The sequence below is a fragment of the Cibotium barometz genome, chromosome 58, assembly GCF_041138505.1.
Source record: "Cibotium barometz isolate CiBa-2024 chromosome 58, ASM4113850v1, whole genome shotgun sequence".
In the NCBI taxonomy this organism is placed as follows: domain Eukaryota; kingdom Viridiplantae; phylum Streptophyta; class Polypodiopsida; order Cyatheales; family Cibotiaceae; genus Cibotium; species Cibotium barometz.
The window spans coordinates 10,692,228-10,836,406 of record NC_141103.1 but is presented as its reverse complement, the minus strand read 5'-3'; the positions used below and the strand labels follow the sequence as shown (position 1 = coordinate 10,836,406).

Genomic DNA, 144,179 nt, shown 5'->3' with positions numbered 1-144,179 from the left:
TCCTTTAAGGTTTTCATGAACCTTTCAAGAAAAAACATCCATAGAACATGAACAACACCACACAATGCCACTTTATCAACCAAATGCACCACAAGAGTAATTGGCTAGTGAGAATTGTTCTAGGAAAGTGTCCCTCGATCATACATGTGCCTCAATAGTATTGAGATGAACCATCTCAATGGATGTAGGATCTATATCCTTTAAGGATATGTACCTACATACATAGAAATTATATGTACTATTTACCAATACATAACTTGTGAGCGCTGAGAATTCCAAATAAGTAATATAACTTAGTGAATTGAAGAGAAGATTCATACCTCACCAAGTTTCCCATTTTGTAAATAGCCTCTCTCACCTTCTTGTCTCCACAACCAACTATAGCAATTGGAAGAATAAAATATGCATAGAAAAAAATGGAAGTTAGTATATAAGCTTACAAATTATGTACAACAAAGAGAAAATGAATAAGTGAATATTTATATACTTGCAATATCTTGTGTGCCAACCATGTGTCTTGAGGACATATAATTGTTCCTCTCATTTCTTTTTGGTCTTTGTAAAGGCACCCTTCAATGAATGCATTACTCTCATTGGTGTACAAAAAGAGGCAATCACACTTTTCACCTGATTGTACTCCCTCTTGGTTAATACCCATGGTGCATTTGGTAGGACTATTTTGCCACTCTCACTTTCAATTGGCCATGCACTTTGAAGGCATCCAATGTTTTGTAAGTCATCCCTTGTACCCTTTGTATCTCTTTTACCAATTTAATGGTCCCAAATATTTGCTGCCACATTCTTGAAGATATGCATGGGATCTAGAAGATGATTGATCTTCATGTCACACCAATATGGAAGTTGAAAGAAGATTGAGTGTCTACACATCCCATTTGGTGGTGGATTGAGAGTGCTTCTTCATGCCTCAAACCAATATCTGCCTCTCATCATAAGTGATGACACATCATGTGGCACATACTTGGGATGTGAAGGAAGGAGAAATCGATGATGTTTGTCATACACCACCTTCTTAAGTGTAGAGAGTCTTTCTGAAACAAGTGTTTTGAAACAAGTGATGGTCCACAAATTGGACATGCATGATGTTTGGAGGTTGTAAAACCTATTTTAAAATTAGAGATATAAAATTAAAGTTTAAATGCTAAATCCTTATGCATATAAGATTCAAGTAGGTACTTGAGCACATCGAGAACCTAGGATAGTCATGTATTGTTTAAAGAAAAAATCCTTTCACCTTCTCCTCATGCACCTATTTATTGTACTTGAAATGTCATGTACTTTGATACCTCACCATAGTGTCTCAACCTCCTCAATCAAAGGCTCAAGGTACACATCCATGTTTGCCACCTTATACTTTCCTAGTACAAGGAGAGCAAACATGATATGACCTTTCTTGATTGCCACCCATGGAGGGAGTTGTAATTCACTAGTACAATAGGCCAAGTAGACCATGATGTGGACTTGAAGCCAAATGGGTTAACACCATCCATACACAAGCCAAGACGTGAGTAACGAGGCTCATCTTTAAACTCTAGCCATTGATGCTCCACATTGATGCTCCACATGTTGCCATGTCAGTGAATCAGCTATGATTCTCATGATGCCATCGGTCGAGTGATGAGTAGCATGCCACGTTATGAGTTTTGCAATCCCCTTACATTTAAACATGTGTTGGATGCGAGGAATGATAGGGAAGTGTCTAAAAATCTTTTGGGAAACTTTATCTGCTTGCAAATAACCCCTATAATGGCTCTCCCCACATTGTAGACATTGTGTTGCATCTTTATTAACTTCTCTTAATAGCATGCAATCATTGGGACATGCATGTATTTTTGTGTAATCCATACCTAGCATAGAGAGCATTTTATGACACCCATATCATGAGTTCGGTAATAGATTTTGAGGGAAAAGAATCTTCTTAAGAAGCCTACAACATAGGGTAAGAAATCATTTGCAAGTTTAATAGCTCCAAGTTTTCTCACAGTGTGGAGTACGAACATCCCTCATACAAAGGCGTTCTTGCTTCTTTATGCAAGGTTTCCTCCTCTTATGATATTGGAGCTTACTTACTATTATCTCTATGACCTCCTGCCCAAAGAAGTCATTCACCATGTCATCCATGATGAGATTCTCTTCCTCCTCATGTGGCAATGGTGGAGGAACCTCATTCATTGGTTAGGGAAGATTAATCTCAACCATACTTTCCATATGAATCCTTTCCATCTTCTGCACTCTACCCGATGTCACCAAATTGTGTCACATGTTACCTAGAAATCTCCTATAGTTCTCTTGCATGTCATCATCTACACTTGATCGCGCCACTACCTCATGAAGACCATACGTCCGAATATGCTCAATTGTTATATGATGTCGTCGTATATACTAGTCCTTGCATATCGATCACACACACATCAAATTTTTTCTCTCAACCATGCCTTGGATCCAACTTATGGCCCTTGATGATCACTGTCAAACATCTTTAACCTGGCCAAAACTGATTTAGGGTTCGTATAAAACACATAACAACATCCAGTGTACTGCAAATGAAAAATTACCCAAGATTTTGTTGCTGGTAAACAGTGAACAGTAGCATAAATATGCTCCTCACTAGCGAAGCTAGGAGAGGAATTTCACTGCTCATCAGTGACATGCAAACTGTGACTCCCGCCTAAATCGCCGCCGTCGATGAGTGTCAATTCTTGCCTACTTTTCCTATCCTGCACATGCACAACCTATCCTGTAGCCCGAGTATTTCTCCCAGCACACATCTTCTCTCAAGGGTTTTGCATCAATCAAGTCTCCCTCTCCAAGGGAAGCCCTTTCTGGCTTTCTTCAAGGTTTCATGGTATTTTTCAATCTTTTTCTTCTTCCAAGCTTTCATGGAAAGCTTGGGCATAGCTTTATGTAAGCTTTTCTCCCTTCCCCTCTCTCTTTTTCCCCCTTCCCCTCTCTTTCCTCTCCCTTTTCCTAACCCTTGCCTAATGCATAGACCTCTAATAGAGAGCTTTGATGGAGAGCTCTCCATTAAAGTTTTCTGTTAAGCATTCTATACATATAGCTAGGATTTAGGCTTAACATAAACTAGTTTTTCCATTCACTTATGCATTAAGAGTAGGGTTTAGGGTACTCACCTCTTTTTTCTCTTGTTCTTCTCTTGCTTACTAATGTGTTAATGAGATGAATAACTTTTTTATTTATTATGTTTCTTTTTTGTAGGTTATTCAAGTGAGCAACGTTTTAGGCATAGCCTCTCATATGGTAAGCCCTCTTTCCTCATTTTGGCTTATGCTTCTTGTCTTTGTGTTTTTGTACCCTTGGGTGCCGGAGATTAAGGTTAAGTCAATAGGAAATAGGCTTTATGCATAGCCCTCTTATGCATAGGGCCTTATGCATAGGCCCTATGCATAGCCCTCTTATGCAATAGGGTTATGCATAGGCCTTATACAATAGGACGTATGCATAGCCTTATCCATAAGGCTTATACATAGCCTTATGCATAGGCCATGCATAGCTATTGCAATAAGGCTATGCATAGACCGCTTATGCAATAGGGCTATGAGCCTTATGCAACGGGGCTATGAGCCTTATGCAACAGGGCTTATGAATAGCCTGATGTATAGGCTATGCATAGGGCTATGCATAGCTATTGCAATAAGGCTATGCATAGGCCTTATGCAATAGGGCTCATGCATAGGCCTTATGCATAGCCCTGTTATGTAATAGGGCTATACATAGGCCTTATGCAATAGGGCTTATGTATACGCTATGCATAGGCCTTATGCATAGCTATTGCAATAAGGCCTTACGCATAGGTGTTGCATAGGGCTTATGCATAGGCCTTATGCATAGTGCATAGGCCATGCATAGGCCTTATGCATAGGGCTTATGAATAGTGTATGCATAGGGCTTATGCATAGTGCTTATGAAATGATAAACTAACATTTTGATTTATTATGATAATTCTTTGTAGGTCTATTCAAGCAAACAACTACCAAGGGTTCCGGCCACCACGTAGCAATTCATACAGATTCGGCTAGTAGAGGTAAGCCCTCTTTGTTTATGCTTCTTCTCTTTGTGTTTTTGCACCCTTGGGTGTGCCAAGGATTAGGTTTAGGTCAAGAGCTTATAGGCCTTATGTATAGCGTATGCATAGGGTATGCATACGAGGGTATGCATACGCTATGTGTAGGCCTTATGCATAGGATATGCACATGCTATGCATAGAGTATGCATACGCTATGCATAGGGCATGCATAGTGTATGCATACCCTATGCATAAGGCCTATACATAGCATATGCATACCCTATGTATAGGCCTTATGCATAGGGTATGCATTCGCTATGTATAGGCCTTATGCATAGGTTATGCACATGCTATGCAGAGGTTATGCATACACTATGCATAGGCTATGCAAGGCTATGCATAGGGTATGCATACGCCTTGCATAAGGCATGCATAGGCTATGCATAGAGCTTGCATTCGCTATGCATAGGCCTTATGAAAAGGGCATGCATAGGCTATGCATGGCGTATGCATAATCATACGCATAGGCTATGCATGGCGTATGCATAGACTATGCATACCCTATGTATATGCCATGCATAGCATGCATACCCTATGTATAAGCCATGCATACGCTATGCATGGCCTATGCATAGCATTTGCATAGCCTATGCCTAGGGTATGCATAGGCTATGCATATGGTATACATGGCGTATGCACAGGCTATGCATGGTCTATACATAGGCTATACATGGCGTATGCATAGGCTATGCATACGTTATGCATAGAAAATGCATAAGGTATGCATAGACTATGCATAGGCTATGGTTTAAACTATGAATAGGGTATGCATAGGCTATGCATGGTGTATGCATACACTATCCATGGCATATGCATAGGCTATGCATAGCGTATACATAAGGTATGCATAGCCTATGCATAATGTATGCATAGCCTATACATAGCGTACACATAGCCTATGAATAGGGTATGCATAGGCTATGCATGGCGTATGGTTTAGACTATGCATATGCTATTGTTTAGGTCAAGAGATATGGGGCATTGTTATATTCCATTTAGAATGTTGCTTATGTCAGGTTAGCAGTGGTTATCCCACGAGTAGGTAGTTATAGTGGAGGGGAGCCCTCAATCTTCTCACTATGATTCCCTTGTGAAAGAGGAGGTGCCTTTGGCTTTAATAGTGGGGTATGTGTGGAAAGTCCTTAAAAGCTATCATCCGAAATGGAAACTATCCACCCTGTTTATTTCAGCAGTATTGTACGAGGTCATATAACAATGTCCTAATATCACATGTTGTATTTTTTGTCTAAGATTGTGTTGTTGTTTTCTCTTGGTTGGCTTGACATTGTCGAGGTAAGTGGACTTATTCATTCAACCTCATGTTTATTGCACCCTTAGGTGCCGGGTTTAGGAAATGGACTTCTACACATAGATATGGGGCATTGTTATATGCCATCTAGAATACTTCTTATGTCAAGTTAGGAGTGGTTATCCACAAGTAGGTGGTTATAGTGGAGGGGGAGCTCTTGATCTTCTCACTATTCTTTTCTTGTGAAAGAGGAGTTTCCTTTATCTTTAATAGTGGGGAGCGTGTGGAAAGTCCTTAGAAGCTATCATCCAAAAGGGACACTGTCCACCGTGCTTATCTAAGTAGTATTGTGTAGGAGGTCTTAACAATGTTCTAATATCACATATTGTATTCTTTTTCTAAGCTTTAACTATGGCTTGGGTTAGAGCAATCGTGTTTTGTTGCCTCATGCATGTATGTAGCAGTAATGTTGATCGACCCGTCTCCACGACCCCAATGTGGAAAATCTGCTATCCATTATAAATGAACGATATGGGTAGCAAGCTTGGTTTTAGTTTACATAGCCACAGGTATGGTTCCATCATACCTTTTCACATACTCAAAGTTAATCTTTTTTGAATTCTATAAGTCTTATATTTTAATCTTATATGCAGACGGTCTTACAGTTGGTGGGCCAGTTGATGCCATGACTAGGGCAGACTACCCCACTTAGCCAGTTTTGACGTCGCGGAGGAAATCTACCCCACTTTCTCAGTCGGGGTAGACCACACCTTTGATAGGCACGGGGCCGATTGGTGTGGGGCTGAGTGGTGTAAGCCCATCATGATATGGTTGTGATAAGCCTACACCACCTTTCTCTACTAGAGCCACCCCCGCACCCTTGGGTGGTGCTGCCGAGTTTAGGAAATGGACTTCTGCACAGAGATATGGGGCATTGTTATATGCCATCTAGAATGCTTCTTATGTCAAGTTAGGAGTGGTTATCCATGAGTAGGTGGTTATCCATGAGTAGGTGGTTATAGTGGAGGGGGAGCTCTCGATCTTCTCACTATCCTTATCTTGTGAAAGAGGAGTTTTCTTTATCTTTAATAGTGGGGGGAGCTTGTGGAAAGTCCTCAGAAGCTATCATCCAAAAGGGGCACTGTCCACCCTACTTATCTAAGCAGTATTGTGTAGGAGGTCTTAACAATGTTCTAATATCACATATTGTATTCTTTTTCTAAGCTTTAACTATGGCTTGGGTTAGAGCAATCGTGTTTTGTTGCCTCATGCATGTATGTAGTAGCAATGTTGATCGACCCGTCCAAGACCCCAATGTGAAAAATCTGCTATCCATTATAAATGAACGATATGGGCACGTGCATGTGTGTGTATATATACGTATGTCTGTGTGTATACACATACATATACATATGTATACGATATGCGTGTGTGTATATACATCCATGTATCTATGCATATATGTATGTGTGTATAAATATATATATATACATGTATGTATGGGTGTATGTATGATGCATGTGTCTATGCATATATGTATGTATGCGTGTATGTATGTATGACTGTATGTATATATCTATGTATACACACACACACACACACACATATGCCTGTATGTATGTATCTATGTATACACACAAACATAGGTTGTTTGTGAATTTTTGAAGAAGTGGCAAATTCATTCATGGAAGATAGATGACCTTTAGAGTTCATAGCTTTTAGTAGCTTTCTTTTAAAAAAAACAACATTTAGAGCTTTCTCTTATTGGAGAATAGTTTCTTATTTGACATGTCATTGAAAAAATAGAGTTTCTTAATCAAAATTTCTTTCAAGCATAGGCTAGGGGTTGCACATACCAAAGAACCATTGGACATTTGTCTCAAATTAGAAAAGCATGGCATGAACTGTAAGGTGGCCAATATTGAGGTACCCTACAAGTACCCACCCTTCTCCTCATGTGAACTCGTGCAAATTGGTGCGTGCATCTCAGAATACATTTTGGGTAAAAGAATGGATTGGTAGTACCACTATTGTCCTTTTTTTGGGTTTTCCCAAGTGGTTTGGCTGAGATACCTTGAAGCTACTAAGGTACACGATAAGTTTTCTAAGGATTGGCGTGAGGAATTAAGTAAGATATCCCTTGAAGGAAAACATAGAGAGGAAGTCACCGTTCAAGAACCAGAAATGCCTAAGCTTACAAAAGCTGGGTGCCAAAAATGAAACAAAGCTTTAACACACGTGGAGCGAGAGGCTAAGAAAGTGATGGCTAAAACAAAAAGTGAGAATGAGGATAAACCAGACCTACTTTCAATACCAAACCATTTCAAAACATATAGAATTGACGAATGAAAGGTGGTATGATTGACGGTAAAAAGAGTTAAGAAAGATGGGTTATCCATGTCATACGATGGCCTAGTTGAATTCAAGGAAATTGATATTACAAAACCAAGGGAGAAAACCAAACCTGTTTATACCTCTAAGGACTTGACTCCGACTGAAGAAAATGAGCTTGTCTCTCTCCTTAAAGAGTTTAAGGATTGTTTTGCCTAGAACTACAAAGAGATGAAGGGTGTACCACATGAAGTGGTGCAGCACAGCAGACAATCCCAATCATGGACGCATGAAGACCAATCAAGCAAAAACCATACCAGATGAATTCTAAATATGCAGCAATTGTAAAGGAGGAAATTGATAAACTCATTGCTACAGATTTCATCTACAAGATAGAACTACGGATTGGTTGTCACCAATCGTAATAGTGCCAAAGAAGAATGGGACACTTAGGGTCTCCGTCAATCTCTACTAAAAGGTCAACGTAGCTACTAGAAAGGACAATTACCCATTGCCTTATACGAAACACGTTTTGGAGAAAGTAGCTCGTGAATAATCCTTTAGCTTCTTACATGGAGTTTTAGGCTACAATCATGTGTCTATAGAGCCTAAAGACGAGTATAAGACAACCTTCAATACAATGTGGGAGATGTTTACTTACAAAGTCATGCCTTTAGGTCTCACTAATTCACTAATGCAAGTAAAGCTGGTAGACAGGTACAACAGGGTCCCCCTTAACAAGATAACCAACAAGATAACCAAAGTACATGAAGAAAAAGAAGATGACTGGGCTTATTACATCCATAGTGAAATGGAGAATTATGTAAAGGCACGTGCACCAGTAAAAGGTATGCAACCCATATTTAATGACACAGGTAGTGAATCACATAGCTCAACGGCCTCTTCTAGATCCAAAACCAGAAGAACGGAGGCATCTGGCAATACAGATTCCACAACCACCACTTAGCTTTGAAGAAATGCAAGAAGGACAAGCCATATTTATGGAAACAAAGGAAATCATGAAAGAGCTCAAAAAAGGGTGAAAGAAGAAAAATGAAAAGAAGATGAGAGGAATTATGCCTGACATTGCTGAGGAAAACACAAATATTTAAGGCTAAGCTAGCCTAGGAAATAGCATCATACGAGGACCTACTGGGATAATAGGAAGCAGCAAGCCTCAGCTTGTCAGCACCTCTAGAGGGGACGATAGCATAGAAACATCATCAAACCTGCCCTCCAGCACAATTGATTTTCAAAAACCTTGGGAAAGGTTGACCAAAGTAATGAAGGAGAGATTTGGGACAGTGGAGTCACCAAATGCTTTACTATTGCAATTGGATCAAATTTTCCAAAAGGAAGGAGAGTCAATTTCTTCCTTTTCAGTGAGGTATGAAGCCTTGTTCATCAAATATCAACAAGTTGCTTTACATGTTGTTGCTTGTTCTTTTTCACCTTCTATGGAGATTCAAAGAGTTCTTTAGCAACAATGGAGCATCTTAAGATAAGCAAGTTTATCATGACTTTGGATCCCCGCTTGCATGGAAAAGTTCTTAGCAAAGATCCCACTAATTTTAAAGAGGCTCTTCGTATTGCTTTGACAAAGGAGGCCACTCTTCATATTGAGTCCACATTCCAATATTCTCCGAGTGTGCCGACCAGCCTCAACATCTCAGGTACAAGCTCCATCCTTGGATCATAACATTGCACAACTTATGGCAGAATTTACCGATTTGAAGTTACACTTAGTCAACGCAAGGCCACCTATGGTTCCACGAGTTGAGGATAAACCTAGGGATAGAAGTAGTGTCACATGCTATGAATGTCAAGAGAAGGGGCACTATCGTACTGAGTGTCCAAAATTGAGGAAAAGAGAGGATAAAAGTTTAGCACTTTTAGAGGAATCATGCTCAAAAGAAGAAGAGGAAACATTGATGCCATTAATGGCAAAAAGGGGTCGTAAAACCAGGAGCCAAGAAGAAGAAGAACAAGAAGATAAATCTAAAGAAGAGGAGAAAAATAAGAAGAAGAAGAAGTCGTCTAAGAGAAAAATTGGGCAATCTGAGTTTCCTCTTGGACAAGGATCTTTTAGTTATAACCTCTTAACAGATCTTAGGGATAAAACGGCACAAATCACATTTGGGCAGCTTTTGGCACTCTCTCCAAAGCTCAGAAAAGAATGGGGTAAGCTGGCTAGCACAAGGGAATCTAAGAAAAAGAAGAAGAGGGATAATGGGACTCCTATGGCTCAAAAGGTGGATATTGATGTAGGAGATGATGTGCATGTAGTGATTGATGTCATCATTGAGGGGCAAATAATTTCCAATGCATACATTGATGGAGGTGCGTCAGTCAATGTCATGAGTGAAAAAACAATGAAAGATGCCGATTTAAAGTTGTCTTCTACTAACTCTCTCTATCGCATCAAATTTTCTGATAATACTAGGGTGAAAACCCTAGGAATTGTCACGAATTTGGGAGTGGATGTATGTGGTATTTCTATGCCTACAACTTTCCAGGTCATTCCTACAAAGCCTGATGCTAGGGCTTACCCATTGATATTGGGTAGGCCATGGCTTCGCCAAGTGAAGGCAATTCAAAAGTGGGAGACATGTGATCTTATTCTACAAGGTGAGAATAAGAAGGTCCACTACAACATCAAGAGTTATCACAAGAAAGTGGTAAGAGGTGAACCTTCAACTTTCGAAAGTTCAGAGTCAGAGTCATTCGATGAAGAGCAGACAAGTGGTAGCTCCGAGGATTCCATCTCAGAAGGGGAGGTGGAGGGAGTTGCATTTGGTCTTTCCCTAGGAAGGGATCGAGGGGATGTTGAAGACAATGGAGCCTTGGAAGGGGAAGCTTCTTCAACCATGTTCAAGAAGGGAGACGTGGACCTCACTAGTCTTCACCAACAACAGAATGAACTTCTTCTTGTTGATGAGTCAATAGTAGGTACTGAAAGGGAGAATTACTTAAAAATGTTGGATGGATTTCCTAATCTTTTTGTTTGCAAACAGCTACTCACAAGTATGCCAAGTTACCCTAGTAGAGCACAAGATTGATCTCAAGCCCCAAAGTAAGCCAGTGGTACAGCGGCTAAGGCATTTGGGAGTAGTGCAAATGGAGGTGCTTAAGAATGAGGTAACTAATTTGCTTGAAGCTGATGAGTACCGACTAAAGATATTTTACCCTCGAGAGAGCACCATGGCCAGCAGACCCCCAAGACAAGCATGGAGGATCTGCTAGGGGAGAAAAGATGTGACATGAAAAAATTGATATCTTTCATTTTCAATTTTGTACATATTTTGATGGTTTCTCAATGGTAATAAGGTGGAAGCTTGTCCAAGAAGATTGTGGTGCCCACAATGGAATAGCCGTGCAGTGATGCGACGGCTTGGCGGCTACCCTGATAACAGCATTCTATCTTCAAATATAATGGTTTTACTTTATTTAGGGTGCACACATTGTAAATGCCACAAGTATGCTTGATAAATACTTTGGTATGGTAGATAGGATAGTGATGTGGAAAATAAAAGTGGGCCTTCATGCTCACATGGATTTTAATTGTATTATTAATATAGTATTCACTATAAGGCTACAAGTTGGGGAGTGTGGGAGGCATGTGGAGGAGTGTGTGTAGATGCATAATTGGGAAAGATTCTTCTAGAATTCCTACATGGAAGAGGAGAATTCCGCCATGTGTAAGTGGGATCTCCACCTACATGCCACTTAGACTTGGCTATTATCTCATCACACTTTCAAAGTTAAAAAGTCTTCAATTTAATAATCAATAGAAGACTTAGCCTAAGAGGACAATTAATGGTGACATCTACCCTTATGTCACTGAAGGGTTGAAGATTTTTATGTTGTAATTTGTAACAATGGAAGAGAGGGTGATTCTCCACCTATAAAAGGATCCCTCCTCTCCCTTTCAAATCAATGAATGAAGCCTCCTTAATTGAGCATTTTGTGTCATTGCCATTCTCTTATCTTCAAACCCTTATTCAAACACTCTCTTTACATGTGAATATCTCATTTAGCATTAGCTCCTCATGCTTAACCCAATTTGGGACCTCTTTGATGATTCATGATAAGTGGGATAAGGAGTTATTATCTTGGTGGGCTTGTGACTTCTCAAGGTAGCCCTTGCCTTATTGCTGCCCTCCTTTGGAGGTACCAATGGTTTTAGCGGTAATGAGTATCTGGAAAGACTTTGGGGACCATAGATAAATCTTTGCGATTGTCCATTGAGAAATGTTAACCCTTACTCTCTAGCTTGAATCATAAAGGAGATGAAAGGCAAGAGGCTATGTGAAAATTGAGGTTTCATGCAGAGAGGGAAGTGCAGTTTTTGTGGTCTAATACCCAAATTTCAACCGATAATTACTCATCACTTGGGTATTGGTTTCTAAATTGATCATATAGCTAGGAAGCTCTTTATATGCTCTTTCCACTCATATAATTGATGATCAAAATTTGTCCCAAAGTTGCTAACTTTTAGGCGAATTTTGGCAGTTTTATAGTCTTGTAGTAAAATGCTCATAACTTTTCCCTCGGTTGCCCGTTTTCAAAAGTATTTATATAGACTCAAAGCTCTCTTCAAGCTCTACGTACTTATGTAATCCTCTTTTGTACACTCTATATGGATTTAAAACTGTAATTCTCCGTGTATCTCTTTTTTTATAGACTTTTGGCCATTATTTCTTCTTAATAATGATTAATTCCTCTTAATCTCTTATCAAAAAGCAAATCCCATGTATATTATCCTCTTGTAAGTGATTGCTATATTCTTTTACTTTAAGATGTTCCGTCCAAATTACCCAATTCGAATGGATGAACCTTACCAACATTCCCCGTATGTTTCCGTTCACATAATTCTGAGTCGAAGGATTTTCTTCTAACAAAGAATTGCCCTCTTGGTTGGAGTTGCAAGAATGGCAGAAATTCTTGCTTCTCCTGAGCCTTTCATCTTTCCTTTCATGAATTATGATCTGACCTTTGATGTGTTTATCTTTATCTTAACCTAGGGAGAGAAAGGGAGGTGAGGAGGCTGTGAGGTTTCATACAAGTGTGTTTTGATTCTAAGAAGTGACCGAAGTCAAAACCCCAACTTTGTGTCACAATAGGAAAATGTTCGAAGCTCCTCAATGATAACTTTGGGCATCACTTGTCCACTTGTTTGAGCCGGTACTTCATAATCCCAAGATAAACCCAATATCCTTCCGAGAAATTCACATCCCTTTGGTCTTTTTGGCCTCTCAAGTGTGGCTCTCCCACCCATTAGCTAGCTTGTCTTTAACTAACTCCAAGATTTCCTAGTAAGACTTCAATCTATTCGCCTCAGGTACTGAAGACGAGATTCTAGTCAATAGCGACTGGAATGGTCTTCCAACTCTACTTCATAAGGAGTCCTACAAGTAGTAGAGTTGAAGAGAATGAATCATACAAAACTTCTTGAAATAAAGGTAAATATGATTCCCACTTACCTTGTTGATCATGGACATAACAATTTAGCACATCGAAAGCCATCTATTTATGGGTGAAACACATTGGAAAAGTTTAGTTTAGTACCAAAATTATCAAAACAATGCCCTCCAGGAATGACCAATAAACTTTGCATCTTGGTCTGACACTATGGTCCTAGGAATCCCACCAATCGAGTGTACTGATGTTGAATGAACAAATGGGCAACATCTTCGGTGGCCACAGTGGCCCTGCGTGGAATAAGCATAACAAATTTTCTAACTCTATTAAAAATAGTTAAGCACTAAGTATTATTCTTACTTGGACTAGGAGGAAGATTTGTAACAAAATCCATCAATTTATCTTGGAAAGTTCCTTTAGGAATGGGTAAAGGCTGTAAAACAACCCTATCTTCTTCCCATGAGGAGTTTTCAATTTTTGGCAAATGTCTGAGTGTTCCAATTTCTCTAAGATCTTCCAAGACGTCAGAAAATCATTCACTATGGTTGGAATATGCTTGGCATATGCCCACAAAGGATCGAGTGTCATAAGCTACTTGTAGTATCTCCCAATTGACTATCTTGGCCACCCATTAGCACTAATTATTTATGCAAGATAGATAAAACTCTGACTTCTTCTCATTGACATAGATCTCATTGCTTTCCATTAACTTCAAAACTTTCTGCACATCAATGTCGTGCTGCTCAATCGTAGTTGAAAATACCAGTATGTCGTGCTGCTCAACCGTAGTTGAAAATACCAGTATGTCGTGCATTTTCCTATCAAGTTTCCTATCAAGTTCCTAAATATCCACATCATTTCGTAGTTGAATGTGGTGGGGCATTTGTCAAGCCAAAAGTCATGACCACAAATTCATAGTGGGTCGGTTCCGTATGGAAGATGTCTTGAGGAGGTCCCCCTCACAATCCTAGCCTAGTGGTACTACCCACTCTTCAAATCTAGTTTTGAGAAAACCTTGGACCCATTCAGCCTCTTGAGAATGTAATCTATTCCTCTCGAGAATGTAATCTATTCGAGGCATCAAGAAATTTGTCTTAATAGTTAGCTTGTTGAGTGCACGATAATTGATACCACACAATCGAGAAGAACCATTTTTTTTCTTGACAAACAGGATCGAGGCTACAAATGGAAACACAATAGGGCGTATAAAGCCAAATTGCAATATCTCTTGGAGTTTGTGTTCTAACTTGGATTCCATTGCCTTGGACAAGCAATATGGAAATTTTCTTGGGGGATCCAAGCATATGAGGAGGTGTATCTTGTGTTCCTCTGGTCTAGACAGGGGAAGATGGGGAGAGAAATTGTCATGAAGAAAAATCTTTTGGAACTTTTCATGGAGAGCACTGGCCACCATCTGCATAGTCTAGATATAAATCATTGCACATTGTGCACCTTTCTGCGTTTCTTGTTTAGCCTCTCGTTTAGCCTACAAGTGGCTTATGAGAGGAAAGTTCGGCATCCCTGGCTCACACTTAATGGTCACTGGGGCCTTGGGCACATTCTCGGTAATCCGAAAAGTGTGCCTGTCCCAATCAATGTCTCACTGGGCCTTGTGAAACCAGTGAATTCCCAAGATTACGTCTACTCCTACAAGAGGAAAACTATAAAGTCTAGCACAAATTCTATGCCTTAAATCAGTAACTTGGCTTCTTGAGCTTAAAGCTTGATGCTCATTGTCATGCCTTTGCTAAATCCCTTAACGTTCTTGTCTACCAAAGTCAATAGGAATTGGGCTCACCAAGTGGCTTGTTATGTGACCACATCCTCCGCGTTACCACCGCAAATTAAACAAGATAACAACTCTCTAGACACCTATGTAGCCAAAGGTCTTGAGTAGTTCTTATACTCCTAGTCATGGGTATCCTTCTGCTAATCTTAAAGCTCTCAGGCTACTAACAATTGCAACAACCAAAGAACTCAGGTAGTATCAAGAACTAGAGACAATCACTAGGGACTTTGTGAGAGCAAGGCTCACCACAAAAGCCATGGAGGCTAGGGTGGTAGTCTATGGAGTGGTATTCTTCTTTGGACAATCCTTAGAAGTGTGACCTTTTGTGTGACCCTTATACTAATCTTAAAGCTCTTGGGGGCTACTAACAATTTCACCAACCAAAGAAGTCAGGTCTCAAGAACTAGGGACGATCACCAAGGTCTTTGTGGGAGTGAGGCTCACCACAGAAGCCATGGAGGCTAGGGTGGTAGTCTTTCTTGGACAATCCTTAGAAGTGTGTCCTTTTGTGTGACAAAAGAAACACCTACCCTCCTCCTTATACTTAGCTATCTCTTCTTGACTCAATTACCCACCGATCTTTCATGCCTAAGCTTTTTGGTCTGGAGTAAGCTTCGGTGCATTAGTCGAGTCCTTGGAGCCTCAAGCTCCTTTGGTGTGTCCTAGGGAAGACCCCATCTAGTTATAACCTTTTCCTCCCGAGGCAGATGCCTTGGGAGTGGAAGGCTAGAAAATCTTGGGCTTTCTGCCATTGCACTTCATTTCATCAATGTAAGAGTGCATCCTCAAAGGTGGATGGCCAAAAATACACACTTCCCATTGGATTTGCATGTCAAGGCCATAAAGTACCTGCCCTTTCTTGTCCTGAATAGATATGCCTAATTGCAAACATAGGTTTGAAATTTTGTTGGAAAAGTATAGAACTAGTTGCATATGTTCTGATGTGCCCCCTAAACTCATCTTTGGTTTGCTCAAGGTAATGGGGCAAAAGAAACCGCCACTTAAGATCTAAGAAAAACTCATCCCAGACATAAGGTGCGATACTTAATTTTGTGTGAGCACGATGCCATTGGGTCTGGTCTCACCTTCTAAATACCAACTAGCCAAGATCACTCTGTCAGTATCATTTTTTCTTGCAACATCAAAATAAGCTTCAAATTGATGTAACCAAGAATAAAGGGTTATGGTGTGGACTTTACCATTATACTTATTGAATTTCATCCTCTCGAGTGTAATGAAGTAGATTTTGTTGCACATGCAAATGGGGAATGGGGCCTAGGAACTTGGGCTTAGGGTCATCTACATATGTACTTTTGGGGGGCCTTGGGCTATATTAGGTATAGGGGAATAAGCATTGTACCTTTTTTATCATATACATTTTCATGAGTGCTCTTACTCTTTGGAGCTCTAAGCTTCCATGGTGAACTTCTCCCTCTTGAGAAGCTATGTGTGTACTCCATTATGATTGCAATATGTGCTACTCCCTATGATGAGTGGGATATGTGTGTACTCCATGCTAATGAGTACGACCCCTAGGTTCCCTTTATTGCATTGGTATTAGAGTCGCATCGGCCTTGAGAGCTTCTACAATTCACCCACAACATCGACTAGCCATCATCTCATTGATTCTCATTTACTAAGACCGACTAATTCATTGTATTATGATGGGGATGATGAGGATGATGTTGTATTGTACACACACATACATGATGATATTGATGTATTGCACACACATACACATGATGCCACTAACACATGCACATGACATTGATGTATTGCACATACATACACATGATGCCACTAACACATATGCACATGATGATGATGTATGTGATAGCGATAGCCACGGTGGTGTGTGAGTTAGTCATGTGGGGGGCAGAGATGACAGGGAGCATATCGAGAATTGACACTTCTTCCCCGAGCCTTTGATCTGCAGAGGACTACGTGGATCAGAGGCTTGGGGAAGAAGTACAAGTACCGTTCAGTTAGCCAAAGGACAAGCATCATGCTCAACACATCGTACACATAGTACCAGTGTGAGTGGGAAGCTCAGCTTGCTGTCGTGACTTCTGCAGGCACAAGCCAACGTAACAAAAAAAACATTGCAGATAATGTGTTTGATTTCACCTAGCTTTGAGAAATAGCCAACGTCAAATGTTCGTTCTATCATAGGCAGCCGTGTTAAGCTCACAGCCATGTTAAGCTCACAGCCAACCGTGTTAAGCTCACGCAGCAGCCGCGCTTACCTTATAAAGTAGTTGTGCTACAGCAGCTACAGTGCACTGAATAGCTTTCAGCATGAAGCAAATGCATTTCAGAGCCGCAGGTGTAGTCTCATAGACCATTCATGTTTAGCTTACATAACAGTCATGCTAGAGCAGCACCGAACTCGTTTTAGCGTGAAGCAAGTGTATTCCATAAAAGAAATTGCAGAGAGGTGTTAGTCACCAGTGAGTAGACAGTGCATAAATATTCATTTCACTAACGCTTCATTAGACCAAACTAACATTTCAGTGACTCTCTTCTCCTTGAGGCATTTGTTCACAGCAGGATTTAGCGCTTCATTGCCCACAACACTAGTGAGCTCAGCCCAGGTTTCAGCAAGTGTTGCATCAAGAAAACAGAGAAAAGATTAAAATAAGGTTATATTAGGATTCGAATTTATGACAAGCTTGCAGCTATTCATAAATGCAAGAATAGAATAATCACATCTTAAAATTCAGTTATTTTATATTTGTACATTTTTTCTAGAGAGAGAAAATAGGAATTCATGAATTTCTTAGAAGGCCCTACAAATGATCTCCAAAATGTTCTAATGCCACACCTGAGGATGGGAGTCTCGAACTTTATGGTTAAACATTAGGGGATTCAGGGATACTTTCACACAATGGGGCATCATCTTCTACACAAAGATGCATTGAGCCAAGAGAGGGGACTACCACTAGTGGGAGAGTCAACTTATCAGCGCGAGAGACCTGAGTAGACCCGCTAGGTGTGAGGGGGTGGAGTAGTTGTTTTATTCAGAACACACATACAACCCACAATAAGAGGGATGAGGAGGCTTGATGCATGTGGGCTCAGTTACAAATTACAACCTTGAGATGCATCCATGTGGCAATCATCCTGGATTCTTCACGATATGCTCCACAAGGAGCAGAGGAGTCTCCGTACATACCTCTCTCCTAGGATGATACTAGCTTCTTGGGACTAGGTGAAGTCCTCTTACTTGGGGAATTTAATGCTAGGATCAAGACTAAGCACATACAGATGCATGATTTTGAGGACCCTATCAGGTTACATGTGATAGTAGAGTAGGATGGCACAGGGCTATAAGAAATCTCACAAGACGAAGGAGACATCACTTTATATGAGAGATGCCTCCTACAACTTGGCTCATGCCATAGCCTTACTATCTATAATGGGATGACCTACAATGGGAGGACTTACTAGTTTTCCATACAAGGGGGTCTCCAGCATAGCCGATTATCTTATGGGACCTCTAGACTAGCCAACAAAAAAAATTACAAGCGTTGCTAAACCACACACATAGTGACACTTTCAACCATTATTTGAAGAAAAAAGTTGGGTATCATTGAACGACATTTTGTGTGTCGCTAAAACAATACCGTGAGATACGAATCTCATAGAATCATAGGTTTATACTATCCCAGATCATTAATGTAGTTCAAATCTCATTTCCCAGCACCTCCATCCCTTCAACTCCATCTCAACCCTCACCTCATCTCTTTATCTATTATCTCCTTCTTCTCATATCCCTCCATAGAAACCCTTACCTCCCTCTAATCAAAAGGTAGTACTATTTCCCCCTCTCTTCTCTCCCACAAGCATGCAATACATGAAGGTATATGCTTTTTAATGTAATGATTATACATGTGATTAGGGTTAAACTCATCCTTACCTCCATCTATGAAGCATGACGTCTTGCTATTGCCCTTGCTTCTTTTCTTCTCCTTCTATTACCAATAAGTAGGTATATGTGGGTTTATGTTTTATCTCACCTAATATTTAATTTTTTTATTTTTATAGGATATTTTCACATAAGGTGAGCAACCCTCTCCTCCACATAAGGTGAGAAACCCTCTCTCTCAAATTTTTTCAATAAGCGCTATGTTTATGATTCATGGCTAATCGGTTTGTAGGTCTTCTTTGTTTTGGTCCAACACCTTGCCCTTCCTATTCAGGTAAGCTCAAGACCCTTGACCCTTTCTATTAATGGTAATCCTCGGGTGCTATGGGAGTTCTCTTTCATGTTGCTAGTATATACATAGAGGGCTAAATGCATAAAGAGGCCTCTATGCATGCATATTAGATAATTTGGGAAAAATCCCATTCCCATTTGAAAAATGGGAGCATGGTGAACTTGTCCAAAAGTTTGTCAGAACCCCCTCATGTGACATATCATCGGAAAGATCTTGAAGAGTAGAATCTAAATCTATGATCTCCGACAAATTTGGAGTTAGTATGTTTAAGATATGTCCAAAACTATATGGAGTAATTGATTCCCAAAATGTGAGATTTTTTCCAAATTACCTAATATTGAATTATAGATCGGATATGCATGCATGCATATATATGATCTATGCAAAGGAGGAACATTCGAGATGCCTAGAGCAAGTAGGAGATGGATCAAGCTTGAAACCAGAGGCTTCTATGCATGCATATGTATGATCTATGCAAAGGAGGAACATTCGAGATGCCTAGAAGTAGGAGATGGATCAAGCTTGAACCCAGATCTAGGCACGCATGGGTGCTCACTTCAAGAGTTTGTTATGGTTTTACTTAGGGGTTAATCATACCCTTACCCTTTGTACTCCAACCTATTTAAGGGCACTCATCTAATGCAAGAGTACACCTCCATTATCATACTCATTGAGTCATTATGTGATTAAGATGTGACTAGCAATAATCCCTCTTTTATTTTGTTTAATCTAATGCTAGCACATTGAGCTCTGTCATCTTGCTCATGCCTACTTAATTATAACATGGTATTAGAGGTAGGTTTACCTCCCTTGAGTTTACATTATCTTGTCTTATCATTTTCATTAATTAGGATTAGTGGTTAAACTCTCTCCATGAAAGTCTCACACTTAGGTCATCTTCTCCACAGTCCCTTGCCATTGGAGTGAAGAGTTCTCCTTCCACACTCAACGAAAGTCAGAGCTTCCTTTTGTCGGCCCTTCTCAGCTCAAAGGCGAAGAGACGTGGAGCATCGATGCTGGAAAATTTGCACGCAGTAGCCTGGGAGAGTGAAAACGCTAGTCGCCTTCTATTTTGGGGGAAACCACCTCACTCTAATTCCTTTACCCCTAAGGGTCTTTGGCAACACGCTGATATGCTCAGTTTTGTGAATGGTGGCTGGGAATAGTCGGGTTAGCTGTGTGCACTCTCCAGAAAGATACATTACTTAAATAGAGATTAATGTCTAGGTATTAAGGCTAATCAAGTTCTTTAAAGCATGCTATTGAAGCACTTATCTGATTGTTTACAAAGTTCCTCTATTCCATATTTTAATGTGTTGTAGTTTTATTGCCCCAAAATAGTGAGTCTTCTCACTAATCCTTGCGCTTGAAGGATTAAACCTTAATTAACATAGTTTAATCATGCCTTCATTATGTGAATCTACAAATGCCAAACATTTAAAGCCCAAGAGAAAAGGCAAGAAGTTAAAAACCAAGAACACAATAGATAAAAAACCTTGGTAATCTTGAAGTGGCTTATGGGGCTCAAAATAGCTTCCCTTTTACAAATATGTCCATTTTAAGCAAAAATAGCTTGCTTTATTGAAAGTACTACTCAAAATAGGTGTGAACCTTTAACTATTTAAATGTGTACAACCTTTGTAATAAAATCAATTGTCCATAAGCAAGCTTTCATATGTCCAAATAAATATATCCACTTGTCAATAAATATGAATGTCACCCAAAATAAAAGAAATGGCAAGTGTGGACAAAATCGAGTAATAATCTGCCGACACCCAAAGTTGAGTGTCTCGAAGTCTTTTGAATACCACCAACTTGCGTCCATTATCCAACCCAAGGATGTGCACTTACATAAGCTATACTAATCAATTAATTGATTAAAAATATGAATAATCATATGAAACTCAATAAATCTATACGATGTAACCCATACTCGCCTGCCGTTACGGAATCACCTGCGTATGCTCAAAGTTTTCTCAGATTTAGAAACCCATCTAGGAGAATTCATTCATAATGAGAATTGTGAAAATGTTAAATTCCATGAATTTACTTTTCTTAAGATAAAGAGTTCATAGGCTTCTTAGTCAACCCTAATATCCAGAAGAAAAAGGAATTCATGACCTAACAGAAAACCCTAAACCCTCAAAGACTCAGAGAGAGAGAGAGAGAGAGAGAGAGAGAGAGAGAGAGAGAGAGAGGAGAGGAATCTTCATAAAAATCCCATGCACCAAGTTTGGTTGTTAAGGGGAGAGTAGGGGTTAGAGAGAGAGAGAGAGAGAGAGAGAGAGAGAGAGAGTGAGTGAGAGAGCCTGTTAAAGCTTTGCTATTGGAAGTTTAACACAAATCCGTTTTTCTAAGTAGAAAATGATATTTTTGATATACAAATATACTAACATGGAGTTTTTCATCAATAAATTATATTTATGAGAAAATTTAAAAAATAATAATTTTTGGGGTCCCCACAATTTCGAGATCTCATGGATGTAGTGGTTCCTGACAGTTAGTTATGTTTATGGGGTTGTGGGGACCTGACAGTTAGTTATGGCTGTACTAGTTCCTGACAGGCTTCTGACGTGACCCTTGAATTACAAGCTTTTTAGAGGAAAAATATTATTTTCATCATACATATTGGTTGGGTGGTGTTTTTTCTACCTCAAAATGTAAAAAAATAAAAAATAAAAACTTTTCACTTTTTGGGACCCACCTAAATACGAGAATGTTTTGCTAATATGAAAGGGAGATATAGTGGGAGTTAATGAGAAAGGAGATTTCAAACTAACAAGAAAGATTCAATTTGTAGAGAGTGAAGATAAAAAATTCATACATATTGGTTGGGTGGTGTTTTTTTACCTCAAAATGTAAAAAAATAAAAAAAATCACTTTTTGGGGCCCACCTGAATACGAGAATGTTTTGCTGATGTGGAAGGGAGATATGGTGGGAGTTGATGAGAAAGGAGATTTCAAACTGAGACAAGAAAGATTCAATTTGTAGAGAGTGAAGATAAAAAATTCAAAAAGTAAGAGAGAAAGTATGAGAAAAGTCAAAAAGTAAGAGAGAGAGTATGAGAACATTTCCTTTAAAAAGTGAAACTAGGGGAGTATGGCTGATGTGGCAAGGCAAAAAATAGGGATCATCATAGCCTTTGTCTCCCTTAAGCTCAGCTTTTTTAGCTCTAATCCCTTAAAATTAGGAATCCTTAGGAGGCCCTTTTTGGGTCCAAAAAATTCCTAATGGGAAGCAACTCCCATCAAGATAAACAGGATGGGATGTCACATGCATCCGGGCTATACAAGGTTACCATGTGTACATTATATATATATATATATATATATATATATATATACCTAGATGAATCTAGGAACATGCAGAAATTCACCTTTTAGGAACGTGCATGTTATATACTCATGGTAGTCAACCCACAAGACTATATAACTATCAACTTCATTATGCATAGTATGGACTAGATACTACGACATCCCCACTAACGTCATCAGTGCCCAATAGTGGGTGTAGAACTCTGTATCAAGATATGCTCTCACACACGCAATCCACACACACACACACATAAGAACATATATTCACACAAAGCTCTTTGTGCTGAGTTTCTGTCGAACCTCTGGAGATGCAGGGTAGACTCAGCCATAATGAAGCCTAGCACTAAGGGAAGTAGCAAATAGAAAGAATTAGTATAGCAAATAAGTAGTTGATAGGACAAATGCACCGCTAAGATAGAAAGAATAAGCACAATATCAACTGGCCACAACTTGGACAAAAACTTCACAATGTGAAATCTGCATGTCCGCTAATTTAGCTGAGTTATATACCTAGATGAATCTAGGAACATGCCCAAATTCACCTTTTAGAAACGTGCATGTTATATACTCATGGTAGTCAACCCACAAGACTATATAACTATTAACTCCATTATGCATAGTATGGACTAGATACTATGACATCCCCACTAACGTCATCAGTGCCCAATAGTGGGTGTAGAACTCTGTATCAAGATATGCTCTCACACATGCACTCCACACACACACACACACATAAGAGCATATATTCACACAAAGCCCTTCATACTGAGTTTTTGTCAAACCTCCGGAGATGCAGGGCAAACTCAGCCATAATGAAGCCTAGCACTAAGGGAAGTAGCAAATAGAAAGAATTAGTATGGCAAATAAGTAGTTAATAGGGCAAATGCACCGCTAAAGATAGAAAGAATAAGCATAATATTAACTAGTCACAACTCGGATGAAAACTTCACAATGTGAAATCTGCATGTCCGCTAATATGGTTGAATTATATACCTAGATGAATCCAAGAACATGCCCAAGTTCAACTTTTAGGAACGTGCATGTTATATACTCATAGTAGTCAACCCACAAGACTAATAACTATCAACTCCATTATGCATAGTATGGACTAGATACTACGACATCCCCACTAACATCGTCAGTGTCCAATAGTGGGTGCCCAACATTATGCACACTAAGGACATTAGAAGGGCACTATGCATATTGTAAGTCTTTGTCCAATACATATAACCAAGCATCATCTGGGTCTTAGGGTAAGGTTAATGTCAAGGCTTATGTTCAAGTCCCACTTATTAGGTTTCTATCAAGTATCTAGTAGCACTCAAAGTCACTCAATGAAGTCCTAAGGTTACTAGCAACGCTAAAGGAAGCCTAAAATGCATTTAAAGGCACCATGGACATGAGCCAACTTGGCACTGAGAGACTTGGACAAGTAGTCCACTCATGAGAATAAAAGTCCACGATCCCTCTTTTTATCATTCCCCCAAGTGAGGGCTCCTGATTTAGGGTAATTTTATCCATCTCTTGTGTTGAGAGATATAATCGCGGTGTTGTGTGTATGTGGGAAAGCACCCTAGAGGTGCAAGATATTGTGTGTATGTGGGAAAGCACCTTAGAGGTGCAAGATATTGTGGTGAGATGGAATGCCACATGTAATATTGTATGGTGTGTGAGTATTGACCAAAAGAAGTGGAAAAGGAGTTGCCACATGGATGATGACATGTAAAGTGGGATAAGGCTAGAGTGCCTATATCATTGTATGGTTCATTGTGATATGCAATACAAGGGAATAGTGTTGAGTGTGCAATCTCCCTCTCTCTCTAGTTATGGAGTTCTTAGTGTGGTTTAATCCACCTTAATTCTTATGCTGCTTAATCTTGTGTCCTTCACCATGATCAATCCCATTTCTAGAATCTTATCATGGTATCAGAGCCAAATGGGCTCTTGGTCATGGGTGATTATTATGTATATTAGTTTGGTTGTGTGTTTGTTTGATTAAGCATTATATTTTCAGTTTATTATGAAAAAAAATTATGCACACTCATATTATCATTTGGATTTGCATTTGTGATGAGGATTTGAGAGGAGATTTGCATTTGTGAGGATTTGAGAGGAGATTTGCAACAAGGAGGTTGCATAGAAGCTGCCCAAGAGAGTTGCAAATGGAGTTTTGCAACATGGAGAGTTTGCTCATCAAGGAAGCTGAAAATGGAGATTTCAGCATTATGAAGGCTATGGAGTCTTCATCATCATCAAGGAGAAGCTGCCAAGAGAAGATATGCTGCTGATTATGCCTCAAGAAGGTTGGTTTTGTGAAGTTTTGCCTCAAAGTTTTGTGTTTGAGCATGGAAGAATGTTCATATTTGAGAAGGGTTGCTATGTGTGGGATTTATGGATCCCATGGTTCTTTGCACTTGGGCAAAGAGTGTAAGAGGTGCAATGCTTGTCTAAGAAGGGACAAGCGGTTATGGGCTTGGAAGAAGTCCATGGTTGAGCACATTGGAAAGAGTGATGCTCATGGTTTTGCTCATAGAAGATGGGCAATGTTTGGTGGAAGCTTTTGGAGTTTTCACATTGGTTTGCACCTTGGTTTCTTGAGAGAAACCAAAATGAAAAGCACCCTTGAATGGATGCATGCATTGAAGGAAGAGCATGCTGATTTGGAGGCCATGAAGGCTATGTCAATGGTCATGGAAGACCTCAACTTGGAGGTCTTGGAGAGGCAAAGTAGCAATGGGAGAGCATGCGTGTTTGAAGCTCATTTTGAAGCTCATGGTAGCCAATGTGGTGGCTACAAGAACGTCATGGGGGAGGTTTTGTGAAGACAAAAGAGAAGCTATAAAGGAACTTCTGCATATGAAGAAAGAAGCACATGTGGAGCATGTGCCATGGACGCTTGGTACAAGATTCAGCTCACACCTATAGCAATGGTAGAGTAGAAAGCACAACAACGGCTTCTGATTAGAGAAGCATCACAATAGAGGGCAGCGACAGTAAACAAGGATGCAGTAGCAGCATTGGCCACAAGGAGTAGGAGACGAGAGTGGTTCGTGTGTCTAGCAATGCAATATTGAATGAAGAAAGCACGTAAGAGAAGATCGCATACAACTGATGGTGATTGTCGCCTACTATAAAAGACAGAGAAGAAAGTATGGCCAAGCATGGAAGCTATGGCGATAGTCGTGGAAGAGCCATGAAGCAGCCCCCAAAGAGGCTGCACGGTTGGAGATGCAGTTGAAGCTTGGAGCAGTAGGACGGAGATGAAGACCACGTGCTCTGACAGTGGGCAGCCGTTGCATAAAGGCTGGAAGAGGCAGGTCCAGTCGGTGTAGTAGCAGAGATTCGCCAGCGAGTCGAGAGGAAGGAGGTGTCAGTGTTCAACGAGGCGCATTTAACGTGCTGCAGAGAATTAAAATTTTAGTGATTTTTTTATTTAAAAAAAATATTTTATTAAGGTCCACAACCTTTCCAAAATCTCAAAGGGTACATTCACACCACCAAGAAGTATGCCTTGTTCACATGTATAAAAGAATGTGGTATGTGGTTCTTGTTCACACATTGGGTCCGCTGCCCGGCTTTGGCCAAAAAGGCTTTGTAATTTGTTTCACCCAAAAATGATGATGGACAAACGTCCACGAGCATGCGTGCTCAAAACAAAAATTTTGTAATCATCCATGGTATGAGGGTAACCATGCCCGAGCTCACCGAGAAGCTCAAAATGGTTGTTGCGTGATATGTGCATGAGCGATGCACGTGTGAGGTGCATGCGCATGGGTTGGATCCAGTGTTTGAAAAAAACCCGGGTGTAGTGTAATTTGCACTTGCAGATTTTAAAAATTACCTTCAAATTTGAAACTTAAGGGTACAAAAACCTGTAGATTTTGAGGGGTTGTAGAACAAAAACCTTCAAAATTTGAAAATTTTCTTTATAAATAATTTCACAATTTTCAGATGAAGGTTTTGTACTTTTTGGGAAAATAGTTTTTTTCGAACATTGGTTGGATCCCACCCGAACTTCCATGTTCAAATCGGACTTAGTGGTTCCGCTGTGAGCGATGAGTCGGCTCAAAATGGACTAGGTGTCTAAGATGGTAGACACGTGCACACATGTTTGGATGATGGACACTCCAATGTATCATTGAGGGGGAGTGTTGAGAGATAGCGATTGCGTTTGTGCAATGCTACATTGTATGGATGATGGGTGAGTTGTGGAACACCTCGATTAAGAGAGGGTGTTGAGAGATATAATCGCGGTGTTGTGTGTATGTGGGAAAGCACCCTAGAGGTGCAAGATATTGTGTGTATGTGGGAAAGCACCTTAGAGGTGCAAGATATTGTGGTGAGATGGAATGCCACATGTAATATTGTATGGTGTGTGAGTATTGACCAAAAGAAGTGGAAAAGGAGTTGCCACATGGATGATGACATGTAAAGTGGGATAAGGCTAGAGTGCCTATATCATTGTATGGTTCATTGTGATATGCAATACAAGGGAATAGTGTTGAGTGTGCAATCTCCCTCTCTCTCTAGTTATGGAGTTCTTAGTGTGGTTTAATCCACCTTAATTCTTATGCTTAATCTTGTGTCCTTCACCATGATCAATCCCATTTCTAGAATCTTATCATCTTGTACTTGATTCTCTTGCAGCAATATACGCAAATACATAGGACCACGCATTGTGCAAATCTCCCTATCTTTTCTCTCTCTTTTTCCCTTAATCTCTTTGAATTGAGTCATTCACGCGTACTTTTATAGGTACTTCGGCTACCATTTATGTACAAATGTATCCACCTTCATATACATGCTTCATGTAGACCCTAGAAAGATTGATTAAAAAATAGTGAGAAGGGGAAGGGTGCGAATCATAATCACACTAGTCTTCTAAAGCAAACCAAAGCTTGCTTATCCACACCTATGTGACACCCAAATATGTTTTCCAACACACCAATGCAATCTAGATTTGGTCTTCTTTTTGCACAATATCATTCTTCATACGGTTGTTTTGGAAGGGGCACAAAGTGTTCACTTCCATTGAGCCATGCTACTCAACTTGTTCTCTAGCTCATCCTATATTTTGAGTTTAAAATATTTGAAAATGTGGTGCCCCTTCTAGTATTTGAAAACATGGTATCCCTTCTTGTAAGATGATGTACCCATTGTAGGAGTTGGGTGTGAGTGTGCCCTTACATTAGTATTAGTTGCCACTTAAATCATCAGAATAATGTGACTACCACTAACACATTGGTATCACCATGCTTTCTACAAAATATAATAACACTGACGCATCTACATTGTTCACAAAATATAATACACATGAAAACAAAACTACATTGTCAATGTGAAAGCTACGTAGACCAACGAAATTGTTGGTCAAAATTGAGCTTCTTCTTCAATGGAAAAAAGTTAAGACTCTCAAAGAGGTCAAGAATTCAAGAGACAAGTACTCAATGCGAGTCTAATATAATCATTACACTACAGGGCCAATATTTGGAAGGGTGTTACCCCCTTGTACGCGAGTCTAATATAATCGTTACACTACAAGGCCAATACTTGGAGAAGGGTGGTACCACCTTGTGGTACTCGGGGGTGTGTGTGGGGTTAGTATTAGTGCGAGGGTATTCGAATGAATTGTTGCACTTATAGGGGTGTGCATGTAGCCAGGTGAAATTCCCATGTGGAACTAGGTAAGGAAGTGGGGGAAGGGGGGAAAAAAAAGAAACAAACACTCATTATAGGGTAATCGAGATGTCCCTAATGAATGCAATGTCTACGATTAATAAGGACAAACACAAAAGCCACAAATCGTGGTGAAAGTAACATTTTGAGCTCCACTTGCAAACAAGACGAATAACCCATATCATGTTGACAAGACGATGTAGGAAGGTTGGCGATTTCGAGCTTGTGATCTGTGGCTTAGAAGGTGCCTTGGATTATCCCATAAGTGGAAGCATGGGAAGTTGAAGAGCCATATATAGGCTAGAGTGGCACCTTGTCATAATCATCTTCTCCGGCCGGTGTTTTGGCTCACCGAGAGATGGGAGCCCCGTGGAGGGATGCTTGCTGCAGTGCTCATTGGGGGTGTTCATGGAGCTCAATGGTGATGCATCTCCTACATGCGTTAGTCTTCCGCTGCGCATTCTGACATGGTATCAGAGCCAGGAAAGCGAATCGAGGGAGGGTGTTGGAAGGTTGGCGATTTCGAGCTTGTGATCAATGGCTAGAAGGTGCCTTGGATTATCCCATAAGTGGAAGCATGGGAAGCTGAAGAGCCATATATAGGCTAGAGTGGCACCTTGTCATAATCATCTCCTCCGGCCGGTGTTTTGGGAGGCAGCTCACCGGGAGATGTGGAGCCCGGTGGAGGGATGCTATAGTGCCCGTTGGGGGTGTTCGTGGAGCTCGATGGTGATGCGTCTCCTACGTGCGCTAGTCTTCCGTTGCGCATTCTGACAGACGAATAACCCATATCATGTTGCTAGTAATGAAACCCTAGTTGCAAGAGCGATAGGAAGATTAAGGACTATGAATCTCCTTGCTTCCCATGTTTTGTAGCAACATTTGTTGGATGTACACTACAAGCAAGCCGTGAAGGTGAAGATTATTTTCCATGTTTTAAAGCAACATCGGTTGGATACATAATCAAGCCATGAAAATGAAGAAGATATAAATAGAGTTAAAAACTAAATAGTCAAGCCCCAGGCACACAATGGTTGGGTTTAGGTTGGCTTGTCAATGGAACACTACTTTTTGGTATAAGCTTGACTTCAACACTGCTTTTTTGGATCTCAGTGTTGAAAAAAAAAACGTTCTTTATTGTGTTTTCCACGGCTAAGATTGGAAAAGAGTGATTGAAATTGGATGGCCTCAAAAAACATTGGCTAAAGTGTTCCCCCCAAACAAACAAAATTGATGTGTAGATTTTTGAAAGGAGAACTGGCAAAACCCAAGCATGATTGTCAAGTAAAAGAAGCAGGGATAAACCTAAATTAGGAACGAGGCCCATGATATATGGTATGTGGTGGAGTTGGGCCACCGGCACAGCCCGCGGCCGCATGGTGCAATACTGTGTTTAGCTGCAGCCAAAGGCCTCGAAGATGAGCAGAGATCTTTGCTCATCTTCAAGAAGCTCGCTTCTTTCAGAGACCTTGTTCGCTGTTCTTTTAAGGACAAGAAAAATGATGGGGCCGAGTCGAAGCTCGATTCTCCGGAGGCCTCGATTGCTCTTCTCTAACGGCAACAATGGTAGTTAGGTTCTTGTTTGACCAAAACTGTGTAGAGACTGTTGTTTCGTGTGTTTCTGGGCTAAGCCCAGACCGCAGCTCCGCGTGAGTTCCACGGTAAAATCATGCCGGTGGGCGTAGACTGGGTCAAGATTTCGCACATCTTACGAAGGAAGAAAATTAGCCGGAGTTAGTTAGGGCCGTAGAATGGACACCCAAGTTTGCAGACAGCCAAGGTCAGTAGTCTAGAGCAGTCCCAAAAACGAATACAAGATCTTATGCACCTACCTGGGGCTAGCAAATTGGAACAGCTTCCCTTTGCCGGAGAAGATGATGACGGCGACCTCGGCATCACACAGAACGGAGAGATCATGGGCCTTCTTCATCAATCCCCCTCGACGCTTCGAGAAGGTCACCTGCCGCGTGGTTGCGTTCTCGATCTTCTTGATCTTGATCTTGCGACGCACCATCCTCGCCGGCTGGAGAAAACACGGCAAAACACCCAAAGATCTTTATTTGTGAGTCGAGTGCAAAACGCAACAGAAAGCGTCAAAAGCCGGCTCTCCGCATGGGGAAAGAGAGAGACAGAGAAAGAGTGAAGATGAAGACGAAGAAGAAAAACACGGCCTTCTCTCCACAGGCCGCAGGTTTTGCCGGAGATATTATACACAACAGCGAAGCACACCTTTCCTGCAAAAAACACAGACACAGACGTAGCAGCGAAGCTCTTACCCCTGGTAGCAATCTTCAAAATTCGTTTCTCCACGCTATGGCGCTCAAGCACGACAGAAAGCCCTCCCAGCACAAAACAGGCCGTGCCGACCGAGAAGCCCTAAGAGTCGTACCGTAAAGATTGTACGATACTCGGTTAGGGCATGACAACAGATTTACTAATACGGCAGCGCGACGGCGATATTTGATTGGTAGAAAAAACCCACCTACCCACTCATACGCTTCTGGCCTTCACAAGTTTGAACTTTGAAGTGGCAACAAGACCGCACGTGCCACGTACATCCCGATTCCCCCCCTCTCTCTCTCTCTAGACTTGCGTATGTTCACATATCATATCACAATAATTGATTCTACGGAATTGGATGACTTCCCATTTCCCCTTTACCGTGTGATTTGATATATGTGACATTTTCTTCCAAATTAGTTATAAAATGGCCAACTACCGGAAGAGTTTCTCAAGCAAGACTTCCCTCTTCCATGCAATGCTTTTCCTAGCTAGTAAGAAAAAGGGTAAGCTTGGAGTGAGACCGATTTCCCTTCGTCACTCATGATCTTATGATTGGTCGGTTTTAAACTAAAAATGTTCAATTTTCATTGGCTTTCTTGAAGACAAGGTCAAAGTTTAGCCAGGATTTTCGAGATTTAGCCAATGAAAAAGACACCAACGGTAAGTTTTTTTTGAGGATTTCTTCTGTGACCAAAAGTAGCATGTTCCTTGGCAACTAATGAACTCTTAATCTTGGTAATTAGAGTGATAGATTAGCTAAGCTTATTAAGATGGAAGATTGTGCATGTGTGTTGGCTTCCACTCAATTCGACTTAGTATTCTCATACATGTCTCAAATAGGCGGTGTAGTTACAACTCAGGACAGATTCACTAAACCCTTCTTTTTGGTAATCTTTTCTTGGGAATAAAAGAAACTGTGACTATGGTTAACTTTTGTTTATTTACAAGCTACTAGTTGGCCACATGCTTGAGTAGTCATCCACGTGTCAAAGCACACACTATTAAACTCCCACTCGCTCAACACATGGGTGGTCCAATTAAGTAGGTGGCACACTCATGTCAACACCACCCTCGTTATAGGTAGGTTATTGCTTCGTTGTTGTAGATGGGTGCTCTCCTTGTTGGCTACTTATGTGTGTTCCCTTATGTCTCTTATATGTCTCTATCATGATGTTGTTGTGGTACTTGTTATGGTATTGTCTCAAGTCAGTTACTATAAGTGTGGAGTTGTCGGTTGGTTGCATGGGCATGGCAGTGATGCCGACTCTCTGATGGTGTGCATGCCAAGGTTCTAACGAAGTGCTTCGAATTTGTCTCTAATGACGTCATTTGGTGAAGATGTCGGCTATTACTATAATATGCAAGGGCTATACCAATGTTTGTACCAATGTTTTTTGGCATTTTATGGAGCATCAATAAAGCACTGGTAGAAGCATCACGCGTGGTGCTTATTACCAATGCTTATTTTATTATTATTATTTGCACGGGTTAGTGACATTTATATCGATGCATAGAATTTTCATAATGTATTTTATTAAACTTTCCTCTTTTGCACTTGCTTCCTATTTTCGCACTCCAAACCCAATCTAAATCCTCTCCTAATCACACATTAACAAATGTTAATTCTCATGTTTTTCTTCTCTTCCTCTCTCTCAAGCAAAGGCGAGTGTTTTCATTCCTCCTCTATATGCAAAGGTGTGTTGTTTTCCATTTTATTTCTCTCAATTAACCCTATGTTCATGGTTTTTTTACTAAATAATGCTTGTTTGTTTCTCAATTATTTTGTAGCTTCTTGTCCTTCCAATCCCCTTAAGGCAAGTCCAACAAACTTTCTATGTCTTAAAGTTTTCATATGGGCAATTAAAGAATTGATTGCTTTCCTTCTTTTAGTATGAGCTTATAAATAGCTCTATGCATGTTTTTTAAACTAAATAATGTATGTTTTTAATGTATGTTTTTTAATTACTTTGTTTCTTATCCTTCAAACCCCTTAAGTTAAGTCCACTCAAGTTTATATGTTTAAATTTGGTGAGTTTGGGTAATTAAATTTTTATTTCTTTCTATCTTTTCTTTTCGTTGTGTATGAGCTATTCATTAGCTCTATGCATATAACTTATACATGTAGATGTATGCTTAGACCTATACACAAATGGGTTTATTCTAAGGCATAAGTTTTCATAGGGCTTATGCATAAGTTTTCACAAGGCTTATCTTTATGCTTATGCATAAGTTTTCATAAAGCTTATGCATGTAGATGTGTGCAACCCAACTAGCCTGTAACCTCCTAACCCCACAAGTCGGTAAGTTGCCAGTAAGCCGCCAAGCCCACAAGCCCGTAAGACGCTAAACCGGCAAGCCCACAAGCCATTAAGCCAAAACATTTGGAATCCTTGGAAGATTTTCTTTCATATAAGGGGTATTTTAAAAAGTAATTTCAACAAAATCTTTACTAAATTCTTCCTCAAAATGAGCTAGAAAAACAAAGCTTTTAAAGTTTCAACCAACATTAACATTCAAGAAAATGACATGATTTTTGGAATAGAAGAACTCCAACATGAACATGATTGCTTTACACTTTTAAACAAGTATACATTGTGATTTATACCTAGCACAAAACCAAATACATTGAAAAAAACATCGCTCATTATAATTAATAAAAACTTTGACACTGACACCATCGAGTTTAACTATTCTTCCTCATTGTCTATACATCACTATTATCATCATCAGTTACATTACCAGATGATGTGGAGGAAGCATCTTCCTTAGTGATATATATAACAATATTATCTTCTATTAGTTGAAGAACATAGTTTAATAAACTTTGAGTTTACTCCTTGGTGCACACATCCCTTAGACCTTCACAAAGATTCCTCTTATACAAGCTAAGAATTCTTCTTAAAATGGGCATTTTTAACTTCTTGAAATATCATGTCTTTGTAATAGTAAATTCCTAACTAAATATCCACTTCATCAAGTTTCAAGGTACTAGTGTCACACGTATTGTTTCTCTTTTACCACACTCCTCATTTCGAAACTATATTTTCCCTAAAAGGCATTTTTATGATTTGTTGTATATCAATGAATTGTGGTAGATGGTATTGTCACTACAAAAAAGGGGGGTCAAAAGCCCAAAAAAAAATCAAGGGTTGAAAGGATAGATAAATGATCACCCTTTTGGATAATAAGAGTGGAAAGGATAAATAAATGATCACCCTTTTGGATAATAAGAGTGGAAAGGATAAATGTTCTTTTGGATGAGTAAAGCTAGGAGGGCGGACAAAGCAGATGGAGAGGGAGAAGACAAAAGGGAGGTATTTTGAGTGGTGCCCTTTCCACCTTCAAAAAGGAAAAACAAGAGTCGAAAGTGTAGATATAAGGCCACCCATTAGAGTACAATAATCAAAAGGGTGGACACATTACCATACACATACACACCCATCACTATTTGATTGGTGAACTCATTGGCTTTGGATGCCTTCTTTTCATAACTATGTCAAATTCTATGTGTGAGACTACAATTACTAATAAGAAGCTTGCACAGCTACATGGCAAATAATCTTGCTCATCTGATTGATGAAAATGAAGATTACTATACTATTCAACTATTTACTTAATCATACGTCAAATTTCTTAGTGGAATATATAGTGTACATATTTAATATCTAATATTTTTATTATGCGATTTACTATATTTATAATAATGATATATTATATCTATTTAAATAATTATATCTATTTAAATAATTATATCAAATATATATTATGTATATAAAATTAATTAACTATAACTTATAGTAGTTATATATACATATACACATTTATATTATTTTACTTTCTCTCTAAATTGAATAAATGTATATATTTAAAATATGATTTTAATATGTTCATGATAATAGATTTATAGAGCAGGGGATTGTCCTTGTTGAAGCATTGCAAGAAGCCTCCGAGGCTTACCTTTTGAAGACACCAATCTCCTTGCAATACATGCAAAAAGGATTACCATATCTACCAAGGACATGCAACTAGCTCGGCGCATTCGAGCAAGATACGATCTAGAGATCTTAGATGTTAACCTTCTTTTTAAAGCAACTCTTTTGTTTCAAACCCCCCTTTGTAACAAGTCTATCTGGCTTTTATTTGTAACCTTCTGATAATTAAAATTTTAAGTTTCTCTTACAATGTCTTGGTGTCATCATGTTTTTTTAACATGGAGTGTCTTTCATGTGGTGCCAGTTTGTCACCCAAGGCATCAGAAATGCTTCTGGAGGACTGAGGAAGTTGTGCTAGAACAATGCGAATTTGACCTTTGCAATGGCGACGTAGGCTCAAAATTCGCACTGTTCTGGCACTTCTCTCCTAGCCACTCAGGATCATTTCTAATGCATTTATAATGAAGTTGAGCACACTAATTTTGAGAAATAGTAGTTTACAAGATAAAAACACCTTTAATCATGTGTGAAAATATAGTGTTTATCATCCAATGCATCAAAATTGCTCCTAGAGGACTGGTGAAGCTATGCCTGAACAGTACGAATTTAGGCTCTGCAGGCTCAAAATTTGCATTGTTCTGGCACTGCTTCCCTAGCCACACTCAGGATTATTTTTGATGCATTTATAATGAAGTTGAGTACACTAATTGTGAGAAACAATAGTTTATAAGATAAAAACAGCTTTAATCATGTGTAAAATTACATTATTTGTCATCCAATGCACCATTGCTCCTGGAGGACTGGGGAAGCTATGCCAGAATAGTGCAAATTTAGGCTCTGCAGCGGCGCTACAGGCTCAAAATTCGCACTGTTATGGCACTGCTCCCCCACCCACTCAGGATCATTTCTGATGCATTTAAAATGAAGTTGAGTACATTTATTATAAAAAACAGTAATTTATAAGATAAAAATACCTTTAATCATGTGTAAAAATATATTATTTGTCATCCAATGCATCAGAATTGCTCTTAGAGGGCTGGGGAAGCTATGCCAGAACAGTGCGAATTTGGGCTCTACAGCAGCGATGCAGGCTCAAAATTCGCACTATTCTGTAACTGCTCCCTCAGCCACTCAAAATCATTTCTGATGCATTTATAATGAAGTTGAGTACATTGATTATGAAAAACAATAATTTACAAGATAAAAATACCTTTAATCATGTGTAAAAATACATTATTTGTTATTCAATGCATCAGAATTGCTCCAGAAGGGCTGAGGAAGCTGTGCCAAAATAGTGCGAATTTGGGCTCTACAACAGCAGCGGTGCAAGCTCAAAATTCACACTATTCTGGCACTCTCCCCTAGGCTCCCAGGGTCATTTCTGATGCATTCACAAAATCATTGATGGTACAAACTAGAAAAAACAATGATACACTTGATGAAAATAAGTTTGCAAAAATTGTATTGTATTCATAATAAGAAGTGATACATCATCTTTACAAAACCTTTCTTACAATATTGAGCTTCCTTCTCTTGTTATTGGACAGAGTGTGCTCAAGGAGTGATTGGGCTATTTCTTGAGGATCCTCTATGCCTATGCTTTTGGCTATACCTATACGAGCAAGAAGCTTACCCCTAAATCCAAAACCAAAAACATCGAAGGCAAGGGATTTTTTAATCAGAACTATATATTTGGTGCTCTGTGCCAAGAGGCTACACAGAGCACCTTAGAGAGGGCTTTCAAAAAGAAGAGAGTGAAGGCAGTTTGAGGGGTGTAGTGCCTATGGATAATGGCGATGCCATCCACAAGAAGCCGACCAAGATAGTGCGCCAACGCGGCATCATGTCCATGGACCTTGGCCTGGTCTCTGCTGCCGCCGCCTCTCCCTACAAATGCGTCAATTTCAACCACCCTTTGTAATCAAAGAAAAAATCAAAATATTTTCCTATACATAATTCCCATGGTTGTCCCCTCCTTACGCTTCCCAATCTGCAAAATATAGAAAGTGGCACAATAACCAGAAAGTGTAAGGGTTAATTCTAGACGTGTAGTAGAATCATATATACCTTTCTTCTCATCAACTTGAAACTTGACTCTTCCACATTGTCAAAGCCCATGATGCTAAAGTGTTGATGCAGGTCTGCTAGGCTCCAATGCTTGCTTGTAGCCACTCGCTCAATCCATCCATTTTGCATCATCATAGCTACCTCAATAGGCATAATTTCTTCTTCTGAGGCTTGAAGTGGGATCCATGTCTCGTGCTTTTGCATCCATCTTTGGTAGTGCAAACGCATGTATAAAATAGAGCGTGCCTTCAAGAACCTGCAAGACACTGTAGAATCTACTACATTGCACTTGTACACATCACCTTGATGTGACCCCTCATTAACCTCCCAACCCTCTCCTAGTAATCCTTGAATTTGGTCAGACCGTACCTCCTTACAAATATACATTGTTTTTGTTTGGTGCATTGGCATGAAATTGAACATGTAAAGGACAAAACCAATTAAGCCTTACTGACCTAGATGCCTTTGAAAACTTGAGTGATGTCTTGATATCACTTACCATCTTAAACTTTAAGCATAAGATGGTCCAAGCATCTGTTTTGGGTCATTCGGGATTGTTAACACTAGTTCTGTAATTGGACACTAAAGTGTCCTGAGGACACTAAAGTGTCCTGAAAGTTAGCATTTTTCTTGAATTTTTGTGGGCAATCTATTAAGAGTTTTGAAATGCTTAACAGCCACATATGTTCCTCAAGACCCAAAAAAATTTTGAGATTTTTTAAATTGCACTTTTCTTAGCTTTTGCAAGGAAATATTTTAATTTTCTTAGACACATGCTGATAAAACGCATGATTTTTGCTGTTTTCAAAATAGTAGTAATTTGTACATAACTTTTAGAAGGGACATAGTTTGATCATGAAACTTGGCTTGATGGAAATCCCATGATGTAAACTAAATCTTGGAATCATCAAACGATAATTATTGGATAAATTTTTGACTCGCTAATATTGAAATGAGGTTTTTTATACAGGTGGAGCATGAATTTTTCTCCTTCCATATGCAAGCTAATAATGTAAAACTTGAGGTGCATCCATGTTATATAGGGTAAATACTACTTTGTTTTGAATTTTCCAAAACTTTAGAGCCACTTTTTGGGCCTCTTCTCATACATGGCCTTTTACGCAACCTGTTTTTAATACGTAAAATGTCTAATTATGAGCCTAATTTTGATTTTCATCAAAGGAGAAAGCTGTGTAAGTGCATTATTTGTTGTAACTATAGGTGTAGACTACTTGTGCAAGCATAGTTATGATTAGTTTTTGAAAAAAGATGATCAAATTTTATATTTTTATTTTTTACAGTTTTTTTAGAACTAGGCGATAAGAACCTACTTAAGTGGAGGCTAAGTTAGTGTCATACACATCAAATTATGGCTTATTTATCTCATCTCAAGCATGAAAACCAATAATCAACATTCTCATTGATAGGGCTACAATTTTTTTAGTGGTGTGATTGAGTTTTGATAATACGCGTTACTTTTGCTGATTTTATACAACTTTTTTGGAAAAAATTCTAGGAAAGGAAAATGATTTTTCTGGTGAACTTCTACCTCCTTGGACTGATGTATGCTATCAAAATATCTTGGGAAAAATGCTATTGATATCATTGGATTTTTTTTTTGAGAGAATGATGCTTGCATATTTGAAAAAATCCTGAAAAATCATGAAAAATGTTCATTTTCAAGACATATGCTACTTTGTTGCTTATGTACTTCCAAATAAAAAGGCATTTTATATGTTTAGCATTTTTTACATAAGCATATGGTTATGTTCTACATGCCCAATGAAGCATTTTGGTTTTTAAAGCCTACATTAGGAGTTTGATTTTTTTTCGTAACCCCCAAAAAAGGACACTCAAGTGTCCTGTTTTGGTACCAAACTAGTGTTAAGAGGGGGGTTGGGGGTCTCTTCTAGCTTGCCAAATAAACATGGTTTTTCATCTACAAAATATAAGTGAGAAAAGAAAAAGATATTGTTTTGTACAAGATCACTTGGGCTTTGAGATACAATCTGCAGAGAGATATAAGAAAATGGAGGATCATAAGAAAATTTGAAACAAAAAATCCAATATTAGCATGTTGTTAAAGCTGTGTTTATGTTACACTGACAATTTGAAGGAAACCTTGGTCGTTGGCCTTGAATGTACAGGTCTCCAAGAGTATGCACATGTTGCACTATGGCAACTCTAGGTCCTTTCTTCTTATTATGCTTGAAGCCTTGTAGCCGCCCCTTCCAATGATGTAGCATATTCCCCAGTTGACGCACTCGATGTGGTCCCTTAGAGCTTGACTGCATGTAGACCCAAGCCCCAACCCTGAATCTTGTTGGAGCCCAAACTCCATTCTCATCTCTTGTGTTATGCAGTAGCACAAGCTCTTCCACCTTCTCCCTAGGTCTTCTCACATTACTGGAAGAGGCCATGGTGGTAAGAAAAGAGAAGAAGGGAAAAGAAAAGCTATCCCCATGTAGAGGAAGGTGTAGGAGGAAAGCATGCTGGACCTCACGGACAAAGAAGTTATAGGTGGGCATAGGATTTGGTGGTATGGGATGATAGGGCACATTGTTGTGGCTTAGGTGACTCGAAATCTTTTTTAAGATTCAAGGGTGGTTTCATAAAAAAGACTATGTGTGGGAGCCATAATCTATCGTGCTCATCGATCTTAGGTTAGGTGCAAATCTTTGTAACTCTAATAAGGTTCTAGGTATGTGGTCATTACATTGGCATTAGAGCCAAACCATGCTAGCATGAAGCATGAGGAACTTTGAAATGAGGAGCAAAGAAGAACCATTGCCAAGATCTTCTAAATTGAGGCCAAGTGGCCTTGTTTTTAGCTATAGGACCTAAGGTATTATGGGACAGTGAAGGATGGGAAAGAGCCCAATGTGAAAGGAGAAGATGGGTGCTTCTCAGGTCCTAAGATGCCATACGTGAAGGTGTAATGTGGTAGATTAGGACACCTAATCTTAATTAATAAAGAGAATAATTCCAAACATCACTAAACCAATTCACACAACACAAAAGAGCACAATATACCACACTAGGCCCGAAGCTTCCTTAGGAATTCTTCATCCCAATAGAGAAATTTGAGTACAGAATAGTAGGGCCAACCACAATATGAAACCAAATAAAATAGGTTCTCCAACTAGCAAGAGGAGACCTTCGCTTAACACTAGGCTTTCATACCAAGCAAGACCTAGTCTCACGTAGGCTACTACATGGAGCTTGCAAGTCAAGCCTAGTCTTAGGATCTTACTCTTGAACAACTCCAAGAGGTAGTAGCAGCACACATGTTCTTTAAAACACCTAGAAAGAAGGGGGAGTCTAGGAGGGATTCATTATAGAGGCCAAGCAATAGGACTCCCATCGAGACTAACCATATTCTTGTGGTTCCTATGCTATCCTAGAGTGATATCTCAAAGGATTGTTTTGTTCAACATACAAAGTGATATCCTAAAATGATTCACAAAGGATTGTTTTGTTCAACATACAAAGTGATATCCTAAAATGATTCACAAAGGATTGGTTTGTTTCAATAGTTGACACTGAGTGCGATACATATCCCACTATGTAGGGATTCATATAATGCTCATGCTTGTGATGCCAAGACTCTATTCATGAATTTGTGGGATAGAAAGACCTAATATGACTAGCTAGTATGGTTCAAGACTTGTGTGTGCACAAACATATCATATAAAGAGGGCACATGTCTCACTACAGATGAGGACAGGAAGAGTGGGTTATAGTGTGCTCAACAGGAGCCAAAGAGTAGGGTGTGGTACAAGTGGGCATGCCTACACTTATGGTGGGTGCGGAGATGTGGTTGTGACAATGGAAGAATTTACGACAACTTGTATACCATGTAAAGGTGGGTTGGCTTACGAGACATGTATGCCATGTATGTTGTCCATGATAATGGAAGAATTTAAGATAACCTCTATACTATGGATGTTGGTAAACTGTGAGGGAGGTTGGCTTACCGGACATGTATGCCATATATGTCGTTCAGGACAATGAAAGAATTTAGAACAACCTATATGCAATGTATGTTGGTAAACCATGAGGTGGGTTGGCTTACTAAACATAGTCGAATAGATCTGAGATTGTTTTGAAGTGTCGTGATGGCTAATTGGCCCTCTTATTGAAAGTATAGGGATGTCAATGGAAATAAGTGAAGCTTTAAAGAGGTTATGAATCTTGGGGGCTAATTTTCATATTGCTAAACCATGTTGCCAATCTTGGAATGCGGCTTTCCTTTCACCTTTTGGGCATCTCTACCTCGCTTGATGCATGGCTGCAGGAAAGTCAAATTTTTTGTCCATTGGAGGGAGATGTGGATCTTGATTGATTAAATGATCGCTTTGTGTGAAGATATTTGATTTGGTACATGGAGTCGAAAGAACTCAATTTGGATGCCCATGAAGGATTCTCCGACGGATATCTTCATGAAGTCCTTGCGTGTTGTGCACAAATGGAAGGCTAGTTTTTCTTGTGAGTTGCATAGAAACTGGAACTATGATTTATTGATGGAAAGAGGGATGCACTTAGCAAGAATAAGACTCAATGAAGAAGAGAAAATGAGACAAGCCGCAAATCAAAGGTAAGCATGCAAAGTGTTGGCTGTTATTAGCAGATTCATCCCCAGATTTTGCTCTTTTATGGTGCCCATTTGGTCCCCTTTTGCATGGCCCTTGCTTGTAGGCTAGCCACCCCTTTTTTACTATTTTTCTGGGATTTTTCCTAGCCTTTTTGGCATTTACCAGTTGGCCATGTCCATTAGCTCCAGTCGGCCGACCGACGGAGGGGGTGAGTTCACATCCTAGGAGCTTCAACAATATTGCAAGACACATGGCATTCGGAGACAGCTTACTACATCATATACTCCATCACAGAATGGAGTTTCTGAGAGGAAGAATAGGAACATTATGGAGATGGCCCATGCTATGCTTGAGCATTCTTCATTACCTCCTCGACGCTTCTGGGCTGAGGCGGCTTCCATAGCCATCTATATTCAGAATAGGTCTCCTACTGTTGCTCTTCCCGACAAAACTCCATATGGTGAGAAGCCCTCCGTTGTTCATTTTCGGATATTTGGGTGTACCGCGTATGTTCATGTGCCTAAGGAACACTGCTCGACTCGAAGTCTCAGTGCATGACTTTTCTCGGATACAGCATTGTGTCCAAGGCATATCATCTTTATGATCCTCAGGTCGATAAAGTTGTTGTGAGCCGTGATGTGGTGTTCGACGAGACTCCTACATCTTCAGAGGGGGGGTGAGCTTCTGCTTCCTTCACCTCTGTCTCCACCTCCTCCTCCTCCTGCTCTCGCTGTTTCTGTTACACCTCCAGCTAAGGATACTCAGTCAGATGATGATGACCCTGCTCCTCCTCTGGCAAGTTTGAGCAGATCTGTACCTGGTTGGTATTATCAGACAATTCGTGATTCTAGGTTACGTGAACTTCCTTCTACTCTTCCACACCTGGTTCTCTTCGACGTTCTTCCAGAGTTACAGGGAAACAAATTCATGAGGGCAATATGTTTGTTAATTATGCTCTTATGTCTACTATCATTAATGGTCCTTTTGATCCCACTTTTGTAGACGAGGCTCTTTCACATGAGCCTTCGCGTCATGCTATGCAGGCAGAGCTGGATGCTATCGAACGGAATGGCACTTGGATTTTGGTGCCTCAGCCTTTGCAGCGTAAGGTGATTGGTGTGCGTTGGATTTTCAAATCAAAGTTCCGAGCTGATGGTGGCAGCTTGGACAAGCACAAGGCGAGGTTGGTTGCCAAGGGTTATGCTCAGCACCCTGGTGTCGACTTTGATGAGACCTCGCTTCGATGGCCCGAATGACTACCATTCGTACCATTCCTGCAAGTATTCTTGCACTTGCAGGACATCATAGATGGCCTGTTTTCCAGATGGACATCAAGTCAGCTTTCCTAAATGGAGAGCTTACACAGGAGTAGGCTCCATGGCGGGCTTGGTATCAGTGGATTGATTCTTTCAGAAGCTCGGCCTACACCGTTCTCATGCAGATTCGAACCTTTATATCCTCCTTGAGAGGGGGTTGATTGTTATCATTGTGGTCTATGTTGATGACCTCATCTTTACAAGTTCTTATTTTGTACGGATCCGTTCTGTTATGTATGCTTTGGAGACAGAGTTTGAGATGACGGATCTTGGCCTCTTGCATTATTTTCTTAGCTTTGAGATTTGGCAGACCTCGAAGGGCATTTTCTTCTCTCAGCAAAAGTACACTCGGGAGATTCTCGCGACAGATTTTAGATGACTGGGTGCAAACCAGTATCTTCTCCTATGGATATTGGTGAGAAGCTTTCTTCACTTGGTGCTTATGCAGGGTCTGATCAGGGATAGTATCAGGTTCTCGTCGGTTGTTTGGTAAGGTTAACCTACTCCCGATTAGACATATGCTTCGCAGTCAGTTTATTGAGTTCCTTCTCATCCAAACCCCGTTAGCAGCATTGGCGGTGTGCTCTCAGCGTTCTTCGGTACTTGCGTGGCACCTTGGATTTTGGCATCTTTTATGGCCAAGGGCGCACTCTTGTTGGATGGTCTTACTCAGACTGGGTTGGAGATCCAGATACACGGCGTTCAACCACTGGTTGTGTTTTTTCACTTGGGTCCGGAGCCATTTCTTGGAGCAGTAAAAATCAACCTACTGTGGCACTTTCCTCTACCGAGGTGGAGTACCATGCAGTTTGTTATGCTGCATGTGAGGCGATATGGTTGCGAAGATTATTGGAGGAGCTCGACTGTCCTCCTACTGGATCTACTCTCCTCTTTGGTGTGACAATCAGAGTTGCATCGCCCCATCGCCCCATCGCCAAGAACCCCGTGTTTCATGCTCGTACGAAACATATTGAGATTCAGTATAACTATGTTCGTGAACGGGTTCTTGCTGGAGATTTGCGTTTGGAGTATCATCCTTCCGCGGAGAATGCTGCAGATTTGTTCACCAAGCCGGTTTCTCAGGCTTCGTTGGCTCCTCATCTTCGGATTCTCGGAGTTTGTTGAGCATTTGGTGCTGAGAGGGGGTGTTAGCACCTTCATCCCCAGATTCTGCTCTTTTATGGTGCCTATTTGGTCCCCTTTTGCATGGCCCTTGGTTGTGGCGGCTTGGTCACCCCTTTTTTACTATTTTTCTGGGATTTTTTACAGCCTTTCTGGCATTTACCAGTCGGCCATGTCCATTAGCTCCAGTCGGCTTGTTTATCAGCTCCAGTCCGCCAGCATTCCGTCACTCTGGCCTCTCTTTTCTCATTCATTCTTGTACATATTTTGCTAGCCTCTCTTTTCTCATTCAGTCTTGTACATATTTTGTTCCCTCACTTATGAGACTATCTATGTCTCTTGCTTGGGACTGTTTTGTTTTAGTATATTCAGCATAGTTCTCTCCATCTCTCTCTCTCTCTCTTGCACTCTCTGTTCAGCACATTCTAGTGCCACTCTACTTCCGCTCTGTGCAGTCTTTCATTGGCATAGAGCATTGTTGCAGGTTACAAGAAGGAGATCTACTATGATAGTGTCATGCGGTAAAGAGCATTGGGCGTTACTGACGAGAGGCATAGGTGCAGAGATTGGTGTTGGATGGACAACAAGGTCGAATGGATTGTTCAGTTCTAAGGATCTAAGTGCTACTAGCCAAATGATGTGTGCATGAAGAGTGGTTCAATGCAAACTGACAACTTTACAAGGATCTTCTTGCAAGGTGATTTGGGGTTAGACACAAAGTGATTTGGGTAAGTCTCAAAGCTCATTTGGGTTTAGACACAAAGTGATTTACTTTTAGACTCTTTAAATTTTGAGCTTTTAAACTTTCTCGATAATCTACTTGCAAATAATCCCACCTGTACAAACTCTACCCTCCACCCAATCAATGGGGCCAAAATAAATCTCCAAAAAGAGGATTTTAGAGATTTACCTGACAAACCTGTTTGTCCATGTTGATGGTCACGGACCACCAGTGGTTCACCTAAGGTTGTGTTTGATGGATTGTTGTCTTTGAGGTGGGCTTGGAGGGATAGTGGTGGGTTGGCAGTCATGGGGTCACGCGTTGTGTTGGAGGGTATTGATGGGAAAACTTTCCCACTTCCGCTACGTCGTCTTCTCTTCTTCGGCTTCTTCTCTGGTTGCTTCCATTCTCGAGCTTTTTGTCGGCTTTAATTGGGTTGCCAGTTTTTTGGGTGCTAGTTGCGTCTTTGCTTTCTTAATCGGCCTTCTTTATTCACTGAGTTCGTGGCCTTGGGTGCTTGTTCATTTGCCGCTGGGTACTGCCTTGCCGGCTACTACTTGCTATGCCGCTTTATTTTCTTACAGCAGTCTTCTTTGCTTGCAGCCTTTCTCCCCTTTGGCCGTTGCGCTTGACCTCCTGATTTTTTTCCGTCTTGTCCGGCTTGTTCTTTGTTTCTCTGCTTTCCGTTTGCTTGCTTGGTTGTGCACCTTGCGAGTGCTTTGCTTAGGTGGGCTTTTCTAACATCTTGGCCTCTTTTTTGGGCTGTCTTTCTTCATGTTGAACCCGACTTTGTTGGTCTTGGATTTAGGCCGTCACTCGTTGGGTATTCAGTGTGTCTGTGGGTAGGATCCAGTATGTCTGTGGGCTTTTCTGGGTGTGGGTTGCTATGAATAATAAGAAGTAAACAATGAAAATAATGCCATGCCCTACCCCCTCTCTGCATCTTGGGTATATCTATCTAGGGCACACTTGCGGCGGCGGGCATGGAGGGTAAACAAGGTGATGGCGGCAGCATTGGATGCGTGCGGGTTCTAGACTTTCAAGGGAGCAATTGGCGGCAGGAGTTTGGAGCTGTGGCCTGTGACGTGGAGGCACAGATCCAGGTTCACATGCCTACGTGGCAGCCTGCACCTGTCCACCTCGCCCACAGCCTGAGCTTGCCTAGGGTGCACGCCCTCAATCCGTGGTCTCGCCACACATGGCCCTTTTTGACCTTTTTATCATTGGGCTAGACTAGGTCCACGTAGTCTGGTGGTATGGGACACTAGGGCACACTATGGACCTCAGGCGGCTCGGGGGAAGTGAGTGTATGTCCGAGAGAAGAGTTGAAGGCTCGGGGGAAGTGAGTGTATGTCCGAGAGAAGAGTTGATAGGTACAAGCTATTTCGGTTATGAATCTCCGGTTTGCTTTTGTAACCCCAGAGAAGAGTTGATAGGTCCGGTGGTTGAATGCGGGCTTTTGTAACCCTGTGCTTTATGGTTCTTTAATCCTTGAACTTGGTCATGAAGTGATACTTCTTGTGACCAATGCCATGTTTGAAATGGTGCAAGACCAAGTCTTCTTCCACTTAATATGATTAATATTAAGTGGAAGACCACTTCTTCCACTTAATATGATTAATATTTGGTCTAGTGAATTTTATCATTAATTAGTGCCTGCTCTCTCTCTCATTGATTATATACAGGATCCGATCTTGGTTGGTTATGAGGTTTTTCATACCTTCTCCAAGCTGTATACACGACGTTCGACTTCGGGGAGTGTTCTTACACTTGGTTTTGGAACTATTATTTGGAGCAGCACGTCGTAGCCTACATGGTTGTTTTCTTTAAGAAGAGCGGTGTACCTAGCAGCTTGTTCTGTTGCTTTTGTAGTTGAGTTGCTGAGGAGATTGCTTGTGGAGCTTTCTTGGTACCTATTTCTACAGTCTTTCATCTTTGATTAAGGACATCGTCTCTGGCTTCTTGGAGTTCACTCAGCATACGGTGCTGAGAGGGGGCGTTAGACATCATCTCCTTCTTGTTTGCTTGCTTCCTGTTTGGTGTCCTATTGTAGCCTCTAGGGGTGACCATGTTAGCTAGAGGGACTGGTCACCCCTCACATATGTTTTTCCATATTATTTCCCATTTTATGGAGTCGGGGGCATTTTTTCCTAGTCATGGAGGACCTTTTTCCTGGTTAGCTGCCTTCATATGGGCATATATATAGCGGGTTTGCCTCCCTCGTTCTTCATTACTTGCTTAGCATTGTTTGTTGGAGTCCCTCACATATGAGGTCTTCTCCCCTTTGCTCGGGACATGTATTCTTGGATGATGATTTTGAGAGAAGGTTCTCACGTATGTTTCCTCTCCATCTCTCTCTCTCACTTTCTCTCCTGTGTTTCCACTTTCCCTTCTTCCACTGCACATTCAATAACAAAATCTAGCTAATCTAGGGTTTTCTCCGATACCCATCCACCCAACCTCCACATTGGACATTGTGGCTATCCCGAGTATGCCTCTTCTTGAATCTCATCCTCTCTGGGTTCTACCACATGGCTACGAGAGGGCATAAATCTCATTCTCTATGCGGCGTTCCTTGTCTAAGAGGATGGCCAGCCTGAATCTCAAAATCTCATGTCTAGTCTCATCATACACATGCATATCAATCATTCATTTCAAAACAAAGCTATCACAAGTCATACTTGTCATCTTACACTCATTTCTAGTCCATAATATTTTAAGTGAGTGTTAAAACCCTAAGATCTCTCTACATAATTGTTATGCATAAACATGCATAAAATAAGCATAAACTCATCCACCCGACCACCCCCGAGCCCAAGGGATGCACACATGAATTATAATGAAGTACATCATACCTTTACGTTGATGTTTCATACCATCAAGAGGTATAACTCCAATCCATCAGCATGTAGCTATAGTGTGAAATGGTAAGTGAGTAGTTATGATCCTTTACACAAGAGAACATAACATAACCTAGTCTCAAGATAACATCAAGAGACCATAGCCTCAGCCTCAAGCCCCCTTGCCCCATGCCCCTACTATATAGGAGGGCCCTCAAGTGACTCTTGAGTCTCCATTTTCCATGTGTGACCCTTGGATGCCTAACCCTAATCTTAACTCTTAAGGTTAGTCCTAACCCATGCTCCAGTAGAGTTTGTTCCCATGCTCACAAGCCTAATGTGGGTTAGCCTCCTAGTATATGTACACATAATGTGCATATAACATACTTCCCCTCTCTCAAAACATTGCACTCTTGCAATGAAAAGAAGGAGAACTACGCTGAACAATCTCAACCGACTTCCAAGTCAAATCCTCTATTTTCCTATCTTTCCAACTATATTTTAACCTCAGGGGATTAGTCAACTACAAAGTTTCCTCTCCTTGAATTCAAATATCTTATGAGGTTCATGTGGAACATAGGATAATTCTTCGACTTCAATGAGTTCTTGAGAAGTAACTGTGTTACCCTCACCTCCTAGTTTCCCTTTTAATCTATTGATATGAAAGACTAGATGAACTCTAACATGTGGAGGTAGTTTAAGTTCATACGTAACCGTGTCAATCCGATGTATAAATCGAAATAGACCACAATATCTAGGAGATAAATTCGAGCATTTTTCTTTTGACAAAGTCTCAGAATCTTTAGGAACTTTTAAATAAACCAACGCTCCTAGTTTGAAAGAACAAGTTGAGCGTCCTCTATCAACATACAACTGTGCCCTATCCTGAGCACTCCTGATAGAATCCCGAGCTTCGGTCAGCATTTCCTGCATATCACGCAAGAGATCCCTCGATGCATCAAGCTCGATGTCTTTAAGACCGACTTCAATAGGTACCTTGCGCGTTGATACCCATACATAAGCATGAACGAACTAAAACCAATAGCCGTATATTTAAGAGTGTTATAAGCAAATTCCATCATTGGAATATATTTTTTCCAATTTGATGCTTTTCGTGAGACATATGCACGAAGCATATCCTCTACAATAATCTAATTCATACACTATGTTTGCCCATCAGACTGCGGATGATCAGAGAAACTCATACTCAAAGTAGTTTCCTCATTGTAAACCATTCGGAATAAAGTAGGAAAACATGGCATTATAACAACAGGAACCAGGGATTCATCGGTGCCCCGACGTACCCACATCTGCACATGGAATTATCGGTGTCCGAGTTACCCTACATAGAGAGTCACATATGTCCATCCGTAAACCATCAGGTTGATTGTATAAATCACCTAAAGTACGGAACTAGAGAAATGCCAACAAAGGAAAAATCCAAATTTCCTTAATCCGAACACAACAAGATAAACTTGTTGAACTCTAAAGAAAGAGATTTCAATAAATGAAAATGCCGACGAGATTACACTCATCAAAACATGCAGGCTATAGATAAAAGAAGTTTATCTATAGAATGCCCACACACAACAACTTTAAATGAATTCAGAAAATGAGATTGTCTTTGAATTTTGAGGTCAACATGCTAAGTGATGTAAGCAAAGCAACAATCTTGAGCCCAAATTATCCCATAAGATAATATATGTGAGGGATTGCTAGCGCCCCATACCACCCATACCTTATTAATTTGTAACTCCCTAGTATGCCGTCTAGAAAATATGAATAAAATCCTATATAAAAAGAATAAGATAGCCTTATCCTAGACTTTCACATACTAAAACATGTCTCTATATTCCTGAGACCACATCAAGGAATAACTCTTTTCGAGTACATTATTAGAAAAGAATTTTGAATTATTGGCACCTTTCTAACTACCCAATAAACTCAATAAAATTAGGGTAGAAAAATAACGATTCACCTAGATATATAAGCAACTAGGTATCTAAGTTGGAATATGTACAAAAGTATAAGGAACATAGTCCAAAATTACGTACAAATTTTTTTTAAATTTTTGGATCAAAAAATATATATTTTAAAGGAATTTGAATGGTCATAGGTGCCCGAATGGATACACCACATGCCAAACACCAACCCCACATTTTCCAAAAATTTAAAATAACCTTTGTCTAATTTTTTACTAATTTTTAGGAATTTTTTAAAATTTTTAATTAACCCCAAATACATTTAGAATACGAACGGTCAAAAAATTTCAGAATCCCAATGGTTTTCCCGAAATACGGAAGGCCAACAGTTTCTGAAAAATGAAAAGACAAAAAACAATCAGAATGTGAAAGGTCTAAAGATTTTTCGGAATTCAAAAGGTCAAAAGATTTTCTGGAATTTGAAAAGCCAAAAGGTTTTCCAGGAATGCGGAAAGCCAAAAGGTTTCAAGAAAAAAATAGATTTCCAGAGGGAAAATAAAATATCTTAGAGAAGTAAATTTTTTCCAATATCTCTTATCCCTTTTTAAAGATTTTTTGAAAATAAAAAACTCTTTTGTAATATATTTTAAAGCTTTTTTTTTAAACATAAAGCATTTTGTAAGCTTTTAAAAAAAACTTTTATATCTAAGGTTTTTTTAAAAAAAACCTAAGAAAAAACGAATTAGGGGGGAGGACGAAAAAATTTGAGAAGGTCAAAAGATATTCCGGAATTCAAAAAGCCAAAAGTTTTCCTGGGAATGCGGAAAGCCTCTCCCCCCTCCCTTGCCTGCGCGAGTCCTAACCCATGCTCCACTAGAGCTTGTTTCCATGCTTCCATGCTCACAAGCCTAATGTGGGTTAGCCTCCTAGTATACGCACACATAATGTGCATATAACATGAAGCATATTCAAATCAATCAAAATATCTCTCAAGTATAAAAATAAGCTTTTAATTCAAACAGTCCTTAACTTCTTTGTATCTTTTAATTATTTCAAGTCATACATGAATCTTTATTTTTAACATAATTAATTATCACATTCTAACCAGTAGTAAGATCATCTCTAGTTGGTATAGCTAAGTCATAACTATGCTTACGTATTAGTCCATCCGGTCTATATAGACGAGGTAGTCAATTTTAATAACAATTTCTAAGGTAAAGCCTGAGAACTGGTCACTTTGGCAGAGTAATATCTTCCAATCCATTTGGAATTAGAGAAAAGTCAAAACTACAAAGTTTTAAAAATTCTAACACTCTATAAAACATATCTCAGTGATCGTTCACTAAAAATGAGTTCTAAGTCTTTTTGAGAGCATTCAAAATGGCCAAAGTTGTATTTTCAACATAAAACTATAAAACACAGCCAAGTGCCCCACTTTGGACTCGAATAACTCAAAAACAAAAGGGATGTGGTTTTTCTAGAATCCCATACACTCTTATATAGTTTCTTCTTCTCTAAAACTTTTGTGTTTACCTTAATATTTGATTCTAATCACACGAAAAGTTAAACGCTTCGCAAAATAGCTCCTAAATGAAGGTTATACCTAAAATCTAGTCATAAACTAGTCAGATATTTTATCTGTTAATTCTCTAACTCAAAAAGTGTGTATTCTATGAGTCTTTAGACTAAGGCGATCATGTATAATTAATAAATTCAAGAATTACTCATCGTTAAACATACCATACATCGACTCAAGTTCTCTCATATACATGCTTATCAATTTATTTATTTAATCTCAAGACTTTAAAAAATAATAATAAAAAGAGAGTATGTGTACTTCCCGGATATATTTTAAGATGTCTTGATTGATTGGGAATCCATGTCTACTCTCTAGAAGTTGTGGAAGTGTTGTTTGTAGATTTGGCAAGCCTCTCAGATTTGCTATTAGGGTTGCAACCTCTTGCAGAAGTTGTGGAAGCCTCTCAGATCTGCTATCAGGGCTGCGACCTGCAATAGATATAACTTCGCGCAACTAATCATGTGGGTACTTAAAATTACCATAACGTGTGCAATATACAAACCCAAATCAACTGTATATAAAAGTCGACTCCAAAATTATATAACGTTTTATTTATTTTTATCAAATGTCGATGCCCATGTCTATATACACACTTAATGGCTGCTTTTGAGCATATTAACTAATAGAAAACTTAAACTTGAATTTTTACTTAATTTTAGCACATAGAATTTTTACTATTGAAAATCTACTGGAATTCATTTACTGAAATCTGTTGCATCCAAAACTCAAGGTTATGTTTAATCATAACTTGGTTAATCTTGGAATTATGTTACATTCTCTCCCCATTGAGAAATCGTTGTCCTCGACGATAAAAACATCTTATCCTTAATCATTAGACCTTGAGAAAGTTTTTCTTACTCAACTATTATACTTGATATAGTACTTGAGAAGTCGTATGCTTCTGACTTTCAAGAAAACTATAAATATCCATACGTCTTCGTCTTGAGATTTTTTCAAGTAGCCTTGGAAAGAACGACTTGACGACTTGCTTGTCTAAGATCTTAACTTAATATAATAAGCTCTTAACTTGATTCTTCATTTATTACCTATTTCTTGGATAAAATCACTATACTTGTTAATCACTGCATCTATTAAACTCTTAATACTATAGCATTATTTTCTCTTAGTATTGTGCTCTCTTTCATTTATATCTTTGATAGATCTTATCTTAGATAAACGATTATATATGTTAAGCTAGTCATGTATATGCTAGAGTTTAGTAGGTCTCCTAAACTCGTCTTAATTCCAAGTAAGAAACTAGATAGATCTTGAGGCATTACACAAAGTAACTTGATCTTGTAAATCAGTCACTATCCATGTTATAAATAAGCCTTCTTAGAATCACAACTTAATAAACAATAATAAGCCTTCTTATCATTGCATTGTCTTAAACTTCAAGGTAATCAAACAATAATAAGCCTTCTTATCATTGCATTGTCTTAAACTTCAAGGTAATCAAACAATTTGCAAACTATTATTTTCACTTTGCTTGACAGCTTTAAGCTTAGTCAAACTTCTTCCTCAATAGGGAAATCCTCTATTCTTTCTCCAATGAAGGAGCTTACAAAGTGAAACACTTTCAATTTTTATGACAAATGTGGCTACATAATCTTTCTATTGATGGACTTGCAATCTCCACAATAGGTATAGGTTTTCCAATCTACACTTATTTACTTCATGATGATAATTTATTACTTAACAAGAAAATAGTATACTATATGAAATTCTTTTCTTGCTCATTCTAAATTCTATATCACATCTTTGACCCTATAAGCAATAATCTTTACCATCATCTCCAATCATGCAAACCCACTTCTCACATTGGGGTTGTTGCAAGTTCAGGGTATCCAGTTTTATCCAGTTTATGCTAGACTGGGACAATGCTTGGAGAGCAAATTTTGGGGGTCCAAGGTACATAAAATGAGATCAAGCAAATAATATAAAATAAGCTTGCCCTTAAATTAGCCCAATATAGCTTAAATTAATATATATTAGTCTAATTAATCAAAATTAATCAAAAATATGAAATGATAAACAAATGATCTTTCCATACTTAGAGTGATCCAATTTATTTTTCCATAGCTGCACCATTACAAGTATACTAGTCCCTATAGGTTTTAGATGATTCACATCAAAAATGTAATTTTACTAATTAGATTATTAATATTTGCAGGCTTTTTGATAATCTGGAAGAATTTTGAAAAAGATATCATTAAAAATCCAACCATTGGATTTGCAATTTTTACTAACCACCACATTCTACTAATGTCTCAGTATCTACCCACTCTTTTGATATACAAGATTGAGGATTTTAAGTGGTAGCTATTGTGGGTACAGAAAGTGGCGTATATTATAACACTTTAAAGACATTGAAATATTTAAAGAAAATAGTCAGATATCTTAAAATTTTCTCAAAAAATCAAGTTAAGCTCCATATTATGTGAAGATCTAAGGTACAAAGTGGGAATCTCATATGACTTTATATGTAAAAGATATTAGCATTTTATTTAATCAGTTCAAATTTGGGATAGGGTGTATACATTGACTTTGTACCTAAGAAAATGAGGACTTTTGACTATCTAATGCTTAATAAAATTATGTAACTATATTTCCAACTTTGAATATGATGTTCCAACAAAAGAACTTGAAACGAAATTCCTTCATTTACTAGGAGAAATTCGCCACTAAAGGTAAACAAATGCCTATTTTTTTACTGTTTACAGGGTGCCTGAGTGGACAAAATTGGGCACCCTGATCTTGCACACCTTATGACATAATATCTTGGCCTTTGTAGGCACTAACCAATCTATCCCTAATATGGCATCATATCTTCCCAAAGCTAACACAATGAAATCAACTTTTGACTTGAGGTTACCTATAAATAAAAGACATATTCTTGACATACTCCTTACATGTCTATTGATTTCACAAATAAAGCTCTACCATAAGCTTCTTTTGATAAAATTAAGTTATTCCTAATTGTTTTACTATGTGGGATAATTTAAAACTATGGGTGCTTCCCAAGTCAATCAAATACACTATTTGCAATCTTGATATAAATTTTAATAATTGAAGCTCAGTTTTTGCCCTTACCTATACAACATTAACATAACGGTATATTCTTCAATGTCCTTGGCCACACAGGTGCATCAGCTTTTCCTCTTGCTCTATGAGCTTTGTCATTACTTGAAAATTCACATACATTCTCTTACACATTTTGCCTTATTTTTTGATCGCTTGTAGTTAATCTCTCACGCATCTCACCTGATGCTGGCTTGTTTTTGCACTCATTAGTTTTATGAATCTTTTCTAAACAACGAAAACATAGGTCTTCACTTCGCACCTTTTTTACCACCTTTGGGAACAAATATATGAAATATTGGTTACCATTCTTCTTCTCACCCATCTGCATTCTCATATTCTATCTAAAATTTTTCCTTCTTGTTGACCTTGTCTATCATCAAAATTTAGACGATATTCCATCGCTTTATCTTCTCGACCACTCTATTTTTCTTCAAACAAATCCATGGAAGTTTGAACGCTCATGGCTCTCATTCTTTCCCCCAATTCTTCATGCATGTCAATAACTTTGATAACTTTCGCAAGAGTTACACCCACACAAAACAATCTCTGTAAAAGCTCTTCTTCTTGTCCTAGGTTGACTACTAAATTTGTTTGATGTGTAGCCATCTTGTGAATGTACAACAAAATTGTAATTAAAAAAAAAATCTCAAGAAAAAGAAACTCCTCGCTATATCACGAAAATAGAAAATAATATTAGTCATCTAAGACCTGCAACATCCGCAATAAAGTCAGATGGTGAACCTATCCTCTGATTCCAACTCTGATGGTCCTAAATCTAGCATATCTTAATCGTATAACTTAATCTAAGCAAACATTGAAACTCACTTAATCGTGCTATTTCTACATAGCAATATAATTAAATCAATCCTCTCAAATAGCAAAATAATCATGTATGCCATATCCAAGATTCTTATCACATAAGAAAAGAATCATAGAATCTCAAACAAACATTCATATAATATAAATCTCTATCAATTAAAGCATATCATCTCAATCAATCACCATGTATGTGCCTATCTCAAAGATTCTATCATCATCACCATGCTCCGCAACATAGTTAGTCATAATGACCAAAAGCCAGCCAATCTATGGCTCTGATGCCCGTCCACTCAACCTCCACACTAGACATCGCGGCTATCCCGGGTATGCCTCTTTTTGAATCTGGTCCTCTCTGGGTTCTACCAGAGGGCTCCTAGAGTACATAAATCTCGTTCTCTATTCGATGTTCTGTGTCGAAGAATGGCCGGCCCAAATCTAAAAATCTCGTGTCGAGTCTCATCATACACATGCATATCAATCATTCATTTCAAACCAAAGCTATCACAAGTCATATTAATCATCTTACACTCATCTCTAGTCCATAATCTTTACAGACAAGCATATTTAAATTAATCAAAATCAACTTCAAGTATAAAAACAAGCTTTTAATTCAAACAGTCCTTAACTTCGCTTAGGCTTTGAATTATTTCAAGTCATACACAAATCTTTATTTTTAACATAATTAATTATTACGTTCTAACTAGTAAGATCATCTCTAGTTGCTATAGCTAAGTCATAACTATGCTTACGTATTAGTCCATCTAGTCTATATAGACAAGGTAGTCAATCATGATAATAGTTTCTAAGGTAAAGCCTGAGAACTAGTCTCTTTGGGAGAGTAATATCTTCCAATCTATTTGGAATTAGAGAGAAGTCAAAACTACAAAGTTTTAGGAATTCTAACGCTCTATAAAACATATCTCAGTGATCGTTCTCTCAAAATGAGTTCTAAGGTCTTTTTGAGAGCGTTCAAAAAAATGGCCAAGGTTGTGTTTTCAACATAAAAAATAGCCAAGTGCCCCACATTGCACTCGAATAACTCAAAAACAAAAGGGATTTGGTTTTTCTAGATTCTCATACATACTTATAGAGTTTCTTGTCCTCTAAAACTAGAGTTTCTTATCCTCTAAAACTTTCGTGTTGACCTCAACAACTGATTCTAATTACATGGAAAGATAAACACTTCGCAAAATAGCCCCTAATGAAGATTATACCTAAAATCTATTCATAAACTAGTCAAATATTCTATCTTTTAGTTCTTTGACTCCAAAAGTGTTTATTCTACGAGTCTTTAGACTAAGGCAATCATGTAGGGCACTTCGAGAATGTCGTACATTATTTGATGATCACCATATTTCATAAGAAAAGCTCCCGTATTCAACTTCTGGGTCATGTTCACTTGTTGCATCCAAAGACTTCCCAAGACAAGAGGGAAGACCTCTCGATATGCCTTAGGAGGAATAACTTTAAAAAGCACTTGCATACCACATATATAAATGTTAAGCTTTCCCCCCCAAGAGCTCGTACACAAGAATTTTCAGCCAACTTGATATGAAATGGAGAAGCTTCATGACAACTACTATTGCATGTAGAAGTTTGAGTCTTCTTTCAATCCTAGGCATTGCATAGGAATACTTGATGCAAGAACAATCAACATGGAGAGAGAGAGAGAGAGAGAGAGAGAGAGAGATGGCTATCTAATCAGTATATTCATAGCGTACAAAAAGGTACATTATCTTTACCCTTTGGACTTCCCAAGAAAGGTAACAAAAAGCCTAATCTATGACCTACCCTACCTTGGGGAAAGATAATAAATAATGAGCAATGAGATGTCTTTTATAGGCCTTGGACAATAGTCGACCAGCTCCATGGACATGCATAAATTCATCTACTATCAACTCCATTAGATAAGTGCTAGAACTACTAGGGGTTTAACAGGGTCTTGGTCTACACAAAATGCCTCCTCATGCCTGTGATGAATAGGTTACCCGCCACTCCAAACCCTAATGTTTTATTTGTTAAAAATTAAGGATTAGTCTATGATTAGCATGTCCATGTCCATGCACATGACATCCCCTTTTGCTAAACTTGATGATAGGATTCCAACTTCTAACCTTGGATGATTGTCATCATCCCCTATCTCCATATATGGTATCCCCTATCTCCATATATGGAGATAGGGGATGATTGTCATCATCCCCTATCTCCATATATGGAGATAGGGGATGATTGTCATCATCCCCTATCTCCATATATGCAGTGCTCCATAAAAGCTTTTAGGGCAGCCCCACACAACTAGCTATTAACTCTCATGAAACCCTTTGTTAGACATCATCCCCTTGTTGCTTGCTTCCTGTTTGGTGTCCTATTTTAGCTCTAGGACTAACCATGTTACCTAGAGGGGCTGGTCACCCCTCACATATGTTTTCCCATATTATTGCCCATTTTATGGAGTCTTGGGCTTTTTGCCCTAGTCGTGGAGGACCTTTTTCCCTAGTCGGCTACCTTCATATGAGCATATATATAGCTGGCTTGCCTCCCTCATTCTTCATTCCTTGCTTAGCATTGTTTGTTGCAGTCCCTCACATACGAGGTTTTCTCCCCTCTTGCTCGGGACATGTATTCCTTTGGATGATGATATTGAGAGCAAGTTCTCACATGTGTTTCCTCTTGATCTCTCTCTCTCTCTCTCTCACTCTCTCTCCTATGTTTCCACTTTCCGTTATTCTGCTACACATTCTATCATGGTATCAGAGCGCCGTTGTTGGATGCTCCCTCCTCTCCCTCCTCCGTTTTTGCGTTTTGAGCAAGGTGGACAGATTTGCGTTTCTTTTCTTAGAAGTTGTTGCTACTGGCCTGCCTCTTCTAGGTGTTTCTTCTTAGCAGTTCGTGGTCATCCATAACAGGTTGGAACTCCTGAGACTGACACCTGTTTTTTACACTGTTATCAGGGGTAGCACCACCTAGTGTGCTGCGTTTTTCTACAGGTGGCTATCTATAACAGTTTTGCAGCAGTTTTCAGATTCATCTACCCTTGTAGTGCAGGCCTCCTGTTTTGTGCAAGACAACAGCCATACATGTGCTTCGTTTTCTTCTCCTACAAGTTTTTTGATGTTGTTTACTGATCTGAGGGTTGGTGGTACCCTATTTCTTCTACGTTTCCAGATTTAGCCCATTCTACTGCCCCGAATACCTCTGAGTTTTCAGATTTACAGCCATAATTGCTGTGTTTTTTCTGAACTAATCTTGCTAGTAGCTCTACCTTCACTTGTTGGACTCAAAGGTACCTTCTCTTCAACGTTTTTTCTCATAGGAGGTGTGGACACTGGTTGGCCTCACTTTTCAGGTTTGCAACCCTTGTTTGGCTGTGTTTTCTTCTCCATTGGACACAGACCACTTACAGAGGGGGTTTCTTGTTTGGATTGTGGCTTTGGAGGCAATTTGGTACTTGAGGAGGATACTGAATTTCTGATTTCAGTCAGCATTTTGCTGATTTTTGGAGCATCTATACTTGTGTTTTGTTCCTAGCCTACACGCTTTCTTAGTTTCTTCATGTTCCTTGCCTTCTGTTATGAGTGGAGTGTTTTTTTTGTGCTGGACAGCAGTGTTTTGGCTGTGTTTTGCTTCCTATAGGAGTTTTCTATATTCAGGGGGGCCTATCTCTTCTACTTCACTTGAGGATCAATTTTGGGAGCTATTTTGTTTTTCTGGAGACTTTCTTCTGTGACAAGAGTTTACAGATTTTTGAGGAGAGCCGTGATCCTTTCACAGATCCTGAGCAAAGTCTATTTTGTTTGAGCCTTTGTTCTTTGCAGTGTTTGCAAAACAAGGAGGGTGTTTTGCCCTTGAGATGTGATCCTCTCACATGGATCATTTCTTTGTTGCTGATTCTTGGGATCTGATTCTACTTTTGGAAGTCTTTTGCTATCAGTGATGCTTTTGAGGACTTTGTTACCACTGCAGTTTACATTCCTGCTTCCCGTCCTCATTATTATGAAGAGTCTACCTCTGCCTCTCTTTGTGATACTTCTGAGGATGCCTCTCCCCCTGCCCCTTCAGCAAGTTTGTTGTTTTGGAGGATGGTTTTTTGGACCCAATGGGATGCTATAGATTTGTGGTTGATAACCGTGCCTGGGGCACACTGGTACTTTCTAGACTTTTTTAGATTTGGATGAGAAGCAGGTTGGGCTTGCACCTGTCGGACGACATCAGTTTTCAGAGGGGGATGTGGAGTCCTTTCATCTTGTGATGCCCACCTCAGTGGCGTACTTTTGTACAGCAAACTCATGGTACGGAGTTTGAGCAGATGGACCCGATCTTTTCTACTGAGTCTGTACATCTTGCGATGGTGATCTTTTCAGAGGATGCTTTTGTACAGCATTTGGCTACTCTTGGTACAGAGTTGGAGCAGATTGACTCTATTTCTTTTGAGGGTTCTAGTGAGGAGGAGCTTGCTTCTCCCAGGATTGGTTCTATACAAGATCTGATCTTGGTTGGTTATGAGTTTTTTCATACCTTCTCTACACTGGATACACAACATACAACTTCGGGGAGTGTTCTTACACTTGGATTTGGAACCATTATTTGGAGTAGCACATCGCAACCTACTTGGCTATTTTCTTCTAGAAGAGCGGTGTACCTGGCAGCTTGTTCTATTGCTTTTGTAGTAGCTGAGTTGCTGAGGAGATTGCTTGTGGAGCTTTCTTGGTACTTGTTTCTGCAGTCTTTCATCTTTGATTGAGGATGGCGTCTCTAGCTTCTTAGATTTTACTCAGCATCCGGTGCTGAGGGGGTATTAAACATCATCCTCTTGTTTGCTGGCTTCCTATTTGGTGTCCTATTTTAGCCTCTAGGACTAATCGTGTTATCTAAAGGGGCTGGTCACCCCTCACATATGTTTTCCCATATTATTGCCCATTTTATGGAGTCTTGGGATTTTTTTCCTAGTCATGGAGGACCTTTTTCCCTAGTCGGCTACCTTCATATATAGCTGGCTTGCCTTCCTCATTCTTCATTGCTTGCTTAGCATTGTTTGTTTGCCGTCCCTCACATACGAGGTTTTCTCCCCTCTTGCTCGGGACATGTATTCCTTTGGATGATGATATTGAGAACAGGTTCTCACCTGTACTTCCTCTCCATCTCTCTCTCTCACTCTCTCTCCTATGTTTCCACTTTCCCTTTTTTTGGTGCACATTCTATCACCCCTCCCCTTGACTTTGCGTAACACCAATAGCTTTTGGGGAGGTCTTGTCAGAATGCGCAGCGGAGATGATGATCGAATTTGGGAACACAAGAGCAAACACAATGCAGAAAAAACAACACGAGAGGGAGAGACATAGAGGCATGTAACTCTGCTCTATATACACAAAGAAGATCCTGAATACAAGACAAAATGACAAGGGGCTGTGGGGCCATTTAATATGACTCCCAAACAGCAGTCGGCCTGCTACTGTAGGGCAGCCGACAGGAGCATGTCCACCACGACTAGTAATAAACCAGTCGGCCAGTACTGTGTACAGTAGTTGGCCCAGCACCAAGAAGGTGTCCACACAGTCGACCAACATTAGTAAACACAAACAGCTGTAGTCGCCAGATGCTAAGACATCTTGCCACCTCAGGGCTACCACCCAAACCACAGAAAAATGAAAAAAAGCGGGGAGTGAGGAAAAATGAGAAAACACCTACAATGGGCGGGCACACCCCCAATAGACCCTGGTGTCCACATAAAGATAGGAGATGACTTCTAACACCCCCTCTGAGCTCCTAGCTGTGAAACCAACCACACGGAGCTAGGGTGCCCGCTGTTGAAATATACAAGTGAATAGGGTGTGTGCGGGAACAAGCCCTTGGTTAGAGGCTATAAAAGAGAAGATGTAAATGTGAAAGAACCTGTGAAAAGGTGAGAAGAATCTACTAGGAGAGAATAAAGGGTAGCATGAGAAGATTTAGGAAGTGTGGAGATACTCTGGGAGATATTCTGGGAAAAGAGAAGAGGTGGAGAGAATCAGGCAAGAGGTGGAGATATTCTGGGAGTGAATCATGGAGAAATCAATGGGATTTGATGCTTGATGTAAACTCTATAAAGTGAGGCATAGCCCTAAAGATAATTTGCTGGTTTTTGAGTATCCATGCCTACATTAATCTATTTGCTAATTATCCACTAATTACGTCTTAATCAATTGCTAATCACTTTATTAATGATGTTGATTCTAGTGTTTTATCCACCATAGCTCATCATAATGCTAAAATTTCAACATGGTATCAGAGCCATGCCTAGAATCCATGAGGTTTATGAGCCCATTAGTTAATTAATTAGGATTATTAGATAATTAGCAAATAATCAAAATTTTAGTTAGTTTTCACTTTCCCCCTTCACCCCCAGCCAGTGGAGGACTCCATTCAACTTGTACACTCTAAATTAGGTCTTGTGCTTCTAGTCCACAACATAGTCAACATCCTTGGCTTCAAGCCCATCAAGACGGCGCAGCAAACTGCCGATGCATGCAGCCGAAATCGTCATTTTATCACGCGCCATTTTTCTGAAGGAGATTGGAGATTTCTTCTTGCTCAAATCAAATGTCTCTAATTCCTCCTAGCCCAAGGTGTTTTCAAGCATTCTCTACAAGTTGGGAAAGACAGAATTTACTTTCATCAAGTCTACATCGAGATCCAAGTTCTTCATCAAATCTGCAGGTGACTCTGGTAAAACAGAGATTAAGCTTTCAATATTTGGTCAAATCTTGTGTTTCTTGGCTTAATCCTCTACTACACTCATTACTATTGATGCCTTTGAAAGCATTTGAGCTCATTTGAAGTGTAAGGCACCAGATCTGGACTCCCCGCATACTCTGTTTTTTGCACACAAAACAGAGTATTAATTTGTTAATCAGTGATTAATCAATGCTAATCACTGTATTTTGGTGCAATTGAGGGTTCACATTAACCATTAGGTATTTGATACAGATCCCTATAACTTCAGATTGCAAATCGGAGTTGGTTTGATACTCCAACCATCCCGTACAAATTGGTTACCCTTAATTTAATGTAATTTTTGGTGATTTTATGCTGATAAAATTGTTGTAATCATCTATTAAACACCAGATTGAGTTGTAAAAGGGTAGACACTGCCCTTGAATCTTGAAATTGGATCAAGAGGTAAGACCCCCTTCATATCACCATGAGTTCAGCAGAGGAAATAGCCAAATTTAATGGGAAACAGTTTTATACATGGCAGACAAAAACCATGTATTTGCTGATGAGGAAAAATCTGTGGGGATTAGTTGAAGGGAGAGATGAATGCCCAGAGAGAGGGAAAAATGAGTGGAAGATCAGGAATGAAAAAGCATTGGGACTTATTGCACTCAGTTTAAATGATGAAATCATTCATCACATCACAGGGATACAATGGGCAAAAGATGCATGGGATGAACTCAATAAATTATTTGGTACACAAGCAAAAAATTCAAAGATAAATCTGTTAATGCAATTCTACAAATTGGACATGAAGGAAAGTGAACCTTTAATCACACACTTGAACAAATATAAAAGCATTAAGCAACAGCTGGCAGCTATTGGCAAAAAGGTAGAAGATGATGAAGCATTAGCTGAGAGTGTGGACAAAGGAGATTATGAAAACATTGTAGCAACACTAAAGAATGTACCTGAATTGAAGCTACACGAGATAGAAGCAGCTCTACTAGAGCAAGAGAGCAGAGGCAAAGAGAAGAAATGGCTTGACTCAACAGCAGGAGAAGAAAAAGCATTCTTCACCCGAGGACGATTCTCTCAAGGACGAGGACGAGGAAGAGGCAGAGTAGGAGAGAGGACCTTCACTTGCCACAAATGTGGAAAGCCAGGACACATGGTGAGAGACTGCTACACAGCAAACCGAGTGAAGAAGGAACGACATCGGCAAACTTCATGGAGGCTCCAAAGGAAGTGGAGTCGGCTTATCTTGTCAGAGAGAGAGAGAGAGAGAGAGACCCCACAACCCATTGTAACCTGCCCCAACAAAGTAAAACCACCTCTGAGCCCCCCCGATGATGTAGGCCAAAAAAGTGGTAGATGTATGTGTGAGCACTTTAGTCAAGGTCGCGGGCACTTATAGTAGCCTTGGACACATAGAGAGAGAGAGTGTCAAGGACTATGGAGTTTAGGGACTTAGGGCACTGGTCGCGGGCTATCAAGTAAGAGGGAAACTTGGTATAGGGTCCAGGTGTGCTAGGATTATTCACTTGAGGGGAGGTGTTGAAATATACAAGTGAATAGGGTGTGTGCGGGAACAAGCGCTTGGTTAGAGGCTATAAAAGAGAAGATGTAAATGTGAAAAAAACCTGTGTGAAAAGGTGAAAAGAATCTACTGGGAGAGAATAAAGGGTAGCATGAGAAGATTTAGGAAGTGTGGAGATATTCTGGGAAAAGAGAAGAGGTGGAGAGAATCAGGCAAGAGGTGGAGATATTCTGGGAGTGAATCATGGAGAAATCAATGGGATTTGATGCTTGATGTAAACTCTATAAATTGAGACATAGCCCTAATGAGAATTTGCTAGTTTTTGAGTATCCATGTCTACATTAATCTATTTGCTAATTATCCACTAATTACATCTTAATCATTTGCTAATCACTTTGTTAAGTATAGAATGGGCATGTGATATACCCATTCCCCATTGACTTCCATTGATCGTAAATCACCAATTCTTAATAAAAAAAGCAAGTCTAATCCATTCATTCTCAAAGGGGAACATGGTGTGATAGAATTTTTTGCTCCGGTTTCTAATGCACATTTAGCTGTAGAAGTGTGTGCACATCCATGTTCATCTACATGGTCTTTGTTGTTTTCCATTTAGAATTATCTCATCAGCATCAGGTTGGGTGTTGGGTTTTTTGGATCTTTGATAAACTCCCATCAGTGGTGGCGGGTAATCTTTTTCCCTAGTTTCTACATCAGATGCCATCATTGTTATCTTGTAAATATTTCGTGGATTAAGTTTATAGGAGGCTAAGGTTATAATTTTTTTTGGAAAGCCATAATAGCGAGAAAGCCTGGAAGTGCTTTTTTCCAAGCTTTTTTAAATTAGTTTTTAGAAAGCTAAAGTTGGTAAAACGCTATGGCTATTTAAGCCTTTGGCTTCTATTTGTAAACGGAGAGAAGAGAGTCGGGCTTGTAAAAAAATAAGTGTGGGCATTGAAGATAACAAAGAACGGCTTGGTTTTCTTACATCACATAAGCTTTCGAAAAGCTATTGCTTTCTCTCTTCTAAGTGTATATACAAGAGAAAGAGAGAGACAGCTTTAGGCTACTGCACATAATAAAGGGAAGATCATCATCCTTGTTATTTTGTCTTATATTCGGGATCTTCTTTGTGTATATAGAGCAGAGTTACACGCCTCTATCTCTCTCCCTCTCTTGTGCTGTTTTTTCTGCGTTGCGTTTGCTCTTGTGGTCCCAAATTCGGTCATCATCTCCGCTGCGCATTCTGACATGGTATCAGAGCCCTGGGCTCTTTATTATTCTTGGGATTTGTGTGAGCAAGACGGGGACTATTGTGTTGCTGATTGGTAGATTGTACGGGACTGTTTGGGAAGAGGAGACGCAAGAGGATGGCGGGTTGATTTGTTGGTGGACAGCCACTTGTTGCAGGTGTAAGTTTTTCTTTGTTCCCACCCGCCCACGAGTACATCCCCACAATGGCAGATTTGTTAGAGATGGCCGAGAGGCATGTGAAGATCCCTACACTCCCCAGGTTCCCGGTGGATCGTCAGTTGGACGGGAGCAACTACGGCATATGGAAGGTTATGATGAAATCTATTCTGGAGTCTTACGACCTTGCTGATTTCGTCGTTGTTGGGGTTCCACGGCTGGAAGTAGAGGAAGGGGAGTTACCGTTGATCCGAAAGGACCGGCGGAGAGGCACATGTACAGATGTGGGATCATGTCAATGCCAGGGTCCATTCGTTTATCTTTCTCAACTGCACACCGCAGGTATTCAATCATGTAAAGCATATGACGTTGGCCAGAGGTATATGGCAGCATTTGGCCTCTCTTTACAACAGGGTATCGCCCATGAAGAGGATTTCCTTGGAAGTACAGATGCGGGTTATGAGCCTTACAAAGTCATTGACGATGCGAGAGCATATTAACAAGTTGCAGGCTCTTCAGCACCACACAGGAAGTTCTTCTGGCTGGGAAGGAGATATCGTGAGAGGACATGGCCATAACGTTGCTGTTGCACTTTTCCTCTCAGTACTCAGCATTTTAGTTGCTTTTTATTACCAGTGGTGACTAGCTCAGCACCATCACATGGGAGGAGCTTGTGCCCATGGTCTTGGACCAGGAGGAACGATTCACGAACCCTCCTGAGGGTGGAGGTTCATAGGCTTTAACTGGCCAACGGTCGAAAGGCCGTAACATGGGCAAAGGGAAGGCTTCATCAGAGAAGTCTTCTGAGAAGAAGATCGTCACTGATCGTGAGAAATTAAAGGCAGAGAGGACGTGTAATGATTCTGGCGAGAAAGGCCACTATTGGAGACAGTGTCCCAAGAGCGGAAGACCGAGAAGGGTGAAGATTCCTCAGCAAAAATCATGAAGACTCATGTAAGATTCCTCCCTCCAGATTTTAAGGTGTACAGGTTTAAGAACCTCCCCTTCTGATCTTGTAATTATTCCCCTCTTTGAAATAAAAGAAAGATTCTGTTTTATCCTGTTTTGACCTGAAGAGAGAAAATATCTAGAGAGAGGTAATCCAAAATTGAGATATTTTTGGATATAAAAATCCTCCTAGTATCTAAAATGGTTTTCCTTGAAACAAAAATTCAAAAAGAATTTTCCAATGTGCATTTGGAATGAATTAAAAATAAGTATAAAGGACCTTAGCTTTAGGGTCTAGATTCTCAGAAATTTTTGGATTATGGTCTAATTAAGGTTCCTTTGGGGCCAATAGAATCAATCCAAGTGTGGGGAGGAGATAAATCTAATTTATAAAAGAAAAATACCCAAAAATGAGTAAATGTCCACTTAAGATGAAGAGTTGACTGAGTACAAGGTTTATTCGTAAAAAACTATGAATATTACTTAAAAATTTGAGATATTTTGGGTATAATGATTCAATTTTGACACCTTGGTAAGGAGAAGGGGGCTCTTCAAGGAGGCGACTATTTCACATTTGTGGTGGAGTTTTAAACTCAAAAATATTGTGATATTTTTCTCTCTCCTCTCTCCTGGAATAAACCAAATCAAAAGGGGAGCCAACAAACTAGGTCCAAATCTTATCCAAAACTGAACCTAGAAAATTCTAGAAACTAGTTGGACTTGATTAGAGGCCTCCCTCAGCCAAAGTGAACCTAGAAAATTCTAGAAACTAGTTGGACTTGGTTAGAGGCCTCCCTCACCTATAAATAGTTTCAACCAAACTGAACCTAGAAAATTCTAGAAACTAGTTGGACTTGGTTAGAGGCCTCCCTCACCTATAAATAGATCCTTAGCCCTTTGTAAAAAAATAGAAAAACGATACCATGCCAGTATTATATTGAAATAATGATATTTTCTATTATCCTCTAAAAATCCTCTACAAATTGGAGAGATTGGAGTTTATCTCTCTCTTCAATCTTCCTTGGAGTCTCCATCAACATACCAAACCAATTGATTGGTTTGGGGCCTCTACATTGATTAAAGAATCAAGCAATCTAGGAGGTAAAGTGTGGTTTATGGTCTTTTTTTTTTAAATCTCCAAATGTTCTCTCTTCTCAACCCCTCTCAAGCTTGAGAAGCATTCAATTGAATGGCTTTTTAATACAATTGAAGTTCTTCAATGAATTGTAGTGAATAAACATATAAATTTTTATTTATGCTTAAATTAAATGTTTTTTTTTAAGCATGTCTCTCTCTCCCCCAAAGAATGGTCATTCCTATGACCTATTCTATATGCAAATGAAGTTTCTCATCAAGCAATTCTCTAATCTAAAAGTAATTTCTATGCTTGTCAAATTGAGGCCAAATAAGTGGCTTTTTAATGCTTTTATGCTATTTCATTCATGGAAAAATTAGGAATCAAGTCCATAATTGGATATTGATCCAATTAAAGGTTATTCTATCATATGATATTACTAAACTTTATGTTTTCAAAGTTATTGAGAATTATTAGTAATAGCAGCGAAGCTATGGTAAAAATTTTAAAAAATTAACACATAAATCATTTTCATTCATAATATGAAAAGAGGACTTCCTACCATATTTTAGGATTAATCATCCTAGATTAATTGAATGATTCTCATTATAATCATGAAAAATTTGATTTTTATGTTTATGCATAAATAGTTAATTAGAAAAAAGAGAAATTTTTAGTAATTCATTTTTATGTTAAAAGAGTAATCCCCATGACAATGGAAATCCATGTATTCCAATGAAGTAAGAGAAAAATTGGGATGCTAAAATAATGTATATTTTATTTAAAAATTAAAGAAAGATTTTAGTTAAATTTATCTTTTTGCATAGATAAATTTAAATGATGAAAAAGAAATTTCTACCATATCAGAATTTAAATATTTAAATGAGAAAAAGATAATTTTTAGCATATTGAAATTAATGGGTATTTTATTTAAATTCAAAGATGAATTTTAGATAAATTTATAGTATCTATGAGAAATATTTAAATAGTAAAAGAGGAATTTCTATGACATTTGAAATTCCATCATTTAGATGGAAAAAGAGAAATTTCTAGCATATTGAAATTAATGGATATTTTATTTAAATTCAAAGATGAATTTTAGATAAATTTATTTTATCTATGAGAAATATTTAAATGGTAAAAGAGAAATTCCTATGACATTTGGAATTCCATCATTTAGATGGAAAAAGAGAAATTCCTATGACATTTGGAATTCCATGATTTAGATGGAAAAAGAGAAATTCCTAGCATTTTGAAATTAATGGGTATTTTATTTAAACTCAAAGATGAATTTTAGATAAATTTATTTTATCTATGAGAAATATTTAAATGGTAAAAGAGGAATTCCTATGACATTTGGAATTCCATCATTTAGATGGAAAAAGAGAAATTCCTAGCATACTGAATCAATGGGTATTTTATTATGAGAAATATTGATGACAAAAGAGAAATTTCCATGACATTGGAATGCAAATAATTAAATGCAAAAAAGAGAAATTTACATGGTATTTGAGATTCAAGAAATTAAATGGAAAGAAGAGGAATTTTTAGTATAATTCAATTTATGATTACTTATCAAAAGTGGAAATATGGGTAGAATTAATTTCTGTAAATCCCATGAATTATTTTATTCAAAAGAGGAATATTGAATATAATTCAATTGAGGAATTGAGAAGGAATATAGAAATAGTCATTTGAGAAAAGGAACCTTTAAATAGACCAAGCAATTGGTAGAAATTTAGAAAAAAGTCCCATTATCGGAATCAAACTAGAAAAAGCTACTAAATGGGAATAGCATGTGAAATGGATGCGATAAGATGTGGATGGATGAATGAGATGAGATGTGAAATGAATGTGATGTAAATTGAGATAGATGTGAATGAATGATATATGATGTAAATGAATGAGATGTGATGGGATGTGAATATGGGTAGATGATGCGAGTGGATGAGATATGATGAGGATAAATGAGGAAAGATGTGATGAGATAAAAAATGATGTGATTGGATGAGAATAGGAGTACATATGGATTAAGTAATGTGGACAGATGTGGAACAAGGTGAAAGATGAGAGTTCATTAAGAAACTGTATTTATGACCTGTTTTTTAAGACGAGAGTTTATTATGGAAACTGTATTTATGACCTATTTTTAAATGACTGTTTTATGTCAATAATGTTGGGGAAGCATTTTGACCATCTTGAGAATGAGGTCATGAAGACCTAACAGATAAAGTTGCAACAGCTTACTTTGGAGAGTCAACGGAGGACGTCTCGCATAGCAAGGTCAGCCGAGGTCTTGGACTAGCCTCCGTTTGATTTAAATGGTGAGATTCCCGTACGGTGGATGAGGGACCAAGGAAGTAGCCTATCACTGAAGCACTAGATGACCTGCGAAGGATCCTAGAGGGTGATGACCATACGGTGCTCGGGCTCTGGGTCACCAAAGATACCCACACGTGTGTCAAGGAAGATATTGGAACAAGAAGTAAGAGTTGTTTTCTGCAACCGGGCATGGATCTGGTTGATTTACCTAGCTGGTCCTCAACAATAGAACCTTTCTAGTTTCTCCATGCCATTCCTTATATGCCTACACAACATGTTGTGTGTCAGAGTGTCTTCCATGGCTCTTTTATATGGATCTGTTGGTTGATCTTCCTGATCTTCAATAGAGATTCCATCTTGATTTTTATAAGTGAATATATTGTCAGGTACTATGAGCTAGGAACTATCGAAAAGGCCCCTGAGGGACAGGTGGTGAGCATTCTGGTTGCCAATGATACCATAGGTACACCGATAAAGGAATGATTGGAAATTAGGATTCAACCGGATATTTTGGAGGATTATGATCAGTGACACTATGGTTTCATTAAATGATTGTTTTAATGATAGCTGAATTGATGAAAAAGGTAATTTCATATAGGGTGTGTAAGTGGTATGACTGGCGTTAAATTTGCATGAATATCTGGCTAGGAGGCGTGGGAACTCTTTTCCCTGGTACCCGGGACAAAACCTAACAAAATTCCTAATTGGATCCCATCACTATAGTGGTTGGGCGGTTGGCTAACCCATGGGACTGGATGGGGTTAGGCTGGAGTGATGGATCCATAAAATGACACTCAATTCTGTTATAGTACGATAGATGAAATAAATCCAGGATAGTAATTGTTCTATGGAAAAAGAATCAACGACTATGCCTCTCGATGGGAAAAAAGAATCAACGACTATGCCTCTCGATGGGAAAAAAAGCGTTGGTTTCTATGATCCAAGTGCAAGTTTCTTCCTTGATCTGACCAAGTGACTCACAGGTTCGGTCGGATCAGCTTGGTCAGTAATGACCCTGACTACGTTAGAGTACAAATTTCTTGGAGGAATCACCCGTGCTTTCCGGTAGGGGAAAGTTTTTTCGGGTTTGGTTTTTGAAGAACCAAGGGATTAATCTCTTGTCTAGATATTCGTGGTGGGCGAGGCCCTGAGTGAGGGATCGTGCCCCGTGTAAGAAGTGCTACTTTTGCTACTAGCACCCCCGAATCTGTTGCGTGGAGGGAGCGGGGATCTTTCAACTCGGGCTTTTGTGCACCTGGAGATGATGGACACCGATGTTTCATTTTCTTCAGGCAGGGAGGAGGTTGGAGGATTCTCCGTAGTAACGGATACTCGGGAGTGGATTCCAGACAGTGGTGCTTCCTCCTGTCATTTCTACGGCATGCACAGGATCATGGACTCTTTTACACAGGAGGGGGATTGATTGATGGAGTCCGAATCCATGATTGGAGTAACTCAGTTTGGGAAGGAGATCCAAACATGAGGAGATCTACTTGAGAGGCCCAGGAGAAATTTTACGGAGCAGTAAGAGGAAGTCATCTTGCCTTGTCACTGACAGAGGCAGAGTACCGAGCTACTTGTGATGCTGCTTGTGAGGTGGTTAGGCTGCAGAGGTTGCATTGCAGGATTGGGCTTCCACTAGAGGAACCCATGGTCATCCAGAGGCACTTTGTTGGTGAAAAGATCATTGCTGAGATGACATCTTGCTAGAGTTCTATTCGACAGAGGGGACAGTACAATGGATGTCTTCACGAAGTCTTCACGAAGTCGTTATCTCAAGATTTGCTCACGCAGGTGTTGAAATTTGAGCATTATGATGAGCTATGGTGGAAGCCTAATTTCCAACTCCTGGTTAATAATGTTGCCAACTATGGGAGTTGGCAAGTGGTGTAACTACAAAAGGTGTAGAAGCAAACATACATGTGGATGATGATTGCATCTTCTTATGACATTGCTGTCTGGGTAGTCCGAGAATATGGTAGATAAAGAAGCAATGATATTTTTGGTATTGAGGCAACTCTACCAAGGGTCAGTTTCCCTCCCATCATGCCTTAACTAGGCTTTTTCTCTTGTCAATTGGGGCTAGGCCCCCTTGTGTTTGGAGCACACTAGCTCCAATACACAAGAGGCATGTCATGCTACATTATACAAGGCTTATAGGCTAGATCCCATGCCTCCTAAGCTTGGAGATGGCGCTTCTTGATTCTCCATGGTAGAGGCATGTCTTGATACATTATACATCGCAGACCCTTTTGGCTAGGGCCCATGCCTCCTAAGCTTGGAGATGGCACTTGTTGGCCTATCGAGCAGCCTCATCTTGCTGATGATTGACTTAAACAAAAGCCTTCAAGTTTTGTGTCTCCATGTCACTCCACTATTGTGCATCTTTTAAATCTTCATAAGGTTGAATGGGTTTAGGGCTTGAATGGTATGCATCAATGGTCATGAGAGAATCCATGGTAGGAGTAGTGGGTGAAGCTTGAGGTAAAGTGTGGAGACTTGGGGGCTGTGGGATTCCTCTTCCATAGAAGGTTCTTGTTGTTGCTGAAAGAACATGCCTCGTAGATTCCAAATCTGGATTACTAGGTGCTCAATATGCCAACTCCATCCTATCGAGATGGGTAGATATAGTCTGCATTTTAGCCATCGTTTTACATGTCCATGGATGCCTTCTTGCTAAGAAGAAAATTAGTGAGTGTTGAATCCATGGTAAATATACATATAGAGAAATTCTATACGAAGTCGAACATCAAAGAAAATACATGAATATGATAATTTTTGGCTACCCACATATATATACATGTACCAATTTTCGTAGTCAATCCATAATGTTGTTGTCGACCACCTATACACACCAAATCCCACATCATCAATGCCACAACACCACCACCACATCATCATCACTACTATGTGGTGGTGCCATTTGTAACCTATGATGTCTAATTGTTCTTTGGAGCAAAAACACATGTAGCTCAAGCATGAGTGTTCCATTCAACAAGTGCATGTGATGCCTTAGGTACTTGGGGTTGAATAGTATTGGGCTACGTGCCATTGTACTTCATCTCAACACTCTATGTAAGCAAGAATGAGTGGAAGTCTTTGGGCTTAACACTCTATGTAAGCACTAATGAGTGGAAGTCTTTGGGTTGAAACATCTGCATATCCCATTGGAGTTTCATGTCTAGCCATTGATATAAGGATTTTCATTTCTTGTCCACATTAGAATTGTTCAACTAGAAGGCTAGGTGAGTGACCTTGTTGGAAAAGTGGAGGGGGGCTTGCAAATTTTGATGCTAGTGCAATAAGAGAAACTATAGTTTAAAGTCTGTGAGAAAATGATCCCATCCATATTCTACAATACTAGTTCGATAAGAGAAACTATAGTTTCAAGTCTGTAACAAACTGATCACATCCAATTCTACAATACTAGTTCGATAAGAGAAACTATAGTTTCAAGTCTGTAACAAACTGATCACATCCAATTCTACAATACTAGTGCGATAAGAGAAATTATAGTTTTAAGTCTATAACAAACTGATCCCATCTTATTCTACAATACTATGCTAGACCAATCATGCAACCCTTCAGTGACACCCCTTGTTAGCTTGGTAGGTGAGCTTTTTCAAAACTAATGTTTCCTTATCTATTCTACTGGGCAAAAAGAAAATGAGCCTAAAATTGATGTAGCCAAGAATGCAAGTCATAAGGATTGAGTTCACCATTAGGCTTATTAAAGGTCAACCTTTCCAAAAAAGGGTTCCTTAAACTTGAAGAAATGAGTATCATCTTGTAGTGGAGGGTATAGCCCCATATACACATGGCTATAGCCCCATATGAGTACACACGGCTATATCCCCATGCAGCTATAGCCCCATATGGGTACACACGGCTATAGCCCCATGCAGCTATAGCCCCATGTAAACTCGCATTGTAGAAAACCACAAGAAAGAAAAAGGGCCAGAATAGGGGACATGTTTCTCTCCCATTTTTCCCTTATTTCGTTAAACATGTAATGAACATTAAAAACATTTATGTATACAAGCACAAAAAGTGATGAACATTGAGTAAAAAAGGGCAAGCTGTCATTTATCACCTTACAAATAACAAAAATATGTAAGCCCAAAAATTTATGAATAGCGTATACATATAAGCCCAAAAACGTTCTACAAAATGAAGTGTTTCCAAAATTAACACATGATCTTGAAGCATGGTGTATCTCCTATTATAATGTCCTAATTAGGAAACAAACTAATATTCATTGTCTTCATCCTCCTTAATGTCATCATCATGCCCACCATGTGCTACATCTTCACCACCTTCATCCTCATCCTACATTACATACAATGAAAATTGTTATACATAACTAGTACTACATCACTTTCATATAAAGCTTCAAAGAAATTAAAACCATGCAGATAGACTTGTGTCACCTCATAATTTCCTTTTCCTCACCGTCTCAATTAACACTCCTCATTATTTTAACCATTCCCACATTTCATCTTCTTAATTTTTGAGAGCTAGCTAAAGCGTGGGGATTCACTAAAAAGATTATATGGTGAGTGAGAACAAAAAAGGATAAAACCATAAAATAAAGGCATAAAACTATAAACAAAATACGTAAAACCATTGTGACAAAACCATACATTATCCAAAATTTCCAAATTATTACGAATTAGAAAGTGAAAAAAAATATACATTAACACTCTGTATCTACACATGCTTATGGAAGAGAGCACCAATATCTTTGTGGAAGAGCAGGGAAGGAAGGAGATCAAGAGTAGCCAAGGAAGAACAAGATTATATTTTGGGTATAGGGTTGTCACAGTAGTAGGAGGGGGAATCTATTTTTTTATAGTATGCAGCTATACGTTCGGCTAGAGCCATGCGTGTAGTAACACTTGTAGCCATGCAGAGAACCGTACCATGTTTGGTACCTATGATCTCACTATTGGCACTACTCTTTAACTATTTTCTCTCACTATTTATGGGGTTGTGCAATCACACACTTGTGGTGTAGGTCCCATGCATGAATGGTGATATCTCCCAACTCAACTAATAGGAACTTCTCACAAGGCCAAGAGGGTGCTGCATCTTTACGGGTCCCTTAGTCGCTTCATCTACTTCTTTTTCTAATGGTAGGAGCATCGCACCATAAGGATACCACCAAAAATAAATTGCCTTGATCCCAATCATGGACCGCTTTTGCTGCTCTTGCCCAAGGTCAATTGATTTAGCATGTCATAAGAAACTTTGGTGGTGAAGGAATCTAGAACCATAAAAATAATAAAAAATGTTAAACCGACAATAGTGATGGGTACATAGTGTACTAAGCTTAGTGGCACGACCTCCATTTGATCGGCTACTACCAAAGGTGTGCATCTAGTAACTTTTTGCATGATATTCAGACCTGAACTGCCATCCACTATGATGCTAGGAATTTGGGTACCCTCCAACAAATCTATTACCCTAGGAATTTGATGATGTAAATTTGTTAGTGTGGTGAAGCACACCCCGGACTACTAGGATGTGAGTGGAGCGGGACCTCACCATCACTATGATCTTGGTGTAACTACATAGCTTGGATTCTTACCACTACTAGATGTGACCTACATTGACTTTGACAAATGAAGTTCTTAAACTAACTAGATTAATGAAATCCTCTCCATATTGGGGGCATGGAGTACACATTTGGAATATGAAATCCTCTCCATCTTGGGGGCATGGAGTACACAGTTGTTGCAAGAGAGTAATCTTGACTTCTAGGTTAGTAAAGAGGATCTCCCATTTTGCTAAAGATGGAGGGGTGGGGCTAGCTTCTTACAATTATTGGCTATATTTGGGGTTGTATAGGTAGCATTTGAGGTGCCTAAGTGTGAGTTGAGGGATTGGCTCGGAGGTGGGGTGCAATCAAGCTCTTATAGTGCATCTCTATAAGCTTGTTCCACCATCATAGAATTCATAGGGGGATTGGAGAACAGATAAGAGAGATAATATATTCCTTATGATTGGATCACTACTGGTACCTCAAGAACTGTACTAGATATTGGGTTTCCCCAAAGTTGGCACCAAGGTAAGTAGGGAGGAGAGGCCTAGGGAAATCTAGTACATCTCCAAAGAGAATCGACCACAACTCCTTAAAGCCTTAAATTTTGCATTCTTTAAGGACTTCTTTTAGTGTTGCTCTCAATCATGACTTTAAAAAGCCTCAATTGTAACTCCAAAGAGCCTTCAAATCATGTTGGAGAAGAGACTCAATCACCCTAAAAAGACTCAATTGCTTCTTTTACTTGTTTTTCTAATGGTAGGAGTATCGTACATTAGGATACCACCAAAAATAAATTGCCTTGACCCCAATCATGGACCGCTTTCACTACTCTTGCTACCCAAGGTTGATCGATTTAGCATATCATAAAAAAATTTGGTGGGGAACAAATCTAGAACCATAAAAATAATAAAAAATGTTAAACCAACAATAGTGATGGGTACATAGTGTACTAAGCTTAGTGGCACGACCTCCATTTGATCTGCTACTACCAAAGGTGTGCATCTAGTAACTTTTTGCATGATATTCACACCTGAATTGCCATCCACTATGATGCTAGGAATTTGGGTACTCTCCAAAAAATCTGTTACCCTAGGAATTTGATGATGTAAATTTGTTAGTATGGTGAAGCACACCCCGGACTACTAGGATGTGAGTGGAGCGGGACCTCACCATCACTATGATCTTGGTGTAACTACATAGCGTAGATTCTTACCACTACTAGATGCGACCTTCTCATAAACATTGACAAATGAAGTTCTTTGACTAACTAGATTTATGAAATCCTCTCCATCTTGGGAGCACGGAGTACACTGTTGGAAGAGAGTGATCCTGACTTCTAGGTCAGTAAAGAGGATCTCCCATTTTTCTTAAGATGGAGGGGTGGGGCTAGCTTCTTACAATTATTGGCTATATTTGGGGTTGTAGGTAGCACTTGAGGTGCTTAAGTGTGAGTTGAGGGATTGGCCTTTGAGGTGGGGTGCAATCAAGCTCTTATAGTGCATCTCTATAAGCTTGTTCCACCATCATAGAATTCATAGGGGGATTAGGGAGGACAGATAAGAGAGATGACATATTCCTTATGATTGGATCACTACTTCCACCTCAAGAACTGTACTAGATATTGGGACAAATGTTTCCACAAAGTTGGTAATGGGCATCAAGGTAAGTAGGGAGGAGAGGCCTAGGGAAATCTGGTACATCTCCAAAGAGAATCAACCCGACTCCTTAAAGCCTTAAATCTTACATTCGTTAAGGACTTCTTTTAGTGTTGCTCTCAATCATGACTTTAAAAAGCCTCAATTGTAACTCGAAAGAGCCTTCAAATCATGTTGGAGAAGAGACTCAATCACACTAAAAAGACTCAATTGCATCTCACACTCAAAAGATTCAAAAATATAGAGAATTACAATAATTTAAAAGAAAAGTAAAATTTAAATATAAAAGTTTTAATTTTAGAATTTTTAATCCAAATTTAAAATCACACATGTTATTCAAAGGTTCAGAAATATAAAGGATCATAATGATTATAAATCTTCAAAAAATAGAATTTAAATATAAAAAGGCTTTTATAGTTTCAAAAAAACATGTCCATTCAAATCATAAATTTAATTTTGTTGATTGTTCATGCCTCTTGATAGTATGCAAATCCTAAGATAGTATAAGGATTCAAAAAATAACACCCCTAAAGTAGCGACGATGAACCTTGGCATAGAGGGACGTCATGTAAGTTGACAATAATTTTACCTCATTTCGAGTATTTGTATCTCCCAATCCCTAAATAATAGGAAAATTTTGAAGTCCATAATTGTAAGGATCTTGAGGATCTCCATGACTCATTCCTTCACACCTCTTATCCAAACTCCATCATTTTGAAGTCCATAATTGCAAGGATCTTGAGGATCTCCATGACTCGTTCCTTCACACCTCTTATCCAAACTCCATCATTTTGACCCTTAATTTTGACTTCTATAAGATAACAAAAATTTTTAATTGGCACAAATTGGCTTTTACCCTTTCTTTAGGTTGTTTGTATGGAATCAAGATAGCCAATTAAAAAATGAAGATTGTTTATAGAGTCTATACTATGCATGATGGAGTTCATGGTTTATTTTCTTGTGGATGACTACTAACATGAGGTTATAAATTGCACTTTCTTTTAAGGTGAATTTGGGCATGTTCTTGGATTCATATAGGTATATCTTCATGTTGTATTAGCGGACATGCAAATTTCACATTGTGAAGTTTTCGTCCAAGTTGCAACCAATTGATATTATGTTAATTCTTTCTATCTTTAGTGGTGCATATGCCCTATCAACTACCTTTCTCTTGGAATAATTATTTCTATTTGTTATGATCCTTAGTGCTAGGCTTCAAAAGTATAGCAATATTGTTACTACTTTTACCAACTTGCTAGCACCTACATAGGGGGTAGGCATGCCTAAACTTCTAGGACATCCATAGGTTGTTGCGAAGGGAACCTTAGGTACACTCCATTTTAGGCAATGGGGGTGCTCTTTTTTATGCTACCTTTGGATTAGGTAGATGTGATTATTTTTTAATCACTTCTTAACCATTTTGTACCAAATCTATTTATAGGCTTCCATCTAATGCATATTCATAAGTCTTTTTCCACTCTCTACATTGCTATTAGGCTAAGCTCTTGCTTAATCTTATGTGCTTAATCCTAATCACTTCACATCTTCATTCACCATGATTAATCTTAGTGATTAGCATCTTGCTTAAACCACCATGGATTCTAACAACCCACACATATGAAATGAAGCTTCTTAATATTTTAGATATTAATCATCATAAATAAAATAATTTAGTTTTGATCTCGGATTCAGTGTAAGATCCCTTTCATGAAAAAACTGATGAAGTGAATTGAGGTGTCTCTTTAGTTGAGGTATTGATAATCATAAATAAAAGAATTTATTTTTTATCTTGATTTTACAAAGATTCCTTGTAATCTCCCGTTCATAGAAAAATTGATGAAGTGCACTAAGGTGCCTCTAGTGAATTAGATATGAGAACATATTATAACTCAACAACTTCACTTCCAAATCTTCTTCACATTTATCACCACACAACAATTGTTTGTAGAGGGTTTTAAAGTCTTTTATCAATGAATTATTTGATTGTTAATAAGGTTGGAACTATGGGTCGAAAACAAATGCCCCACCTTGCATAGGTGTATATATTTGCTTACATTGAGTTACTGCTTGATGTCATGTAATCTTTGATATAATTTACCAATCACAAAATTCTCTTGATTGATTAGGCGTAAACAACGAACCAAAGGCTTTAGAACTGTGATAATTCCATCTAGATTTCTTTAGAAAGTTATACTCTGAACAAAGGTTATAAATCGTATAGTAGCATCTATGAACTTAGGATTTCTTTCCAGCCATCATTCTAGGTGTCGATGAGCCACTGTTTTTTTTCGATCAAAGTCGCTTTCACTTTTTGTAGATATTCCAACATAAGATAATAGTGGCAAATCATGTTACATAAGATATGTGATGGCAAATCATGTTCCATAAAATGTTAACAGATCTAAGTTTGAATGTAAATGAAATAAGGCATATGTGATTTGTGCTATGTAGAGAAAAAAGCAAAAGAGATACGCTAGAGATAGAATGAAACCAAGTTTGTACGACTCAAAGAGATTGATTAGATATCTTGAACCTCCACCAAGAACATGCTTTTTATAAGTATAAAACCTTATCTATTGACTAGTTCACTCAATGACACATGGCATAAAGCTATGATATCATTGCTTACACACACACAAAAACACACACTAATACACTCATAAGAAGTGTTCACATGTAGTTATACCTGCTGACTATATACTTATCCTTTGACTTTGGAACCCCTACAATGATTAATAGCAGGACAACACATGTTGTCTCCAACATTGTGCACTCGAAGATTGGGCAGCTTGTAAATAGGTCCAGGTCATACAACAGGTATAGTATGATAACATAACATTACAACTATCCGTGTAGGAGTGTCATACAAGAGATTGAGAACGGGTAATAGCTTTAAAAGCTGATTGTACAGCCAGTATAGATCTGGTGTACGGACCATCTGTGCAGCAGAGGCCGTCTGTACTCCGTACTCTGAATGTATTTTCTTTTAGGAATATTCTCACTGGTTTTTTTCATTTCCGTGATGAGGAGGAGCTTGTTTTTTTGGCATGAGAAGCACAACCACAAAGGGTGAAGCACGTTATTTGTTGAATTTGGTATAAGAAGAAGACGCATGTTAACGCTAGTAGAGAGGGAGCAAGAGAGTGGATGGATGACGAAGGTGAGCTGGTCATCGTGCTGTTTGAGAGTCTGCAACTCTAGGAGAGAGCTAGTTTTATGGCTTGTAAAGCCATGGAGAAGCTGCACGCATACAAGCTCCCTTGGCTTATTGGCTAGAGTGTGTTTCTCTTTGCGGGTATGATCCTATGCAAGTCACATTTTGTGTGAGTGGTGTACACACTCTTGTCTTCAGTCGGCTCTTATGTGGTTTCTCGTGGTGTGGTTGTCCCTCGCGCGCAGGTGGGTGTTTCTATGACCTTCACCACAGTCTGCACAGCGAAGGGTGCTTTATGGTAATTTTTAGCCAGGCCAGGCCATGTAGAAGGCTTCCAACCACAATTGTTTTGATCCTATACATAGCCCAAAAGAATACAAATCACACGAAGGGGAGGATCATCATGAAAATTATGAAGTAAAAGTTGTAAGGGGGAGAGTTTTCTTTGAAGTGCAAGGCAATGTAAGGATGGATAGATTTGTGTTGGTTTAGGGTAATGGAAGTACCCTCGTTTCCATGAACAACTTTCATCCTGAAGGCCTGTATGGCTAACAATTTTGCCCTCACATTATTGGTGCGATGAATGTGGATTAGCTCGATGAATATGGATTAACTCTAGCTTGTGGAGAGGGGCTAAAGATGGCTTGTTGTGCAACCATGTGTATAGTTATGGAAGAGTACTTCTATGGAGATGGACTAAAGATGTAGAAGCATTCATTTAGTGTGCGAAGATGAGGTGCAGACACTTCTGTATACATGAAGATGTAAGCAAATCCTCAAAGCACAAATAATTTCCATTTAATCCTATGGCATCATCAAGATAATGCTTACACTAATAAGCATAATGCTTACATTAATAAGCTTCATACTTAGATGTAGTAGCTAGCGGTCACAACGTTACCATTAACTTTACGTTTATGCTTATTAACCCACTTTGTACCAATGGTCTTTTTACTGTAAGGTAAATTTATCAAATAATTCCTATTTAATCCTATGTCATCATGAATCATAATGTTTACCCTAATAATGTTACCATTAGCTTTACATTTAAGCTTATTAACCCACTTTGTACCAATGGTCTTTTTACTATGAGGTAAATCTGTCAAATACCAAGTGTCATTTTTTAGGACGAGTCATACTCATCTTGGAAAGGCTTGCATTAATGATCATTTTTTTATACTTTTTCAGAGAAAGCAAGTTTTCTTTTATTGCATATACTAGTATCAAGAGCACGATCCACAAAAGAATAGATACATGATGAGAACCCACATGTGTCCTGCTAGACAAAGAAATAGCTAATTCTCTATCGAGTAATGTCTACACCAATCATTTTGGAATACTCTTGGGTTCCTACTACATCATGCATCATCCACAATTGCCTCATCAATAGGCTTATGTTTGGGCTGAAAGTTTAACTAATTTTCAATTGGTATATGGGTTGATTTGCAGCACGTTGTTGTTGATCATGAACTAAGTTTTGAACAAAGACAATATCTTCACTCACCAAAATCGTCGTTGTGATCAAATGGTGGAGTCTATACACTTTACTTTTTGAATGTCTTACCATCGAGCTCATTGCGTTGTTACTCAGGCGTAAGAGCGTAATCAAGATAACCAAAAATATTCCAAGCTTTATAAGGGGTAATTATCTGTAAGGCCTTGGTGGGACATTTGTTTAGCACATAAGTGGCACACATAATTACCTCCAACCAAAAAAGATAAGGCAAATCATTGTCTCTAACCATGCAACATACTATCTCTATGAGAGATGTTCTTTCTCTTAGCCATACCATTTTGCTAAGGTGTATAAGGCACCATGCGTTGATGTCTTGCTCATTTTTCAACCATATATACATGAAACTCCTTTGATATATACTTTCTTCGTCAAAGAACGACCACTTAATATGCAACATTTTATAGGGTATACTTTCTCTAACTAAGAGGAGATAACTCAATCTATAGCAAATTAGAAGAACATAATGAGACGAGGAGGTGAGGGCTAAGAGAACCTATTCTGATATACCAATTGTTAGACTAGTGACAAAGGTTATTTATACACACATACAAATGCAGCAAGCAAGAAGCGATAGAGAGAAACATAATAGTCAATGTAGATTGATGAGAATGAGTGAAGTACAAGTTAAGTGACATAATAAGATCACTTACACTTTCACTCATAAGAGTATGTATAGATGTGCGAGGAAAAAAAGATCATAAGAAAGAAAAAGGTGGCTTGGCTCATTATTAGCCTTCATCCACACACAACATAGATGGCTGGATACATTTCAGAGTACCATATAGATGGCTACATACACTTCACGATTATGGGTAGAATAAGCATGAACAAATGAAATATATGGTTCGTGGGAATTCGGTACCTTCATTTCCGCGAACTCCTTTGATCCAAAAACAACTCGATTTCTAACAAATTTCGGAAATAAGTATGCACGCACAAACCGTTCACTTGCATATTCACCCAATAACTTTGTTGCATTGATTTTTGCACGCATCAGTGTCCTAACTTCTAAGGTACCTTACACCTCTGCTCTGCCTCCTTGTGCCACTCCATGCGTTACCGCGTGCCTCTGTGCTCTGGCTTCTGGGACGAAGACACTACTTTCTATGGAGGAGCATTTATACTTGCTTTTGTGCATGAAAAACTTGGTTGTTTTGTGAGAAAGTTAAAAAGTGTACAGCCATTGTAAATCTCATCATGTTTTTGTGGTGCTCTAATTTTTATTTTTTTTCTGCACTTTCTGCATTTCAGCATGCAAAGCATACTGGAACGCTACGTAAAGTGCCGAGAAGATTCCGAGTCTACTGACAATAATAATTCCTCAGATGTGAGTCGATTTCCTGATATGTAAATTTTCTGACTATAAGAATCTTAGAACTGGCATGCTGAAAGCGTAGCTCACAGACGTCGTCAATTGAACAAAACGTGATGCTCACTCTTCCTAGAGTTCAACAAAACGATCGTCAGTGATCAGGAAAATCTTATATTGTAAGGGCAAAAAGCCACATCTGATCCGCGTGTTGTGCTGCTGCAGAATACGGAAAAAGATAGGTTGGCTCAATACACTGAAAAGTTGAAAACGTTGCAAAGGTACCCTCTCATAAACGTTGCAAAGGTTACTGCGGGATGATCGGTTATATTAACCTTAACTGTAACTGGGTCTAACCCATGCAGAAATCTCATTGGTGATGATCTAGAGCGTCTGTCCCTGAAAGATCTCATCCACTTGGAGCAGCAAATCCATGAAAACCTGGGACGTGTTCGTGCAAAGAAGGCAAGTGCAATCTATTTGACCTAATTTCTTTCTCATTTGGTATTCTGCTCAGGACATTCTGTCTTTGTTTTGTCATCTGAGAAATTTCCATGCTATTCCATTTTTTTATAGGAGAATTTACTTCTGGAGCAGTTCGACGAGATTAAAGAAAAGGTACACCACCCCCCACCCCGCCCACACACACACACACACACACACACACACACAGAGGGTGGGTTTATTATCATCGGGATTCGGTGGAATGCCTAATTAGCCTATTAGACCAAGAAAATACAGTCTTTATACAGTTTGTATAGAAGATGCTAGCATCCCCTGATGGCATTACAAAAAATAAATGATCTATTAAATGGCTTCGAAATGAGCTAATGCATGAAAAGATTCAAACCATTGGGTTCTAAAATGCTTCCCTATCAGTGCTGCATGCTAACTGGGGATCACAGAAATATGGTTATAAAGCCAATAAATGATCTTATCTTCTGAGGGTATGGATAGTGAACCCTCCATGCGTCCATAGAACATGTTGAGATGATGCTCATGTGCCTGGCTGATTTGTGGTTGCTATCTCTTTGTGATCTCCTCTGTGGCTCCATGTATCGCGAGCCTACCAGACACTGGGCCTTCATGAAGACTACGCCTATAGGATACCGATGTCTCTTGTGGTCGGCGGGCCTTAGCTTGTTGACCTCAGAATTTCTGTGCTTTGAAAAAAAAACTTATTTTTAAACCAATCAAAATAAGGACAACTCTTAATCCTATCCGGTTTTTATTTCCTAAATCTCTACTATATGCCGTTTTGATAAAAACGAAAATATATAAAAATCATTCCTTAAAATAAAGGCTAAAAGTCTCAGCCAATTTTTCTTAATGTGGCCAGTACAAATACCCTAGAATACGGTTTTTTTTCGAGCACTACCTCACATGGAGAACTCATTTACAATGGCGTCGTATGGCTCCCTCAATATATGCAAACCAATCCTTAGAAAGAAAGGAGTGTTTGGTTACTATCTTCCCACATTCAATTGTCCTTTTTTATAAGTCACTTCTATGCTCATGAACCTTACATAGTTGGAGGGCCAGATATTTGTGGTAGCTTGTTAGTGTGTATGGATGTACGAGTGTATGCTCCATGTGTATGTGTGTGCTGTTTATACACATAAATACATACATACATACATACATATATATATATATACATACATATATACATATATGTGTATATATGCATACACACACATATATATGTGTGTATATATGTGTACACACACATATAAACATGCATGTATATATATTATGTGTATATATTATGCATATATATATGTATGTATGCATGTATATTTATATATATAAACATCCACTGAAGACCCAATGGGTTTAGGAGACCTAAAACTGTTTCAAAATTTAAGTTTACAAACATGGAAACAAAAACTACCAAACAAAAATAGGCTTGCATAGAATGAAGGTCTATATAATGCACAACATCTTTTACCTCATATTCATCACCAATTTCATCCTCTACTTCATGAACTCCTAATTGAGTTCCTACCATTGCCTACTCTTTCTTTAAGTGTGAGCATCACCTTCCCTTAGAATGTAGCTAAGCAATGAGCTTTCATTGATATTCATGTTACTTGGTTAGGCAAATTATCATCTCTCAACGATAGCAGGCACATCATCTTCCACCTCATATTTATTACCACCATCGTCTCTTACCTCACGAGCTCCTCAAAAAGTCAAAGAACCTTTCTTAAGGGTAAAATCGATGATCATTAGTTATATGAAGTGTCCCTATGTAAATGAGGTAAGCAATTATGTTAGCATTACATGGGATGATGAAGAAAAATTAGGAGATATTCTAGGAAAATAGTGAGAGAGAATTTAGGAGTTGATTGAGGGAATCCCAAGGATAAAATATAGGGGTCACTTCATGATAATATTCTTGTATCTCTTTTGCTATTTAAGAGCCATTAATCAATGCAAAAGTATCTTATCATTTTTAGTATTATCTTGCTAGTCAGACTTGTTGTTTTTTCATGGATTCTCAAGTTTTAGTATCTGATCCTCCCTAGAATGTTCTCAAGTTTTAGTATCTGATCCTCCTTAGAATGTTCTCTTTCTTTGTTTTTTCTAACCTCTCGTGGATTTGAGTTTCTTCTCTCTCAGATTAGGGTTTTGAATGACTTTATCCTTTTCTTTGTTTTTTTAAACCTCTCATGGATTCTTGAGTTTTAGTATCTGATCCTCCTTAGAATGTTCTCTTTCTTTGTTTTTTTCTAACCTCTCATGGATTTGAGTTTCTTCTCTCTTAGATTAGGGTTTTTAATAACTTCATTCTTTTATTTTTCTCACAACATGTAGGCATATGCATTACGTGTTCCTACATATATAGTGGATAGTGACGATACTAAAACCATGTCACAATCAAATGTCATCCTTGTCTACTAAAACATGGTGCTGGACTTTGTCTTTAGTAAGGACAAAGGTCCAAATTTCAAGGCTTAAGGGCTTCTATATATCTTTGTAGAATATGTGCAACGAGTTGTCCTATAACTTTCATGCAATAAGCTTGAGCTCCTCAAATTCTAATCTAGATTTTTGACAAGGTTCCTCATTCATAATCAAAACAATCCACACCATTACTTTTGCATGCTCACAATGACTATTTATATAATGTGTTTGCTGATTTTCAAGACATTACACATGTCAAAGTCGTTTTGAAGTCTTTGAGTGTTTGTTTCAACATTCCCTCCACAAAAGCATTCTTTAAAAAATTAAAGCTTCATTTAGCTACAACCATTTCCATAAAATGGACAAGATTTTGTTACAGATGTTTATATTGAGACACATATATTGCATACATTTCTCTCTATTGTCTCTTATTAATCAACACACTTTAATGTCATGCTTAGCATTATTTTTGAGCTACACTGTTTGCCATAGATCATAATCTCTAGGAAGAGGAACTTAAATTTTGACAAAGATTCATTACCTCTAGAAGAATAATCACGTTAGCTTTAAACCTTTATATTAAGACACAAATTGGATCTCTCTCTCTCTCTCTCTCCTCTCTTATTAGCATACTTTGATGTCACATTTTAGCAAGTCAATATTGTTCTTGTATAAGGTAATTGTGTAAATGCATAGCTTAACTATACTTAACTTTTGTCAAAGTTAAATCAAATATGATTGCTGTCTTTTGGTGAAGCCATTTAAAGTGTGTACAAGACTAGATTACACTATAATAGAATGAAAACACCATATCAGGGAGGTTGGGAAAATCCCAATTCCCATTTTCCAAGATAAAAAAGTGGGGGCATGGTGAACCCTTTAAAGATTTTGTTAAAACCCCCTCATGTGAGATATCATTGGAAAGATCTTGAAGAGTAGGTTCTAAATCCACATTCTTCAACATTTTTGGAATTGGTATGCTCAAGATACATCAAAAAATAGATTGAAAAGAAAACTCCCAAAGTAATGGGATTTTTCCAAACTCCCTAATATGGTCTTTGAAGGTATAGCCATGTGAGGAGCTAGGAAACTCAGTGTTATTTTTGAAGGCTTCAGAAATCATTGAATGGCTACTAGCTTAGCTACAAGCGTCTGCCTATAGCTAGGCCAGTAGTAGCTGTGGTAGACTTGTAACAAAAAAATAGGGAACTCCCCTTGCTTGCACTATAAAAACTACAATGCATGCAAGGGGAGTCACCTATTTTTTTACTTGTACATATGCAAGTGAATGCAAAGGCATCAAATTCGGACAAAATATGCACAAGTAAAAAAAGAGGGCTCCCCTTGCTTTTGCATTAAAAAAACTACAATGCATGCAAGGGGAGCCTCCTATTTTTTTACTTTTTCATATGCAAGTATGCAAGTGAAAGTAAAGACAACAGATTTTCACAAGATTGAGGCCAAAGTATAGAGAAATTAAAGTCAACTATTTTGCACAAGCCATAACATAGATTTTATTACTTAATCATTGAAAAAGTACATCTCAGGTAGCAAAAATGAGCAATGCCTTATTATACACAAAGCAAGAAGATAAGAACATAATAAGGTGTATAAGCACCAATCCTATGGAGTTGGGGTTCCATCAAGATCCTCATTCATGAATGGGCCATTTTTCGTCATCATCTTCACCTTCCTCATCAGCATGTCAGGAAGTACATCCTCTCTAGAACCACTAATAGCTTCATTGAGTTACTCTTCAGTGATGACTCCACCTTTAAGCAACCATTTCCAAGTCTCGTTGTTTTGATGGTAGCACCAATAATCCACCTCTTGCCATATAGGGTGACAACGAACAATCATTTCTTGAAAAAAAAAAGAGAATAAACATAAACATCACGAGAAGTAATTACAACTATTATAAATTGAAGGATTCAAGGACTTACAAAGTCCTCCTTTCAATGGTCCTTCCCACCTAGCTCCCAATACGATGAGCTAAACTTTTTTATTTGTGAGTTTATTGTTTAATGCTGATTTTTGTTGTTTTTGCTTCCTTGCATCTTGGATGCACTTTCTCCAGTCGTCCTCGCTTGTGCACCCATATAAGGTGGTGGGGAAATAGCCTTCTTTGCATTTACAATGTTCCTTGCCCTTCACCGAATCCACAATTTCTTCTTTTGGAGGAAATTCATCATCCTCATTTAAAGCTAATCCTCAAAGAACTACTCATCAATAGGGTTGGGGAATCTCTCATCTAGGCACCTATGGACATAGTAAAGGTATCGAGTGGATTGTTGTTCCCACCTCTTAAAGAAAGAGTTATAGGTGGAGTTCATAAGTTGTTTGAAGTGCGTACTATATGTCATACAAGACTTATCCATGAAAACTCCACCATCACTCCTTACAATGTGGCATATGTAGCCCTTTGGATTTAGGTGTATGGGAGGGAGGTGAATAGGTCCTCTCATTTATAGCCCTAAAAACATTTTCCTAGGCAAGACTCCCCCACCTCTACCACTCCTACAGTGATCATGCAAATCAAAAATATGTAGGGGTTTGAAGAGTAGAAGTGCATGCAAGGGTTTGAAGAGTAGTAGTGTGAAGAGAAGTTTGAAGAGGAGAAGTGTGGGAACTAGGCGAGAGTGGAGGAAAAATGAGTTTGATGAACAGTTGGAGGATTAGTCAATAGAGTGGGTATGTGGGGAAGTGATGTTGTTTCTCCTCTGAAAAGATAAGCGGATAGAGCATGGAGAATATAGTATGCTCTATGCCCTATGTATACCTAGAGTATACATGCTCTATGTATATGAGTAATATGCATAGAGCATGCAGAGCAATATACATACTCTATGCATGTCACGTGCACATGCTCGTGTCATGGTCGCTAATCATCTGCATGAGTAGCCTTAATCTTGACTAATCTAGCAGCTAGGACAACATATAGGTGTTGTCACCACATCAGATCATGAGCATTAGTAGCATCATTATCATTATCAGCACAACACATCAACAATGTCATTAGATCATAAGAATCTTCATCATCACCATGAAGGAGGGCTTGGGAACCCAGCCGGCGGCCGACAACCTTCTCAAGCCTTCACCCTATATAGTCGGAGAGACATGGGTAGCATGTGGCTATGCAATAGGTTGAAGGTTAGTAAGGTTGGGAGAACAATACATGAAGCACAACATTTATCAGGTAAAAGAAATTAATATTCATGTCCAAGCTGTTCGACTAGCACCTCAGCATATTATAAAAGCACTTGACATCATTTTCAAAAATTAAGTCAATCATTTTATCATTTTTCAGCATTTGACATCATTTTCAAAAATTAAGTTAATCATTTGATCATTTTTGGCATTGTAGAAAGTCAATAGAAGTTATGTAGGTCCATAGGTCAACCCCTTTGGGGCTGACCAAGGGCCAAGCCATGTACATTCATCAATAACCTTTTACGCAATATTAAATACAAGAAAAACCATATCACCAATCTCTTTCTTCTTTTCTCTCTCTCTTGTCTTAATCATGTTTAGTCAGTATCTTGTTCTTAATGAGGCTTAAGGCTATGGATCAATACAACAAGGCTTCCGTGCATGCAAGATTGGTATGCGAGCATTTAGGCTTAGTCACTAAGTTAGTCCCAAGGAAGGTGCAAAGTTCCAACAAAAAGGATGTACTAGGGTAGCAGATGGAGTGGTCTACAAATAGGCAAAGCTAGAGGAAGCATTCCCTGAGGGTATGCTTGTAGAACTAGTACATTATTAAGCTCTTAGATCAGTTACAAAGGCCTAGAAATAGGCATGATCATTTCTAGAAGGTGACCCACCATGATGCTAAGAGTTAGCAGGCATGGGAATAGCAATGGAGCAGATGCTCAATTCTTCAGAAAGACTTAGAAGTGGAGATCAGGAGTGAAGGTGTTTAGACATAAATATCAGTTAAAGTCAAAGTCACACAAAGTAGAAGGTCAAAGTCAGCATTCCAAGGAGGAAGGATGACAGAGTGTCCACCCCATCATCACAAGTTTAGTAGAAGCGAATGTCATGTGCACGCATGTGCTATGGCTAATAAACTACATGAATGATCTTAATCTTGACTAATCTAGTAGCTAGGATAACATATTAATAGGTGTCATTGCCATCACCATCACATCATCAGCATTAGCAGCATCATTATGACTATCAACAGTACATCATCAAATCATTAGCATCTTCATCATCACCATGAAGGAGGGCTTGGGAACCCAATCAATAGCCTTCTCAGGCATCCAATGTAGTATAGTCGCTAGCCATCATGGAGACCTAGGTCATAAACGATATGGAATAGGTTGAAGGACAACAAGGTGCATGAAGCGCAACATTGATCAGGCAAAAGTCATGAATATTGATGTCCAAGATGGCTAACAATAGCATCTGTTGGCTGACCAACCCTTCTACATATTATAAAATCATTTCACATCATTTTCAGTATAATCAAGATGATTCATCATTTTTAGCATATTAGAAAGTCAGTAGAAGTTATGTAGGGCCAAAGGTCAAGGTCCTGAGCCATGTACATTCATCAACAAACTTTTTGTAAAATATTAAATACAAGAAAAACCCTGACACCAATCTTTCTCTTCTCATCTCTCCACTATCTCAATCATGTTTAATCAACATTTTGTTCTTCATCAGGCTTACGACTGTGCATAAGAATAAAAAGGCTTCTGTGCATGCAAGAATGCATGCATAAAGAGAGCCATATACATACTTTATGCATGTGTATATAGCCTATGCATAAAGCCTTTATGCACAAGCTTTTTACAGAAGCTTATGTAGAAAGCCTAAGGGTTAGGCTTTATACATAAAGCTTAACCCTTAGGCTTTCTACATAGGCTTTGCATAAAGCCTAACCCTTAGGCTTTCTACATAGGCTTCTGTGTAAAAAGCTTGTACAGAAAGGCTTTATGCGTAGGCTATATACACATGCATAAAGTATGTATATTGCTCTCTTAATGCATGCATTGTTGCATGCGTAGAAGCCTTGCTAACTTATCCACAATTGTAAGCCTGATACCTTATGCATAAAGCCTAAGCATTAGGCTGTGTGAAAATAGCTTTTTGTCCAGCCCTAAAAAGGAAATTTTAAAGGCTTTTATTAGTTTTATTTAGGTTTTGGTGTCTTTGCTATGATGGCCAATAGCCTTTAGACTGGTTGACCAATAGTCCCTCACCATATATATAGGTCAGCCTCATCATTCATCACACTTCTTGACCATACCCGGCACCATTTGCTACTAGTATTACTGCTGCCGAACGCATACACCATACATGCGTTATCATCATCACTTGTCAATCTTAGCACATCAACGTCTTACTACTGGCGGCCACACCTTAGGACAATAGTCCACTCTTTGCTATTGGCCACACAGTGGGACAACTGCCCTCTCTGCTACATTCAGCACCTAAGCATTACATATATGTTCATGGGACAATAACCCCCTCTTTGCTATTGGCCACACAGTGGGACAACTACCCTCTGCTACATTCAGCACCTCAGCATTACATATATGTTCATGGGACAATAACCCCCTCTGCTACATAAATCATACAAGCATTACATATCTGATCATGCAACAACAACCCTCTCTTCTCTAGTACATCATATCAGTGTTTTATCTTCACTTCATGGGATAGCATCCCTCTCTGCATAGAGAACTTCAATGTTTTTCCTCAAGTCAGACCATTGGGAGAGCATCCTACTCTCTTCTACATCACGCCATTGAGACAACAACACAATCTTTCCTTGTCTTCACCATCGGCACCACTCAAGATGATAGCCCTCTCTGCTCTTCACCCTTCAGGTACGTAGCACCCTTGCCACTAGAGCCTGCACACTTTAGGTATGCAACACCCTTGTCACCAGAGCTTGCACCACTACACCACTCAAGACGGTAGCGCTCTCCGCTCTTCATCTACCACCTCAGGTACTGCAACACCCTTTTCACCAGAGCTTGCATCACCTCATCTTCCGCTTCCACTACTATCTCTGAGAGTGTGTTAGATACCTGTAATGCCGCTACGGGCGCTACCACAGGAAAGGACGGCCTCACCACCCAGCCATAGAGGAAGAATGAGGATTGCCCCTCATCCCCCAGGCTATATAGTGTGTGGCCTGTCTGTCGTCCACACTAGCCTGGCCGCCCATGACTCCGCATGGGTGTCCTCTCCCACACTGAACCCCGGACATGGCTATCCGGTCTACCGTCGGTCTCACAGGCGTTACAGCCTACGTGACATTACCCCCCCTTAAGAAAAGTTTTCATCCTCGAAAACAAACTGGGGAAACCTTTTGGAAATTGCACTATGGCGTTCCCAGGTAGCTACCTCCTCATCCTTATCTGTCCATTTAACAAGTACCTCGTGGTACACTTTATGTCGGGTTTGTCTGTCACGATACTCTAGAATCTTTTCAGGTTCATGTGGTGTCTTTTCAGGTTCATGTGGTATCTTTGGTGGCTCTATCAAATCTACCAAAATCTCTGGAGAAACTGCGTTCTCTAACCCGTGAACTGATTTCTTCAGTTTACTGACATGGAAGACAGGATGGACTTGAGAACTCTCCGGTAACTCAAGTTTATATGCTATGTCCCCAATCTTCTTAAGGATTTTTAAAGGACTACAATATCTCGGAGAACGTTTATCACACTTTCCTGTTTTCATGGTTTCTGACTGCGCATGAACCTTGAGGAATACAAAGTCACCTTCTGCAAAGGTCACCTTTCTACGTCCTTTATCTGCATAAGTTTTAATGCGATCCTGAGCGCTACGAATGCTCTCAGGTGCGGCTCTGAGCATATCATTCATATCTTCAAGGAAATCCTTGACAAATTGAATCTTCTCCTTTTCTAGGCCTACAACCATCGCAGATCTCGGCTGGAATCCATACATTAACATGAATGGTGTAAATCCATTCGCTGAGTGTTTGGAGCTGTTTATAGGCAAACTCCAATAAGGGCAAGTACTCTTCCTAATTAGATTGCTTCTTACTAACATAAGAACGCAACATATCCTCTAGAATTTGGTTAACTCTTTCAGTTTGACCATCAGACTCCGGATGACTCCGGATGATCTGCCGTACTCATACTCAGAGTAGTATCCAACTTTTTGAATACTTCCCTCCAAAAATGACTGTTGAACTTTCTATCTCTATCCGACACTATAACTGCGGGCAGGCCATATAGCTTGTAGAGATGTTCAATAAAGAGTTTTGCCAACTCTGGCATTTTAACAATTTTCTTCGTGGCGATAAACTTTGCCATTTTAGTTAACCTGTCCACTACCACCCACACCGAGTCATTCCCTCGACTCATCTTGGGTAAACCGGTAATGAAATCCATGGAAATGCTTTCCCATTTTCCTTGAGGAATCTCCAGCAGCGGATGGAGTAGTCCTCCAACCTTAAGACGTTCATGTTTATTGACCTGGCACTTACTGCATTTCAGCACATAAGTTTGGACGTCCTTAAACAAACTAGGCCGATAAAATTGTCTTTTTACTAGTGCATAGGTCTTCTGAATCCCAGGATGACCCGCACTTGGACTATCATGACTTTCTTTAAGAATTTGGGCCCGAAAGTCACCAATAGTTTGTACACATATTCTACCCTTCTAGAGTAAGTACCCGTCGCTCGTCAAATGGAGTAATTAGCATATTTCTCCCCCCGAGGAAGTTTATCACTCCCCTTTGAAGCCCTGGCAGTCAAAGGTGATGAAGGGTCTACGTCAGAGCTCTCTGGCTCCAAACTATACCCAAAAGACACGGCTAGTCTCTCTGGACTAACTCTCACTTCCCTTCTCGTTGCACCTTCGGCCAATCTCTCCGGACTAGCAATACGTGCCAACGAGGGAGGTGGTCGCGTTTATGAGGAAGTGCGTACGCGTACAGCGTGCCAAACCTCTGTAAAAGATGGATCATGCTCACATAAACCACGTAGTGACTCCAAGAAATCATTCTTGAAGACTGTGAAACTAAGTTCATTAATCTGTGGCATGCGACTAAGTGCATCTGCCACCACGTTATACTTACCTTTCTGGTAACGTATTTGAAGGTCAAACTCTTGTAGAATCTCCGCCCACCACCAAGCTTTTCCACCCTTCAGTTCATTTTGACTTGAAAGCCATTTCAAACTTTCATGGTCAGTATGGACCTCAAAAGTAGCAACATATAAATAGTGTCTCCACTTTTTCAGTGCATGAAGTATCGCTAGTAACTCTCGCTCGTAAGCTGAGTAGTTACGCTAGTAACTCTCGCTCGTAAGCTGAGTAGTTATGCTACGTACGATCTAACTTTTTACTCTCAAATGCAATTGGGCGTCCCCTTTGCATGAGTATGGCTCCAATGGCCTCATTACTAGCGTCTGTTTCCAAAACAAACGGCTCATTTGGATCCACAATAGTCAAAATAGATGCAGCTGCTACGGTCACCTTGACCCAACTAATGTTTTTAATCTTTGACCGTAACTGTAGTCAGTCAACGGGACAGTGATCTTCGCGTAGTCCTTCACATATTGTCGGTAGAACCCCAACATGCCAAGAAAAATCTACAGTTCCTCGAGATTCTTTGGCGCTGGCCATTTAAGAATAGCCTCTACTTTTTAAGGCTCCATCCGCGTACCATCGCCGGATATAATATGGCCAAGGTAGTGAATTTTTGTTTCAAAAAATTTACATTTGCTCTTCTTTGCAAATAGTTTGTGCTCTCGCAACAACTCGAACACTAGACGCAAATGCTCTATGTGTTCTTTCTGTGTCTTACTATACACAAGAATATCATCTAGGAAAACTACTACGAATTTTCCTAGATATGGACGTAAAATGCTATCCATCAGCATCATAAACGTCGCTGGAGCATTGGTTAGCCCAAATGGCAAAACCAAAAACTCAAAATGCCCGAAACGGGTCCTAAATCGCAACATCTTATGCTTTTATTCTAACCTGAAGATACCCAGATCTCAGGTCTATTTTTGTAAAGTATCTCGATCCATAGAGTTGATCAAACAACTCATCCATGCATGGCATTGGATACTTGTTCTTAATCGTTATCTGATTAAGAGCCCTATAGTCTATGCACATCCGCATAGATCCATCTTTCTTCTTTACCAGAAGAATAGGCGATGCCCACAGACTTGAACTAGGCCGAATAAAGCCTTTGTTCAAATATTTCGTCAATTGTTTTTCCACCTCCTGTGCCTTGGAGTGGCTTAATCTATAAGCAAGTTTGCTTTTAGGTTTTGATCCTGGCATAACTTCGATGCCATGGTCTACTTCTCTAGATGGTGGTAAACCATCTAGTAAATCATCAGGAAAAACATCTTGAAATTCCTCTAATAAATTCATTAAAGTATCTACGTACTTTTTCTTTAATGTCTCATTCACCTTGGATTTTTTCTTGTTTGAATCACATGCATGCCAAACAGGGTTTTCAAACAGTGGGTCTCGTCCAAGGCTATTTTGTTTTTCTTGTTTGTCTATGCAAACATTATTTACAGTTTCATCCATGGAAACAGAATTTAAAAGAGGGTAACAAGCATATACCTCTGCTATCTGGTCTCTGCAGACTGCTGTGTACACAGCTCCATGGAGGAAATAAGTGGTGTGGCAGGGACAGTACGGTTGCCCTGCAGGGTAATGACTGTACCTCCGTGCTCAAAACATAGCGTATTATGTAAGTAATTCCGAGCTAGTCTAGGGCCCAACAAGCCATAGAGCCACTCCCTGCCTAGATATACGTCTGCTCTGGCTAAGTGCATGACCTGAAAGTCAAGTGGAGCCTCGTAGTCCTGCAGAGATAATGGGACCCCCAATACTACGGTATTCCATACCGTTTTGTCATATCCGTTGGCTAGGCCAACAGTATACTCATGATCACTCCGGGTCTCAGTCAACCCTAACTTCTTGACTAACGAGTAGTTCAAGAAGTTGTGGCTAGCTCCATCATCAATAAAAACTGTGACTCTACGGCCACCTATGGTGCCAAACATGTGCACCATGTCATGCGGACCTACAGTAGGCTACCACATTGCTGGTGTCACTGAACAAGCGTGATGCTCATCACAATGACACACTATCACCTCTCTCAACTCTGCGGAACTAAGAGGGAGTCTCTACACTGTATGTAACTGCCTAGAAGATTTACTATCTTTTTTGGGCTCGTTGCCACTCATGCTAGCTTTAGGCTTTGGACACTCAGCCTTCCTGTGCCCTACATCATTGCAATCAAAGCAGCGATTTTCTTTTCGCGCTTTAATATACTGTTCTTTCTTTTGGATTTCGCTGTCTCTTTTCTTCTTGGATGGTCGCGGTTTTTTAGACCAATGACCACCCTGTCCTTTCTGGTCCGTCCTATCCCCTTGTTTATCACTACGGAACCCTTTTCTTTTGAGGCCTGGCCTCCTCTTTTCACTACCCTCGGCCCTGCTAGAACCACCAAGCGCACTACGGCACTTGATGTCATCAAATATCTGTGCATACTTAATTGCCTCTGCTAAGTCTTTAGGCCGTAAGGGCTCTACGTACTCAAGGTAATCATCTTTGAGGCCTCTCTTAAAGCCTCGCAATGTCTGGAATGCATCGATTCCCTTTAGCTTGAGTACTATCTCCCTATAGTCTGAGATGTACTGAGTTAGGGATTTGTTCTCCATCGAGCACTTGTCCCATAACTCCCAGCTTCTCTCTGCCTCATTAACAGGCAAAAATTCTTTTCAAAACATCGTTTCAAACTTTGTCCAAGTGGCAGGGCGAGTTGTCAAACTCATCCACCACTTGTACGCTTTGCCGGTTAATGAGAGGCTAGCCTCTACGGGCTGTATACGGCTAGGCCGCTGTCGCAGTGCGTGCAAATCTGACCACTTCGCTAGAAACATATTGACCGAGTCCTTGTTTCTCTCCTTCTCCTCGCCACTAAAACTAGGCGGCTTTAAGTCTTTTAATAACGACGAAGCTGTCGCTACGGACGGCCCCGCAGGTGCATCGACATGTACTCTTGCAACCACTGGCGAGGCTACGCTCACCCGTGCCGCAGGAGCTCGGCTACCACGAGGAGTCGGCCGAGGCGGCTGTCAGTGCATCTGTGTGGAGATGCTCTGTAGCATCATGACTAAATCAGCCTGGACTTTACCCATATTGTTCAGTTTGGCATTAAGATATTTAAACAGTCCACTAGAGAGCTCCGTCTCTGTCAGGACGTCAGCAGGGTCCAATAGGTCATAATCGTCGTCGTCATAATATCCAAGAGGTCCTCCTCGGTCCCCTCGGCCACGTCGATGTTCATGTCCTCTGGCTCATCGGCCAGAAAGGGGTCATCTGCAGTGTTCACGATGCGCACCCTTGGTAGTTTATGGCGCGGATGAGTACTCCACTGTACTCACCTTCTCTATTGGGATTTTTGGTAGACTGGAGAGATCAAAGACCCCCTTAGAGGTCCTCAGGGGATGCACCTTTCAGAGGGTGAGCACATGAGTGGCACATCGCCCTCCACTGGCCAAGGGGGACACAGAGACACTATGGCGGCTATGGATGTGGGAGGGCTAGCCTATTTACAAGTCCCCAACTTTGGTACCTAGGAGAGTGGACATGGAAGGACCCCCAGAGGACAGAGGACATGGGAGGACCTCCAGAGGACAGAGGACAGAGGACAGAGGACATGGCAGGACCCCAATGGACATGGTATGACCCCTAAAGGAATAGAGGTGTCACTAGTACCCCCTTCTTTGCCTACACTACATGGCTGGGCCATAAGATTTAGATGTCAAAAGTGGATAAAGGACCATTGGGGTAAAAAACATCACTGTCCGTGTTGGAAAAAGATAGAGAAATCACTAATGGTCATATTTTATCTAGAGTCTAATGGACAAACAAAAGTTACTAGTAGTATGATTCTTGACTTATGTAGAGCCTCTGTTTCATCACAACCTATACTTTGGCTTGAATACATTCACCTTCCTCATTTTCTTGCAACAATACACCTCATTTAGCTATTATGGGTCGTGCACCATTTGAGATTATCTATGGGAAGTCTTTACCCTTTCCTACCTCTCGCCTTTCTCATGAAGTAGAGACTTGTGATGAGTTTACTCGAGATTTGAGAGCATATTTCAGCAAGTATGCCAACGTATTTCATCTCAAAGGTGTAACCTAAACAAGAAAATAAGAAAATGTAAAGACATATCTTTTAAACAAGGTGTTTATGTCCTCTTAAGAATTGAAAAGAGATGTATCAAGTGTTAAATGGGTGTTAAATAATCCAATAGTAAAATTGGCACCAAGGTTTTATAGACCACTTAGAGTTACCAAAGACTTTCAAAAAAAAGAAAATTAAAAACCTGCAAATAGATTTCTCAATACATCTAATTGTGGGAGATTGAAGACCATCCATAATAGATTTTCTACATTTCCACTAGCTTAGAAATCTTGCTATGGCTCTCCATGCTCCTCTCCTTGTTGATTCAATGTGTAGGGACACATTATGAAGAGGATTAGTGTTGAGGAAGATGGTTCTGTGGTTTTCAAAAACCCACTAATGGTTTTCCACCTAGTTTTACCCTTTGGGCAATAGATTGATGGAGATTGGTTATCCAACGATTAAAAACAAGCCTTCTTTCAACCATGCATAAACATAAATTCATAAACGTGTTCTTCTTCAAAAAATTTACCAAAATCACCTCAGTTTTTGTCTCTTTCACCTCTTTGTCCACAAGTTTTTGACCGCCTTCAAGAAGATTAAATTAAACCAAAGCTCTGATACCACTGTCACACAGGACCCTTTCATCTTCTTGAAATAATAATTAAAAACTCATAAAAATATATCAAAATTAAAAAAATACTTTGAATTAAATTGAAAATGAAATCACATAGCATAACATAAGACAAGAGAAAGAATAACATCACCATCAACACAAGATTGGGTGCAATCTCCCCCCCGACGTATGTGGCTCCACTCCCACACACGGTATTTAAATCATATTCATAAATTTAGCCCTTGAAGCTATAAATACCATAGCTTTTCCAAAATTGGGCTTTTTAAAAAATTGAACCTTAGTCCAATGCTTTTAAAGCATTTCATCAAAAATAAACCTTGTCCCAATATATAATTGCTAGTGGGCCTTGTTACATAAATGATTATGTGCACATTTACACCTATACATTAATCTTGTGCCCATTTGCATAATCCATTAAACTGAATCCTGCATAAATTAATTTAAACATATTTTTTTAAGATCATTAATATATCAAAAATATAATAAAATATATACCTGTAACAATAACGGAAGGCATCACACATGGCATTCACCATATCTAGTAACCTAATGTCTCTCTCTTTTTAATCCCATTTCCACTTTCATCATTACCAAGATTTAGTTTTTGGTAACCATTTTCTTTGTGTTATAGAACCATGCTAATCTTTTTTTTGCCTCAACTACTCCCTATCTCACAACTCATGACCATCATTCATGACCCCACAAAGGAACCATTTGCTAGTTGATACCCAAGCCCGCTCTCTTCACTCGTAGACTTAGAATGAATAGTATGTTGATGGGTGCAAACCTATGATAGGGGTAGGCTAGTGGAAGGGTATCTACAAGAAAAAATGCATACATATTTTTGTTTCCTTACTCACAAGAAGAAGCAAACATTTTTAGCTAGGCATCAAATAGGAATCACACATTTTTCTTTCTTAGTGCCTAACACTGAGATGCCTGTACATATCTTTGAGGAAAAGAGACCATTTTTACCCATCGTAGACCTTATCATATTATGAGGTGCTAGCTATATGATATTCCCATCAAGGTGAAGTGAAGAAGCTCCATCTTGCTTGCTGCTATTTCCCAAGGCTCCTCTATGGAGCTTCAAGTCATGGTAGGGGGTACCATTAATTTTTCTAATATTCAAGGGCAACATGTTATAGTAGGAGGCCAAACTCACTATTTGCAATTCTCCCAAAGAGTCATACTTATTGTTCCTCCCCAACTTTTGTCTGCTTAGGGAGGAGAAGTAGGCTTCCATATTGAGGATTCTGGCATGATCCTACATGGCCACACTAAGTGGGTGGGTTATTCGATGATCCAAGATTTTGGCACAATCATACCTAGCCACACTTGATGGTGGGTGATTCTTTAAATTGGACAGAACCACCTCATGCTCCATATCTACATGTCCACTCGGGCTTTAGAGCATATGTATGTTATTCTAGCTTCAATTTCATCAAGGTCTTTACATAGTGGATGGGAGGTGTCTTTACATAGTGGATGGGAGGTGTCTTTAACATGCTTGAGGTCCCAAAGAATTGCAGTAGGGGATGCCTAGACCTGACATTTTTAGGCCTCAAGAGCACCCCTTGGGAGAAGCTTCTCTTTCAGATCTCAAATGGTCATGACACTAGCCTTTTCTCTTTACGACCATAGATTAGTGAGCCCTATCTTGTCTCACTTCAACCGCATCATGTGGATGAGTGGGGTTGTGATAGGGGCGAAATGGTGGTGAGAATTCTTGCAAGCATGACTTTCTCAAACCATGACCCCTATTATTCTTAACCTTGTTGATCTTTAGTAGCGCGACCACTAGTAATTCGCACGGCTCCCAGATAATCACATCCAAAACTCCATCAACTCTCAATGGATTAAAGGATGTGGTCCTCTTATAGCTCTACCCTTGGAGAGCCAAACCTTGACAATGACGCTCTCAACATCTTCTTACAATCATCAAGGGATCCTTTTGGGAGAAAAAATTAGAGAATCCCACTAATGTAGTCTTATGGGAGCAAGAGGCTCTTTGAGCCTTTTAGGAGAAAAAGTGTAGTATCTTGCTAATGTGTAACATTCGAAAGCTTGGTGGATAGAATCAGTAACTTCAATGTTCAAAATTCAACAATATTTTATAACCAAGATAACGTACAACATAGACCACAGAGGTGCACAGAGAGAGAGAGAGAGAGAGAGAGAGAGAGAGAGAGAGAGAGAGAGAGAGAGAGAGAGAGAGAGAGAGAGAGAGAGAGAGTTGGACACAATATTGGGTCGTCTCGAATACCCTCTACAGGGCCCCACCACAAATGGTATATTTGCTTTATTAGAATGATGCAAATATATAAATCAAAATCTCATTCTTGATCTTTCACCTTCATCTTGGATGAGAGCTCCCTTTGGTTTTCATGGCCCTTGGAACTCAATAACCTCTTGTGAATGATCAGATCCTTAACTCAATTTCTGGCTATTTATAGCCCTTTTAGGTGCTCGTCTTGATTGTCTCATGCATGACTCGTGAACCTGTTTATTTATCCCACACTTGGAAAAAGTTTCCTTATTCAAGCATTTTTTCACCATCCTTTGTTTGAGCATGTTTTGTAGGCCATACCTAGGCCTACGTTGGCTATTGGGAAGCCCATATGCCTTGGTTGACTTCAACCCATGGGCTAGTTGACTGGCTGGCCATGCCCCCATGTGTTGGCTTCGCCACCACCGACAACTGCTAAGCCCTGGGCCGATTGACCCATAGCCGCCTTGGCTCTAGTGGAAAGGCCATGAGCCATCTTGGGTGGCCTAAGGACTAAGGACTAAGCCCTTGGGTCGGCCGAATGAGCCATAGCCTCCTTGGTTGGCAAAAAGGCCATGGGCCATCTAGCCCGTTTTGGTGGCCTAAGGCCTACCCCATGCCCATGTTCAAGGGATACAATACCCCTTCTTGGGGAAGCCCTAAGGGCTAACCACCCTTCTACATACAACTAAATGCTTCTCCTATAGATTCTTGGTGTCCTGTTACAAACCAAACACTCTGAACACCTGACGTCATTCTAGAGGGATACTCATAGTACGGACTGACACTGCTTCATGTTTAAGAAAATGCACATAGGACAAAGACCATGTATAGGACTTCACGATAATAGAATGAGGGTGTAGTAATAAAAAGAGCAAAGCTTTTATAACTATAAGGGTAGGGAGATGTTAAACCCATTTTACTGCTAAAGATGATTTTTTTGCTACAATAGGATCATTTCTCAACAGCGACAATAGCAGCAAAATATTGCTGCTCAATAGCCAAAATATTGCTATTGTGATAGCAAAAATAGCAATGAAATAAATGCATGAAAACAAAGGTAGACTCCCCAGTCTACCTCAGCTCTTTTTAAAAAAAATTAAAATAGAGTCATAGTTTTGTGATACAAACATAAGCTTGAAAAAGATATAAATTGAGAAGAATGCAAGTGTGTCCAATATGTATTATATTTCGCAAATTATTGGGCCTTTGTCCATATATACAAAAAATAAATCAAAGAAGAGGAGGCCACTTGAAATCTTGATCGGATTCTGAGTGCTCATCATCAACTTCGTCTGTCTCTTTACTTCCTTCTCCCACTTCATGCTCATAGTCTGGATCTTCCTCTTCCCCTTTCCCTTCATCCTATATACATGCAAACATAAGCAAGGTAAGTTTAATATAATAAAAGACAATTAGATATAGATAAGAGAAGGGTTGTTTCACTACTTACCTTGTCTTTTTGAGTCCCCAAAATGGACTTGTCCAAATGTGCGCCTCTTGTACACATCAATGCCCATAATCGGAGGGCCTTTGTATCCATAATAGTACTCCTCCTTTGTTGGGTCATGCCTAGAAACCTCCCTCTACAAAAAATAATTAAGAAAATATACAATTAGTTAAAGAAAACAATAAAGTACAAGACAAAATGAAAGAGAAGAAGGAAATGATTAGTAAAACAGGTACTTATGAAACGAGCAATGAAGGAGGACATTCCTCTCAAGCGGAAGTGTGAAGTTCCTTGCTTCTGTAGTCAAGAAGCACTCGCCACTTCTTGTTGTTGAAAATAATGTGGCTTCTTTCTCACGAAGCTTTATGCGAGCCTCCACTCCTTCTCTAAGCAAATGATGGGCTTTTCCAAATTGGTCTTCTCCGCTCTCTTGATGTTTTGTCTCCTATAGAGCGAAATCTTTATTCTTCTCTTCATTCACTCCTCCGAGAAGAAAAAGCTTGCATGTGGAACGACGAAATCCACCTTAAGCACATAAATGACATATTGATTTAAGGGCTCGTGTTGTGATTTCCACTTCTTAAGGAAGTTTGTAAGCTCCGAGTTAGCAAGTACATGCATCGGTTCATGACTTGCTTCCCTCGTGCATCCATCACGAGGGCACCATTGACATCCATGTTGTATGATAGGGTTCATAGATCAAATAGTGGAATCAATCTCCTCATTTGGGGGTGGCTCAAAATGAGCAAATGAAGAGCCCCCGCTATTGGGGAGACGACTCAAGAGACCTAGTGCTACTTTTGCTAAAGAAAAAGTAGCCTGCTCCCCCTGCTAACGCATCTACTATGCCCCAAACTCCCTACTACGTCGTCGTCATGGTGAAGATGGACATGAGGGAGTGGGGGTGGGTCTAGTTGACGTAGGTGGTGTAGGCTCATCACAACCATAAGGTGATGGGCCTGTACCACTCAGACATGTGCCACTCGGACCTATGCTCATCAAAGGTGTGGACTACCCCCATGGAGATGACTAGCCATATGGGATAGATTTCCCATATGGCATCGATTGGCCCAATGATAAGGCAGCCTGTATATAAGATTAAATGACAAGACTTAAAAATGCATAAAGGGTAAACTTTGTGTATGTGAAAAGGTTTTGTTAAACCATACCTATGTTTGAGTTAATTGTGTCCAAGCCTACGACCCATATCGTTCGTTGATGTGATGACAAAGAGCAGATTTGTGACATCTGGATCCTGCAAAGGGATCAATAGACATTACCTATACATACAACCCAACCCAAATACATGAATAAGAGTAAATTTCTTAAAGCATAAAACATTTATAAATAGTTATTTGTAAAGGCCTTATGCATTAAGCTCTATGCATAGATGCATAAATCTCTACGCATAAAGCCTACGCATTGAGCCTTATGCATAGAGCCTATGCATAGAGTCTTATACATAAGGCTCTATCCATAGAGCCTATGCATAGATCCTTATGCATAAAGCTCTATTCATAGAGCCTTATGCATAAAGCCTATGCCTAAAGCCTTATGCATAGAATCTTCTACATAGAAGCCTACGTATAGAGCCTTCTACATAGAAGCCTACGCATAGAGCCTATGTATAGATCCCTATGCATAGAGTCTTATGTATAGAGCCCTTGTATAGAGCCTATGCATAGATCCCTATGCATAGAGCCTATGTATAGATTCCTACGCATAGAGCCTATGTATAGATCCCTATGCATAGAGCCTATGTATAGAGCCCTATGCATAGAGTCTTATGCATAGGCTTTATGCATAGAGCTTAGAAAGAGCCTATGAATAAAGCTAAACCTAAACCCAGCACCCAAGGGTGCAATAAAGGAAAAACTTACATAAGCAATTAAAATAAGAAGAGAGGTTACCTCTTTTTTGTGAAGCCAAAATAGAGGATTAGTGTAAGAGCTACAAAATGAAAGAGGCAACAAAACAAGAATGCTTAAAGCTTAAACAAACGAGACAACATGTGATATTAGAACTTAATTGAGACTTTCTAGAATATTGCTTAGACAAGTGGAGTGGATAGAGATCATAACTTTTGAGGACTTCCGACACGCTCCCCATTGTTAAAGCCAAAGGAAAATTCTCTTTTTTAAGATAAGGATAGTGAAAATATTGATAGCTCCCCCTCCAATATAGCCACCTACTTGCGGGTATCTAGTCCTAACTTGACTTAACCAATATTCTAGATGGCCTATAATAATGCCCCATATCTCTATGCATAAGCTCCATGCATAGAGCCTTATGCATAAATATCTATGCATAGAGGCTTATGCATAAGGGCCTAAGGCTTCTGTATAAGCTCTATGCATAAATCTTGCATCTCATGCATATAGCCTTAATGCATAAGGCTCATACAAATAGAGCTTCATGCAAAGATCCTTAATGCATAAGCCTCATGTATAGGCATTATGCATAGAGCCTTAATTCATAAGGCTCGTGCATGCATAGAGTCTTAATGCACAAGGCTCATAAATGCATGAGGCCTCATCCATGCATAAGGCTCCTACATGCATAAGGCCTCAAGGTAGAACATATGCAAGAAAAATAAACCCCGACACCCAAAAACAAAAAAAAGCAAGGTAAAGAGGCTTACCTCCTATGCTTGTGGAGAAGACTTGTATGCAGTTGATGTTCTTGGAGAAGAAACCCTAAAACTAGCCACAAAAGTAAATTTTCTAGCTATGCATAAGGTCATGCATAAATCTTTATACATAAGATGTATGCATAAATCTTTATACATAAGATGTATGCATAATGCTTTATTCATAGAGCTTTAAGCTTAAAGCTTTATGCATGCATTAGCTCTATGCTTTATGTATAAGCTTAGGCATGCATAAATCTTCATGAATAAGCTTAGGCATGCATAAATATTTATGCATAAGATTAAAGTTTTATGCATGCATTACCTCTATGTTATATGCATAAGCTTAGGCGTGCATAAATCTTTTACATGAAGCTTAGGCATAGAGCCTCATGCATAGATTCTTAATGCATAAGGCTCATACATTGAGCCTCATACATTGAGCCTCATGCAAAGAGCCTTAATGCATAAGCCTCATGCATAGAGCCTTAATGCATAATGCTCATGCATGCATAAGTCCTCATGCATAAGGCCTAGAGGCAAAACACATGCAAGAAAAATAATCCTCGAAACTTGAAGGTGAAAAAATAAGAAAGGTAAAGATCAAGAGGCTTACTTCTTATGCTTCTGATAAGGCTTGTATGCGGTTAATCTTCTGATAAGGCTTGTATGCGGTTAATCTTCTTGGAGAAGAAATCCTAAAACTAGCCACAAAAAGAAAAGTTTTTGGTCATGCATAAAGCTTAATGAATCTTATGCATAAGATGTATGCATAATGCTTTATGCATAAAGCCTTATGCACTAAGCTTTATGTATAAGGCTCATGCATAGAACCTAATGCATAGAGTTCATGAATAGAGCTTAATGTATAAGGCTCATGCATAGAACGTAATGCATAGAGCTTAATGTAAAAGGCTCATGCATAGAGTCCCAAATGCTGAAGCCTCATGCATAGAGCCATATGCATTAAGATTTATGCATAGAGAGCATGCATTGTCTCATGCATGAAGCCTCACACATAGAGCTCATGCATAGAGCTTAATGCATAAGGCTCATGTATAGAGTATCATGCATGAAGCCTCATGCATAGAGTTTCATGCATGAAGCCTCATAAATTAAGATTTATTCATAAAGCTCATGTATAAAGTCTGATGCATAGAGTTCATGCCTAGAACTTATGCATAGAGCTTAATACATAAGGCTTATGCATAAGCCTCATAAATATAGCCTTTGTGCATAGATCATCATACATAAGGCTCATGCATAGAGCCTCATGCATGCATACGACCTAGAGGTAAAACATATGCAAGAAAAATAATCCGTGGCACACCCGAAGGTACATAAATAATAAAGAACAAGGTCAAGAGGCTTACCTCTTATGCTTGTGAGAAGGGCTTGTACACTGTTGATCTTCTTTGGAGAAGAAACCCTAAACCTATCCAAAAAGCATTAAGATAAGAGTTTTTATTTATTTCTTTGGAGAAGAAACTCTAAACCTAGCCAAAAAGCATTAAGATAAGAATTTTTATTTATTTTTTTAAAAAAACTATTAATACAAATACAAGAATTCAAGAGAGCAAACAAGCATACAAGATAGAAAGGTGAAGGGGCTTATCTCTTATGCTTGTGAGAAGCGATTGTACATGGTTAATCTTCTTTGGAGAAGAAACCTAAGATCAGCAAAGTTTCTATTTATAAAAAACTATTAATATAACAAGTTAAGTATTCAAAAGAGCATACAAGCAAGCATAAAAGAGGCTCCCGGGCTCTGTCATCCTGGACCCCATCTGGTTGTTATGGCCTTTGCCCCCCGAGGTGGTAGCCTTGGGAGAATCCGGGGCTGGGAAGTCTTGGGCTTGCCACCATTATGTTTCATTTTTGCATTCTAGACAAGCAAGAGTGCATCTTCAAAGGTGGCTGGCTGAAACATACGCACCTCCCATTGGATTTGCGTGTCAAGGCCATACAAAAACTACCCTTTCTTGTCCAAATCAGATAAGCTTAATTGCAAACATAAAGTCAAAATTCTATTTGTAAACTGAAGGACTTGTTGTGCGTTTTGACGTGCCCCCCTGAACTCGTCTCTTCAAGTCACTCAAGGTAGTGGGGCAGTAGAAACCACTACTTAAGGTCATCACGGACAAACTTGTCCCACTACCTAATCTGGTATGGGCATGAGCCCATTGATTTCACCAAGGAAAGGCCTTACCTTCCAAGTACCAACTGGCTAAGATCACTCTGTCAATATCTGTTTTTCTAACTCCGGTGGCAAAGTAAGCTTCAAACTGATGCAACCATGAGTAGAGAGTTGTGGGAGATCGAGTTACCATTATACTTACTGAAGTTCATTTTCTCGGAAAAATGATTTGAGGGTGTCGCCGGTGTCAATCAAAGCTGCTAGGTAATGCTCGTGCTCCAGGCATCGCATGGCTTCGTCTTCACGTTGTCGGATCTCCACTGCACGCATCTACAACTCAAGCAAAGAGCTGAACTGCGGCGGCGACTGTGACCTCGCGAGAGGGTCTCTGTGTTGAGGATCTAGAATTTGGGATACGGAAGGAGATGAAAAACGCGACAACGGGTATGCTCTTCTAGAGCCAAGATCTACACCTTCTGCTCGTCGAACTTGGTTGTCTGGTCTGCGACTCCTTGCATCATTTGCTGGAGCATATCTGTAACACTCAAGCCTGGTGCCCTAGTTGGGCTGCCTGGTGCACTTTGGTCCCATGGTTCTTAGTCTTTCTTGTCGTCGAAGCTTGCCATAGCAACAAATGCACTTCCTTTTTGGAATTCAATATGACCATCCACTATCTGGTGGGAGACGTCCGGAGGCTTCTCGAGGACGAAAACCATCCATCCTTCGAGGGACAGGAGTCACTCCAAAAAGGGTAGTCCACTGGCGTCCGCCGAGACAACCAACCACATGAGCAAAAAAAAATTGATTTCTTTGCTATATCTTTGCACTTGAAGTAGGCTCTGATACCACTGTTGTTGAGAGAGGGAGAGAGACGAGACAAGAGACACCACATACGCTCCATAAGAATGAATCATATTAGTCACAAGTCACATATATAGCTCCAACACCCCCACTCAAATAAAGGTCTCCAGCCTGCGAGTAAAAAAACGCTTGGGAGCACAAGAGAAAAACCCGAGCTCCTACATATAAATGTACAATGCCACCGTAAAGTCCATGTGCAATGTGCTTCTATATACAAAGTACAAAGAATAAATGTGCATGATATGAAGTAATGTGTGAAGTGTCCTAAAGTCTATAGGCTATGTACAAGTCTAGACAAAATTGACATGACATGAGATGTGCTAATCTCCAAAAAGAGAGGCCGCCGCAACTCCAAGTTCTGATTGCAAAAGTGTAAACCGAGGTTCATGGATTCCTTTGGTGAGAATGTCTGCAATCATTTGATCAATTGGACAATGTTCTACCATTATTGCTCCTTTTCTTACTTCATGTAGAACATAGTGATAATGAACTACAATATACTTGGACTTCCTATGTTGCACGTAGTCCTTGGCTAGGCTAATAGCACTTTGGCTGTCACATCTAAGAGGAGTGCTTGAGGAAGGAGAATGACCAATATCAGCAAGCAATTGTCAAAGCCAAACCAATTCACGAGCTGCTAAAGATAAAGCTACATATTTAGACTCTGTAGTAGAAACTACAATACAGTGTTGTTTCTTACTAGCCCAAGATACCAGACAGCCATTGATAAAGAAGCAATTACCACTGGTGGATTGCATAGACAAGTTAGAGCTTGCCCAATGAGCATCTGAATAACCCAAAAGATTAAGAGAAGTTGATGAAGATATGTCTTCTTGACGGCGATATACAAGTCCGAAATCTGCAGTGCCCTTCAAGTACTTCAAAACACGTTTAGCTTGAGACCAATGTCTTGCAGATGGAGAGGACAAGTATTATCCTAATAGATTTGCTGCAAACAGAATATCAGGATGAGTGCTAATGCCCACAAATTGAAGACAACCAACAAGATTAGCATAGGGTGATTTAAAGCTAATGATTCAGCCTCAATATTTGCAGAAGTGCTCCTAGTAGAGTTTGCAAGACAAGGAGTGTTTGTCGAATGTGTAGTAGCCAATCCAAACTTTTGAACAATATCTTGGATAAACTTTGTTTGACGAAGAAGCAAAATACCATTGTGAACGATACCTTTGAACTTGAATACCAAGGCATGAATGGATGTCGCCAAGATCCACCATATCAAAGGCTGAGGTAACCTTTTTTACTTGTTGCATGAAAGATAGATTAGTAGACACAAATATAGTGTCATCCTCAACATAAAGGGCCAATATCACAAAATGGTTATCCACATTGCGCTTGATATAAAGATTTGGATCAGAGAAGCAAGAAACAAACCCCTGAGATGTGAGAAATTGATCAATCTTGATGCACTATGATCATGAAGCTTGTTTTAGTCCATATACAAAGCCCGGTGGAGTTGGCATACAAGATGTTCCTTTTCGGGAATTGTAAATTCTTTAGGTTGCTCCGTATATATTTCCTCCTTTAAGTCTCCATTAAGAAAAGTTGTTTTAACATCCATTTGATGTATTTCCAAATCAAACTGAGTTACAAAAGCTAGTAGTACTCGAATGCTTGTACTACGAACTACGGGTGAAAAAGTGTCATGATAGTCAATCCTTGCAATTTGTGAGTATCCCTTTGCAACTAAAAGAGCTTTGAATTTATCAAAGGATCCATCTGCCTTTGTTTTAGTCTTATGAACCCACTTACATTTGATAGGAGTACCATCAGAAGGTGGATTGGTAAGAACCCATGTACCTTTCGAGATCAAAGACTCATATTCAGCTTCCATGGCTTCCTTCCATTGTTCCTTTTGTGGAGAGGACATAGCTTCTACATAAATTGAAGGATCTTCACAAACAGCCAATACGTGATTAAAGGTTTCAAGGTCATCATCATATACATGATTTGCACCGTGCTCAAGTTCAATAGAAAGATCAACATAGATATCAAGATCTGTAGCAGTCTCCTTTGAACCGTAGAATGAACATCAATAGACTTGTCTCCAATATCCATCAAAAGAGTGTTGTCATCATGTAAATAATTGTCCAAATGTAGAAAAGGAAAAGAAGTGAGTAATGTTTTTGTAGCATCAGCATCATCTGTGGACCACGAACCTCCCATCAATTGCTCATTGAATATAGCATCTCGACTAACAATTAAGTCAATATTAGATAAAGTGGGAAAAATCCCATTCCCATGAAAAAAGTGGGGGTATGGTAAACTCATCCAAAATTTTGTCAAAATATATTCATGTGACATATCGTTGGAAAGAGCTTGAAAAGTAGAATCTAGATCTACTTTGTCCGACAAATTTGGAGTTTGCATGTTCAAGTTATGGCCAAAATAAATTTTTTAAATACATTCCCATTTTGAGGGATTTTTCCCATTTTATCTAATATAGTCTTAATTACCTTTTGAGAACTTCGATCGTAAAACTTGTAACCCTTTGTTGTCAGAATAACCAATAAAAATAACCTTCAAACTTGAAGGTTCTAGCTTGTGTCATGTCTCTTTTGGGACATAAAAACAAGCAATACACCCAAAGACTTTGAAATGTGAAACAAAAGGAGTTTGGCCTGTCCAAGCTATGATTGGAATCTTACGAGAAGGTGCTATAGTTGGAAGATGATTTTGAACAAAAACGACTGTCCTCAATACTGATTCTGCCCAAAAAGAGTGAGATAATCCAGAATGAATAAGCATGCATCTGATTGCATTCAAAATTGTACGATTCTTTTGCTCTGCAACTTCATTCTGTTGGGGAGAATATGGAATGGTATACTCATGGTGGATGCTGTGGTTGATGCAATGATCATGAAATAAGTTGGAAGTATATTCACCACCATTATCACTTCGAAGAATTTTGACTCTTCGACCAGTGTGATTCTCCACAGATATTTGGTACCTCTTAAATGTGTCCAATGCTTCTCATTTATGTCGTAGCAAAAAGACATTTGTATACCGTGAATAGTCATCAATAAAAGTAATGAAGTAACGATAGCAAGACGGATGGAGGAAAGGGTACACAAATATCAATATGAATGAGATCCAAAAGATTATTTGAATGAATATTTGTAGACATTGGAAATGGCTTACGATGATGTTTGCCTAGAGCACAATATTCACATATCCCCATATACGGGTGAGATTTGAGGTCCATACCTCTCACAAGATCATGAGACTATGAATATCAAGAAGCTTTGAGAAATTTGAGTGAGCAAACCGATGATGCCATAGTTTACAATCTAGATCTCCTAGAGCTGTAACAACATTTGCAACATCCTCATTCAATGAAAGTTCAAAGAGAACCACAATAGTGGTGCCATCCATTTCGATGCGACACTCTGTATTATCAAATCCAACAAATAGACCAAGATCCACAAGCTGCGCAACAGAAAGTAAGTTTCTTTGTAAATCAGGAATATATAAAACTCCTCGCAATATTTTGGTTGAGGAAGAAGTTCCCAAATACAAGTCACCAATACCCATTACTTGGCAAGTTGTATTATCAGCAAGATAAACCACTTTCTTGATAGGAATTGGATGATAATTGTGTAACCATTGCAAGTGATATATCATGTTGCCCCACCAGTAGCACCAGAATCAACAATAAAGAGAGAACCATCACAAACATGTAGTACCTTTTCTGGAGAGACATTATAATGAACCATCACAAACATGTAGTACCTTTTCTGGAGAGACATTATAATGAACCAAATCAGCCTCTTGAGATGAACATTATCTTCATCACATGAGGATTTGGTTGAGTAGCATAAGCTTGATTTCGAGCTTCATCATAACGCCTCTTGAAGCATCGACTGGGATGAATGCCTTGTGCTCCCACAATATTGACAAATTGCAGAAGAGGAAGAACCCCTTAATAAATGAGGTTACTTATTTGTAATACCGTGTTCTTCATCGTACTCTCGTGCCCAACATTCAGATACCAAGTGACCAGTTTTGTCACAATAAGAACAACCCTTTTGAGGAAATCTCAAACGACAAGAATTACCTCCTCTTTGGAAGCCACGAGATGTAAATTGGGAGGAGGAAGAAGGGCGTTACTGAAATGGACGTCTCCGGACAGCAAAGGCTGTCTCTAATTCTGTACTCTTGGGGGCAATCATGACTGTTTCATGAGTTACCGACGTCTGACGTTAAGAATATTCAATCGAAGAAATACATGTATGCTCAAAGTCAATTCCATCCTTGTTAGATAATATAGTGACAATATTATCATACAAAGGATCCTTCACCATATCAAGGTGTGTAACCAATTGAGTTCGAGGAATAGGATCCCCTGTAGAGCAGAAAGTTGACTCATAATACCTTTGAATGATTCAATGTGACTATACATGGATGTACCTACCTTGAATTGAAGGTTGCCTAGAAGATTACGGAGATACAGAATCTCTGTAATAGTTTTCTTCTCAAACATAGTGATAAGATAGTCCCATCATATAGCATATGACGTGGCTAATGGATAAACATCTAGCATGAGTGAATTGTTAAGGGCAGAAAGTATATACCGACGAGCAGCCTTATCAACGAGTCCACAGTGTGCATGATCAATTTTCCACTGTTCAAAAATAAAACCTTCAGTAATAATAACATCATTCTAAAGTGGATCAATAGGTTGAGGAGGGCATGCAAGAATACCAAGAACAATATTTGCCAATTCGTCTCCTTCCAAAATTAATCACATCTTGTATTTCCAACCAGGAAATCCTTGGCCTTGGAAAAGAGGAACAGAACGCTACCCAGAAGGAAAGTTAACAAGTATGGTGTTTACCATGTCGGGTTGTGAGAACACGTACAAGATAAGATCGCAGAACTTACAGACCATGTACGAAATATGAGAAATGTAGCCAAAAATAGGCATGCACCAGACGACGAGCATAAAGTGATCATGTAAAGAATAGAACGTGAACCAAAAGTAGAACTCTAAAAGTGGAGACCGGTGTCTCATGCACATAAGCAATTTTAGAGGTCCATAAAAGACGAAAATAATAATAAGAAAACGCATCACGTTAAGAAAAAAAGCACCGCGTTATGATGCAACTTGCACGGTAAGTTTTGTATCTAATTGTAGCTTGTACAGCAAGCATCCATCTGAAGCTTTCACAGAAAGCTTTGACGATCAAATCCTGCTTACGACTCAGAGAAAACTACCTATTTGCTCTCACAAAGAACCTAATTTACTATTTTAGATGCAGTTTGCCTGAACTGTCCTAACTTTTGACTCAGATGTTCGATTAACAAACCGTTTTAATAGGATTCACCAGTCATGCAAGTTGTGTCATAACGCGGTGCTAGCACTGTACCATCTACACACCAGCACCTGGTTTTGGTTTTAAGGACACGATTAAGAAAGAATTCTGATTACAACAAGTGGAGCTATAAAAACATGTAGGCAACATATAATCAAAGAACCAATCAACCCTACACAAAACTGTTACCAAAGATCAATCTTGTAAGACATGAAATCATAATCATAAATTGAACAAAAAGACGTAGATGCTTCCCTTATGATTAGAATCGCTTTGATACCATGTTGAGAGAGGGAGAGAGATGAGACAAGAGACACCACATACGCTCCACAAGAATGAATCATATAAGTCACAAGTCACATATATATAGGCAAGACCTAGAGTGAGTTAGGGCTAGCTATATATAGCTCCAACAACTGTAACATGCAGAAGCTTCAGAGAAGATCGGTAACTTCAATGCTTAGAAAATCAGCACTCTTTTCGTGAGACAGAATTAATGCACAAACTGAATGAAGATGTGCAAAAAATAGAGAGAGAGAGGGAGAGATGGAGAGGACATAGTATTGGGTCGCAAATACCCTCAGTAGGGCCCCCACCACGGATGGTGTATTTGCTTTATTAGAATGATGTAAGTCTGAAAAGAAAATACAAAAATCTTAACCTTTCTTGGCTGAGAAAACTCTGCCCTTGACCTGCAGTCGTTCACCCCTTTCCTTTAGCAATTCCTTGGCTTGTCTAGCCCTTGTATGCTTGAGCTCTTGGTGAAATTTGAGATGAAACAATGGGATTGTGGGCTCCTCTATTCATACTACTCTAGGATGAGGAGTTGGCCAGCTTAAGTCTAGGGTTGGCTACTAGCACTAAATTGTCCCACGACTGATAACAGCATTTAATGCTAGAAAAATCCCATAAAAACTGCGCTTCATTCCCTAGATGCCTCGTCTTTATGCGCATGACTCCTTAGGGAGACTGGGCATAGTCTTTAGCCTGTTTGGGGACTAGGCAACCTCAATGGGCTACCCCCATACTTGCCCTTACAGCTATAACCAGGTTGTACAGCATGTATGCTTTCCCCTAATCTGCTACTAGGGCTGTCCTAAAGCCTTCCATGGTCGGTGGGTTCAGCCAAGGCCTTCTTGGCCCTCATGGGGGTGCTTTGACACCATCCCCATGCCCACATTAAGACTTGGGGTAGCCCTATGGGTTGGCCCCTTGTTCTAAAAGCAAACCCTAACTATCTACACAATGATCTGGCATCCGGTACCATACCAGATACACAGAATCACTAACATCATTCCAAAGGGAGACTTACAGCATGGAATGGTACTGTTCCATGTGTAGGACAGTGCACACCTGACCTTGGACTTCTGTGCAGGACAATGCACACCTAACCTTGGACAACTGAGATGGATCCCTTGTTGACTCATCCCGGGCGGCTTGGCTCACATGGGACCAGTTCACCATCCCAAGTCCTGCACCTTCTGTACAGATATGTCTACGTAGCATCCAAGTGGGGGATGCATGTGACAGGAACTAGAGAAGAAATTCGCACAGCAGTGATTAGGACATATTTAAAGAAGGTCATGATTGCTTTCCATGCATCAATGGACCTAGCCGGAGTAAGAAGACACTACTACAGCCGATTATGATTTTAGAAACCTTCATCAAAATACAACAACAACAAGTACAACAAAGGGAAGCTGCAGATAGGGTGGTTACGACGGTAGAAGTGGTTCTTGCTTCCTGGCATTACTAGTAGGGAGGTTGTAAGGAACCCTACCCATACTGTCTTGGATGCCTCGTTCTTGGCTAGCCGCCGACAAGCCTACAATCCATGTGCAGTAATAAGGTGATGTGAGGGATTTGTCATTGTTGAGGAGATCTCCTCCAAGGTACTGACAACAAGGTGGACATCAAGTAGTTGCATACATGGTTACTTTGACAACAGATAGGGGTTGGGTGCAATTATCGCTATTGTTATCCTTTGCTTTTGGCCACCTAACTAAGATTGATGGTAAGAAATCCCAAGATAGTTTTGCTGGATGAGGCCACAAGCACATTGGATGTAGAAGCAAGGCTACTGGTGCAAGAAGCATTGAGGAAGACAGCTACAAGGAGGATAGTGTACTTGAGATTTTTTAAGAAAGGAGAGCTTCATTTCAAAGGGGTTATGGGGTTCTCTATCGTGGGTCGCCAAGGTGTTAACGAGGAAAATGACCTAACAGAGAGAACAAAAGAAACAGGAAAAATATAGAGAAAACCCAAGAGTTTCCATTGATTCTCTTAGCTAAAATCCATGATTGCCAATAATACGTGAATGCACATATGAAAAGTACCAAGGTAGATGATGGCCCAAGGTAGGTAAAGGGTGGCGGCCCTCAGGGTAGGTGAAGTTAAGGTTTATGGCGGCTAAGGGTGGTTCCTATATAATGCATGCACACGGGCTTAACAGCTCGCAAGTCCTTCCAATTTCCACCAAGTCTCCATAATTTCCACCAAGTCTCTCCAACTCCTTCCAAATCCCTCGAATTTCTCCCAGTTTTCCCATTTTTTTAAAAATTCCCAATTTCTTCAAATTCTCCTATTTTTTCCCAACTCCTTGCAATTCGTTGCAGCTCCTCTAAATTTTATTTCTCTAAAACTTCACCAGTTTCTCTCAGTCATTTTAGTTTTTTATATTTTTTCAAATTTATATTTTATTTTTTCTTAATTTTATTTACAAAAAATGTCACACATAAAGTACTTATGTAGATGTGCACTTTGCATACTTGACTAGAGGTGCACTTGATGTACTTGTTTTTGGGATGTTTATCGAGAATGCCATACCTAAATTACACAAGTACATAGTTTTTTGGAGAACGAATTTTGTGTTTACTTGGCTACTAGGATATTAAAAGTGTGGATACAAGTGACCATAATGGGAACCTATGAAATAAGATGTACCTTTACATGTGGTTCATAGATAAGGTAATGCGAATATATGGTCGGCATGGTTTCTAGGTCTAAGAAGCTCAAATGGACCTTTCCTTGAATGGTTTTAAATGTTTCTAGTGTTGTTGTGGAAAGGTGTATCGAATATGGGCATTACTATTTTTTCAAATAATTATTATCAAAATAGAAATATGCAATATATGGCAACCTCAAGAGTAAGTAAAAATATAGAACTGTAAATTGTTTCCGGTATTATTGTAGAAAAGTGTATCAAATATGGGTGTTGCCATATACGAGTTCTAATACTGAGAGTAAAGAATCATAATTAAGATAATAATTATTTTTTTGGTAAGCTGAGGAGTAAGTAGCTATCAAATGTGTTCTATACAAGTTTTTAAAGTGAAAGATTTCATCAGAGCAAGGGAAAAAGTCAACTACTTTATAGAGTTATTAATTGGGATCCCACAATTTTCCTATACTCTATGCTAGTATAAGTGCAACATCTACACTCGGGCATGTCACTACCTACTATAAAGCTACTTGGGTCACTCTAACATTTGGGATGCACATAGATTAATGGGTAGATATAGAAGAATACGACAAAAGTCGAATTCTAATGAAGATGCAAGCCAACAGATCACCTATGGTGTATTCAAAATCCAACAAGTTGCTAGAAATTTGAAATATGATTATCTTGTCCCATCACAAAATGCTCCTTTGCCAAGAATGATATAGAGATAAAAGCCTAAGGTAAATTATTACATCAAAGGAGGGGCACATTGATATGAATGGTGGGATCCTTAGTGGCTTGGATTCGGGAGGGCTTAGCACTCTAGTGGATGGCCTATAATCATGTGATTATGCAAGGGTAAGGGTCACAACCCCTCCCCAATGCATGTTTGTTGCAACATATCTACCCATGTGTCCCTTTTACTTTTTCTCTTCATCATTGAGGCCTTGATTAGCTTTTTAATATTGTACAATACAAGTCTTTAGGGACCTATCCTCCCTTTTTATAGGCTAGAGAAGCACAACGCTTCCCCAATTCTTATTTATTACAACATAGCTACCCTTGGTCCTTTTAATTTTTCTCTTCATCTTTGAGGCCTTGATTAGCTTTTTGATCTTGTATAATATAAGTCTTTAGGGATGTAGCCTCCCTATCTACAGGCTAGAGGAACTTGTGGATGTGGAGTTCATAAATGATGACATTGGTGCTATCTAGAGGCTAGAGAAGCTTGTGGATGCGGAGTTCATAACATCAAGTCACCCCATCTAGCCTTTTTACCTTTCGAGTCTGGCTGATCACAAATGTACTGCAAAGACTGGTGATCTGTGGATATGCTAGGTACGCTTAATATTCCCAATCTTCAACCAAGGGGAGAGCTACATAAGGATTTTCTCTTACCCTACATCTTGACTTGCACCATTTGGATCATGTACACAATGGGATTTTACAAGTGTTATTATGTGCAAAGTTAGTACCTTGTTTAAGGGACAAGTTTGTGGCTAGCCTTTTCTATGCTTGAGACTCCCTTTGCCCCATTTCTTCAAGTCACTATAACTTGTCATAATAATAAGAAGAGAGTAGTCATTGGTGTAGAACGATCTTACCCCCATAGTCTTTTGAACATTAGACACTGCCATAATGTTAATGATAGCAACCACATGGCCACTTCTAACCTTTTACGACTACTTTTGAGGTATCATTCTCTCTTATAGATGATACAAAAAAATCTTTGAGGGGTCATGAACCTCTTGATGGACCATAGCAATGTATGTGTTATTATTTGAGTAGCAAGGGTGTGGGGTCATGAATCTCTTGATAGGCTATAGCAATGGATGCATTATTGATCGAGTAGTTGAGCTGGGCCAAATATTAGATAGGGTGCCTCAAGATTGGGGGTGAATGTTTGTGTTCCTCCATGGCCACTCTTACAGTCCCATTGTAGTTGGGATGGAGAGTGGCTCATCATAAATCTTAGTAATAAATAAGGGTTGTGTGGACCTCCTACTCATACGTTAATAGGAGAAATCAACAAACCCCAAAACGCATGCACATGAGAGGCCAAGGCATGTGCATTTGTCAAAAGTGCGCAGTGGAAAGCAAGAGACATAGGCATAGAGAGAAAGAGAACAAATCTGCATAATGATGAAGAAGCAATGATACAATCAGTCTTGTGCAAGGGGTGGTCCCGGTATGTGTGGGCAGATGAACTACTCCCCTAAGGGAGGACCTGGGCCTGGAAGCCCCTGTTAGAGTGAGTACAAATGACAAGGAGGCAAGCCTTATATAGCCCCAAGATAAGCTGGCCGACTTGCTCCAGAAAAGTCTCACAACTGGACAAAAATAAACATGTGATAATGGGTGGCCAACCCTACAACAAAGGCTGCCTAAACCTGAGGAAAAAATAAGGTTCTACCCGGGATAGATTTGGGCACCCCTTGATACACAACTTGGGCACACTACCAGGAGATGAATAATGCTAACACCCCCTCTCAGATCCTAGGAGAGAAACCGGTCCAAGGAGATGGAAAAGGAAACCTCCAAAGCAAGTCGAAAAGTCGATCTACTCCCGCCTCTGCCACCTACTCCAAGAAACTGCTCCCGATTTAGAAGGCCAGCAAATTCCAAAGAATGAACCACCAGATGTCCATATCTCCAACCCAATCTATATCACACCTGTCACACAATGTGCTTCCTCTTCAGCCCAAGAAAGGATGTCATCTGACTCTCTACCTCCAAGAAAAATGTGCTCCTTAGAGAACACACTGCCAAATTGTCTCCCTATTGGCACCTCCTCTAGACACCCTAGAGGCCCACAATGTCTACATTAGCTCTAGTACTCAAGCCTCCAACTCTGAGCTTGTTGAGCACCAATCTCCAAATACAAGGTTTCCGGATCTCCATGTATCCGTTGGTCCAAGAATGCGGTGAAAACCCTGAGAACCTAAAGGAAACACTTGTACACCAGTAAAACTATGCTGAACTGGCACAAACTCATAGACCCGCTCTGCTGTCGAGAACGGACTAACTGTCTTCCACACACACCTCGAGGATGAGAATCCAAGTGTGCACCCACTGAAAACTCTAACAAAACAGAGATTGGCCGAGCAAGGGCTCAAGGCCATGTGGGAAGGCACGATTCCTAAAAAAGAACACTTGCCTCCACTGCCTCAAAGAACGCAGATGAGTTAATGCAAAAAACGCTACTATAAACAGCCAACAGCACGTGTACCAAGAAGAAGAAAGGGAAGAGGAAAACACAGCAACTTCAGCAGCTCCTATGGCTACCCCAAATCTACAGAAAACACATCCATAGGTGTCTCCCCTACTTGCTACCTCATATGTGCAGAAAATGTAGCCAGGCTGTCTGCCCTGCTTGCTGCCCCATATCTACAGAAAATGCAGCCATGGTGTCTCCCCTGCTTGTTGCCTCATATCTTTAGAAAACAAAGCCAGGCTGTTTGCCCTACTTGCTATCCCATATCTACAAAACACAGCCAGTAGGGACTGCCACGTACCTCCTTCAACTGCCTAGACAAGGCCAAAACGCTCCCTCCTCTGCAACCAGCAGTATAGAAAAACGGAGAAATCCTTCTCTCTAAATATGCCAAAACACCTTCTGTAGAAGAGCCTCAACCCGGTGCTCTGATACCATGTCAAAAGTGCGCAGCGGAAAGCGTGAGACATAGGCACAGAGAGAAAGAGACAAATCTGCATAATGATGAAGAAGCAATGATACAATCAGCCATGTGCAAGGGGTGGTCCCTGTATGTGTGGGCATGACGAACTACTCCCCTAAGGGAGGACCCGGGCTTGGAAGCCCCTGTCAAATGAGAAGGAGGCAAACCTTATATAGCCACAAGATAAGCTGGCCGACTTGCTCCAGAAAAGTCTCATGACTGGATAAAAATAAACATGTGATAATGGGTGGCCAACCCTACAACCAAGGGCCTAAACATGAGGAAAAAATAAGGTGCTGCCCGGGATAAATCTCGGCACCCCTGCTGATACACAACTTGGGCACACTACCAGGAGATGAATAATGCTAACACATTTGGCTTTGGTACACTCAAGTCTTCTTACTTTGTATTTGTGTAGTAGTAGAATCCTCTAACAAGGGAGCACTAATAGTATACTAGATAGGGTGCCTCAAGCTTGGGGGTGAATATTTGGGTTCCTCCATGGCCACTCTTAGAGTCCCATTGTAGTTGAGATGGAGAGTGGCTCATCATAAAACTTAGTAATAAATAAGGGTTGTGTGGACCTCCTACTCATACATTGTTAGGAGAAATTGACAAACCCCAAATGCATGTACAGAAGAGGCCGAGGCATGTGCATCTAGATTTGGTACACTCATGTCTTCTTACTTTGTGTTTGTGTTGGAGTAGTAGTAGGATCCTCTTATAAGGGAGCACTAATGATCAACTAGTATGCTTGCATTGTGGATTTGAATGATGCATCAACTCATCTTTATATATCGCATGTTGCTTGTTGCATAATGTGTGTGCATTTGTAACAAGGCTCAAGAGATGATGACAACTGTTCTGAGGAAGCTCTTGATGACATTGCACTCTTGATCTCAGAGACTTTAATGATATATGGTGCCATTAACTCACTTTGGCATTGGATTAATGATGAAGCTATCACATCTTGAGAAACTTGCATTCGGAAGGCTTATATCACTTGGCATTGAGTATGGTGTTGGCATTGACATGGAGCCTTATGATAGACATTCGTGGTGGGTGCGGACAAAATGGCAAATGGATGTAGTGTTGTCGTTAAGTGGAAGCTTTGCCATGTGAACAAGGGCTCTGGGCTATTAAACCTTCAAAAAAAAAAAACTAAGGTTTTAAAAACTTTCAAAAGACTATGGCCGACGACCTCTCATTAGTGGTGTGTATGGAGCATGGCAGCCAGCCAACTCTGCGGGTATAGGCAGCATGGAGCTTATTTTCATGATGGCAAAGGAGCCTTCTTGAGCAAGTCGATGGCGCTACAGCATGGCAACCGGCGACGGCATCTGAGATCTCACTTTGGCAAAATCATGGCGGACCAATCAAGAGATGGAGATCACTGGGTGGGTATCCACCTGGCAAAACACAATTAACCTGTTCATTGTGATGTTAGCCTTGATGCAGAGTATAAAAAGGTTCATTGGGATCATGAAAAAGGGGGGACGGAGACGGGGAATCGGGTGGCTGAAGGGTGAGCTCGTGAGGAAGAACAAGAGAGGGGTGAAGAGAACGCCGACAGGCTCCTGAAGTGAGGGGTAGAAGAAGGAAAGAAGAAGAGGAGAGAGAGGGAGAGAAGGAGGCCAAGAGGTTGTTGTCTTGCCATTTGACCTTCTGTGCGTGTGTGTGAAAAGGAGAGACAAGTAGCTCGTGAGGTAGAGAAAAGAAAAGAAGGAGTACATGCTGTCATCGTGTGGAGAAAACGGCCATTATCCTGCTATCGTGAGGAGTGGGAAGAGAAGAAGAAGATCATGGTGCTTTCCAATTGAAGGCTGGAGAGAAGGAGGAGGTTGTGAGAGAAGATCATCAAGGAGTCATTAAACTTGAAGACCAAAAAGTTATTGGTTCCTTTTTTTACCTCAAGAAGTTGATTGCTGCTGTGATCCCCGAGATATGAGACGAATTCTGGCAGGTAGAGAGAGCTCATGTGCTTTATGGCTCTCTTTCCAACGGTGCATTACTACAGGATATGAGACGAATTCTGGCAGGTAGAGAGAGCTCCTGTGCTGTATGGCTCTCTTTCCATAGCCATTACGGTGCTTGGAGTTGTTGATGTTGTGATATTGGGTTTTGTGTTGGAGTGTGAGTTGTGTGTTTGCTCTAGTGTTGATCATCAGTGTGGCCAAGAGAGTGGTGTTGTGAGAAAACATACATCTTAAGGTCTTGTTATCATTCCACTTATCATTCCAAAATGGAGACTATTGGCTCCATTTTGGAGGACCTCATTCACACCCTCAAAGGATGGCGACTCGGACCGTTTTCCACTCACGTGAATCCCATCTTATTTAGTAGTATAGAATCTCAGTGTGTGACGTGTGTGTAGTATTCCCTGCCCCCCACCCTTCTGTTTTTTTTTTTTTTTAATATTGCACTTGGACTTTTCTTGGGAGGTGATTTGGGGCCACTAGACCATGAGGCCACTACACAAATATAGAGACAATGAATAAATGCACATAAATGAATAAATGTCAATTTGTGGGATATCCCAAGGTTGAAAGCAAGGTAAGTATCCCCGTGATAGTTATAGACTCGAGAGTTGTAAAAATCTGGATGCTTACTACCCAATTGAAGGTTTAAGTTGTACAAACCACATGGGAACTTTGAAAAAGTTCCCATGTCATGTGGTTTGCACATGAACATAGACACCGGAGATTTTTCAAAATACCCATGTGGTTTTGCATAGCCAATGGGAAAGAAAAAAAAAAAGCCATCCACAACATGGGTTCTTAAGGATGATTAAAACTTCTTGTGAAATATACCAATATAGCATTAAGTCGCATGTTATAAGCAATCATCTTTTGGATTGGCCAGTCATGCAGCAAGGTAATATTTCCTTTTATTGCTGTGTAGGTCTCGGATGCTAGGAAAATGTCCAATGCAAACTCCAACGCTCTGGCCAAACTAGTGGACTCTAATTGTCCCTCAGAAGTAACTGGCTCGCGTAATTCATACGGTAATGGTGATCCAAATGTGCAGGACGTCCCTCAGAATGATGCATCCCTGCAATTCTGGTTAGTAACCTCATATGTTCTGCATAACTACTCCAACGTCCTTAATTAGAGTTGCTGGCAATTGATAGAGTAAGAGGAAGAGGCAGTGTCGCATAACATTTTTCTCAACAAAGTCACCAAAGTTGGAGGCTAGAGGCTTAAAAATTTGAAGGTTTTTCATGAGATCTTGCAGATTTTTTCTATCTAAGTTTTTTATGAAAATTATAGGTGAAAACAAGAATGTTGCAGGTCCACTGTAATTGCAGGTTTTCTGTGAAGATATGTTGTAAGAGGTCTTCCATATTAAAGTCATTTAAGAGAGTTTATTTGTAAACTGTGTGTTTTGAACCATTATGCAGGGTAGACTCAAGTGAGCAGAGCAATCAAACTTCTGCAGCACCTCCTGTTGCAAAGCGCTCAAAAATAACTGAAGACCTGAATCGATCACCAGAATGTATGGAGTAATTGATGACCAAGTTTATTTATTTTCAACTGTGTGAATATCAACCCTTTCTTTTTGGGCCTTTGACAACTTAAATACATAAGATGTTGTGATGACCAGTAGTAATGGTGTGAAGTATCAAGTAGTAAGAGTATTTATTTTCAACTATCTATGAATACCAACCCTTTCTTTTTTGGGCCTTTGACAACTTAAATTGTTGTGATGACAAGTAGTAATGGTGTGAAGTATCAAAAAAAACTAATTCAAAAGCACTTCTTGTGCCTTAGGTGGCCTTGAAGGGAAAATATTTCCCATAGATATTATAAACTACCTCATGGTTTGTTTTAGATGTATGTTTTGTTGTTTACATACAGTTTGAAAATGTTCATAAACAAAGTACTAAGGGGTAAAGTCTTTGGAAGAGATAGTTCATACTTACACAAGAAGCTTGGGTGTGTGCAAGCAACATGGGAATATTCATGTGGCATGACAAAATTTTGAAGTTCCCCATATGGTTGGCATACCTTTAACACAAGACTTCTTGTATTAGAGTGCTTCAAATTTCCTACTTGGAAAGAAGATACAACCTTGAAAAATGGAGGATTTATGACCACCCGAGGGTAGCTGAGTCGATTAGGTGTTTGAATTCCTGTAGCCAAGGTGTTGGGATCGATACCACTCAGTGCACTGTTGTCGGGGCGTCACCTTTGCAATACCAAAGACAATGTCGTACACATCTTCACTAAAGCTCTAGGCAAATAGCTCTTTTTCTGGACTTTTCTCCCTCTTCACTTTTATGAGGTATGCCTTCAACTTCTTAAGCTCAACTGTATCCTTGTCAAGGACTTCTTCCAGATCAGCTATAGTCTTCCCAAGCTCCTCTGATACGATAGAGTCAGACAAGTCACTTAATCTTCCTGTTACTATTGGAACCCAACTGCCTGCTCTTCATGAAAATCCACTCCTCTACTAGGCTCATGCATGGCATGGCACAAGACAAAAGCTTTATAGAGTCCACTTGGTACTTTGCCACCCATCTCTCGCAGCCCCTCATAAATTTGTTTCTCTAAGTCAGAATTGATTGAATTTACAGAGTTCATAAATTTGTTTCTCTAAGTCAGAAAACTGCAATTACTGTGGACTGGACAAAATGTGTAGTTTATGCGCGCGAGCGCTCCATGTCGCCACGTCCAACTAGCCGACCTTGAATATTGCTGGGCTGGATCCTAGCCTCTGAATCCTCCAAATCTTTCTTGGCTGCTTCGGCTTAATTGGCCTCCTTTAATCTTCTCCTATCGCTTTCTCTAATTGTTGAAGACCATCGTGCAGTCGTTAATTTTCTGGTCTCCCAAAGAATCTATCCGGAGTTCCTGCAACTACCGGATCATTACTGGCAAGGCGCTTAATTGCAGGTACTAGGGCGAAGCCGGGAATCTGGACCCATGCATTATCTCTTGCCTTGGGGAACCGGCCACAATGGTGAAACGGCGGTTGACCACATCTTGAGTCAGCGTCGCCATTAGAACTAAGGTAGTCGAATGAATGATTGTGGTTGTTGGGGTTTCCGTGAAGGCTCGTCTACCGGATAGGGTTGTTGTGGTGGTGATGATACATGTTCTTCTCTAACCTTTCACCCCCTGTCCCGCTGTTAAAGCACTAGAATGATTTTTATAGCTGCACCAGGAAAGCTCCAATTGTCACAAGCCCCAAGGATCGGGACTCGCACATCAGGGCCGTGAGGCAACCCGTCCAACCGTCCAATCTCATGCCATCCGCAGTCATCGTGCGTTTGTTTTTGGGGTCTCACCCTTCACTTGCCTTCTCTCCGGCCATGCACTCAAGGCTTTCCATCCATGACGGTTCTATATTCCCGCCGGCCTCACCAAAACTCCTATCTAGGCTGAGTGAAGTAATGGAGCTTTGCCCGAAACTGAGACCCTGCAAGGTAATGTGTGAGACCCTGCAAGGGAATGTGCGATGACACACTCGACCCTCCATCCATGACGGTTCTATATTCCCGCCGGCCTCACCAAAACTCCTATCTAGGCTAAGTGAAGTAATGGAGCTTTGCCCGAAACTGAGACCCTGCAAGGGAATGTGCGATGACACACTCGACCCTCCCGGTGGCCTCACCAAAACTCCTATAAAGGCTGAGTAAGCAATGCAGCGTTGCCGGAAATGCATGGAAGTAGAGACTTGTCCGCCGAGTTGATGCCAACTTGGTTACAACATCTTTCTTCAAATTTGACTTCACATTCTTTCTTTGGAGCTTTGTTGTGAACATGTTGCTTGGCTTTGCCCCTTGAACCATGTGTGCAAAATCTTCATGGACAAGAGTTGCCCAACCTTACTAAAACCTGCTTGCTTTGCGCCATCTTATGCTAACTTGAAGGCCTGGGGCTCTTGGTGCCATCCTCGGTCTTATGCTCACCCGATCGATGTCCTCGATGGTGCGGCCTAGTGCGCCTCCTCTGGTGGGCGGCCCAACCACTTGGTGTTGCCTCTTTGGTGTTGCTTCTTGGGGGTCATGGGTCTGTTGGCATCGTCTTTGGTCGTACCCTCACCCACTTGCCCATTGCGAGCATGGCTTCAGCATCCCTGCTTCTACCAACTCTTGCTTTGACACTATCATTACATATTATGGGTCGGTGGGCTTTCTCTTGAAGGTTGGTTGCTTGATTGTGAAAACCTTTTGTCTCACCCTACTTTGCACTGTTAAGGAGAAAAGGTCATTCTTGCTCCACCCGAAGTGATCTTTTGTTGATCTGAAAAGGGCTTAGGCTCCTTCGGCTAACCCGTGCTTTGCACTATGAACATGTATGGGCTTTTGCTATGCTACGTTCACCCAAGAATCGATGCTCAATGATCTGGAAAAGGGACTCGGCTTGTCTGACCTATCCCATGCTTTCCACTGTGATGGGGTGATGGCTTCATTGCCACAAGGCATGTCATGGCCTTAGTGGACACCTTGTTGCGCATACTTTCTCCCAAATAATTTGGCTTGGCGGCTTGCATTTTGCTCTTCGATCCTATCTAGCACACCAACATGACGTCCCATTCGTCACATCAAATTTCTTAGCATAAGCAATCCTGGCCCTGTAAATCGATGTTGTTGTGGCTGCATGTGTGGCCCCTTTGCTTGCATCTATTTGACCTTGTAGTGGCTAACAGCGCTAGTCCCAATCCTAGGTGCTTGCCGGTCCATAAAGTGTCACTTTATCTTCTTTGCCTGCCTTTGTCATTTTCTTCAAAGCATCACCTTCCCAAGGAGGTTACTCTGTGAGATCTCAGGCCCGTTGTTCTTGTTGCTTGAAGTATTATTAGCCCCACCAGGATCAAGCTGCATGTATCTCAGATCTGCTCCAGTATGTTTGGACCACTCAGGTGGCCTGTGCCAACATCTTCAGGTGGACTTTTACCTGGATACCTTACCTTGCATTCAATGTAGAATTCTGTTGGCCAACTCTGGAATCTCTCCAAACAGATTGCATGATTGCGATCTACTTGAAAAACTAATCATTTTTTATATGTAGCATGTCCCCAAATTCCAACGTTTGGGCTCCCATTAGGAGTTGCGTTGTTTCTGACACCCCTACATCTACAACCTGGGGTCCTAGTGGGTTTTGCTGGCCACGCCATCTTGTACCTTGGATCCCATTGCTCAAGATAGGTATATGTAACCATGGGCGAATTCCTTCATCTTGATACTTAAATCTTAGTCGGTAACTTTTTGTGCCATCGGCTTGTTGGCTGTCACATAGTCACAACTCGACTTGCCGTTTTTGCCATTTATGCAACACATGCCCATTCATGGGCATCCAAAATGAACCACGCTTTGATACCAAGTGTCACAAGCCCGAATGATCGCAACTCGAACATCGGGGCTGGGAGGCAACCCGTCCAACCGTCTCATCTCATGACTCGACCCCATCGGGGGTCGAGTGTGTCGTCGCACATTCCCTTGCAGGGTCTCACACTTTACTTGTGTTCTCTCCCTCGCCCGGCTCTGCGGCCTTAGACTCGAGCCTTTGCATTTGTCGGTTCCATGTTCCCACCAGCCCTTGGCCCATCGGCACGGCACGGCTCGCCGTCCCACGGCTCTGCAGTTTTTGTATTCGCATCGGCGATCTCATCGGCAAGGTAGGGAGAGCAACCCCTAGAGGCCCTTGGCACAACTTAACCCCCACCACAACATGGGAGGCCTAATGTGCCTACCGGTGCGTGAGTGATTCTCATTGTGCCTAGGTATGAGTCCGTTCTACGCCTCTCCCTTGTACCTATCTCCATATAGATGCATAATATTTGGCACGGGCTAGCATTACCCCAAAGCCCCATGTGATCTTGGATAGGAATCCCAACCATCACACCCACCTTAAACACTATCTATCTGGTGAAGATGCTATATGTAGGAGGTGCAACTTCTATCTGGCGGATGTGTGTAATGTGTCCAAGCATCGCGCCAAATCGCTCCCACAGAATCACAAGAAAGATTGATAGGACAACGAAGAATATCAAAGATGCTCAAAGGCCGCATAACTACGTGAAAAAGACTCAGCTCATGAAATGATGCATTCAACACATTAATCATCACATGTAGACATGTAAAGACGAGGAGGAGTATCTTGCTTCCGATGATAGGGTTCAAACTTCAGCTTGAATCCATTTATGGCCTCGACCGGCTCTCAAAAGTTTAGGATCTGAACTTCATGGAAATCCAGTAAAGAGCATACGTTCCGATGCATCATGTAACTGGATTGTTAACCTAGAACATTCCAAACTTAATATTCTGATCCAACCACAACCTTCGATGATGCCGGACAATGTCTGCCATTCACAGGCTCTGGAGTTGCTTGTCAACGAGAGCAAGTAATTGTTGAATCCAACTCCTTCATAGATAATTTGGCAGACATGGCTACTTGTTGAGACCACAAATTCCGTGTAAACTACTACTTCGACCATTGAAAACAATGCCTACCCTGTTGTCATCTTTGTAAGCAGTCCAAAATGCCCACAAGACAAAATGACGCTTCATTGGTTCCAATCTGTCAGAATAATTATATAAAGTTGGGTCAAGCTATATATTAATTCATTGAAAAAATGCCCATCTTGGCCACTTATAATTCGACTGGGCAACCAATCGAATTATAATTCCTTTCTTGGCCATTTATGATTCAATTTCACAACCATAATCTTGTCATAATCAGCTCATAGAGAATTTTTGCAACTAGAGGAGACTTATTATGAGCTTCTGCCCACTTGGTACAATAATTTGGATCCACTGAACATACTTATTCCACATCCATTGAGTATTGAGTTTGAGGTTTGAATGCTTCTCTAAAAGCCAGACTAGGAATACTGCATTGTGATGCACACAGTCTACCGCATTACGGTGATCCAGTCATCAATAAACATCACATTCCTTGGCAAATTTTCTTGCATCTTTTAACGTTGTTGTAGGCTAGTATAATCTTGCTTGGGATACTTTTCAACCTATGGCTTTATTAGTGAAATTGGCTCCACTGAAAACGATTTGCTACTCACATTGTTGCACACACCAACAGAGGATCCAGTCTATGCTGCCCATATAATACATTTGCACATTTTCCCGTGATAACCACCATCAAAGTTTTATTCCTAAGTGACAACCTTTTCCAACAATCTCGGCTCATTGCTTCTCGAAAGATCCCTTCTATAAGGAAGAGCAACATTCATCGTACAAATCAAAGGGAACTAATATTTCAAACACTTTTGTACCAAAAAAATTGGTCCAACACTACCTCGTTCGATGATTCTCTTGATTCAATCTCAGACAAGAACTTTGCAACCCATGTATGTTGAAAGAGAAATTGAACTCCTACAATAACAATATCCACCTCAGGATAATTACATCCTAAGCTTAGCTTTTTTGTAAAATGATTATTCAGAAGGTAACGCCCGAGCTTATTAATAGAGTAATTTTTTCTTGTCTGTGGTGGAGTACTTGCATTCAACATTGCACTAGCATAGAAGATAGGGTGGATCCTCCTCTGATTTCTACATCAACATTCTCTCGATCACGACAACAACACATGCATCATTAAACATGTGGAACATGATCTCGACCAATCCACAACTAGGTGACTTCGACCTAGATAATATGTAAATTGCAGAAAGCCTTGTGGCACTTCTTTGATCAATCATTCTACCAATCATACCATGCACTCTTATTTTTTTACTATATTGGAATGATGATTTCCTTCACATATGGTTTTATGTGTTCATTATCTTTGATGAGGATATTCTTATGCTTGGATCATTGATGTTTCTTAAAGGCCGCATGGTAGTGCATAGGGAAGATTGCATAGGGAAGATGGAGCAGATGTCACTCGTGACGCAAATAAATCTTATTCTTATGGATGATATCACCTTGATTGGTGATGTAAATTCTCTCAATCTTGATGATGTTTTCATGGTTAATGAGCATTATGATGCTCTAATAGTTGATCTTGATGTGCGTACTCATGTCTTGGAGGCAGATTCCATGGTGTTGGATCATGGTGGTTACATGATGATTTCTTTGTTGGATGTTCCTTCCATACATTCATTCTATAGATGCTAAGATTTTATTTTTTTATGGTGATGATATTTACCCACGTGGTTCATCAACACATTTTTTGTGTTATGCCACCTTGGGCACATGTGCGTGAAACTAGAGGATTTACACCACCATGTTTTCTTCAAGGTAGGCTACTCTTGGCCTATGATGCAATTGCTGGTGCATCAAATTTTTTGTTTCACTTAATGTCTTTGGATTATTGATCTTCTCATTGGTTGATGGTTCAATGCATTCATATTGTATGATACAACATGGTATTGCATTTACCTCTTGAGATTTCATTTATGCATACACCTATCATATATGTAGGTTTGAGTTCAAATTTGCACCCACCAGTGTCCCAAGTGTTAGGGATCTAAAACCTCATGCCTTATTATTACATTTATATGGTGCTTAGAAGTTGGGGGGGCGATGCACTCATTTTGATACATGCTCATACGTGCCTTTTCATAGCACAACCTCCACGTACCTGGAATTAGTAAATTAAATGCTCATTCTTTATGAACATGAATGGTGGTGGGTTGTAATTGATAAGCACTACTGGCCAAGTTGACCATCTGCTTGATTGATGTGAAAAGGGGTTGATCCCATCGAGACCAACACCAAGTTTTAAATGATGGGGCTAGTTCTTGACTAAACTCTAGCCATGTTCTATCAATATACTTAAAGGCTTCATATTCAGATGGAATTCACAGGATCTCATTCATTTCCCTCCTTTTTTTATGAAATTTCAATTTCGTCATATCATCTTCATCCCTTCATATTTCTGTACAAAAATTTATAGGGAGCTCGCTCTTCTCCATAGCTTCCTCCTCCTAGAATTTCACCTCATTTGAGCAAAAACTCACTGAGTTATATTAATTTTCTTATATCATAGCTTACTGATCATATCTTCTACATCTCCCCATATTTCCAAAACCCTACTGAGTTATGTCCATTTTCTTGTTTGCACACCATACCTTGCTTTCTCTAAACCCTCAGTATAGTGAGTAACAATCAATTAAAGTTTCATAAATTTTCACAGCTTGTTGGTAGAAGGTCAATGTCAATTATCTTTTATTTGATATGATTTCAAAAGTTGACGGATTTTATTATGATTTTATGCATGCTTATTATGAGTTTTATTAAACTAATATTGTTATTTTATAGGTTACAAGCAAGAGGATGGTTGACACAGAAGAAGCTTAAGCAAGGTAATATATCTTGTTATTAATGCTATGTGTGGTAAAATACATTTTTTATCCTAGATGTTGCTCTAATACCATTTTGGTAGATGGTTGCTAGTGCAATAAGAAAGAATATTAGTCAAGTTCGCTCAATGGAGCTATTCAATAAGAGATATGAGGAGGGTAATTGGGTCCCTGTTCATTACAGTAAGAACACCTAGGTCGTGATGCAACCTAGTACGCATGGTAACTTCAAAGTAAAGCTTAAATATGTACAATATCCTACCAAGCAATGAAAAGGTAGAATCAAAGATTTTAGAAGACGCATACTTGGGCACAGCAACTGTGATAGAGGCTTTTATTCAACATGTCTATATGCACAAAGAAATTCAAGTGCATAATGACAATTTGGGTGGCAAACATAAGCCTAACAGTAAGTACAAATCTATGTGTTTTTATGTTTAGCTTTTAGTTCTCTTGGAAGATAGAAACTTAGTGTCAACTTTGTCTTTATGTAGCAATATATCCATCTACATTGCATGAATGGCAAAATGTAGAGTGCTGAAGTGGAGATCTAAAAATCTACCATGTGGAGATAGGTAGCCTTTTATTTGACAATAAGATTACGACTGAGTTGGAAACCCAAAGAATTTTTTCTATGACTCTCCATATGTCTTAGATGGGGAACAATGATATTCATGTTTTGGAATACATTCCACTACCACCATTATCAAGCTACGAATGGTGTTATCCTAGCTTAGACATGTTAGAGGCATGTAGGGGTAAGACATGATTAGATATTCGTGGTTCCATGAAACCCTCAATGGGATCTAGAGATGTGCATCTCACTTGGTTCATCCCATTTAATTTGTTTGTACACTTCTTTTTGTGTCTTTCAAAGTAGTGAAGATGACAAAGATCACTTATCAATGTAAGTGACCATCTAAGGATTGGATGGATCGGTTTTTGGGTGATTCTTGGGCTCTCAACAAAATTTAGAATAAAAAAGTCATTGAGTGTTTTGTCACTACATCAGATATAACATTTTGGTAAGACTAAAGTATAGTTGCTATGATAGTATCAATTGATGATGACTACTATTAATGTGTGTTTTTCATTTTGATGATAGGTACTTCATTTTGGGACAAGATCTGTGAGATTCCACTCACTTGCCACTCGTTGGTGTGCTTATTAGTTGGGAGGTCATGAACCTCTCAAAGTTAATACAGAGAGAGATTGGTACCTCTCTTTTCTTAAGCAAAACATCCAACTCATGAGCAATGATCCCCCACATAATGTTTTTTCAAGTTGAGCGGCAGTAGATAGGTATGAAGGCATAACGAGCAAAGTATAACTTGCAAGAAATGTATCGCACCACATACCTTGGAAATTATGGATTCAATGTTTCTTTTTTCCTCTATAGTAATAGATTTTTATCCCTCTCTTATGTTGTTAATATGATGTCAACTCGATGAATTTTCATTAAAGCATGTGTTGTGATGTCTGAATTTGTAATTTAATAGGCGTAACAAACATTGTATATGTAAGTTATGTATATTTTAGAACACTTGGTGACATAATACAAGTTTTTGGTTATTAGGAAATATTACTCACACATAAATTATTATAAGTACTATAAATATGGGTATAAGTTAGCTCAAACATGTTCACACTTATATTCTCAAACTCTTTCTCCTAGCACTAGCTCTCCTCTACTAATCATGGCATCTTCACCTTCCTCTTCTTTTGCCACATGGATTAGCAGCAGTCGCTTTGGTCACCTAGGGGATCGAATTTACCCTAGATTTTGCCATAGTTTAGATTTGCAGGCTATCATGTCCACCTTGGACCCTGCTAGCTCCTTGTTAGATACATTCTACAATTCAATAGATAACTTCATGTATTCTATCCCAGATTCTACCTTGCTCAACGTTCCTCTAAATTTCTTGTATGGATTGAAGACTAGTTCTGAGCGCATACAAACCATAGAAAGGTGGTTAACATAGCTTTTGCCCCTATAGGACAACATCTCCGCAGCACTACTACTATCCCTACATGCTACAAAGCAGATATGCCTCTTGAGCTAGTCGAGTGGGATGTTGTTTTTTCTATCTTCATTTTACATTGTGATGTCGAATAGCAACAAGAAGAAGATGTCTCTGACTTGTCCATGGTGGAGTACACTAAGATGGAACCAAAGGAGACCAAGTTGGACCTTGCCCTATCAAGGCTGTACAGAGCTCCTGCATGGTGATTAAATTCATCGGGCCCAAGGAAGCTAGGGTTGAAGGCATAGAGCCTACGTATAAAGCTATAAATAAAACTATACATAGAGCATACGCATAAAACCTACACATAGAGCTCTATGCATAGAGCCTATGCGTAAAGTGTTGTGCATAGTATCAACGCATGAAGCTCTCATGCATAAGCTTGCATATACTCGATGCGTAAGCCTTCATACGCTCTATGCATAAACCTTTATGCATAGGTTCTTATGCATACACTTTATGCGTAGAGACAATGCCTAAGCTTTACGCATAGGCTCTATGCATAAAGCTTATGAATAAAACCTATGCATAAGATCTTCATGCATAAAGCCTAGTATGAATACGCATAAGCTTTATACATTAAGTTAAACCTAAATCCCGCCACCCAAGGGTGCAATAAATGTACATCGTGCATTGAGGATTACAAGAAAAGAGGGCTTTCCTCGTTTTTGTGAAGCTGAAGGAAAGGATTACTGGTAGATCTACAAAACATAAAATTGAACAAAGTGCTTAGTAGCACATTTAGTAAAGCTTACATGAAGCATAAAGTGTCATGCATTCTCTATGCATGCTTTATATATGAAGCATACATAAACCTTTATGCCTTTATGCATGCTTCATGCATAAAGCTTTATGTATGCTTCATGCAAGGTTCATGCGAGCACTATGCATGGGATTTATGCATAGTCTTTATGTAAGCTTTATGCAACACTAGAACAACCCCTCCCCTCCCTTTAGTGATGGGGCCAAAAAGATGGGTTTTTCCAAACACGTCACTTAAATGATGACGAATGTCGCTTAAGCGACTTGTTTGAAAAAACAATGTTCCATTGCAAATGCCCATCGCGCTGAACATTGCATAATCAATGGTTAATTTAGTGTCATTTACACAATGACAACAACGATGGCTGCATATTAGAAAGCGTCGCTTACATGACATCACTTATACAGACGTCGCATAGGCGATGGTCTAGGAAATTTAAAAAAAAACCAAATGAGATGGCTACCAGCACACATAGCTGATTACACACATTAATCTTGGTGGACATCATACTAGTGCACATAGCTTGATTAAACACATTAATCTTGGTGGCCACCTAGCTCGGCAAGTCCCCGGCTGCTCACACACATCCATGCATGACCATGTAAAAATCATACCGGCAAACTTTGCACACACATGCCCTAGAATTTTGCACTCCTCTACTTGTTGCTAACCTCCTCTTTTGTGCCTTGTTTCCCCTATGCCGTTTGCATAGGGAAAACTTTTTTTGTGCCACACACCACATTATAAGTAGATGAACACTCATGATCCTTATCATGCTACCACTACCAACCAAACTAGTGTGAGAGATACTTCTTTGAACATTTTGAGTCAATGTTCAAGCCACGGCTTGCAAAACATGTAATCTCTAGTGAATTTATTTTTCTTGATGTTTAACAACGCATTCTTAACTAAGTGCTTGACATCATGAGTCATGTTTGACACAAATCCTGATACTTTTCTATTGACTAAGACAACGTTCAACTTAGCCCTCTAAGGCACTTGTTTAAAGATGACATCCTTGGTACTACCACAATCCAAAAGAAGTGTGACTAGGTAATCATTTAGATGCCCCCTAGCCTTAAACAACTCAAAATTACTACCCTCCTCGATTAAATCCCAAGGTTGATACCCAAGTCTATTGAGTTTCAAACCTAGTGACTATGGAAGCTAGAACTGGTGTGCTAGTACTAGCTAGAGTGTTTCCTATGGTTCACTCACTACTGACATTCTTGGGATACTTTGACTTAGAATTACCTACTACATGAAAATAAAAGCATCAGTTCTCCTATGCTAGGCGGGCATCGATATGTCCCTAGAGCAACAGTTGGCCACTCTTCTTATGAGCAATCGGAAGAAGCTACTATGATGGCGTTCAATGAGGCCTTCCTAAGTCGGCTAGCTAGTGGTGGCAAACCAGGTTCTTCTTGTGCCACCATCATGTGGTATATCACTTCTTGTTGGGCCTTCTTGCATTGGTCAAGTTTAATGATTGACCCACAACTTTCTGTGGGCTAGTGTGAGGACAAATTTGTAGCCAATTTACTACGAGCTTGGGATCATCTCAAACCAAGAATCACTCCGAGAGGTGGTCAATGTCAAAGGCTCACATCAATGTGAGGCAAAGCACTCCAAGAGGTGGTTGGTGTCGAAGGCTCGCGTTGGTATGTAGAGGCACTCTTAGTGGTAGTGGCAGCAAAAAATGAGGTGATGCACGCTCTGGTGACAAGGGTGTTGTGGTAGCTGAGGTGGTAAATGAAGAACAGAGAGGTTTGTCGTCCCAAGTTTAGTGGTGCAAGCTCTGGTGAGACAAGGTTGCTACAAGACCTAAAGGGTGCAGGCTGTGGTGTCAAGGGTTGTTATGTGCACATTATATGTGCATATATTAGCAGGCTAACCCACCCTAGGCATGTGAACATCAAAGCATGGGAACATGCTCTAGTGGGGCAAGGGTTGGGTCTAAACCTTGGATTGAGGTTAGGGTCAGGCAACCAAGGGTCACACATGGAAATGGAGAGTTAAGAGTCACTTGAGGGCCCTCCTATATAATAGCGGCATGGGGCATTCTCAAGGGATGTTCTCTTGTGTAGGGCATTGTGTCGACTCTCTTGCCATTTCAAGCTAGAGCCAAGTGCTGCTGGAATGAAGTCTGATCTCTTAGTGGTATGGGACACTAAGGTAAGATATGTGATACTTCATTGTATTTATGTGTGCACCCTTGGGGGTGGTGGGTGGTGGGGTGGATGAGTATATGCCTAGTTTATGCATGATTATTAGCTAGAGTATATGCCTAGTTTATGCTTGGGGGTGGTGGGTGGTTGGGTGGATGAGTATATGCCTAGTTTATGCATGATTATTAGCTAGAGAGATCTTTAGAGTTTTAACAAGGGTGCTACATACCTGAAGGGTGCAGGCTCTGTGGACAAGGGTGTTGCGTGCATGTCTGAGGGGTGGTGAAGACAAGAGAAGTCTTCCATCCCAAGTGGTGGCCAATGGTGAAGATAAGGTGATGGGATGCCGTCCCAATGGTGTTATGTAGTAGAGAGTGGGTTGTTGTCCTAGAGAGTACTCATGATAAAATGATGATGTCATGTATTGTAGTAGAGAGTGGGTTGCTGTCCCGATGGCGCAATCTGAGGAAAAATGCTAAAGTGCTCTATGTAGCAAAGAGGGCTGCTGTCCCATGAGCTGAAGATAAAACATAAGACTCTATGCATAGAGATCTATACATAAGGCTCTATGCATAAGGCCTTTATATCGTATGCTTCAAGATATTGACTCTTATGTATATATGTATAGGCAATGTCGATCAACACATCTCCCAAGACCCAGATGTCACAAATGTACTATATATTATCAGCAAACGATATGGGCAACAAGCTTGGTCTCAATTTACTCAAATAAAGGGATGGTTCAATCAAACCTTTTCACATAAACAAAGTTAACCCTTTATGCATTCTATAAGTCTTATCGTTTAAATGTTATATGCATTTGGGATTACCACCATCATGCCAGTCAATGCCATGCGGGAAATCTACCCCACTTGGGGCCAGTCTTAGGGCGGCAGACGAAGCCTTTGATAGGCGTAGGTCCGAGTGTGTCACACGAAATGGTGCACACACTAGATCTGTGAGAAGAGGAAATATCTCACTCTCTCTCTCTGTCTCTGTCTCTCTCCCTCTCTCTCTCTCTCTTTCTCGCTCTATTCAATCCTTTAAGATAGAGAGACTAACGGAGTTATCTTGCTCCTGTTTTTCATCTCTTGCACTTATCCTCTCTTTTGGCTTCACATAAGAGTAGTAAGCTCTCTTCTTTTTTTGATTGCTTGCAACATGTTTTTCCTTTATTGCATCCTTGGGTGCTAGATTTAGGCTTAGCTTAGGTACCTCTATGCATGGGCTTTATGCATAAAGATTATATGCGTAGGCTCTATGTATAAGTCTCTATGTGCAGAATTTATGAATAAGGCTCTATGAGTAGAGCTCTATGCATAAGGCTCTATGCGTAGCTCTATGCATAAGGCTCTTTGTGTAGATCTTTATGCATAAGGTTCTATGTGTAGCTCTATGCATAAGGCTATATGCATAGCTCTATGCAGAAGGGTGTATGTGTAGGCTTTATGCATAAGACTCTATGCATAGAGCTTGATACATTAGGCTCTATGCATAAGCCTTTTAAAAAGTCATGTACCCACCCCTCTGCACCTGTAGTGGCCAAATGCGAGAAGAAATTCAAAAGAAAGATTCAAGAAAACATGACACTCCTACCGTTAATGTATCAAGGCAGCAAGAACACTATTGTTCTAATCATCAAACTCCCGCTACATCGCCTGCTTGTACTCCGAACGTCAATGTGCAACCAGAAAGTAATCTACCCAGTGCATCTTCCTGCAAGCGAAACTTTGACGTAGGAAATATACCCATGCGTCAAACTTCATTGCAAGAAAGCCTACGTCAAGGTCGGCTCGATGATGCACAACTCGCCCTTGCTAAAGCGATTTACTTTTCTGGGAGTGCTATGATCATGGTGGACAGTGAGCATTGGAAGAGAGCATGGAAGAAAATTGGTGAGTTTGGACTAGGGTTTTCACCGCCTACGTACCATGCTATGCGAAATGATCTATTAGAGAAATGTTATGCGCAAGTAAAAGAACGTGTACAAAGAATAATTCTTAGCAATATAGAGCTTTCTGGATGTAGTATAGTAAGTGATGGATGGTCTAATGTACAAAGAAAACCATTAATTAATATAATGGTTATTTCACCTAGAGGCTCATGAGACTTTCATCCGTGCCGTGGATTCTACTAGTTCAATGAAAACCGGGGCTTACATTGCTCAAGTCATTGGCTTTGTGATAGAGGAAGTGGGTGCCAAAAATGTAGTCCAAGTCGTCATGGACAATGCAAAGAATTGCAAGAATGCAAGAATGCATTCTTGCAAGAATGCAAGAATGCATCCAAAATCCTACAGCGACAATATCCACATGTTTTTTCGATACGTTGTAATACTCATAGTTTGAATCTTGTATTAAAAGATTGGTATAAAAGTGATGATACCAAATGGTTTGCCTCAATCGTTGACACTGCTCGCTAGCTTGTGAGATTCATGCTCAAGAGACAGAGAGTGTTAGATATTTTTCGACCTCGCATGTTAGTTATGTTAAAGCTTCCAGCGGAGACTAGGTTTTTCACTCACTTTTACACTTTTGAGTCTCTTCTTCGAAATAAAGATGCAGTTTGCGAAACATTTACATGCATGGCATTTCATGACTGGGAGAGCACTCAACTTGAAAAAGTGAAAGAGAAAATCAAAGTCTTGAAGGCAGCGCTTACGAGAAGAAGTTGGTGGAACAGTGTGATGGATGCATACCATGTAATGATGCCTGTTATGTATGCCGTACGAAGTCTTGATCAAAGAGCGCCTAATCTCGAGAAAGCATGGATGCAATGGTGGACTGTCCAGCGGAGTTTGGAGTGTCCTGAGAAATTAGAGCATTCAGTGGTGGAAAATAAATGGCGTGTACCATTCTCCAGTAGAAGAAAAGTCCTACTGAAGTACTTTCATGCTAGATGGATTGGAGCGCATTCACCACTACACAGTGCTGCTTACATGTTAGATCCTGAATATTGGAATATGGATTTGATGTCCAACGTTGAGGTGGTGCAAGATTTTTATAAAGTGGTAAACACTTTCTATAATAATGTTGATGATCGTGTAAAGTGCATAAAGGAGATGACCTCATTTCGATTGAAAGAGGGTTTATTTTCCAACTCCCTTGTTCAACAAATGGCTAAAGAGCAACCTGCATGGAAGTGGTGGATGATGAATGGTGGTGAGCATTATGCTTTATTGCGCAACCTTGCGATGAAGATTCTAAGTCAGTGCTCTTCAAACTCAGGCTCAGAAAGAAACTGGAGCATGTACAAATATATTCAGATTACTATTCGCAATCGACTTCTTGCAGATCGAGCAGATAAACTTGTTTACATGTATTGCAATGAAAAGATCTTGCGAGACATTAAAAGCGAAGAGTATGAAGAAGATATGCCCAGATGGATGTACAATTGTGATGATGTAGTAGAGGAGAACTTTGATGTTGGACGCACGTCGTGCACCACGCTTGAGATAGAAGACACTTTAGACATTGACTTAGATGAGCTTAATTTAGCAGACGAGAGGGTGAACGGTGAAAGAATTTTGGAGCAAGATACTGACATAGAGGAAGAAGTCATTTCATTAATTTCATAAAAAGTACTTGTACAAATGATCGTATTTGGAGAAATTATCAATACAAAAGTAGGATTTATGTCTTTCTTAGCTTTCATCTTGAAATAAATTGCGAATTGCACTAGGAGTTGCATCTAAAGGTCCTGCTGGTTTATATTCGCTAGCCATGCTGAACACTGTATAAATACCTTGATTTATTGGGACACTGCACAATGCACATGTGGAAATATTTTGCATTTGCCTCACTAAACATATTAAGTGGTAGTAGTGTCCACAGGGTAGTATATACTGGCCGCTCCACCCATCGAATACTTTGTATATTAGAGGACATTGGGGGGTGGAGGAACTAGTAGCCTCAGCAGAAACTCCCACAAGATCAGGATGTACAAAAAATGAGAGATGTGGTTTCCTTGGCGCACAGGAGCAATACGTGAAGAGATCATCTGTACATCTTGGCTGATCTTTGTGAGCTGCTCTTGAATCCCTCTATTGGCCGGGGGAGGAGTTGACGCTTGAGATAATCGCTCATCTTCTTTCTCCTTCTCTGCTAGCTGTGTCCCTAAGCTTTCTTTGACCTTGTTTAACTCCAATCCAGCGCCCTCCACCATGAGAGCAAGTTCCTCGCTTGTGAATGTCACTGTCTCTTCACGTATGTCGTGGGTGTTGACAGTGGCCTCTCTGGAGGCGAAGTCCACTGGAGTTTCTAGGATAAATTGTGCATATAGCATCTTAGCAAAATAGAGTGGAGTGTCGGCGTTATGGAGAGGACGACCGTACACCTCCAAGAAAATGCGCTCGGCATTAATTTTGATATCATTGTGAGTGCAACGCGAAACCTTCCATCTTCCCTTCTTACGCGAAACCTTCCATCTTCCCTTCTTAATCTCACCATCTGGACATGGCCATATTTCCTTTATCATCTCTGTGGTTACGCGTTTGTTTATGTCTTTCCATTGGGCATAAGTAGGATTTGTCCATTTCGACAACCTGCATGCTGTTCTCGTAGCTTCACGGGCTGTCAGGCCATGTGCAAGGGACTTCATTCACTCATATGCCTTCTTGGCTAACTCTTGATGCTCGTTTGCTTGCGCTTCTGCCATATCTGCATGAACGTAAATGACTTTAGGATTTTAATGAACTGTAAAGATCAACGTAAGATAATATGACCATTACCCTCAAAAACTTAAAGTTTAACACCACGAGAGGAGATATGTATTGCAAAGACTCAATGAGAAATATCCACTTGACTCAAAAAATACTTCAAACAATGCGCGCACATCAAATTTTGAAGAGAAAACATAAACTTAAACACCACAAGAGGAGAGAGATATTGCAAAGACTCAATGAGATAATATTTCAAACAATGGGCACATATCAAATTTTGAAGAGAGAAACAAAGTGCCATTCTTGAAACTTAATCTCCTAATACTGTATCATTACAAAATTGGGGTGAATGATACCGATAGCTCTACAAGAGGACGTTCTGCCCTCGTTGGGTCAGTATTTAGTGATCTAAAAAATTCCACTACTTGCAAAATAGATTTTCGCTCGTCGCGATTAGGCAGGCACATCCAATTTTTGACTCTATAAATAATAGTATCCATGGTAACTTTGTCATAGGAACTATTATCCATCCACAACTCTTGTACTTTCTGCCAAAAGTCATATAAAGTTTGTAATAAATACCCTAAAGCAAAAACATGAGATGCAGGAGTGTATGCATCTGCCAAAAACGGATCATAAAGTTCTGGGGCTATCCATGGCCATTTATTTCGCTCTCTGTCTGCGTAGGAGACCGCCTATGCCACCTTCTCAGGGTTCTTGTCTGCTTCAAATACAAAATTGAGAGACACCCATTTTTTGGGCGCTCTCAGCAGTAACCCCCAATCGATAATACCTACGCGTGGCTTCAGCTCTTTTGTAAAATCTAACACTACATTGAATGGATGTAGATCGGTATGTACAATTCCTGCCAAATGTGCTACTGCTAGGCCTTCCACCAGGGCATGCATAATATGTAGCATGGTTATTACTATTTGTTTTATTTTAGAAAGTTCTAGATGGCTTAAAGGAATATTATCGGGCGGGGGTTGTCTCCATCCTCGATCCAAACAAAAAATTGCTCTGGTGAACTCACTGAATCTGAAGGGGACCTTCAGAAGAGTATCACCAAGCGAGCCGCCATTATAGTATGGCAAAATAGTGATCCAAGGAGATTCTTTTGTGAAGACAATACACCTGACAATTGATGGGTGTAGAACCTGCATGCCCTGCTCTGCCTGGAAGCTCTCGAACTTGGTGCTGCCTTCTCCTTTGTAGTGCTTTCCGCAAAAAGTAATGTGCTCCGGCAAAAATGATATACCTTTAATTGTATACTCTTTTACTGTGCCAAACACCAGAGCCTATTGTTCGCCCTTCGAGCAGAGCCTCGTGCGGGATGCCAATGAGGTGTGTGCACATAGAATTGTAGATTGTACGATTAATGGCACCTGTCCCACTCGCATCCGCCTGGCTGGACGTTGCAGCGACGTCCTGGGCAATGCGCACTCTTTTGGGGAGTGACTCTACATCCAGCGTCTTCATGCGCTTGCTCTTGGCTCTTTGCTTGCTCCATACAGCGTCCCATAACTGTAGATGATGCATATTAGCTTCAGGCAGGGCAGCATCTCTAAGATCATTGCATGCTACATGCATGCTCCCCAAAATGGTTCGTGTTATATATTGATGGTTGAAATCTGCTATCTTTTGTCTATCAAGCAACTCAGTGTTGCCTCCGCTTCGAAGTCGACGCTGTGCATTTTTCCATATCTACTCTATTAGATCTCGCATGAGTATCTCAGACTCATTGATCTTTTTGACGACGTCATTTGCACATTGTGACACTGTGATGACTGCTTCAATGCAAATTGCTCGTAGAACGATTTTACGCTCTTCAGGGGAAAGCATGTTGGTGGTCTTTGTAAATCTAGCAAATATCACTAAACACAACAAAAACAGAATATTAAACAACATTACTGAAATCAACATCAAGCAAACGTGAGAGAATAGCAACAAGTGTATCATTACTTATCAATGTTCAAACAAAAACGGAATATCAAATAATTTTACTGAAATCAACATCATCCAATACATCATCAAACGTGAGAGAACAGCAAGTGTATCATTACTTATCAATGATCAAACAAAAACGGAATATCAAACAATATTACTAAACTCAACATCATGCAATACATTATCGAACGTGAGACAACCGCAACAAGTGCATTATTACTTATCAAGTGTATACATGTTGCACTCCTCATCTACACACCTATCATGACGAGAGAGAGAGAGAGAGAGTTGTGAAGTGTATTATGAGAGAGAGAGAGAGGGGGGAAGGAAGAGAGAGAGGTGTGACAGATAGAGAGAGAGGGGACATTAGATAACATTTTTAATAGTTTTGTAAGTTCCTAAAGAGAGAAAAGTAATGTTTTGTATTCCTAAAGCACTCCTCATCTACACACCTATCGTGATAGAGAGAGAGTTGTGAAGTGTATCATGAGAGAGAGAGAGAGTTGCGAAGTGTATCATGAGAGAGAGAGAGAGAGTTGCGAAGTGTATCATGAGAGAGAGAGAGAGAAAGAGAGAGAGAGAGAGAATTGTGAAGTGTATCATGAGAGAGAGAGAGAGAGAGAGAGAGAGAGAAAATTGTGAAGTGTATCATGAGAGAGAGAGAGAGAGAGAGAAGAAACATTAGATGACATTTTCAATATTTTTGTGAGTTCCTAAAGAGGAAAATAATGTACTGTTTTAATTTTTAAGTAAATAGAGGGAGAAAAAAGAAATTATTAGGAATTATGTATATTTTAAGAGAAAAAAAAAGAAATCCATTTACACATCTATCGTGTTGTGAAGTGTATCATGAGAGAGAGAGAGAGAGAGAAAGAGCTGTGAAGTGTATCATGAGAGAGAGAGAGGGGGGCAGGAAGAGAGAGAGAGAGAGATTTATTTTTTTGAGTTACGATATCATGAAATAAAACGTAAAGACAATATGATGTAAACCTTGATCCATGAAATACTCATGTCGCGTTAGCAACCAAGTATCGCATGGATCACACAAAATAAAAACAATACAAGTCAAATCAAACAAATTTATGACATTTTTTTGACCACGTTAACGATCACATGCCGTAATATGCAAGCAAATTTATGACACTTTTCCGACCACGTTAACGATCAAATGCCTCAATATGCAAAAAACAATATATGCACTAGCGAACGACACCAACTTGCCGCGTTAACGACAAAATGCCGCCCGATTCTATGGGAATACGAATAGGATACGGACATACACTAGCCGCGTTACCGACCATATGCCCGCATTTGACAAAGGGAAGGGAAGGGAAGGTAACATCGCCATAACGATACTATGCTTGCCACGTTACTGACTAGTACCGCTACGGCGTGCCATACTTACCATAGGACACAGACTAGCCGCGTTACCGACTAAGTGCCCCAGGGTAAGCACCATTCCGAAGAATGGCCTTATACACACACCCCTCGTATGACAGACCATCCACATCCTGCCGCGCATTGCGCGACAATGGGCGGCTGCCCGCACGAACACACACCTACCCACACACACACAAACAGAAGTCTCATTACCTGTGTATACTGTCAGTAATGAACTCCCAAAGGGCCCCCCCGGGCCCATATATATAGAAAATTGTAGCCCGCCGGGCTAAATCACGACCCCGTTGGGACGCCGGGTATTGCAAAAGCTCGGCGGGATTTTATCCGGTTATCAGGGAGCTTCCCACCAGCTTTTTTGGGAACATGTTAACATGTTAACACATGTTATTAACAAAAAAAAATTTGTGATCACGTGAATATAAAATCATTGATACCTAGGATGAAAAATAACACTTTAAGAATACATATACGATGGGAATTACTCTTTTTGAATTTAAAAAAAATTAAACTTTTTCACATTTTTAAAAAATTTTGCCATAACCTCCTTTGTATGGCTGACCATTTTTCAATTTTTAACTCTCTAAAATTAATTAGAAGTTCCCCAAGAGTATTTAAATCATTCTAATGTAAACATTTTCTACTTATCAAAGAGAAACATTATGAAAAACTTGATTTTATCCATTAATCATTCATCTAGGATAAAAAAGAGAGGGGAACGCCTTTTTTCAATGAGACATAACATCATATTCATATTAGAGAAGACAAAAATCATTAAAAACCATAAAATGAAATAGAAAAGAGAAGAATCTCCAACTTACAAGGAGAATTTGAGAGCTTTCCTTTGGCTTGATGGTTTAAGGGATCTACTCTTGTTTGAAACAAGAGTGGCCACCAATCTTTAGAAGAGGGAAGGTCAAAAACTAATGAATTATGAGTAAATTCATAGTTTTTGGCTCTTGGGAGAAGTAGGATAACAGTGCAAAAATATGCAAGGTAATGTGCGACGACACACTTGACCCCCGATGGGGTCGTCATGAGATGGTTGGATGGGTTGCCTCCCAGCCCCGATGTTCGAGTTGCGATCATTCGGGCTTGTGACACTGGGTATCAAAGCGTGGTTCATTTTGGATGCCCATGAATGGGCATGTGTTGCATAAATGGCAAAAACAGTAAGTCGAGTTGTGAGGTGTCAGAAACAACGCAACTCCTAATGGGATCCCAAACGATGGAATTTGGGGACATGCTACATATGAAAAATGATTAGTTTTTCAAGTAGATCACAATCATGCAATCTGTTTGGAGAGATTCCAGAGTTGGCCAACGGAATTCTACATTGAATGCAAGGTAAGGTATCCAGGTAAAAGTCCAGCTGAAGTTGTTGGCACAGGCCTGAGTGGTCCA

General features: G+C 39.8%; 1 protein-coding gene across 1 annotated transcript; it reads left to right on the top strand.

The window, feature by feature from the left end:
- Positions 1-45,122: 45,122 nt before the first annotated feature.
- Positions 45,123-122,292, top strand: LOC147605888 (uncharacterized). The gene is made up of 10 exons (XM_086792560.1): positions 45,123-45,242; positions 57,986-58,166; positions 58,347-58,445; positions 78,921-79,020; positions 81,490-81,565; positions 81,773-81,828; positions 81,913-82,012; positions 82,124-82,165; positions 121,449-121,609; positions 121,948-122,292. Exons 1-10 carry the CDS (start codon positions 45,123-45,125, stop codon positions 122,051-122,053), a joined length of 1,041 nt encoding a protein of 346 aa, XP_086648686.1. The 3' UTR covers positions 122,054-122,292.
- Positions 122,293-144,179: the final 21,887 nt, after the last annotated feature.

Bases quoted from the DNA above. Each gene is read 5' to 3' on its own strand.
- LOC147605888 (XM_086792560.1), top strand. From the start codon at position 45,123: ATGGAGGGTAAACAAGGTGATGGCGGCAGCATTGGATGCGTGCGGGTT. The intron at 58,446-78,920 runs GTTTGTTGTTTT...TCTTGTCTTCAG, and splicing joins TCCCCCTGCCCCTTCAGCAA to TCGGCTCTTATGTGGTTTCT. The intron at 81,566-81,772 runs GTGAGTCGATTT...GTGCTGCTGCAG, and splicing joins ACAATAATAATTCCTCAGAT to AATACGGAAAAAGATAGGTT.